This window comes from Nicotiana tomentosiformis, chromosome 11 (genome assembly GCF_000390325.3).
Source record: "Nicotiana tomentosiformis chromosome 11, ASM39032v3, whole genome shotgun sequence".
Classification (NCBI taxonomy): Eukaryota; Viridiplantae; Streptophyta; class Magnoliopsida; order Solanales; family Solanaceae; genus Nicotiana; species Nicotiana tomentosiformis.
Window position 1 is genome coordinate 111,509,196 of NC_090822.1, and position 144,179 is coordinate 111,653,374.

A 144,179-nucleotide genomic window follows, 5' to 3' on the forward strand; every position below is an offset into this window, starting at 1 on the left:
GGTAGTTAATTTCTTTTTTAATTTGTAATAATTAATTATTAACTAATTATACCATGTTGGTTTTTTCTAGGCTATTATTTGGATTAATGTGGTGTCTTTCTTTTTTGGCTTTAAATCCTTCTGTGTGTGTGTGTGTGTATATATATATATATATATATATTGTGATGACCCAAAATATTATATTTAAATTTAATAATTAATTATGTATTCTAAGACCTCGAAAAGTACTATGTATCATTCCTCGACTTGCGTGCGCAATCCGTAAAAAAAGAATATTTCTAGAAAGTGTCACGACCCAATTTCACCTATAGGTTGTGATGGCGTCGGACACCGCTGTCAGACAAGCCAACAATAAATACTAAATAAATTCTCATTTTAATATTTTTGAAGTCATAGTTGTTCCCCTCAATTAAATAGCAGAAGATGACATTTACCAAATACGTACTAATATCTTTAAAAATTTCCAATACAGTGCAATCCATAATCATCCCATAACCCGGTGTCACAAGTGCATGAGCATTTACTAGGGAATTAAAATAAAGTACAGCATCTGTCTAGAATATAAATTAGACATGAAAATATAATAACTCTGAAGGAGACTCTATTAGCTGCGGATCGTAATATAGAATGCAGCTCACCTATGTCCCCACAATTATTAACCACACCTCTGTGCCTACAAGGCCGCTATACATATATGTACCTGCATAATAAAATATACAGCAAGTGCAGTATGAGTACGAAAACAACGTGTACCCAGTAAGTATCAAGCCTAATCTCGAAGAGGTAGAGACGAGATGGCCGACTATGACACTCACTATGGGTCAATAATATTAAATAATCATAAAAATAGAAATATTTATATCAACGTGATTCACAGAGTTAACAATAATTTTATTGTACCAGCATAGGTAATTAAATTCCTTCAATTCCAATAATTCTCAATATATTAACTAAATTCCTTCAATTCAAATAATTTCTAATCTATTAATTAAATCCTTCAATTTCAATAAAAATTCCAATTTATCAAATAGCTTTACAAGGTGAAATTCAATTTCAATTAATTTTTAATTTATCAAATAGCTTTACAAGCTGTAATAAACTGTCCAAGTATCGTGTAATTATTATTATTATTATTATTAAGCACGATTTCTGCCGAGGTCGTACGACCCGATCCAGAGTTTCATGTACACTGCCGAGGGACGTGCGGCACGATCCATAGATGCATCTATCCTGCCGAGGCGTTCGGCCCGCTCCACAATAAAGGAGGACATTTTCTTATGTACCTCCGGAAGGAGAGTATATTCATTATAAGATAAATTCGGGAGGATGAACAATTTCTTTAAACAGTTAATTAATTTAAACAGAAAATTAAGCATATGAAATTTTCATCTTTATTATATTTTCTAATAATTCACAATTTATATATCAAATAATTCAATTAAATAAAGAATACAATTTACACAAGTAATTCATGCTTTGTGTCCTAAACTACCCGGACTTTAGCATTAATAGTAGCTACGTACGGACTCTCGTCACCTCGTGCACACGTAGCCCCCACAATTAGCAACCATTACTAATTTAATCACCTATGGGGTAATTTCCCCCTCACAAGATTAGACAAGAGACTCACCTCGCTCCGATGTTCCATAGCTAGCTCCCAAGCCTTTCAAATAACTCGACTGATGCCCAACGCTCCAAAACTCGCTTTCACTTTATTAACATTCACAAGCTTTTAATTCTCCTCCGACCTCGTAACATTGAGTAAAATACTCATACACCACCAACAAATTAATATCTACAATTACAATCCCAATTACAATCAAAATATGACTCAAAAATATTTATCAATATCCATTTATGGCTCTCAAGTTGGCTACAAGCCTCCAGCTCAAATCGTCTAATAGGTTCACTTACTAGCACATTCAACTCCACTCTTATCATTCAATACGCATTTGAAGTCATTAATGATACTACATTAATTCTCCAACACCGCCAAATTACTATTCATCGTCTTCCTTAACCAACATTTCCAAAACATTCAATTTGGTGATTACTTAGTTAAATACTTCCAACTAAGCTAGAATATGATTCCATAGGTTCATTGCATCCTTTAATTTCATTTCTAAGAACACTATTTATCTTTTCCTCATTTTCTCAAGAACACTATTCATGCCATGAACTAGAGTTTATGAAATCAATTATCCAACAATAACAACTTGAAACAACTATTAGAATTAATCTCACCGGCTCATAATAAATGAGCTTGAAGCATTAGTATTACCTTCTTGAAACTTTTCCTTGAAATTCCAATATTTGGAAAATTTGGTGTTCTTGAACAACTTGAAAGATTTCTAGGGATTTCAAAGATTGAAGGATGTTAATACTAGTGTTAATAGGATGTTATTAACTTAAAATATCCAAAAATAAAACTCACCTTGTATTCTTAAGTAGTCCCCAAGGTCGAATCCACCATGAAAGAACCAATCCCTAGCTCAAGAAAATCCCCAAAAATGGCTGCTGCCCGTGACTGCCTTATAAAGGCACAGGTGCTTCAGCGAGTTGTACCTCGTATTACAAGTTTTGCCCTGCTGGACACCATTTACTAAAATGTCCACAAGTCCTTGTAGAAATATCCAAATGACGAACGGTCAAAAGCGTTAGAAACTAGACTCGAAGATCTTTCATTTGATAGATTTTCCACCATATAAATCCTTATATATATATATATATATATATATATATATATAGGCATGCCCGTCCAAAGTTAGGTTTTTATGTGTACTTATTTGGAACTTTAGTCTATCATGTAATTTCCAACTTGATTAAGACTTAGGGCTCTCCTTATACCCTACATCACTTATAATATGACTCGTTCACTTATTAACATACGAATCTGCTGGAACCTTAAAATCCCAATTCCGGGGTCGTTTTCTCAAAGTGTTGACCGAAGTCAAATTTGCCCTTTTAAGGCTAACTTAAGGAACCAAGTGTTCCGATTTCAACCCAAACACTTCCAAATCCCGAACCAACCATCTCCGCAAGTCATAAATCATTAAAAACACATTCAGGGAGTTTTATTTAGGGGAACGGGGTTCTAAAAGTCGAAACGACCGGTTGGGTCATTACATAAAGTTTTTATGTGAAAAATGGATTAAAATGTGAATTAGAGCTTTAAAACTCAATTGAGTTGACTCTGGTCAACATTTTGAGCAAACGGACTCGGATCAGTGTTTTGACAGTTCTGGTAGGTCCGTATCATGATTTGGGACTCGGGTGTATGCCTGGAATCAAATTCCGAGGTCCCTAGCCCGAGATATGGAATTTTGATGAAAAATTAAAAGTTTAAGTTCAAATAGTGACCGGATATCGAATTATGTGCAAACGACCTCGGAATAGAATTTTGATGATTCCAACAGCTCCGTATGTTGATTTTTGACTTAGGAGCGCGATCGGAATTTTATTTGGAAGTCCGTAGTGAAATTAGGCTTGAAATGGCTAAAATAGGAATTTAAAGTTTGGAAGTTTGACCGGAGAGTTGACTTTTTGATATCGGAGTCGGAATCCAGTTCTAAAAATTTTCACAGCTCCGTTATGTCATTTATGACTTGTGTGTAAAATTTGAGGTCAATCGAACTTGATTTGATAGGTTCCGGCATCGAATGTAGAAGTTGAAAATCGTTAGATTCATTAAGCTTGAATTGGGGTATGATTCGTGGTTTTAGCATTGTTTGATGTGATTTATAGGTTCGACTAAGTTCGCATGATGTTTTAGGAATTGTTGGTATATTTGGTTGAGGTCCCGAGGACCTCGGGTGAGTTTAGAATGGTTAACGGATCAAAAATTGGACTTAAATAGTTGCTGCAATTTTTCTTTTCTGCTGGAAATTCTGGGCTGTGATCGAGCCTGTAATGACCCGACTTATTATTTTGAACATTTACTCTACTTCCAACTATTTGAAGTCTTGAATAGCTTCATATGATGTATTATGACGTGCGTGAATCGTCGGTTTTGATTTTCAAGTGTTTCGGGATTAGTTCGAAAGAATAAATTCCACGTTAGAAGCCTTAAGTTGAAAAGAGTTGACCGGAGTTTAACTTTGGAGCAGAACGACTCCGGAATGGGATTTTTATAGTGTCAATAGCTTCATATGGAGATTTCAAACTTAGGCGAATGTCCGGATTTTGATTTGGAAGTCCGTAGGAGAATTCGACGCATTTTGGCGAAAGTTGGAAAATGGAAGATTTTAAGAAAAATGTCGACTGAGAGTTGACCTTGATGTATCGGGCTTGGACTTCAATTCCGAAAATTTGAATAGCTTCGTTATGTCATTTACGACTTGTGTGCAAAATTTGAGGTCATTCCGGATCGATTTGTTATGTTTCGGCATAAGACCTAACTTAGAACGATAGTATCTACATATATATAAGGTGTTATGTGATGCACAACCTATCAAATAAAAGATCTTCGAGTCTAGTTTCTAACGCTTTAAACCGTTCGTCATTTGGACATTTTTACAAGAAGTTATGACCAAATTACCAAAGGCTGGCAGAGGAGACTGCGGATGCGAAGCATCCGGAGCCGCATCCGAAAAAGGGGCTGGCAGTGAAGTGCTGCCATAGCATCCAGGGCAGCATCCGAAACCCAGAAATCTGGGCCTATAGATACAATTTCGGGGTTCATTTTCCCCACTTCATTTGGACGAATTTTGGAGCTCTTCTCCACTCTCTCAAGACCACCAACTCCTCTCTTCTTCAAGGTAGCAATCCCCCATTATCTTGATGTGAAATTCCATTATTTCTACACTAGTATTGATGAAATCTACACATAAAATACTTAGATCTTTAAGAAATTTCTTCAAGAACTCAAAGGAGGGTTTTGCAAGATTTCTTCTAAAAAGGTAATCCTACACCCTTAGACTTACATGTATGGATATATTATGGGAATATGAGTATCAATTAAGTATTAGAACTTATGGTATGGCGATTGGAAGCCATATGTTCCCAATTTAAATACATGACCATTGTAGAGATTGAAAGGTGATTATTTGATGAAATTTTATTGGTTGGGTGTGGATGGATGGTCATGTATGTGATGTTGGAAGTTATGAATTGTTTAAGAATGATGGTGGGATAAATTGTTGGTAAATGGTAGTAGTTGGATGAACTAATTCTATGGTTAAGATATGTAGAGATTCATGCCTACTAGGTGTTTGATAAAATACCTAAATGACCAAAAATCTAGAAACTTGTTTACTAATATTGGTGCAATTGTTTTGCATTGTTGTAGATTGAAATTTGTTTAGTGTGGTGGACCATCGTAGTATTATTAAGGGGTGAATTTCAGATTTGAGCCGTCCGAAGGTGGCTTCACTCACGAAGATCATTTAAAATATTGACTTAGTTTCGTCGAGGTAAGTGTCTTGCTTAACCTCGAGTGGGGGAATTACCCCTCAGGTATTGAGTATTATGTGCAAATTGTGTAATTGAAATCCATGTACGCAAGGTGACGAGTACGTACTTGGTTTATATGTGCAAATTTCATGGATTAAAAATTCTTAGACGCCCTTATGTATTAAATTGGAAAGTATTGACAATTATTAAATCCTCTATTTGTCATGCCAAGATCCTTGTTTGTTGGAATTGTTTTTACATGATGATTTGGTGTGATTGCCACCTTGATTTTTATGTGAAATATTATTTTGTTGAGTTGTTCACTTCCGGATATTTTGTTAAGATTTTTGTACACATTATGGTTGAGCCATGGGCTCTTTATTGTAGAAAATAATGTATTGTTGATTTATGTGGCAAGTTGTAATATTTGGGCACTTGATGTGCAATTTGTGATATGTTGAAAGATTTGAGCACCTGATGTGCAATCTGTGATATGTTGTAAGATTTGAGCACTTGATGTGCAATTTGTGATAAGTTGTAAGATTTGAGCACCTGATGTGCAATTTGTGATATGTCGAAAGATTTGAGCACCTGATATACAATCTGTGATATGTTGTAAGATTTGAGCACTTGATGTGCAATTTGTGAAATGCTGTGATATTTTGGGCACTTGAGGTGTGACTTGTGAAATATTGTGATATTGATACGCATGCGGTGAGATAAGGGTGGCTTGAAACGCGTGGCTAGTAGGGGAACTACTAGAAGCCATGCGGTGATATAAGGTCAGGGTGTTGAAAACGCATGCGGTGAGATAAGGGTGGCTTGAAACGCGTGGCTAGTAGGGGAACTAGTAGAAGTCATGCGGTGAGATAAGGGTGGCTTGAAACGTGTGGCTAGTAGGGGAACTACTAGAAGTCATGCGGTGTGATAAGGGTGGCTAAAACGAGAGATGCTATTTCGGGAAAATGATTTCTTTAAAAATTTAATGTGAAGGCTCCTGTGGTGATATAAGTAAATGAGATATTGTGAATTTATTTATGATTTGAGACTACGAGGCGGTACCTCGGGAGTGCCCTGTTAATATTTCTTTATTCATGTTCTTGCCTTGGGTGATTTGGTTTTATTTAATATGTAAATTCTTGTCTTCTTCCGTGGTGTACTAGTTGACTTTATTATTATGTGTTTTGTGCTCTTAGTTGTATTGTGTAGACTTTGGCTTTTTAGCACGAGACTCTGAAGAAGTATATTTCTAGTTTCTCTTACTGATTTTCGATGATTGAGTTGATTTAAATAAAAAGAATTATTATTATGTTTTAAATTAAATAGTTTTACAACCAAACCAGTAGTTTATCTGATGCTTTGATATAAGTGCAAGGATATTTTTTTCACCCAAATGATTTAAAAAAAAATAAAAAAATAAAATTCAATTCTTTGTTGATTTCTTACTTGATTTAAAAACTTTTAAACTCACTTTAGTGGAAATAAATTGATCATGTGGATCTTATATACATTGAGGATATTGGCATGTGAATTGTTCGTGTGATTGTGATATGAAATGTGGGCACGAGGTGCTGTGACTAAATGATAATGATATTTGGCATGTGAGTTGTCTGTGTAGTTGAGATATGAAATGAGGGCACGATGTGCCGGAGAAATATAATGATTTAATAATGGGCTGAGACCCGTATTTATGAAAAATATGAAATTGGGTTGAGACCCGTATTTTTATTGTTATAAAATGAGGTGTCACATGGTGACTTTTTAATTGAAGAATTATATTCAAAATATTTATTTGGAAGGATTTCTTTTTATTTAGAAAGTATTATATGAAAGAATTGTATTTGAAAGATAATTATTTGAGGAAAATTATATTTGAAAGAGAGTTAATTGGTAGAATTATATGTGAAGGATATTTAATTGAAGAACTTGATTTAACTGGGTGTAATTGTATTTATTAATTATTGAGCGATATTAAATGGTGATCTTATTGTCTTACTGTGCATATCATTGGTTGTTTTATGTTGCCTTGTTGTGATATCACTGGTTGAGTTGTTGTTATCATTGTTAGTTATTTTCCAGTACCATTGTATACTGCTATATTGCACAAGGTATTAGACTAGTGAGTGTCTTGACTGTACCTCGTCTCTACTCCATTGAGGTTAGTCTTGATACTTACTGGGCACCGCTGTGGTGTGCTCACTCTACACTTCTGCACATTTTTGTGCAGAGCCAGGTATTGAAGATAACAGACTTGAGCAGAGTTAAAGTGGGGTCTTAAGGATTCAAGGTAGAGCTGCTTGGTCGTCGCAGTTCCTTGGAGTCCTTTCATTTCATTGTACTGTTAACTTGTAATCAAATAGTATTGTATATTCGGTTCTCGTGATCATTCTATATATTCAGTTAGAGTTCGTGACTAAGTACTACCAGTCTTGGGAGGTTGTATATTATAATTATTTTCGCTGTTAGTTTTGGTTACTTATTTAATTAAAAAAATGGCTTCAAAAATGCAATGGAAATCGGCTTACCTAGTCTTAGAGACTAGGTGTCATCACGACGTCTGTGGTGGGATTTTGGGTTTTCCGATTTTCTAGTTTTCCACGTATCTATGCTCCGGAATATCATGCCGACCTATCACATATGTTAGACTTCAGCACAGTTCAGCTAGATAATAGCTTGGGTTATGAAGAGGAGCCAATTGCCATTGTGGAATAAACAGGTTTGCCAGTTGAGGTCCAAGAGGATTTCTGTAGTAAAAGTCCAGTGGAGGGGCCAACCAGTCGAGGAAGCGACTTAGGAGGCCGAGGAAAACATGTGGAACAGATATCCACACTTATTCAGCACTTCAGGTATAATTCTAAACCCATTCAAGGACGAACGTTTGTTTAAGAGGTGGAGAATGTGATGACCCAAAATGTCATCTTTAAATTTAATGATCAATTATGTGTTCTAAGTCCTCGAAAAGTACTATTTATCATTCCTCGACTTGCGTGCGCAATCTGTAAAAAAAATATTTCTAAAAAGTTTTTATGTGAAAAATGGATTAAAATGTGAGTTAGAGCTTTAAAACTCAATTGAGTTGACTTTGGTCAACATTTTGAGCAAACGGACTCGGATCGGTGTTTTGACAGTTTCAGTAGGTCCGTATCGTGATGTGGGACTCGGGTGTATGCCCGGAATCAAATTCCGAGGTCCCTAGCCCGAGATATGGAATTTTGATGAAAAATTAAAAGTTTAAGTTCAAATAGTGACCGGATATCGAATTATGTGCAAACGACCCCGGAATAGAATTTTGATGATTCCAACAGCTCCGTATGTTGATTTTTGACTTAGGAGCGTGATCGAAATTTTATTTTGAAGTCCGTAGTGAAATTAGGCTTGAAATGGCTAAAATAGGAATTTAAAGTTTGAAAGTTTGACCGGAGAGTTTACTTTTTGATATCGGGGTCGGAATCCAGTTCTAAAAATTTTCACAGCTCCGTTATGTCATTTATGACTTGTGTGCAAAATTTGAGGTCAATCGAACTTGATTTGATAGGTTCCGGCATCGAATGTAGAAGTTGAAAATCCTTAGATTTATTAAGCTTGAATTGGGGGTATGATTCGTGGTTTTAGCGTTGTTTGATGTGATTTATAGGTTCGACTAAGTTCGTATGATGTTTTAGGAATTGTTGGTATATTTGGTTGAGGTCCCGAGGACCTCGGGTGAGTTTCGGATGGTTAACGGATCAAAAATTGGACTTAAATAGTTGCTGCAATTTTTCTCTTCTGCTGGAAATTCTGGGCTGTGATCGAGCCCAAGATCGAGCTCCCGAGATCGAGCTCCCAAGATCGAACTGGACAGATCTGTAAGTTATAAAAAACAGAGGCATTCGACCCATTTGCCACTTTGACAAACTTGAGCATGAACAAAGGCGACTTTTGACAGATTTTCAAGGAAAGATATTTGGGGTAAGTGATTCCAACTCGGATTTGGTCTATATTTGGAAAATTTTAGAAATCTCATAGAAACTAATTTTTGAGATTTTGGTATCGATTCAGAGTCGGATTTGAGTGAAACTGATATGGTTGGACTCGTAATTGAATGGGTTGTCGGATTTCATAACTTTCGCCGGATTTCGATATGGTTGGACTCGTAATTGATTCCTATAATATTTAGTGATTGTATCGAATTATTTTGGCAAGATTCGAGCCAGACGGAGTTGGATAATCGTGAAAAAGGCATTGTAGTGGATTAAATTGGAGCAAGACGAGATAAGTCTCTTGTCTAATCTTGTGAGGAGGAAATTACCTCCTAGGTGATTAAAATTAAATAATTGTTGCTAATTGTGGGGAATTTGTACGCACGAGGTGACAAGAGTCCGTGCGTAGTTACTATTAATGCTAAAGTCCGAGTAGTTTAGGACTCAAAGCATGAATAAATTTCCATCCTTTAATATTTTTATCTAACAATTCAATATATATATATATATATATATATATTCATGCTTTGAGTCCTAAACTACCCGGATATATATATATATATATATATTGTGAATTGTTAGATAAAAATATTAAAGGATGAAAATCTCATATACTTGATTTTCTGTTTAAATTAATTCATTGTTAAAAGAAACTGTTCATTCTCCCGAATTTATATTATAATAAATATACTCTTCTTCCACAGGTACATAAGAAAATGTCCTCCTTTCTTGTGGAGCGGGCCGAACGCCTCGGCAGGATAGATGCATCTATGGATCGTGTCGCACGTCCTTCGGAAGTATACACAATATTCTGGATCGGGCTGAACGACCTCGGCAGAAATCGTTCTTAATAATAATAATTAAACGATACTTTAATAATTTATTTCAACTTGTGAAGCTAATTAATAAATTGGAAAATCCTTGGATTTAATGTATTATTATTCTTGCCTGTTAAGGAATTAATTGTTACTCCTGCAAATGAGATTTAATTGATAAATTAGAAATTGGTTGAATTGAAGGAATTTAATTAATATATTGAGAATTTTTACATTTGAAGGAATTTGATTATTTTCGCTGATTAAATAAATTACTGTAAATTCTGTAAATCATGCTGATTTAAATATCCTAGTTTTATTTCAGTTATTATTATTGACCCATAGTGAGTGTCAAAGTCGGCCATCTCATCTCTACCACTTCGAGATTAGGCTTGATACTTACTGGGTACACGTTGTTTACGTACTCATACTACACTTGCTGCACTTTTTGTGTAGGATCTGAGACAGGTACTAGTGGAGAACCTATCATCACATACCACGTCATCCTGAGGCATAGTGGTGAGCTGCCTTTCTGAGCCGTTATGCAGCTACCGGTGTCTCTTCTTATATTTACATTCTGTCTATTTCATTTCAGACAATATTTGGAGTTTTGTATAATCTACTAGATGCTCATTCACTTGTTACACCGGGTCTTGGCACACACATTGGTAGAGTTTGTGTTTATATTTTTTTGGTTTTAAATTTTATCAATGTATGCTTAATTTATTAGTTGGCTTGCCTAGCTGTAGTGTTGGGCGCCATCATGACCTATAGGTGAAATTGGGTCGTGACAACATGGTATTAGAGTACTTGGTTCACGTAGGTCTCACAAGTTATGAGCAGACCTAATAGAGTCTTGCGGATCGGTATGGAGACGTCTGTACTTATCTTCGAGAGGCTAAATGGTGTTAGGAAACTACCTTTCTTCATATTCCATCGTGCAATTGATGTAGTACTAAATATCCTTCTCTTATTCTCTCACAGATGATGAGAACACGCTCTAATGAGATTCCAGACCAGGGAAGAGCTACTCCCTCAGTCACTACAGGCCAAGGGAGAGGCCGGGGGGGCTCCAGGCCGTGGTAGAGGGCAAGGACATCCCAGGAATGTTCCAGTTATGCCGCCAATGGGTCCAGCAGAGAATCCCATTATTGAGGAGCAGGATGAGGTGCCTGTGGCAGAGCCAGCTCCGATGGATTTCACATCTGCACCAGGATTTCAGGACGTCATGGGTCGTATGCTGCGGTTCATGGACAATATGACACAAGCCGGTTTATTTTCAGCAGACCAAGCCATATCTCAGGCGAGCGGGGGAGCACAGACCCCAACTGCACATGCTCATGGACAGGCAGTTGCTGTATATTAGACCCAGGGTGCACTACCCGTGGGTGGAGCCCAGCCAGTGGCAGCAGCTACACCTGAGCTCAGGCCAGCTGTAGCCTCCGATCCTCAGAAATTATTGGATCGATGGACTAGACTACATCCTCCTGTCTTTGGGGGTGAGCGACATGAGGATCCACAGGACTTCATTGATCGTTGCAGGGACAGACTGCACAACATGAGGATATTGGAGTCTCATGGTAGACTTTGCTACTTTTTAGTTAGAGGGCAGAGCCCGTAGATGGTGGCAGACCAACAGATTCTCCTCCCATAACTTGGGACAGGTTCACCCGTATCTTCCTGGACAGGTATATTCCACCCTCCCATAGGGAAGAGTTGAGGTTTCAGTTTGAGCAGCTCTAGCAGGGTCAGATGTCAGTGACCGATTATGAGGCGAGGTTTTCTGAGTTATCTCGCCATGCACTTATGATACTCCCTACTGAGGCGGAGAGAGTGCGAAGGTTTATTGCGGGTTTACATACTGGCATTCAGGCCACTATGGCTCGAGAGGTTGAGATGGGTACTTCTTATGAGCTAGTCGTGGAGATAGCTCGGAGGATTGAGGGGGTACGTCAGCGTAGCCGAGAGAAGGTTACTAGAAATAAGCGGTTTAGGTATTCTGGAGAGTTCAGAGGTGCTCCGTCTGGGGGCAGAGGTCAGTTCATGAGAGGGAAGTCCAGCAGGCCCCCATATCCAGCACCCCCGCCGCCTCGGGGTGCTCCAGTATGACCTTATTTTAGTGTTATACTAGAGAGTTCTTATCGCCCACCAGCTATTCAGGGTTCTTTCCGTGGGTATTCAGGTCCCCAGGGCCAGACACTTAGTCAGCAGCCCATCGCACCGAAGAGTATTTACGAGTGCGGGGATCCCAGTCACATGCAGAGGTTTTGCCCCAGGCTTCGGGGTAGACCAGTACAGCAGGGTCAGCAACCTATGCTTACCGGACCAGTTGCTCCACCAGTAGTCCGACCACCTAGAGGTGGAGGACAGGTGGGTAGGGGCTGTCCTAGAGGTGGAGGTCAGCCAGGCGAAGGCCAGACAGTTGGCGCTCCAGCTAGGTTCTATGCTTTTCCGGCTAGACCAGATGCAGAGGCTTCAGATGTCGTGATTACAGGTATTATTTCTGTTTGTGGCAAAGATGCTTCAGTATTATTTGATCCAGGATCTACGTATTCATATGTGTCATCTTTATTTGCTCCATTCCTGGGTATTTCTCGTGAGTCCTTGAGTACTCAAGTTTATGTATCCACTCATGTGGGTGATTCTGTTGTTGTGAACCGGATCTACTGGTCCTGTATTATTACATTCTGTGGTTATGAAACTAGAGCAGATCTCCTATTGCTTGGGATGACCAATTTTGAAATTATTCTGGGCATGGACTGGTTATCTCCATATCATGCTATTCTAGATTGTCACGCCAAGACTGTTACCTTGGCTATTCCAGCATTACCTAAGCTGGAGTGGAAGGGTTCGTCTGTTAGTTCATTTAATCAAGTTATTTCTTTTATAAAGGCTCAACACATGGTTGAGAAGGGTTGTTTGTCTTATCTAGCCTATATTAGGGATGCTACTGCAGAGACTCCGGCTATTGATTCAGTGCCTGTAGTTCGGGAGTTCCCCGATGTATTTCCGTCAGATCTTCCAGGTATGCCACCTGATCGTGATATTGATTTCTGTATTGAATTGGCTTCAGATACCCAGCCTATATCTATCCCCACCGTATCGCATGGCTTTGAAAGAATTGAAAGAACAGCTTGAAGAGTTACTAGCCAAAGGGTTCGTCAGACCGAGTGTATCGCCTTAGGGTGCACCAGTAATATTTGTGAAAAAGAAGGATGGAACAATGCGAATGTGTATTGATTATCACCAATTGAACAAAGCCACTATTAAGAACAAGTACCCGTTACCGCGTATTGATGATCTATTTGACCAATTGCAGGGTGCTAGGGTATTCTCTAAGATCGACTTGAGGTCGGGGTACCATCAGTTGAAGATTCGGGATTCGGATGTTCCGAAGACTGCTTTTCGGACGAGGCATAGTGGTGAGCTGCCTTTTTGAGCCGTTATGCAGCTACTGGTGTCTCTTCTTATATTTACATTCTGTCTATTTCATTTCAGATAGTATTTGGAGTTTTGTATAATCTACTAGATGCTCATTCACTTGTGACACCAGGTCTTGGCACACACATTGGTAGAGTTTGTGTTTATATTTTTTTGGTTTTAAATTTTATCAATGTATGCTTAATTTATTAGTTGGCTTGCCTAGCTGTAGTGTTGGGTGCCATCAAGACCTATAGGTGAAATTGGGTCGTGACAACATAGTATTAGAGCCCTTGGTTCACGTAGGTCTCACAAGTTATGAGCTGACCTAATAGAGTCTTGCGGATCGGTATGGAGACGTTTGTACTTATCTTCGAGAGGCTAAATGGTGTTAGGAAACTACCTTTCTTCATATTCCATCGTGCAATTGATGTAGTACTAAATATCCTTCTCTTATTCTCTCACAGATGGTGAGAACACGCTCTAATGAGATTCCAGACCAGGGAAGAGCTACTCCCCCAGTCACTACAGGCCGAGGGAGAGGCCGAGGGGGGGCTCCAGGCCGTGGTAGAGGTCAAGGACATCCCAGGATTATTCCAGTTATGCCGCCAGTGGGTCCAGCAGAGAATCCCATTTCTGAGGAGCAGGATGAGGTGCCTGTGGCAGAGCCAGCTCCGATGGATTTCACATCTGCACCAGGATTTCAGGACGTCATGGGTCGTATGCTGCGGTTCATGGACAATATGACACAAGCCGGTTTATTTTCGGCAGACCAAGCCATATCTCAGGCGAGCGGGGGAGCACAGACCCCAACCGCACATGCTCATGGACAGGCAGTTGCTGTATATTAGACCCAGGGTGCACTACCCGTGGGTGGAGCCCAGCCAGTGGCAGCAGCTACACCTGAGCTCAGGCCAGCTGTAGCCTCCGATCCTCAAAAATTATTGGATCGATGGACTAGACTACATCCTCCTGTCTTTGGGGGTGAGCGACATGAGGATCCACAGGACTTCATTGATCGTTGCAGGGACAGACTGCACAACATGAGGATATTGGAGTCTCATGGTAGACTTTGCTACTTTTTAGTTAGAGGGCAGAGCCCGTAGATGGTGGCAGACCAACAGATTCTCCTCCCATAACTTGGGACAGGTTCACCCGTATCTTCCTGGACAGGTATATTCCACCCTCCCAGAGGGAAGAGTTGAGGTTTCAGTTTGAGCAGCTCTAGTAGGGTCAGATGTCAGTGACCGATTATGAGGCGAGGTTTTCTGAGTTATCTCGCCATGCACTTATGATACTCCCTACTGAGGCGGAGAGAGTGCAGAGGTTTATTGCGGGTTTACATACTGGCATTCAGGCCACTATGGCTCGAGAGGTTGAGATGTGTACTTCTTATGAGCTAGTCGTGGAGATAGCTTGGAGGATTGAGGGTGTACGTCAGCGTAGCCGAGAGCAGGTTACTAGAAATAAGCGGTTTAGGTATTCTGGAGAGTTCAGAGGTGCTCCGTCTGGGGGCAGAGGTCAGTTCGTGAAAGGGAAGTCCAGCAGGCCCCCATATCCAGCACCCCCGCCGCCTCGGGGTGCTCCAGTACGACCTTATTTCAGTGTTATACTAGAGAGTTCTTATCGCCCACTAGCTATTCAGGGTTCTTTCCGTGGGTATTCAGGTCCCCAGGGCCAGACACTTAGTCAGCAGCCCATCGCACCGAAGAGTATTTACGAGTGCGGGGATCTCAGTCACATGCAGAGGTTTTGCCCCAGGCTTCGGGGTAGACCAGTACAGCAGAGTCAGCAACCTATGCTTACCAGACCAGTTGCTCCACCAGTAGTCCGACCACCTAGAGGTGGAGGACAGGTGGGTAGGGGTTGTCCTAGAGGTGGAGGTCAGCCAGGCGAAGGCCAGACAGTTGGCGCTCCAGCTAGGTTCTATGCTTTTCTGGCTAGACCAGATGCAGAGGCTTCAGATGCCGTGATTACAGGTATTATTTTTGTTTGTGGCAAAGATGCCTCAGTATTATTTGATCCAGGATCTACGTATTCATATGTGTCATCTTTATTTGCTCCATTCCTGGGTATTTCTCGTGAGTCCTTGAGTACTCATGTTTATGTATCCACTCATGTGGGTGATTCTGTTGTTGTGAACCGGATCTACCAGTCCTGTATTATTACATTCTGTGGTTATGAAACTAGAGCAGATCTCCTATTGCTTGGGATGACCGATTTTGAAATTATTCTGGGCATGGACTGGTTATCTCCATATCATGCTATTCTAGATTGTCACGCCAAGACTGTTACCTTGGCTATTTCAGCATTGCCTAAGCTGGAGTGGAAGGGTTCGTCTGTTAGTTCATTTAATCGAGTTATTTCTTTTATAAAGGCTCAACACATGGTTGAGAAGGGTTGTTTGTCTTATCTAGCCTATATTAGGGATGCTACTGCAGAGACTCTGGCTATTGATTCAGTGCCTGTAGTTCGGGAGTTCCCCGATATATTTCCGTCAGATCTTCCAGGTATGCCACCTGATCGTGATATTGATTTCTATATTGAATTGGCTTCAGATACCCAGCCTATATCTATCCCCACCGTATCGCATGGCTTCAAAAGAATTGAAAGAATTGAAAGAACAGCTTGAAGAGTTACTAGCCAAAGGGTTCGTCAGACCGAGTGTATCGCCTTGAGGTGCACCAGTATTATTTGTGAAAAAGAAGGATGGAACAATGCGGATGTGTATTGATTATCGCCAATTGAACAAAGCCGCTATTAAGAACAAGTACCCATTGCTGCGTATTGATGATCTATTTGACCAATTGCAGGGTGCTAGGGTATTCTCTAAGATCGACTTGAGGTCGGGTACCATCAGTTGAAGATTCGGGATTCGGATGTTCCAAAGACTGCTTTTCGGACTAGATATGGTCATTATGAGTTTCTGGTAATGTCCTTCGGTTTAACAAATGCCCCAGCAACATTTATGGATCTGATGAACAGGGTATTCATGCCATATATTGATTTGTTTATCATTGTCTTCATTGATGACATATTAATCTATTCGCGCAGTAAGGAGGAACATGAGCAGCATATGAGAGTAGTGCTTCAGACATTGCGGGAACAAAAGCTATATGCTAAGTTCTCTAAATGTGAGTTTTGGCTAGAGTCTGTAGCATTGTTGGGACATATTGTATCGGGCGAAAGTATTAAAGTTGATCCCAAAAAGATTGAGGCAGTTCAGAATTGGCATCGTCCCACTTCGGCGACTGAGATCAGGAGTTTTCTGGGTTTAGCAGGTTATTATCGTCGATTCGTGGAAGGTTTTTCATCTATTGCAGAACCTTTGACCAAATTAACCCAGAAGGGTGTTCAGTTCTGATGTTCTGATGATTGTGAGTCAAGCTTTCAGAAGCTCAAGACAGCACTGACTATAACACCTGTGTTAGTGTTACCATCTGGTTTGGGAATATATACTGTGTATTGCGATGTGTCACGCGTTGGTTTGGGTTGTGTATTAATGCAAGAAAGGCGACTTATTGCATATGCTTCATGTCAGCTGAAGCCCCACGAGAAGAATTATCCAGTACATGATTTGGAGTTAGCTGCGATTGTTCACGCTCTAAAGATTTGGAGGCATTATCTTTATGGGGTGTCTTGTGAAGTTTACACTGATCATTGCAGTTTGCAGCATTTGTTCAAGCAGAGGGATCTAAATTTGAGGCAGCGCAGATGGCTGGAGTTACTAAAAGATTATGATATTACTATCTTGTATCATCCAGGCAAAGCAAATGTGGTTGCAGATGCCTTGAGCAGGAAGGCGGAGAGTATGGGTACTTTGGCTTTCATTTCAGCAGAGGAAAGGCCATTAGCCTCAGATATTCATTCCTTCGCTAACAAACTTGTGAGGCTGGATATTTCAGAGCCCAGCTGAGTTCTTGCATGTGTGGTGGCCCAATCTTCACTATTTGAATAGATCAAGGCTCGCCAGTATGATGACCCATATTTGATGGCTCTTCGTGAAACGGTACTACAAGGTGGTGCCAAGGAAGTTACTATCAGAGCGGATGGTGTTCTGCGACTCCAGGATCGTTTATGTGTTCCTAATGTGGATGGACTGAGGAAAACGATCCTGGATGAGGCACACAGTTCTCGATATTCTATTCATCCAGGTGCTACTAAGATGTATTGTGACTTGAGGCAGCATTATTGGTGGCGACGAATGAAAAAGGACATAGTTGAGTATGTATCTAGGTGTCTAAATTGCCATCAAGTGAAATATGAGTATGATGTTTGGCATATTTCGATATGTGTTGATGTTACTTTGCCCATGTTTTAACCACTTCTTGATGTTATTTAATCTTTAAAATGCCCAACATGGTGTAATTATTGGTTTGATGACTAATTAAGTTATGTGTGACGATTTAAGGTGTTCGGAGTGCAAAATATGAAGAAAAGGTGGTTTAGCCAGAGGAAGAAGGGTTGGATGCGTCGCATCCAACCTAGGAAAACATCATCCTGCATGCAACCTTAGCAGTGAAGTTGGGCCATAGCGTTCGCCATCGCGTGCGAAACTGGGAAGTAGAAGAGAAGGCTGGATGCGTCGCGTCCACCTTCGCAGGCAAAAATTGAAATGGAGGACAAGGTGGATGCGTCGCATCCACCTTAGCATCAATCCCTGAAGCCGAATTGGACTAGGAATAGGAGAGCTTTGGCCCTCGACTTTTGTACGCAATATATAAGCTAAAAACGCCTCTTTTAGGTTATCTAACATATTGGGAAGGGGGAAAAAGCCACGAAAAGCTGTGGAGGCCGGAATTCATCAAGTTTCATCTTTCTCCCACCAAACTTAGTAATTTTTATGTTTCTTTATATGATTTGTTGTTTGGCTACCATGTCTATGTGGAGCTAAACTTCACGTTCTAGGGTTGTGGTTCTTTCATGACTATTGTTATTCGGATATTGATTTTGACTTCTTGATTTATCATATTAGTTTATTTATTCAATCTTGCACTTAATTATTTAATTGCTTGATCACCAATTGAATATTATCTACGAATCTAGAATTGAACTCGAAAGTGGGAATTCTATATTGCATATAGGATTGAGTAGGGCAAGTTCTTGAACTCGGGCATCGGGGAACGGATTCGTGGTTAGGATAGACATATACCTAATTGCCTTGCTTGGTTGATTTACAGGAATTATAAATGTGTTCTTGTTGATTCTCACTCCATAGACATATAGGCGTTAAGTTAGCTGGAATAGGCGAGTAAGAACTCGACAGATTCTTATGAGCAATATTAACCCTGTCAACCAATAAGCTAGATAAATTAGTCGGTCAATTCAATTGAAGAATACAATAGGATTGTTAGATAGACCATAACCCTAGATCGTTTTCATTACATTGATATCATTAAAATCTGCTCTTTCTCTGTTCAAAGTTTATTATTTATATTTTTCTTATTTAATTAGTTGGAATAAAATATTTTTAGATTTAATTCTTGTTTAGATAATTAGGATAGTCTAATTTAGTTAATAGTTAATCATAAGTCCTCGTGGGTTCGACATCCGACTTTTAGTCACTTTATTACTCGACGACCGCGTATACTTGCGTGAGTGTGTTTGGTCGCAACAAGTTTTTGGCGCCGTTGCCGGGGACTTAGAAATTAGCTACGTGACTAAGTTAAGCTTTTATTAGATATTTGTTTTCAAGTTTTAATTTTCAGTTTGCCTGGGTTGTGTCAACGCAGGGTCTTCTCTCGAATGCAGAGGAGTAGAAGTGCAAACAACCTCATTCCTCTTGATCCAGAAATCGAACGAACACTACATAGAGTGAGAAGGGAACACGAAGCTAGAACGAGAATAGAAAGAGAGTTGGACATCGCAGTCCAACCACAGCCAATAGATATGGCAGGCAATGAAGAGCGTCCGGTAATTGAAGCCGCAAGGCCCAATCTTGCGAATATGACTCAGGCTATTGTGAAGCCTGATATCACTGGGCATTTTGAACTCAAACAGTACATGGTACAGCTGATTCAGTCCACAGGACAATATGTGGGTCTATCTCATGAGGACCCGCAGAGGCATATTCAGAACTTCTTGGAAATCACGGACACTTACAATTATCCGAACGTCTCCAAGGACTATGTCAGGCTGACACTATTCCCTTTTTCACTGTTGGGGGAAGCTAAAGAATGGTTGCAAAAGGAGCCCGCGAACTCTATCCACACTTGGGATGATCTAGCAAGGAAATTCCTGATCAAGTTTTTCCCAACTAAGAAGACAAAGTCGCTGAGGAGCCAAATTCTTGGGTTCCAATAACGGGATGGCGAGACACTTCGTCAAGCTTGGGAAAGATACAAGAAGCTACTCAGAGACTGCCCACATCATTGTCAAACTGATGAGGTATTGGGTCACACTTTTGTTGATGGGTTAGATGAAGCATCAAAGATGAATCTTGACTCAGCTTGTGGGGGTAGTTGCATGGCAAGACCGTATAGTGAAATACAACTCTTGCTAAATAATTTCACTGCTAATGACCATAATTGGCAAGGAGAGGGGGATTCACGAAGGGGAATTAAACAGAAGGCCGCCGGTTTGATTGAGCTTGATGACTTTTCCGCCATGAGAGCCGATATAGCAAAATTGGCAAATCAGATGAATAGAATGACAACACAACAAATGCAACATGTACAGCAGATGTCTATTTGTTGCGAACTATGCGGAGACAGTCATATGATTGACATGTGCCCCACGAATCCTGAATCTATATACTATGTGGGGCAACAAAACAGAGGTCCTATGAATCAACATGCGCAATATGGGAACACTTACAACCCAAACTGGAGGAATCATCCTAACTTCTCATGGGGCGGAAGTCAACAGAATCAGTATAGGCCTCAAGGGAATTTTACTCAACCTCAGAAGCCACCCCAACAAATGGAAGAAAGTACGAATGACTTGCTGAAAAAGTTGTTACTAGACAATCAACAGCTCAGGACCGATTTCAGAAATCTTGAGAGGCAAATGGGGCAGTTAGCAGCAAACCAAAATACTAGACCTACAGGCTCACTTCCCAGTGATACAGAGAAGAACCCTTAAATTAATGCAGTTACACTTAGAAACGGGAGGGAACTAGAGGAAGTGCCAAGGAAGATAAAAGAAAAACCTATACCTGGGGGGAGTTGACACCTAAGGCAACACAAGAGTCAAAGGAAGATGATGCAAGTTCAGAGCGAATGGAGGTTACAAGGCCACCACCACCTTTCCCCCAAAGATTGCAGAAAAGGAATGACGATCGCATGTTCAACAAATTTCTCTCCATGTTGAGTCAGGTTCAATTAAATATTCCATTAGTGGATGTACTTCGTGAAATTCCAAAGTACGCTAAGTACATAAAAGACATAGTGGCTCATAAGAGGAAATTGACTGAGTTCGAGACGGTTGCACTTACTGAGGAGTGCACATCAAGGGTCCAAAACAAGCTTCCCCAAAAGCTTAAGGATCCTGGCAGCTTCACCATTCCAGTACAAATCGGTAATATTGACGTGGGACGTGCTCTGTGTGATTTGGGTGCAAGCATAAATCTGATGCCTTTATCCTTGTTTAAGCAATTAGGTCTGGGAGCTCCGAGACCAACCACCGTGATGTTGCAATTAGCTGATAGGTCCATAGCCTACCCCGAAGGAGTGATTGAAGATGTGCTGCTGCAAATTGGAAAATTCATCTTCCCAGCTGACTTCATTATTCTAGACTTCGAGGCTGATGAACAAGTTCCAATCATATTGGGACGACCTCTCTTGGCTACTGGCGATGCAATAATTAAAGTGAGAGAAGGGAAAATGATTATGAGAGTGGACAACGAGGAAGCAGTCTTCAATGTCTACAAAGCAATCCAACTTCCCCGCCACTATGAGGAGCTCTCTATGATATCTGTGGTGGAGGTGGATGAGAAACTTCTTGACACGAGTGTATATCTAGACGACTGTTTAGAAAAAGCAATCATGATGTTTGATAGCTTGGAGATGGATGATGAGGTTGAGGAGATGATGCATATCCTAGATACATCATGTGGTTACATGCAAGGAATAATCCCGTTTGAGCCCCTGAATAGGCCAAGTGGCCCCCCACCAAAGCCGTCAATTGAAAAAGCTCCAAATTTGGAACTTAAACCCCTACCCCCTCACCTTCAATATGCTTATTTGGGAAGTTCTGACACTTTACCTGTTATTATTTCTGCTCACTTGTCTAAATTACAGGAAGAAAAGCTATTAAGGGTGCTACGTGAGCACAAGCGAGCAATTGGGTGGACAATGTCTGACATTAAAGGCATTAGTCCAGCTTTCTGCATGCACAAAATCCTCATGGAGGACGGACACAAGCCAAGTGTAGAACACCAACGCCGACTAAATCCAATCATGAAAGAAGTGGTAAGAAAAGAAGTGATTAAGTGGCTTGATGCAGGTATTGTATTTCCAATCTCTGATAGTAAATGGGTAAGCCCCGTTCAATGTGTGCCGAAGAAAGGGGGATAACCGTAGTAGTTAATGAAAATAATGACTTAATTCCTACAAGAACTGTAACTGGATGGAGAATTTGCATAGATTACAGAAAACTGAACAATGCCACCCGGAAAGACCACTTTCCCCTTCCTTTTATTGACCAAATGCTTGATAGATTAGCTGGCCAGGAATACTACTGTTTCCTGGACGGTTATTCGGGGTATAATCAGATTGCTATAGCCCCAGAAGACCAAGAGAAAACTACATTTACATGTCCTTATGGCACGTATGCGTTCAAGAGAATGCCCTTCGGTCTTTGTAATGCACCTGCGACTTTTCAAAGGTGTATGATGGCTATTTTCACTGACATGGTTGAAAGATATGTAGAAGTATTCATGGACGATTTTTCTGTGTTTGGATGTTCTTTTGATAGTTGTTTGATGAACCTTGATAAAGTGCTAGCTAGGTGTGAAGAGACGAACTTGGTGCTAAACTGGGAAAAGTGCCATTTCATGGTACGTGAAGGTATAGTTTTGGGGCACAAGGTTTCAAAAGATGGTCTACAGGTGGATAAAGCAAAGGTGGAGACGATTGAAAAATTGCCCCCGCCGACATCCATCAAAGGCATTCGCAGTTTCTTGGGTCATGCAGGTTTTTATCGTCGTTTCATTAAAGATTTTTCGAAAATTTCTTCCCCTTTGTGCAGGCTTCTAGAGAAAGATGTTACCTTCAAGTTTGATAATGCATGTCTGAAAGCATTTGAGGAGCTGAAGGGAAGATTGGTGACTGCACCAATTATCATTGGCCCCGATTGGGCACAACCATTTGAGTTGATGTGCGATGCAAGTGACATAGCAATTGGAGCGGTGTTGGGGCAAAGGAGGGATAAAATCTTTCACTCCATTTATTATGCAAGCAAAACTATGAATCCAGCTCAGATGAATTATACAGTGACTGAAAAGGAGTTGCTTGCAGTGGTGTGGGCGTTTGACAAGTTCAGATCCTATCTAGTGGGAACCAAAGTCATCGTCTACACAGATCATTCAGCTATCAGATACCTATTTGAAAAGAAAGACGCCAAGCCGAGGCTGATTCGTTGGGTCCTCCTCTTGCAAGAATTTGACTTAGAGATCCGAGATCGAAAAGGGACAGAAAATCAAGTGGCCGATCATTTGTCCAGATTAGAAAGTCGGGACCATGTAGCTGAAGGAGGGTCAATTAAAGAAACATTTCCGGATGAGCAAATATTAGCAATCACCTCAGGTGAAGCCCCATGGTATGCAGATTATGTGAATTTTATCGCAAGTGGGGTGACGCCACTAGAATGGACAGCTGACAATAGAAGAAGATTCCTACATGATGTAAGGTTCTACGTGTGGGATGAGCCATTCCTATATAGGCAGTGTGCAGATCAGTTGGTGAGAAGGTGTGTTCCTGAGGAAGAGATGAAGGCTATACTACATGACTGCCATGCGTCACCATATGGAGGTCATCACGGCGGGGATAGAACCGCCCAAAAAGTGCTACAATCAGGTTTTTATTGGCCAAAATTGTTTAAGGATGCACATGCCTTCGTTAAAAATTGTGATAGATGCCAAAGAACTGGAACTATCACGAGGAAGCACGAGATGCCCTTGCAAAATATACTGGCGGTAGAACTTTTTGATGTTTGGGGGATTGATTTTATGGGACCATTCCCATATTCTAACGGACACAGATACATCTTGGTGGCGGTCGACTATGTTTCTAAGTGGGTAGAGGCCATAGCTCTTCCTACTAACGACGCAAAGGTTGTGGTAGGCTTTGTAAAGAAGCACATCTTCACACGTTTTGGGACCCCAAGAGTGTTGATAAGCGACGGGGGAACTCACTTTTGTAACAAACTGCTGAATAATATTCTTGCAAAATACGGAGTCAAGCACAAAGTTTCCACTGCCTATCATCCCCAAACGAGTGGTCAAGTAGAAGTTTCCAACAGAGAGGTCAAGCAGATTTTGGAAAAGACAGTAAGTATGAATAGAAAGGACTGGGCCGGGAAGCTGGATGACGCATTATGGGCATATCGCACTGCGTACAAGACCCCAATAGGCACTTCTCCGTACAGGTTGGTTTATGGGAAGGCCTGCCATCTGCCCGTCGAGCTTGAACACAAAGCATATTGGGCGATTAAAAAGCTAAATATGGAGATGGACTTGGCCGGTGAGAAGAGATTGCTACAACTCAACGAGCTTGATGAGTTTCGATTGCATGCGTATGAAAATGCCAAATTGTATAAAGAGAAGACCAAAAGATGGCATGATAAGCATATCCAACATCGTGAGTTTGAACCAGGTCAAGAAATTCTACTGTTTAATTCAAGGCTAAAGCTTTTTCCAGGAAAGCTTAAATCTCGATGGTCGGGTCCGTTTGAAGTGGTTAGTGTGAAACCTCATGGTGCGATAGAATTGTGTGATAAGGGGTCCAATACGACATTCTTGGTAAATGGCCAAAGAGTAAAACACTATTGGGGTGGTGACATTGCACGTCACAAGACCACAATGGATTTAGTGGAGGCATGAAGAACATGTTGCGTCGTGCCGCGACGTTAAATCAGGCGCTTCTTGGGAGGCCACCCAAGTTAGTTAGTTTATTTTTATTTTTATTTTTAATTTTTTTTTGTAGGACATAGATCTTATTCAAAAAAATAAATAAATAAAAATAAAAATAAAAATAAAAATGAAAAGTTCCCCAGATATGAGAAAACGAGGCGGATGCGTCGCGTCCCCCTCAGCAAAAATATATATATATATATATATATATATATATATATATATATATATATATATATATATATATATAGTATCTTTGTAGATAGTAATAATCCCCTGTGGTTTTTCTTTGTGCCTCGGTTCTTTTCCATGGGATGTAGTTTGAACCGGGTAATTTTGTTTTCTTTTTAGAGTAGAGTAGGAATGTAGGGAATAAAAGGAGGAAGAATGATGAACCTAGGTGACCTTGACTTGGTTGATAATGGCATATTTAGGCTTTTACATATGTAATATCTTCCCTTCTCACTCTGAAATTATTGATGATGCCTTGTTAAAATGGATAGCATGTTTTGTGGCGCCTATTTCTCATTTTCTTGACTTGTGTTCACTTTGCGCTTAATGCTTAATATCTCGTTGCTCCGTGAATACTTGCATTGTTTGAGAGTCGGAATGTGACCGTCCTTAATGAGTCATGTGCCATGTGTGGTAAGGTTTTTGTGTAGTCCATGTAGTGTACTTGTGTCTAGAACTTGCCCGGTATGTGAGTTGAAGCGAAATTTTAGGTGATGCTCGGTTTGAAAAATGATTTTAGGCTTTCTTTGATCTTTTTGAGCTTATTGCTTATCACAAATAAAATCTATCCCTAGTTAACCCTTTTGAGCCTGTAGACCTTTTATTTGGTACCCACATTACAAGCCTATACCCTTTTTTATTCTTAATTGATATTGTTTTGATCCTTTTACCTCTTAAAGCACTTTAATTGTTAGATGAGCGCTAAAAGAAGTAAGAAGGGACTAAGTGTGGGGTGACTTTTGAGTGGAACCAATGAAAGAAAGAAGGGTGCACTTATTTTGTAAAATAATACACCACTAGCGGAAAGTGAAAAAAAAAAAAATATAAATGAATAAATTATTGTCTTGTTCTTGCTAGTGGGTATGAATTAAAGTAGTGCTTAAAGAAAGAGGAAATATTGTTTGAAGTGATATTATTGGTGAAATTGAAAGGGTGTTGAAGAATTCGCGCTTAAGTTATTTGATGATGTGTTAAAGTGCTTAGGAGGGTGAATCACTATTCCTTAAATATATCCTACCCGTCCCTTAGCCCACATTACAACCATGAAAAAGTCCTAATTGATTTTAGATCGAGCGAGCTTACATTAGTAGAGATTTACATTAAGGGCAAGCCTATGGTACCAACTACATGCATGTGACTTCTTTTGTGAGAGTGAGCGATTTTCTTTGTGAGCATGAGATTCGAATGTGTGGATTGATTCTACTCTCTCTGCTTTTGTTGTGAGGGCACATGGTTTCACTAGGGATAGGTAACGTTATTAGACTTCTCTATGATGTTGGTTGTTCAAGCCATGAGTGCATTGTGACATTGAGTCGGTTTTTGAGGTTAGGATTGTTGTGAGCATGTTGTCTTTGTTCGAATATGTTTAAAGAAGGGCATAAGAAAAGGGAAGTGTGTTGATGCATAGTCTAGAGCCTAATTGTAGCAAATAACCATGGTCATAGATGTAGTGTGCTTTGAATGATAAGAGCTTAATTTTATTTTGTTTACTATAGTGATGGTTTGTTCGAGGACGAACAAAGGTTTAAGTGTGGGGTAGTGATGTTTGGCATATTTCGATATGTGTTGATGTTACTTTGCCCATGTTTTAACCACTTCTTGATGTTATTTAATCTTTAAAATGCCCAACATGGTGTAATTATTGGTTTGATGACTAATTAAGTTATGTGTGACGATTTAAGGTGTTCGGAGTGCAAAATATGAAGAAAAGGTAGTTTAGCCAGAGGAAGAAGGGTTGGATGCGTCGCATCCAACCTAGGAAAACATCATCCTGTATGCAACCTTAGCAGTGAAGTTGGGCCATAACGTTCGCCATCGCATGCAAGCTGAGAAATAGAGGACAAGGTGGATGCGTCGCATCCACCTTCGCAGGCAAAAATTGAAATGGAGGACAAGGTGGATGCATCGCATCCACCTTAGCATCAATCCCTGAAGCCGAATTGGACTAGGAATAGGAGAGCTTTGGCCCACGACTTTTGTACGCAATATATAAGCTAAAAACGCCTCTTTTAGGTTATCTAACATATTGGGAAGGGGGAAAAAGCCACAAAAAGCTGTGGAGGCCGGAATTCATCAAGTTTCATCTTTCTCCCACCAAACTTAGTAATTTTTATGTTTCTTTATATGATTTGTTATTTGGCTACCATGTCTATGTGGAGCTAAACTTCACGTCCTAGGGTTGTGGTTCTTTCATGACTATTGTTATTCGGATATTGATTTTGACTTCTTGATTTATCATATTAGTTTATTTATTCAATCTTGCACTTAATTATTTAATTGCTTGATCACCAATTGAATATTATCTACGAATCTAGAATTGAACTCGAAAGTGGGAATTCTATATTGCATATAGGATTGAGTAGGGCAAGTTCTTGAACTCGGGCATCGGGGAACGGATTCGTGGTTAGGATAGACATATACCTAATTGCCTTGCTTGGTTGATTTACAGGAATTATAAATGCGTTCTTGTTGATTCTCACTCCATAGACATATAGGCGTTAAGTTAGCTGGAATAGGCGAGTAAGAACTCGACAGATTCTTATGAGCAATATTAACCCTGTCAACCAATAAGCTAGATAAATTAGTCGGTCAATTCAATTGAAGAATACAATAGGATTGTTAGATAGACCATAACCCTAGATCGTTTTCATTACATTGATATCATTAAAATCTGCTCTTTCTCTGTTCAAAGTTTATTATTTATATTTTTCTTATTTAATTAGTTGGAATAAAATATTTTTAGATTTAATTCTTGTTTAGATAATTAGGATAGTCTAATTTAGTTAATAGTTAATCATAAGTCCTCGTGGGTTCGACATCCGACTTTTAGTCACTTTATTACTCGACGACCGCGTATACTTGCGTGAGTGTGTTTGGTCGCAACAGAGCACCAGAGGCCAGGTGGCCTACTTCAGCATATGACTATACAAGAGTGGAAATGGGAACGAATTACTATGGATTTTGTAGTTGGGTTGCCGCGGACCTTGAGGAAGTTTGATGCAGTTTGGGTGATTGTTGATAGGTTGACCAAGTCGGCACATTTTATTCCTGTTGTGACTACGTATACTTCAGAGAGGTTGTCCCGGATTTATATTCAGGAGATAGTTCGATTACACGGTGTGCCAATTTCCATCATATTAGATAGAGGCCCTCAGTTTACTTCACATTTCTGGAGAGCAGTACAGAGTGAGTTGGGGACCCGTGTAGAGCTCAGCACAGCCTTTCATCCGCAGACCGACGGGCAGTCAGAGCGGACAATTCAGATTTTGGCGGATATGCTCAGGGCATGTGTGATCGACTTTGGAGGTTAGTGGGATCGTTTCCTGCCTTTGGCCGAGTTTGCTTATAATAACAGTTACCAATCCAGCATCGAGATGGCTCCATTTGAGGCTTTATATGGTCGGCGATTATCGTTCACCTATCGGATGGTTTGAGCCAGGTGAGGCTAAGTTATATGGTACTGATTTGGTAGGGGATGCCTTGGAAAAGGTAAAGTTGATTCAGGAGCGACTTCGTACAGCACAGTCCAGACAAAAGAGTTACGCGGATCAGAAAGCACGTGATATATCATTTATGGTAGGTGAAAAAGTTCTCTTGAAGGTTTCGCCGATGAAGGGAATTATGAGATTCGGGAAGAAGGGCAAGTTGAGCCCAAGGTTTATAGGCCCATTTGAGGTGTTGAAACGAGTTGGGGAGGTTGCTTATGAGCTTGCATTGCCTCCCAGCCTATCGGGAGTTCATCCGGTTTTCCGCGTATCTATGCTCCGGAAGTATCATGCCGACCTATCACATGTGTTAGACTTCAGCACAGTTCAGCTAGATAATAGCTTGGGTTATGAAGAGGAGCCAATTGCCATTGTGGAATAAACAGGTTCGCCAGTTGAGGTCCAAGAGGATTTCTGCAGTAAAAGTCCAGTGGAGGGGCCAACCAGTCGAGGAAGCGACTTGGGAGGCCGAGGAAAACATGTGGAACAGATATCCACACTTATTCAGCACTTCAGGTATAATTCTAAACCCGTTCGAGGATGAACGTTTGTTTAAGAGGTGGAGAATGTGATGACCCAAAATGTCATCTTTAAATTTAATGATTAATTATGTGTTCTAAGTCCTCGAAAAGTACTATTTATCATTCCTCGACTTGCGTGCGCAATCTGTAAAAAAATATTTCTAGAAAGTTTTTATGTGAAAAATGGATTAAAATGTGAGTTAGAGCTTTAAAACTCAATTGAGTTGACTTTGGTCAACATTTTGAGCAAACGGACTCGGATCGGTATTTTGACAGTTTCGGTAGGTCCGTATCATGATTTGGGACTCGGGTGTATGCCCGGAATCAAATTCCGAGGTCCCTAGCCCGAGATATGAAATTTTGATGAAAAATTAAAAGTTTAAGTTCAAATAGTGACCGGATATCGAATTATGTGCAAACGACCCAAGAATAGAATTTTGATGATTCCAACAGCTTCGTATGTTAATTTTTGACTTAGGAGCGTGATCAAAATTTTATTTGGAAGTCCGTAGTGAAATTAGGCTTGAAATGGCTAAAATAGGAATTTAAAGTTTGGAAGTTTGACCGGAGAGTTGACTTTTTGATATCGGGGTCGGAATCCAGTTCTAAAAATTTTCACAGCTCTGTTATGTCATTTATGACTTGTGTGCAAAATTTGAGGTCAATCGGACTTGATTTGATAGGTTCCGGCAACGAATGTAGAAGTTGAAAATTCTTAGATTCATTAAGCTTGAATTGGGGTATGATTCGTGGTTTTAGCGTTGTTTGATGTGATTTATAGGTTCGACTAAGTTCGTATGATGTTTTAGGAATTGTTGGTATATTTGGTTGAGGTCCCGAGGATCTCGGGTGAGTTTCGGATGGTTAACGGATCAAAAATTGGACTTAAACAGCTGCTTCAATTTTTCTCTTCTGCTGGAAATTCTGGGGTGTGATCGAGCCCAAGATCGAGCTCCCGAGATCGAGCTCCCAAGATCGAACTGGACAGATCTATAAGTTATAAAAAACAGAGGCATTCGGCCTATTTGCCATTTTTGACAAACTTGAGCTTGAATAAAGGCGACTTTTGACAGATTTTCAAGGAAAGAAATTTGGGGTAAGTGATTCCAACTCGGATTTAGTCTATATACACAAATATATCATTGTTTTTACCATTTAATTAGTGTTTTGAGATTGAAATTTGGAAAATTTTAGAAATCTCATAGAAACGAATTTTTGAGATTTCAGTATCGATTCGGAGTTGGATTTGAGTGAAACTGGTATGGTTGGACTCGTAATTGAATGGGTTGTCGGATTTCATAACTTTCGCTGGATTCCGAGATGTGGGCCCCGCGGGTAAATTTTTAATTAATTTCGGGATGTTTTCTTAAAAATATAGTATTTTATTATAGAATTGATTCCTATAATATTTAGTGATTGTATCGAATTATTTTGGCTAGATTCGAGCTAGACGGGGTTGGATAATCATGGAAAAGGCATTATAGTGGATTAAATTGGAGCAATGCGAGGTAAGTCTCTTGTCTAATCTTGTGAGGGAAAAATTACCTCATAGGTGATTAAAATTAAATAATTGTTGCTAATTTTGGGGACTACGTACGCACGAGGTGACGAGAGTCCGTGCGTAGTTACTATTAATGCTAAAGTCCGGATAGTTTAGGACTCAAAGCATGAATAAATTGTGTAAATTGTATTCTTTGTTTAATTAATATTATTTGATATATATATATATATATATATATATATATATATATATATATATATATATATATTGAATTGTTAGATAAAAATATTAAAGGATGGAAATCTCATATACTTAATTTTCTGTTTAAATTAATTCATTGTTAAAAGAAACTGTGCATTCTCCCGAATTTATATTATAATAAATATACTCTTCTTCCAGAGGTACATAAGAAAATGTCCTCCTTTCTTGTGGAGCGGGCCGAACGCCTCGGCAGGATAGATGCATCTATGGATTGTGCCGCACGTCCCTCGGTAGTGTACATAATATTCTGGATCGGGCCGAACGACCTCGGCAGAAATCGTACTTAATAATAATAATTACACGATACTTTAATAATTTATTTAAGCTTGTGAAGCTAATTAATAAATTGGAAAATCCTTGAAATTTAATGAATTATTATTCTTGCATGTTAAGGAATTAATTGTTACTCCGGTAAATGAGATTTGATTGATAAATTAGAAATTATTTGAATTGAAGGAATTTAATTAATATAATGAGAATTGTTACATTTGAAGGAATTTGATTATTTCCGCTGATTAAATAAATTATTATAAATTATGTAAATCATGCTGATTTAAATATCCTAGTTTTATTTCAGTTATTATTATTAACTCATAGTGAGTGTCAAAGTCGGTCATCTCGTCTCTACCACTTCGAGATTAGGCTTGATACTTACTAGGTACACGTTGTTTACGTACTCATACTACATTTGCTGCACTTTTTGTGCAGGATCTGAGACATGTACTAGTGGAGGACCTATCATCACATACCCACGTCATCCCGAGGCATAGTGGTGAGCTGCCTTTCTGAGCCGTTATGCAGCTACCAGTGTGTCACGACCCAAAATCCCACCACAGGCATCGTGATGGCACCTAATCTCTAAGACTAGGTAAGCCAATTTCCATTGCATTTTTTTGAAGCCATTTGTTTTTGAATTTAATAAGTAACCAAAACTAACCGCGAAAATAATTACAATATACAACCTCCCAAGACTGGTAGTACTTAGTCACGAACTCTAACTGAATACATAGAATGATCACGAGAACCGAATATACAATACTGTTTGATTACAAGTTAACAGTACAATGAAATAAAAGGACTCCAAGGAACTGCGACGACCAAGCAGCTCTACCTTGAATCCTTACGACCTCGCTTTAACTCTGCTCAAGTCTGTTATCTTCAATACCTGGTTCTGCACAAAAATGTGCGAAAGTGTAGAGTGAGCACACCACAGCGGTGCCCAATAAGTATCAAGACTAACCTCAATAGAGTAGAGACGAGGTACAGTCAAGACACTCACTAGTCTAATACCCTGTGCAATATAGCAGTATACAATAGTACTGAAAAATAACTAACAATGATAACAACAACTCAACCAGTGATATCACAACAAGGCAACATAAAACAACTAATGATATGCACAGTAAGACAATAAGATCACCATTTAATATCGCTCAATAATTAATAAATACAATTACACCCAGTTAAATCAAGTTCTTCAATTAAATATCCTTCACATATAATTCTACCAATTAACTCTCTTTCAAATATATTTTCCTCAAATAATTATCTTTCAAATACAATTCTTTCATATAATACTTTCTAAATAAAAAGAAATCCTTCCAAATAAATATTTTGAATATAATTCTTCAATTAAAAAGTCACCATGTGACACCTCATTTCATAATAATAAAAATACGGGTCTCAATCCAATTTCATATTTTTCATAAATACGGGTCTCAGCCCATTATTAAATTATTATATTTTACAAATATAGTAGTTCCCCTACTAGCCACGCGTTTCAAGCCACCCTTATCACCGCATGACTTCTAGTAGTTCTCCTACTAGCCACGCGTTTCAAGCCACCCTTATCTCACTGCATGCATTTCATCACCCTGACCTTATATCACCGCAATGACTTCTAGTAGTTCTCCTACTAGCCACGCGTTTCAAGCCACCCTTATCTCACTGCATGCGTATCAATATCACAATATTTCACAAATCGCACCTCAAGTGTCCAAATATCACAGCATAATAGAACTTGTACCTCAAGTGCCCAAATATTACAGCATTTCACAAATTGCACATCAAGCACTCAAATCTTACAACATATCACAGATTGCATATCAGGTGCTCAAATCTTACAACATATCACAAATTACACATCGAGTGCTCAAATTACAACATATCACAGATTGCACATCGAGTGCCCAAATATTATAACTTGCCATAGAAATCAACAATACATTATTTTCTACAATAAGGAGCCCACGGCTCGACCATAATGTGCACAAAAATCTTAACAAAATATCCGGAAGCGAACAACTCGACAAAATAATATTTCACATAAAAATCAAGGTGGCAATCATACCAAATCATCATGTAAAAATAATTTCAACAAGGATCTAGGCATGATAAATAGAGGATTTAATAATTGCCAATAATTTCCAATTTGATACATAAGGGCGTATAATTATTTTAATCAATGAAATTTGCATATATAAACCAAGTACGTACTCGTCACCTCGCGTACATAGATTTCAATTACATAATTTGCACATAATACTCAATGCCTGAGGGGTAATTCCCCCACTCAAGGTTAAGCAAGACACTTACCCCGACGAAACTAAGTCAATGTTTTAAATGAGCTTCGTGAGTGAAGCCACCTTCGGACGGCTCAAATCTGAAATTTACCCCTTAATAATACTACGATGGTCCACCACACTAAATAAATTTCAATCTACAACAATGCAAAATAATTGCACCAATATTAGTAAACAAGTTTCCAGATTTTTGGTCATTTAGGTATTTTATCAAACACCTAGTAGGCATGAATCTCTACATATCTTAACCATAGAATTAGTTCATCCAACTACTACCATTTACCAATAATTTATCCCACCATCATTCTTAAACAATTCATAACTTCCAACATCACATACATGACCATCCATCCACACCTAACCAATAAAATTCCATCAAATAATCACCTTTCAATCTCTACAATGGTTATGTATTTAAATTGGGAACATATGGCTTCCAATCGCCATACCATAAGTTCTAATACTTAATTGATACTCATATTCCCATAATATATCCATACATGTAAGTCTAAGGGTATAGGATTACCTTTTTGGAAGAAATCTTGCAAAACCCTCCTTTGAGTTCTTGAAGATCTAAGTATTTTATGTGTAGATTTCATCAATACTAGTATAGAAATAATGAAATTTCACATCAAGATAATTGGGATTGCTTACCTTGAAGAAGAGAGGAGTTGGTGGTCTTGGGAGAGTGGAGAAGAGCTCCAAAATTCGTCCAAACGAAGTGAGAAAAATGAACCCCGAAATTGTATCTATAGGACCAAATTTCTAGGTTTCGGATGCTGCCCCGGATGCTATGGCAGCACTTCACTGCCAGCCCCTTTTTCGGATGCGGCCCCGGATGCTTCGCATCCGTAGTCTCCTCTGTCAGCCTTCGGTAATTTGTTCATAACTTCTTGTAGAAAAGTCCAAATGACAAACGGTTTGAAGTGTTAGAAACTAGACTCGAAGATCTTTCATTTGATATACTGTGCATCACATAACACCTTATATATATGTAGATAATCTCGTTCTAAGTTAGATCTTGTGCCGAAACATAACAAATCGATCCGGAATGACCTCAAATTTTGCACACAAGTCGTAAATGATATAACGAAGCTATTCAAATTTCCGGAATCGAAGTCCAAGCCCGATACATCAAGGTCAACTCCCGGTCGACATTTTTCTTAAAATCTTCCATTTTCCAACTTTCGCCAAAATGCGTCGAATTCTCTTACGGACTTCCAAATCCAAATCTGGACATACGCCTAAGTCTGAAATCTCCATACGAAACTATTGACACTATAAAAATCTCATTCCGGAGTCGTTCTACTAAAAGTCAAACTCCGGTCAACTCTTTTCAACTTAAGGCTTCTAACATGAAATTTATTCTTTCGAACAAATTCCGAAACACTTGAAAATCAAAACCGACGATTCACACACGTCATAATACATCATATGAAGATATTCAAGACTTCAAATAGTTGGAAGGAGCGTAAATGTTCAAAATAACAAGTCCGGTCATTACACAGTGTCTCTTCTTATATTTACATTTTGTCTATTTCATTTCAGACAGTATTTGGAGTTTTGTATAATCTACTAAATGCCCATTCACTTGTGACACCAGGTCTTGGCACACACATTGGTAGAGTTTGTGTTTATATTTTCTTGATTTTAAATTTTATCAATGTATGCTTAATTTATTAGTTGGCTTGCCTAGCTGTAGTGTTGGGCGCCATCACGACCTACATGTGAAATTGGGTCGTGACATATATATATATATATATATATATATACACACACACACACACACACACGCACTACCATATTAGGAAGAAATTACTTCCCAAATTTGAACTCGCAGTTTTTTATATTTTCTAATTTTAGTTTTTTATTTTAAAATAATTTAAAAACTCCAACGTGAAACTACTCTCCAATTTGAATGGATAATTTTTTTTAATTTTAGTTTTTATTATAAAATATTTTATTTTATTATTTTATAGATATTTAAATTGAAAACAATAAGCAATAAATATTTATTAACTAAATAACTAAATTATAACTACTTATGCCATGTGGCATTTTTCTAGGCTGCCATTTGGCTTAATGAGAGGGATTTTTCCTCTCATTTTAATAATATATAGATTCTCAGTAATATTGTCTGAATTTTAATGAATAAATATACTTTTTATTTAAATAAAAAACGAAAATAATTTTAAAAATGAAACAAAGAAATTAACTTAAACCAACCCCCACCCATGGTTGAGTAGTTAATTTTAGGTAGTTAATTTCTTTGTTAATTTGTAATAATTAATTATTAACTAATTATACCATGTTGGTTTTTTCTAGGCTATTATTTGAATTAATGTGGTGTCTTTCTTTTTTTGGCTTTAAATCCTTCTATGTGTGTATGTGTATATATATATATACACACACATACACACATTACCATATTAGGAAAAAATTACTTCTCAAATTTGAACTCGCATATTTTTTTTTGGTTTTTTATTTTAAAATAATTTAAAAACTCCAACGTGAAACTACTATCCAATTTGAATGAATGGTTTTTTAATTTTACTTTTTATTATATTATTTTATAGATATTTAAATTAAAAAATAATAAGCAATAAATATTTATTAACTAAATAACTAAATTGTAACTACTTACGTCATGTGACGTTTTTCTAGGCTGCCACTTGGCTTAAGGAGAAGGTTTTTTCCTCTTCTTTTAATAATATATAAATTCTCCCCTACAGTATGTGTGGAAACTCCTTTCTCGCTTATTTTCTTCCGTTTTACTTATGTAGTAATAAAGTAAAGGCAGAATACATAAGTGGGACCTTAAACTTGGCCTTTTTTTATCATTGGACACCTAAACATAGGGTTGTTCCTATGAGGCACTCCAACTAAACCTTATCTGTGCCAATTAAACACTATCCAGATTGTCCGCAAAAAACTTTTAAAAAAATTAAGTGCGTGTATTACAGTTGCCTCTTAACACCCTAAATTTAACAACAAATTATTCCACATAATTAAAACATGTCACTTAATAAATTTAACCCCCAAAACAAATTGAAACTCATTTCATAAAATGAAAAACCCGATTATCCCAACTTGATCCCTCTCTTCTTCAAACTTTTTTACTCTACTCAATAAACCAAAAATTACCCTCTTAGGTTTCTTAAAAATTTCATCGTCATACCACCTGAAAAAATTACAAACAACTTTGCCAAGAGAAAAAATGACAATCTAGGTTTAAGGAGTCAATGAAATAATAATTAGGCAGCAGTCCCACAATAATAAGAAACTTCTCTTTAAAAGGTAATTTCGATTTGTTCGACACTATGAGTGAGTGGAGAAGCTAATACCCACATCAATGAGTGACCTTCAAAGGAGCCACAAACACTTCAAAATGTGAAGAAGATGAGACCCAATTCAAGAGAGCTTCAAAGGAGTGAACTTTATATGCAAAAAGGGGCAAACAAATTAAGAGAAAAAATCGACAGGTTCTGTCTAAGGGGAAGAAGAAAAGAAATAGAAGAACGAGGATAAAAGTTAGAGCTTTAATAGGAATAATATATTAGAATATATAAAATAATCATAATATGGAGTATAACAATAATAATAATATTAATATTAATAATAATAATAATAATAATAATAACAACAACAACAAATCAACAAGTTTTTCTCATGTTCAAACGTCCTTTCCCACGCATTGTGCCAGTCACTCCCTATGTTTAGGTGTCCAAATGATAAAAGGGGTCAAGTTTAAGGGCCCACTTATGTATTCTGCCTAAAGTAAAAGAAAATCAAAAATCAAATTTCACAACAGCTCATTTACAACTATCTTTCGCGCAACAAGATCATGATTGAAGCTTGAATCTCCACAACATTTATTTTTTGCCCGCTAGTAGCAGTTGGTTAGGCTAGGCCGGTCAGAACCATTTTGCAGTTCTCGATTCTTATTAAATCAGGGAGGATCGGTATTGCTACGAAAAATTCAGGATTTTCTTTGCGAGTTTAACTTATATATATCGATGTAATTTTTTTTTATATTATCGGGTCATTTAAAAAAAATTATATATAACCCTTAAAGAATGAAATCTTAAAAATTAGACAAATTACTTGTTAAAACAGGTAATATAGAATTTTACATCCTTGTGAATCGGAGAAACTCTTATTTGCTCAATTGATAACTTGGGAGATCAATGTTAATATCCAAATAAGTTCTAGGACCAAAGTTAACATCCAACAAAAACCAAAATATTATAATTTCGACCCTATCTTCTTTTCCAACTCTCCAAAACACCCCCAAAACAAAATTTCCTCAATTTCCCTACACCATCAAGATTCTTTCTTCCTTAGGCTGCTGCAAAATAAGCTTTAACCTGAAGCAAAAATCGGCATAGCCATGGCCATGAATTCTTTTTTTCATAAAACTACAAAAACCAATACATATTTTTCTTTAATGAAGGACACTAAGAGAAGCTTTAATTCTTTTTCAACAAGTTTCAACTCAAAACCTTTCACATCCCCATATCAAGGTAACCCTACATTGTAAAGTTGGTATTTTTAATGCCTTTTAGTTGATTTTCATTGGGTAATTTTATCAAACATGTGTTGCTTCTGTTTATTAATGCTTCTTATATCTGTATATGGGAGTTGGAATATTAAGTTATGTAGTTGAAGTGTATCAATTGTTTTAAGAATCGGGTATTTTAGGTAAATATGCATTTGTTTTAGGCCGTTATGTCACTCGGGTAATCCCTTGTTATGCCTTTGTTGATCTATATAGGCGATACATATTAGTTGAGAATATGTTTTAGACTTTAACACTTTTACTGGAGTGGTTTCTAGGAGTGGTTTAGCTTTTCATAGATTTACCGTTTAGAAAATATACAGATCTTCTAATAGTTTTTATTTATATTTTGCATAATATAGGCATGAGATGAGTTTAAATGGAGTAACTTGGTTAGAAAAGGGGCTGCCCGATGCACAAAGCATCCTGCATTCACGCAGGGTCTGAGAAAGGGCCGCACCCTAAGGGGTGTGATGTAGACAGCCTACCCTAATACAAGCATTAGTGTTCTATGTTAAAAACATAAAAAGAAGACCTTTGTTCAAGAATAATTTCGGACTTAAAAAATGCAAATGCCAAGGAGTGATTCAACTTTGTCAGTTATTTTTCACAAGAGAAGCCAGTAGTCCTGCTGATTCTACTTAGGTGTTTGTTTGAGACCAACAGTGGGAGATTTGTGAATCACATCTTTACGCCCAATTCAGCATTTGAAACCCTGCTTTTTTAGTTTTTTTGTATCTTGCTCTACGCGTTCTGTCAACTCCACCCGAGTTCTAATGACAAGTTATACTGTATCTAGTGTAGCAATTGATTGTTAATACTTAGGACAAATACGTCTGAAACAAGAATCCGCACAGCTACTTTTGCACATAACAGTAAACAGTAAATGCCAACTTGAATCGTTAAATCATGAGTTCACGTATTCTTGACATTACACAGGACAATGTTTAAGATGTTTTATAAAGAACAACTTTGTGATTTGTTTTAAGTTCCTCTCATCTTTGTAGTAAGATTGGTTACAACTCCCACTAAAGCTTTTGTTGGCTTCGATGAGATGGTTCGTGGGACACAGCGGAAGTATTTCATGTTAGGTGGGAAAGGAGGGGTTGGGAAGACTAGCTGTGCTGCTTCTCTGGCAGTAAAATTTGCAAATCATGGTCACCCGACTCTTGTTGTTTCAACTGACCCTGCCCACTCCTTGAGTGATTCTTTTGATCAGGTAACTGCTACGTACTTCTCTTATAAAATTGTTCGAAAAGAGGGTAAAAGTTAATGTATTTATTATTTAATAATTTGTGTTTTCTGTAGGATTTGACTGGAGGGGCACTTGTTCCGGTTCAAGGAGTGGATTCTCCATTATATGCACTAGAGGTATATCTCTTTCTTATGATTGTGATGCTGGTACTTAGATCACAGTATCCACTTGTTTAAGACAAATATATCATGTAATAAACTGCTGTTCAAATAGATAAACCCTGAGAAAACAAGGGAAGAGTTCCGTGCTAGAAGCCAACTACAAGGTGGCAGACGTGTCAAAGATTTTATGGACAGCATGGGTCTCGGAATGCTTGCTGAGCAGGTGACAGCACAAGCAAAATGTTTCATTTTTTTTTCTTTTCCAAATAAATCCCTCTCATTTCATTTGGTTTTAACTATGCATGCCTATTCTTGGTTTCTCCTTGTTTCCTACTCCCTCTGTTCCCTTTTACTTTTACAGTTTGCATTTTGCAGTCCCCTTAAGAAATCATTAGTTAAGTGTTTATTTTACTAAATTATCCTTATTAATGGTATTTTGGAAATCTAAATTTGAGTACTGCTACTCCAATTAGTTTGGGAAATAGTTACATAATAATAAGGGTAAAATTGGAAAAATATAATTAATTCTCTCTCGATTTGCTAAGGTGGATAAGTAAAAGGGAATATCTATTTATAGTATACTGATACTGGACAAGTCCACGGGAACTGAGGGAGTACTACACAACTAGCAATTTAACTGTGTCTGATTTAATCATAGATCTTTAAGCAATTCACCATGTATCTGGTTGTTGTTTCAATTGGTAAAGCCTCTGAACTCAACATTACATGTTAAGTTCAGGTTCAAGTTTCTTTCTCTATTGCAGCAGTTGAAATAGCAACTGTTTAAAAAAAGTTCTGATTTTGGCAATTGGCAGTATGATGTTCGCAAGATTCCTTGTGGTATCTGACTCTGCTCTTATTAACTTGTGATAGTTGGGAGAACTAAAACTTGGAGAGCTGTTGGACACTCCTCCACCTGGTCTAGATGAGGCTATTGCAATTTCCAAGGCATGTATAGTAGATGCTGTTTTTAGTATCAATGCTCCACATAAACAACTGTCTTATTGTTGTCTTATTCCAGTCTCTTTGACCATAGAATGGTTCTGCAGGTCATGCAGTTTCTTGAATCAAAAGACTATAGTAGCTTTTCTCGCATAGTTTTTGACACAGCCCCAACGGTGAGTTGAAAGAAATTGGCTTAATTGTAAAACTTGTTCTCTGGGCTTAAAGTTTGCATTTACATGTTGATACTGCAGGGGCACACACTTAGACTACTATCACTTCCAGATTTCTTGGATGCATCAATAGGCAAGATGATGAAGGTAAATACTGTTATGCTACTAGAAGGACATTATAGATTATTTCTTTCATCGAATTGTTTCCATGTTTAAGAATGAGAACTCTCAAGCCGATACGTCTTTCTTCTCCTCTTAACCATAACTTATTCCAGACTTCCAGTGGTTTTAGCATGTTTAAATGTGAGAACGTCTTTCTTCTCCTCTTAACCATAACATATTCCAGTGGTTTTAGCATGTTTAAATGTGAGGCTTTGCGACAGTCCTTTCATTTCGAGTTTATCAAGCAAAGTATTACTTTTGGGCACTTCAGCATTATAAGTACTATTTTGTGTGTCACAGCTTAAAAAGAAAATAGCATCAGCAACTTCAGCTTTAAAATCCATGTTCAACAAGGCGGAGACACAAGAAAGTACTGCTGTAAGCATTAAAGTTGCAATACTAGCTTTCCTGCTGTGCTAATTACTTTGCATTGAGCATCATTTCTTTTCACTGCAGAGTGACAAGCTTGAGCAATTAAGGGAGAGGATGGCAAAAGTTCGAGATCTTTTCCGTGATTCAGCAACTACAGAGTTTATCATTGTGACAATCCCCACCGTAATGCGCCAAATTCCTTGTCTTCTTATTTTAACTTAAGAACTAGGCAGCATAAGTTTGCAACAAATCAATTCTCTAACTTTAGCGTCCAATCATAAATAGCATCCCCCAGCTCTTGTAATTTCATTTAATGTGATTCGTGCTCCTTAGAGTTGGGTTGTATTTTACCGGCAAGTCCAATATTATTCATCATATGGAGGCTTCTACATAATATTTTCTCAGGGTTGAAAATATGGATCAAATTAAGTAATGCATATTAGAGAAACTAAAGAATAAAAAAAAAACATTGCTATCATGGCTGTGGAAAGATGTTGGAATTTTGGTGACTTCATTGGTTGAAAAAGGCTGCTTTTTTGACAAGTTCTTGAACTCTTTAACAGTTTTCCTTTTTTTCACTTAATCTTTCATTCAATTACCCAACAAAAAAACCTTCATTTCTTTGTGCATTCATCTTAATCCTCCTATATCACGTGGTGGGAAGATAAGACTGTACAGCTTTCGTTGGGGTCTATCTGAGATAAGATGAGTGCAGCTAATTGCTGCATAAATATCTTTCTGTGCTGTTCACCTTCTTTTTAGGGCTTTTCATAATACTTGGAGCAATAGATAAGCAATTGCTGCCCTGTGGTATTGTTTATGCTTATTTTTTATTGTCTCAGAGGCCAGTGTCATTTCTACCATATTTGCTTCCCATGTATTATTATCAGGATTTCCTTGCTCAGTTAAACACATTTACCTGTAGTACCTCTAAGTGCTACTTATGCTCAACCAATCAATATGAATTGACCAAAACAGCTATCATGTAGGACAAGCTGTTCTTTGCCAGTGCTTGCAACATCTTTTTGAAAAATTGTTGAGTGACCTCTTTGTGGGAAAAAAAACATTCTGTACAGGTTATGGCGGCAAATGAGTCTTCACGGCTCTGTGCATCCTTGAAGAAGGAAACTGTCCCAGTAAGAAGACTTATTGTCAACCAAGTCCTACCTCCGTCTACATCAGACTGCAAGTTCTGTGTGATGAGAAGAAAGGTAACAGTTGGCTCTTCAAATATTTAGCCTAGTGAAAAATATTCTGATTCATCCCATATCTCGAATTATTTATTGGTTGATTCTGATCCAGATGAATCTCTCTTTTAAGTTTAATCCTTCCCAATTAGACTGCTAAAGGAGAAGTTTTTTCGTGAAGTATTAACCTAATTTTTTTTTTCCTTCTAAAAAATGTATTAACCTAAGTTAGATGAAAGATACCCAGTCCACAGGATTTACAGCAGATTCCCTTGCATTTCTTTTTTGCATCACTTGGAAGGCGGTGAAGCTATTAAAGGAAGCTGAGCTAGGTGTCCGAATTTCTAATTGGGAATAAATTTCTTTTGAATCATTTATTTGTGTCAAACCATTGATATATCTCAATTATTGAGCAAAAAAGATGTAACTCTTGAAAACTAATTTTAATAAGGCCCTGTAGATACACCTTTTAGGAGAAGTTATGCAAGAAGGCATGGATGTCCTGAATGTACACTTCCACAATGTGTATGTTTCGTAGTTCCAAGATGTCCTTTTCAAGGAGGTTTTAGGGGAAACACATTGTTTCTGATGTCTTCAGCTTTATGGAGATGCTAACTGTTTCATAACTTGTCGTATGGTGGGTTGCGCCAAGTTTTTTCCACGTGTCACATTATCCTTTGATTTCTGCATCTGCAACTTTTAACAAACTTTGCACGAGAAAAGGTACTCATGACCAAACCAATACATCATAAATCACGCATGCTTTTTGTTTCATTACAGGGCACTGAGAGCTACTATATGTTATAACAGAAATAGGATGTCAGATTAGAGATTCACAAATGAAAATGCACTTGGCGTTGATAAAAGAAGTGGCATTAATTCTTTTAACTTGAATCCAAATAATATGAATGTTGATATAGATTGTTTTGATGTTTTATGCTGTTACATAGAGAGTATAAGACGAGAAGATATAGAAGAGAAAAATTACTAGGATTTCTGGGTATCTTCTCTATCTCTCATGGGAAGTTATTCTGTCTTATGGTACCTTTCCTGATGTAAATTGCAGTCATTCAACAAATGGCCCAAATTTATCTGTCATTTAAGGGGTTTATATCATGACAAGATGTCAAAACAAACCAATCTAATCCTCTACATCTTATATTCTAATCTTTTAAGTGCAAATTCAAGACCTTGAAACTTTTAGCTTAACTTAGAAACTGCATTATACTGTGAATCTCTAATTTCCCTGAACTTATCTTGCATAGTTTTGCTGATGTTACAGTTGTTTTATACGTTACAGGATCAGATGCGTGCCCTTGATATGATCACTAAAGATCCAGAGTTAGCAAGTTTAAAGTTAATCCAAGCACCATTGGTTGACGTGGAGATAAGGGGCGTCGCTGGACTAAAATTCTTTGGGGATATGGTTTGGAAATAAATTTTGTTCCAAAAGTTGATGTATTTTACCAGATATTCAGCATTCTAGTTATAGTTTTCTGAGCGTGTTAGGAGTGTGATTATATCCTTCATTCTTTTTTGGTTAGGGGTAGGGGATAGGGGTAGGAGGAGGTTATAGATAGGCTTCATCATCACTCTAACTAGGCATTTTACCAGGAAAACACAAATTCTGTTTCAGCGAGGCAACGATAGTTAAAAGTTTTGTGCTGATATTTATGATGTTTGGTTGACTGGAAAATTATTATTTCTTTGGCGGCAGATCTCTTTGATAGTTCAACCGTTATCATCCCGTTTTGACTCAACTATTCGATTGTATGGCTTTTGATACATTGCATGAATATGAAGAGAAATCATTAGTATCCAATTTCTTTTGCTTTGTGAAACTTAATTTTCCCCCTTGAGGAAAAAAAAAAGACTTTTCTTTTCTCATCAATTTTACTTGCTATTTACCAATCTGTCATTGCAAACTGAACCTGATGAGAGGCCGGAATGCATTTTTCACTATATTTGCTTATCCAAAAAAAAACATGCAAAATTTTTGTGCATGCACAAATGGGTATAATGACTGTTGGAGCTTTGGGGGGGGGGGGGGGGGGGGTCGGGGTCAACAAGTTGGTAAAAAATACTGGCTACTCAAAACTGAATTTATGCTGTCAACAAGGGAGTCGAGGTCAACAAGTTGGTAAAAAATACTGGCTACTCAAAACTGAATTTATGCTGTCAACAAGTTGGCATTTATCACATTTGGCTGCATAGCCATTTCCATAATATGATATTTTCTATCTTGATCTACATCATCTTTTGGGTACATCCTCAAATTCTGAAGTGTATTCTCAGTCATATCTTTGACAACTTCACAAAGATGAGACGACATTCTCGGTTATTTCTCTTGATGGTTATAGGCTTATAGCTACATCATGAGGCTCGGGAAGCAGGTAGCATCAATCTCCAACAGAAACCACTACCAGCACATAAGTTGCCCTTGTTTTCTTTTTCCAAACAAAGAATGATACATCTAACCCTTTTAATACTCTGGCTGCCATATACAGTTTGTTTTGAGTAAATTACACTTTTGGCAAGAATCATATCAAGGTTATGTACTATAATTTTCACAAGGGACCCAACTTTGAAGAGGCTTCCCAACATTTTCAACATGGTGCGAGCCTGTAAGCTGGTATTCTCGTTTGTGCTAGTAGTAGTGTGCCGAGCGATGAAGCAAGAGAGCAACTACATAAGACTTATTTTTTCTGGAAAGTTACCAAAAGAAAAAATGCTACGCAACGACTGATAACACCAAGAAGGAGGAGTGATATTAAGGAAGGATACCAATGATCAAGTGCATAGCCCTTTTGCTTTAGTGCACCACATCTTGTGATCAGCCACACTCCAGAGTACCTAAAATCCGCGAAAACAAAAAGCAAGAGGAAAAAAAAGAAAGAAATTAAAATCTTCCCTGGAATGAATAGATCAACATATGGAGACTTGTTAAATGCCTGATATCAGGTGCATATTGCTGATGATTTACTAATACTCTAACTTTCAGCTAGTATTAGTTAGCAAGGTAGTTAAAATGCAAGAAAAAGTTAGGTATAATGGGATTATGGGAGAAGGATACAGCAAACCTTTTAGCATTTGCAATTATAAATGCTTCCATAGCCCACTTTGTATAGCAATAATCTCCTATTTTCCCCATTATTGAGCTACTGTCCTGCCTTGCAACTAGGGTCAAAACAACTGGTAGCAACACCGACAACTGAAACACAAATTAGCTTGTTAGTAAAGAATCATGGCAATATAGGATAATGGCATAGAGATGAAATGTATTTCACAATCAAAGTTCCAATAGTACACACCAGTTGAGCTTGACCAGGGTTGAAGTAGATGGCAAGTGCATACGCTATCCCAGTAACACAATATACAACACAAAGCAAGACGATATAATTATCCAAAATCGAAGATCTTGGATTATTGAAGAAGTAGAACATTGATAGATAAACTGCAGGCTTTATGGTTGTGCTGATATGGTCAATGGTATCCTTAGCCATAAAGTATGCCAAACTGCTCATGCCACATGCACTCTCTCTCCAGTAGTGTAATTTATCTAGAGAAAATGATCTCAATGCCGAAATTTTGGTGAGAAGAGCTGGAAAAAAATTTAGGAAGATTAGAACTAAGGGAAAGTAAAAAGTTAATGAAGATATATGAGAACTGCCAATAATAAAATTTTCATATAAAAACCATCAAACGATAAGGTATCAAAATCCATTTTTTCTGACACCTCGACAGTTTTCTATACAGTAAATGCCACTGTTTCAAGGTAAAATTCACCATGCCAAATCCATGATTCAAATTCTCGATCTAAACTTTAAACCTACATTTCCAAGAGAATTTCTGGGCTGGGTGTGAAAAATGTTGTAACTTCTCTTTTACTCTCTAACTTCTGCAATCTGTTGTACTATCTCCTTTTCTGAGATGCTTTGTTTATTTGAGATTTATTATTTCTTACTACAGGTAAGCAATAAAGAATGGTTATTAACAGTAAGGAGGTTCAAAAACAAAAACTGCAATTAATTTCTTTATTTAACTTTAAAACACTTTGTCAGTTCATGGCAGAAAGTTTTACACTACACATGCACAGTATGCTAATCTTAGATCAGCGAACCTCATTATCTGTAAAAAGATTTACAAAATGATGAACTGCATGAAATAAATCATGATTTTATTTTAGCACGTTTCGGGAACAGAGTTCAAAATATGATTAAGTTTGCAAATGAAAAATAATCAACTGCCTTTAAGTAATTAATTCTCCTTAATAAAGATGAAAAAACTTTAAGTATATACACTGTTCCAAGGTTTTGAACTTACGAACTGCAATGACGGTGTAAAGGTACCCCATAGTTCCGAAGGTTTCATCGCTCACTTCAGCAAGTGTTCCCAAACAGATTCCAGCAAGTAATAGAATAAGAAAATCAACTGCTTGCATCCTGGCTTCTCGCAATCGCTGCTTGCCGACTCTGACAGTATGCAGTATCATAGATGTCAATGTCAGAACAAATGCAAACTCAAAACATTTGTACATCACATAAACGAACTGGTACACGTATTTGAATATAGGACAGAAAGCACAAGATAAACAAACACAAGCACACAGACATCTTAAACAATAATTAGACGGTATACGACGGAAAAAGAGAGAAACTTATAAATACATACATACATACACACACACACACATGCATCTTGAATGATAATTAGAAGTTATACAACTGAAAAGGAGAGAAATTTATCATTACCTTCCAAGGAAATACTTATATTGGAACAATATGCCAGGGGTTTTCCGATTGGACAAGTCCTTCCATGCCAAAAAGTTGTATCGCATGCGGTCTTTCTTTTGTTCAACGTTGGATTTGACCTCTGACCACAGGTCTCCCGTAAAAGATTGATCGGAGGTAGCAGTTGCAGGACTTGCTCCATCAGCTGAATTTTCTCCAACCGAAGATGCTCTTGAACCAGAAGAATCTAGCATGTCTGGTGGTACGGGGTAACCATTATGAAGCATCCATCTGAGAGGAAGATCTTTATAGTTCACTGCTGTGCTCGGAAGTTTAACAATTCCTTCTAAAATGTCGATGAAGTGATCAGGAGGGTTAACACGATCAGGTACAATTATTCCAATGCCTGCAAAGTACTCTTCAACTGTTTTCACTGGTCCATGATATACTGTAAGGCCACCCTTGGCGAGAAGTATCAAATCGTCAAACATCCTGAACAAAGTATAGCTGCAAAAGGAAGTGATTACTGAGATAGGGATGGTAAGGTCCGGTTGGAAAATATATATGTTTCCTTAATTTATTACATAGAACCAAAAGGAAACTTTGTCAAACCATCCCAGTTGTGGTGGTTTTCTTCCATGCCGGTTTGGTTTAGCTAATCATTGGTACAATTCTTTCTTCTGAAAATCCTCTCCTAAGGTTCGAATTTGATTCACAAGTTTCGTCAACTTGTTTGAGTAATTTTTTTAGACCCTCAGTTTTCTCCATTCGTAAGTTCTCTACTTGCCTCTTTAGGTAATGGTATTCATATTTGTCTTTTCTGACTCTTGATATATATTAAATAATAAACAGAATTAATTGACTAGATAAGGTTTTTAGTATGAGCTTCCTAAAAACTTAATTGATGAGATAACATTTTTGGAAGACCAACAGTAGCAAAAATGGTGAAGCATAAAAATATTCACGGCCTTCAGAATGATTTAGCATTTTTTTCAAAAGCTTGCTTATCAAAATAATAATAATAACAAAATATATTTTCCACAGGCTTGAATAACTATTTCAGCGTTTAGTTACACATTTAAGAAGACAGATCCAACTCGCTGAAATGTAGAACCCCCAAGAGCCACTAGTTGCAGCGTTAGTTACACATTTAAGAAGGCATATCCAACTCGCTGAAATGTAGAACCCCCAAGAGCCACTAGTTGCAGCTTAGCTTAAGAACTATATGAATATCACACTTCACTAGCTACATGTTGGCCCAATTAGTCCATAAGAACATCGAGCATTTAATTTGATTTTCATCACTGTAGTTCAGAATTAAAGTAATTTGGAAGCCATCATTATGCTGGAAGAAAAACTACTTAAATTTATATGGATATAATTCCACATGTTTTATGATTGCAATTCGTTCAATGAGTGTGAGGCGATAAACACAAAGATACTGCAATAGATAAAAGTCAATATGATAACCACCAGGGAATGCGGAAGAATAGAGTAAGACCAAAGAGTTGAGACTATCATTCGCAACATCACCTTGGTTGGTGCACCACCATGCATATATTAACTCCTTCAAGAGCTTCACGACGGAGTGCTCTAAGCAACAATTGAGATGAAGAGCTATCCAAACCAGAAGTGGGTTCATCTAAGATTAATAAAGAAGGTTCCATAACCATTTCCAGCCCAACATTTACTCTCTTCCTTTGACCCCCAGAGATGCCTCGCTTCTCCACTGTCCCCACAAGAGAATCTCTCACGGGCTGCAATCCCAAGGACTCTATCACTCTTTCAACAACTAAAACCTTTTCTGGTTTAGGCAAATCAGCTGCCAATCTGGAAGAGTGATTCAATAAAGAAGAGCAGTCAAGCGCCAGATGAATATAGTATCAAAAACAGCAATGCTAAAAGTAAAAGCAGTAGCGAAAAGCAAAACTAACTTCCTTTTGGATAATATAAGCTGGTCATATCTCTGCCTAGTTTGTGTTTAACAACAATAGAAGGGACATAGAATTCTCACAATAATACTTTGAAATGTTATATGAATGCATAGATTCAGACTAACAGAAGTATGACAGAATACCTGCACCGAGCACTAAACCAAAGATTCTCCTCCACTGTTAAATTTCCGTGTACTATGTCATCTTGAGGTACAAAGCCAATAATTTTCTTGTATGACTGCATTGGTTCGGGCTTCCCATTTATGAGAATCACACCAGTCGTGGTACACCCAGCAGCCTTACCAGTCAATGCAGACAGAAACGTTGTCTTCCCAGCACCTGATGGACCCATAACAGCAGAAACACGGCCAGGTGATAATTTCCCTGTTACGCACCTCAATAAATGCTTGTTTTTCCCCTTCAAAGTAAGTGTCAAATCTTTGAAACACACCTCAATGGGAGGTCTAGTTCTAATCTCAATCTCACTTGCCATTGAGATTACACCAGAAAAGGTCAAATTCTTATTCTGCTCCTGCAGAGCTTTTTCTTTCTCAATTTGACCATATGCATATTTAAATATTTGACTCTTGGTATGCAACTGTTTAGCCTTAGGCTTTTTCATATTTTTGTCCACAACCTGCTCAGGCGTTTGCATATTTTTGTCCCCAATCTCAATATTGAAACCGTCATGACTATCAGGATTTTCTTCAAGCTCTTGAACCATCTTTGTGAGGTTGGTTTGCTTTTTAGCTTTGGCATGAGACATACCTAAGGGCAATGGGGGTAAGGCAGCTTCTGAACGAGACCTAGCGTGACTGGGGGCCTTATGCGGGTCCTGTTGACTTACAAATTTTTTTCGGGAGAATGTCCTTGACAATTGAGATTGTAGACCAGTTGCATGCTTGCGAGCAATCTCTTTAGCAGATTTCCATTTCTCACGTGCCTGTACGGTCTCCCTTGCACTTTTTGCTGCACGTTCCCTGGACTTTGCTTGTTTTTTCTCTCTGCTGCTCAGCACTTGGCCAGAACAGTTGTATATAATGAGAAGTATAAGTGTGATTGCACCCTATTAGAAATGGAGAGGCCAGTTACATGTCGCAACCTGTGTGAAATCTAAATCTTATCTCAACTAGGTAATAAAATAAGCATGTTCGAGGCTGAAGCATGACTAGTTTACAGAAGTCATATCTATTAGATAATTAATGCCTCTGAAACACAAAAAACTCAGGACAGATGGAAGTCTTTGCAGATTAAAGGAGACTTGGAAACTGATTACTTAAGAACATGTCATAGTTCAATTAACATATTCATAGAACTTTCACATTTTGAATCTCTAACAGATATCCACTGCAAACATACACATATTTCAGCAAATGCAGCATGGATCTCATTATTACAATGAAACATGAATATCGAATTTGACGTTCATTTTTGATAATTAGTGATGTACAGACTCTTCAGAGATAAAAATTTTGAATTCCTAACGAATTACCGAGGAACCAAAAGCATTTGTTCCCGTCTAATGTATCCATTTGGAACTCCGAGAAATGAAGTTAATTAAATTAGAGAACTTCAAATGAAAAAGAAGAAGCAAGTTATCAGAGAAGCTTTTTGGTTAGTTGCGAGTTGTGACTTGTTACAGATGAAATCCGAAGAAAAGGAAATGTAAGATGTTATATCTTGTGTGATCTGTCCTTATTTTGGGTTCAGCTGCATTATTTATGCAGCCATTACTCCACTATCGTTAAGAAACGAGGAGTAGAAGCTACGTCAAGATGAATCCCTCCCGTTTCCTCCTCCTTTGGTATGGAAATAGCGGGCATTAGCTGAAAGCAGATCTTTTCTTTTGCTGGTTCTATTCTGTTCTTTTTGGCATGCATTTCTCACTTTCCTTCTCCCATTTCAAGCCTAAAAAATTAAGACATGCATGGCCATACTAACTAACAACCCAAGAGCATTATTTCAAAAGTAGAAATTTTTACAGATAATTAATATTTCTACAGCCTAGGAGTGAGGAGACGACTTACAAAAAACATAATACCATAAGCTGTGATATTTTGATTTGCTGTCTGTGATTCACAAATAGCCAATTTATAGCAGCCTGCATGTCCATAATAATGATGATGGCAATGTTCAGACCAGAAAATATTTTGACAAATAGAAATTGAGAAGTACATGCAATGAGTTCTTACTTAATATAACTTTTCATCTTGTGGTATTATCTTCAAGTTACAAGTAACACATACTCTGTAGCATGACAACTACAAGATGTCTCATCTCAGCAAAACGAATTCAAAGAAATCTTTCTCTTAGTAGAGAAGAACATCAGGCACATCCCACCACCAAAATAATAATCTTGGTAAGGTGGATGTCCAGTATGCACATATCTTGATATGTCCTGCTAATTTCTAGCAAAAGTTATTGGATATCCATCTTATATATTTTAACAGTACTAGTAGCCTAGGCAAAAAAGATAATAGGACATGACAGCATGCCGAATTTGCGTCCTAGTATTCTCTTTTGGATTTCACTTTGAATTGTAAGCTGCTAAGACACTCTGCGGAGATTTTTGTGCGTGTCTGTGTTTTTCTTTTTCCTTTTGTAGTTTGCTTTAGAAGTATGGTACAAGTTAGACAACAGAACCAAAGAGGAATTTTTACTAGTACTATATATCTGGAATGATCGAAGTTCAGCCATGATTAAAATTTTATTGAAAAGTCAAGAATAAGAAATAAAGCAACACAGAACGCGGTACAGAGAAAAAACAGACTGTCACATGAGATGAGGACTTACTTGCTTGAGATGTAGAACCAGCTCTACAATAATGGCTGAAAAAAAGGTAAACAGACAGTATGATAAGTGAATGGATTAACATGAGCTTCTAATATGAGCAAAAAAATCCACCAAGTTAAACAGAAGTAGCATTTCGCTATTTGCTGCCTAAACCAGCAGGGGAAAAAGAGAAAGCACGCTAAGATACATGTTTTCCGGTTTTGGGATAAATATAAATACCCTTTAGTGCAAGGAATCTTCTCGGTAGTAGTTGGACAGTAAAATCCCGCTGAACAAAATAGTTCAGTAGTACTCACAAAATCACCCCAGACATCTGCTCCACCACAACTATGATTTGACTGTCCCGGAGGAGGTTGATAACGATACCTTCATATGTTGAGGCAGGCAATATTAGTTGAAGGATGCAAAAAATTCTGGTCAAGTAAGAATAATTAAGAAGAACTCCAAAAGATGTATGAAACTTACGGGTCACATGCGCCAGTATCGTTATTGAGTTTTGAAAGAGGACAATACGCGCCTAATGGGCAAGCTTCAACCGGAAAACAGGAAAATGAAAACAAACATAAATTTGTGATTGTTTATTTAGAGAAGCAGATTCATCACTTCACAAAAAGAAATCACCTCAAGATAAAATAAAATAAAATAAAATAAAATAAAAAGAAACCAGTATGTCCTTGTTCGCTATCCGAAGTAGATACGAAAGCTCAATCAATTTAGACCAAACATCATTTCAGAGTTTCTTAATATCAAGACATGGTGTTTTCAAACATTTCAGAATTGCTTAATACAAATGACTATAAGATAATATACTTGTAGATACTTACGTATCATGCAGGTGAGACCACGAGGACAGAAGAAACCTTCACAACAAGGTTGACAATCAAGAATTCTAGGTGGCATTTCCTTTGAATTTTTAAGGTCAACCTGCATGTCTTTTCCAACACTACAAGCCCATCCTGGCTCACATCCAGAAGCCCATGATACTAGATTACAATTCTTGTTAGGTTTCAGGTTTCCTCTTCCAGCGCCTTGCGTTAAAAGTTGAGAATAGAACTTTACCTCTGCTGCTGTACACAACCGCTTTATTACATCACCTATTGGACCAACAAAGACATTGTGAATATGAAAATAAAGACAATATAGAACAATCCATGCCATTGGAAATAGAAGGAACTAGATATTATATGCTGTACTTGTGGAATTACTATTGATCACCACAAAAGTGAACTTGCTATTCAAACGTTTACCAACCAAAAAACTCATATTATTAGCTTATCAGAAGAAGTAAGCCCACATACTACATCTTTTCACAAGTTTCTGAATTTTAACTGATGCACATCTTATAGAATATCATGAACTAGACCAGCAGGCTTCAAACTAGAAAAGATACAACCTCAGAGAATCTTATTCAGCAAATTAGTACCTTTTGTCTGTCTAATACATGCTGTCAAAAAATCTGTGTTGTCTGTAAAATTAAAAGCCGCGTTCCACTCAGCATCCCTACAACACGATCAGAATTTATCAACTGAAAATTAGCTGCTTTCAAAGTTCTATAGATGAATTGTCAAGCCAAACACTTAACAACCAAAGTGAAATACGATTTAGGAAAAGCTTTCGAAAATTGACTTGATGACATAGGAATTGAAGAATGTGCCTTTTTCTAAAGCAACACAAAAAACATTTTCCGAGACATATATTCTATTATGACACGATTTAAGATAAAGTACTACTAAGATAGTAAGAGCACAAACACCAAGATTTACAACAGTATCGGTAAGAATAGGGTTTGAGAGTCCACACTATGTTCATCGTATCATATGCATCAAATCCTAATCAGATTAGGTTGACTTTTTTTATGACAGTTTTGTATGTAACTATTTTCCCAGGCACCTGCTACCTCCCACCAGTTGTACCAAGTAGCTCTATCCACCAAGGGTTGGACAGATGAGAAGAAATCACCCAATATTTTTTGCCTAGCTAGGATTTGAATGGTTCTCCTCCCACTTTACTGACCACTAGGCCACACCCTTCGCTGCAGTTAGGTTGACTATAAGAATCTTCACTATCCATGTCACTCTATTTAAACCCATCACAATCCAATATTCAATAATTTAGGTTTACTAAAATTAAAAATTATCTACATATTCAAGTAACATAACAAATTATAACTAGATTATAAAACTCCTAATGAACATTACACCTAAAGTAAGTCTACTACAGCCATGCTCATTAATTGAACTAATACGCTTGGGGTTCCTTATGTCCTAAGCAGTTTCATAATACATTAAATCGGCATAGATTAAAAAAACTAGTTTAAGTTATATATACTGTTAGTGTAAAGAATTTTTGTCACTATCAGGTAACCTAAAAGATATCCCTAAAGGAATAAGCCTCCATAAGAAGTGGGATTTGTATTCTTATAAATAGAGCATATTGCCTGCTATAGACCCTAATAGTTAAACGCCACCTGGTAGTGTAAGAGATTCTTTACAAAAAAAAAAAAAAATGCATGAAGAGAAAAATTATAGAAAATGTCTTACACATCTTCGATGCAAAACCCCAATTCCTTGGTTACGCCAGGGTCAAACAAGGAGGTGAAATTGCTGAAACTGCTATAAAGGACCTGGGTCAAGAGCTGAGCCGACCCGGAGTTACCGGTCTGCTGTGCTGTCGCGATGTGATTCGTCGAGATGATGCAAAGCAAAAATTTGGCAAGCAAGGCATTGTATTTCTGCCATTTTTGTCTGCGCATTTTCATCAAAGACCATCACAATGGATGGATATTTCAGGTGATATATGGTAAGATTTGGTTTATGAAAACGGAGAGAAAACTAGGGTTTGGATTTGGGGAAAGGAAAGTGGAAGAAGGAGAATGGTGATTTCTCGGAGGGAAGAAATGGCGGGGAGGGGAAATAGGAGAAGAGGAGAGAGATGTCATGATTTTGTATTATTGACCGTTAGATTAAGCAACGGTATTTCAAACAATGTGAAAATATATAATCTGTGACATAGTTTTCAGTCATACCAATGACGAAATTATGCAATCATTTTTAATTAATTTTTCAGCTCTCCAAGATTTTAATACAGTCATTATAAGTAGAATTCTAACATTGATTAATAATAGAATGCGTAAAGAGAAGGTTCATGTGAACCCATAATTTTCTACGCGAAACATAAATTTCTGAACAAAAACTGATTAAAACTGTAATAAATAACACGTCTGAACCCATAAGCTTAAAAATATAATAGTTACAATATTAAGAGGCTTAAATGTTGAACCCATAAATTTTAAATTTTAGATTTGTTTCCGACTCTCTTGGAGCATTTGCATATATACCCATTTTTGGGGTAACCATTGAATTTATACCTGCATTGCATAAAAATTTACAAAGTATACCCGCTCGGGTCTGAAGTAATTCAATCTCTTCAATGTAACTTCAGAAAACAAATCTTAAGTTTTCCTATTTTTCAACTGCAACTTTAAAAATTCAAATCTTAAGTAGTTCAAGCTCTTCAAAGTAACTTCAGATTTCGAGTATGAAGTTCTTCTATCTTTTAATTGCAACTTTAGAAATTCGAAGTTTAAGCAGTTCAATTTTTCAATACTACTTCAAATAACTTCAGATTCAAAATCTGGAATTTTAAGTAGTTCAATTTTTTAATACAACTTTATATTCAAAATCTGAAGTTCTGAAACATAAACTTGTTTTTTGAATTTCTAACAATCCAACACATGATTCAACACTCAAATCTACTCCAAATTAATGAGCTCAAATTTGAAACATAACTTTCAATATCATAAAGAACAAATCTCATTCATCAAATTGTTAAAACAACAACAAATTTAACAAATTCATTTTGTAACTAAAAAAAAGAAGAAGAAACCCGAAACACAAGGAAGAAGAAAGCAGCAGTGAAGAAAAAGAGAAGTTACTAAAATGAGGAGACAGTTAAACTTTTTTTTAAAAGTGGGTATAAATTCGATCGATGGCGTAAAACTGGTTTTCACATAAAAATTTAGCGATTCTCTTGACGTTTACTTGTAATATGAAAAAAATATTTCATTAGATTAGTAAGTAACACATAATTTTCCCATTTTTTTTTCTAATAATTCATGAAAAGCTTTGTATATTCACCCTTCCACTTCATCCCTGTTCTTGTTTTTGTTTTGTTTGAACCAAAATTTTAGGGGCTTTTGAATTTGGGGCAAATTTCATAAACCAAATTTGCTACTTAATGAACTGTTGGTCCCTTTATATGACTTCAACAAATTTCATTTTGCTAAAGATCTCAAACTAAATTAATGGTATCTCATAAATTTTAGAGTATTTTACAAGATCGGACTACTCTTTGGCATATGTTCTCTCATTTCTTTAGTTGGGAACCAAATTCTATTATATATATATATATATATGAAGAAGAGAATTAGCCCTGACCTAAAATGCTTGAGTTTGTACTTTTTTGGGGATGAGCATCCCAAAACGTGTTTTCTGGGCGAGTCTAGAGACTGGGCATAGCCAAAAATGTATCAAGGCGCATTAAGATTCAAGTATCATACATATATATATATATATATATATATATATATATATATATATATATATATATATATATTGTACTATGTGCTGATGGGAAGATCAAGGGTATTTTAGTTATTCTGTTAAAAATTCTTTTAAGGTTATTTTTTAGGTTTTGACCAATATTATCCCTTATCTTTGAGGGTAAGTCTATTTTGGTCCCTCAAATATAACCCTGAGCATATTTAGTCCCTTAAGTATGCTAAAGTGGAGCACCTTTAGTCTCACTGACATAATATGTTCAAAAATTAACGGTGTTACCCAACTCTGATTCATGAAGCAAATCATCTGCTCTGAAGCAAAAGTTGCCTCTTTTTTTATTGGATAACGCAAATTATCACTTTAATTATCCTGGAGGGCGCAAGTCAAGAGTATTATTGTTGGACCGGCGAAGATACTACTTGTCACGCCCCGAACTTGGGGGCGAGACCGGCACCCGATGCCTCACCTAACCTAGCGTACCAACTTGCGACTAAGGGACTTTGAACATATAATGTCATAATTTGACCATGGGGCCACATTGCAAGACACTTTGCGAAACAAAATATAAAACTGAATGAAAACTAGCGCTGACTAAACATCAATATAAAGCTTGGCCGACAAGGCCGTCATGACTACTATAGCTGACAAACCAACAAATTATATATACCAGGTGTACAAGCCCAACATACTGCACTAACTGACAGGATATGTCTACAAGCCTCTACTGATGAATGTATTGTGATCGGAACAGGATCCCGATCTACCCATAACATATATACATACATACAAAAAATGTACACAAAACCCTAGACCCGACAACTTCGAAGGACGTGGAACTTACCGATCAGGCTGAACTCGGGAAACACCTACCGAGAAGGTCTACCTGTCTGTCTATCTGAACCTGCATGCATGAAATGCAGCGTCCCCAGAAAAGGGACGTCAGTACGAAATAATGTAACGAGTATGTAAGGCAATAACATAACTGAAAACTGAAACTGAATTGATAATATAATAACTGAAAGTAACTGGTAGTCAAAGATGATCTGGAGATATACTTACCTGCTGATACTGACTCAACTCCTTCAATATAGTAAGTAAAATAAATGTCCGGCCTTATAAGGCTCGGTATGTGTAACTGCTCGGTCGTAGTAGGCTCGCTCATAGGCGCTCAGCCATACTAGACTATGTATCTCGGCCATCCTGGGCTCGCTCATAGGCGCTCGGCCACAGTAGGCTCGGTATATAACTTACCATCTGATCAGAGGTTGCCCAATAGGGGTCTGCCCACCGATTATAGCTCGATGGTGGTAAAAATACTGTAATATTGTATATATATATATATATATATATATATATATATAAACCCTCTGCTATCTTGACTGGAAGAAGACAATACTCAATTGAATATAAAGTCCCGATAAGGGAGAATACTATAACTTCTAAGACTAGGATAATGTGAATAAATTCATGAATACGAACTTCTCTTTATGTCTCGTTGTCAAATATATGTAGTTACGGGATCATGCCATAATGAAGGAAAGGTTTAGCCTTAACATTTCTCATCACATTCTTTCCAATCACCAAGTTGAACTCGCCTCTTCGCACTTTAATCTACAACAACGATAATAATACTATCATTAAGTTACGTAAGGTACAAATATCGCACAACGAACGACAAGCTTATTTTGTATTAAAACGAGGAGCATCTCCCCTATAATCCTTACTTCCTCCAAATTCAAGATAACACCAACAACACAAGAACTTAACAATAGCAACCTATATACATTATTTTCCATCCTTATATACACCACAAAATACTACAAAACAGCCCAACACACCCCAATCTCTTCATACACAAAACGACCACCGTAGTAGTGTCAAACAACCCGAAAATATTACGACGAGCGATCAGCCCACCACCCTGAATTTATGTGGTGTTTCTCTACATCCTTCCTCCTCTAAAACTCCACAAAATAGTAGTAAAACACGCAGCCCAACAGCAACACAAAACAGTCCGCTACAAGTGAATAACTCGAACTCACGGCTTCTGATCACCGTCCCGTGAGTTCTTACAAATATAGAACGGCGTACTATGCATATACAACAGAAAAAATGGATAAAATAGAGCAGTAAACGTACCTTATTTGTTGGATAACTCAGTTCCTATCTTGGTTCTTCAAACTCTAGGCTTTACCTCCAATTAGAACTTGAAAGGGAGAGAAAATCAATTGGTGTTTGTGGGCAATTTTTGGGAGGCTTTTTGCAGAGATTATGTCTGGTTATTTTGCCCTATTATAAGTCTAATATATGAAGGGGATATGCCTTTAAAAAGCCTCTTTGGACGACCCGAACTGACCCATTTTTGGATTCTCGTTTAAGTAAGTAGGTGACAATCTACGCAGTCTCGCAAAAATGTCCATATCTCTCTACTCCGATATCGTATTGACAAACGGTTTAATGCGTTAGAAAATAGACTCGTAGATCTTTAATTTGATGGGTGAAACACCATAACTCTAAGTATATTGGGTGAAAATTGCAGTTATATTTGACTCAAAGTTTCAGTAAAACTTATGAATGTAACTTGTGATGATTTTCATCGACTTTTGTTCCACCACTCGCTTGACTTCAAAACATAACACACGACTATCATACGACTAATATAACTCATAACATAACCTCCTTATCATGTTAAACACCCTGGTCTCACCCCAAAAGTACATGCTATAACATTCCCAACTTGTCGACTTTCGACGAAAAATTATTTTCTTCAATTCCTTTAGCTTCTGAACCTTCCAACCCTCTTTGTACTTGTTGTTCATGATCTTCATTATTTTTAACCTCCGAGTTAGCATGATTAACTTACTTTATATATTTTCAAAGATGATCTCATTTTTGGTCCTATATTAGTTTGCTCACGATGCAGTTTTACGTACAAAAATATGGGGTGTAACATCATTTCCCCCTTTGGGAACATTTGTCCTCGAATGTTTACTCTTAGAGACTTTGGAATTTGTTTTTCTAGAGTCTCCTTTGTACACTAGACTATAGCCAACCTGCACGCAGGCAGAAAATATACTATGCATGCCACACATGGCCAATGTCTATAAATAACAACACTTTGCCTCAAAGTCGTAAATCATAAATACTGAAAGCCAGGAAATAAGAGCTTACCTGATGACCTACTAGCCTGAATAGAGTTGTGTTGTAGAATCCCATCTCGAGCCATATTTTCAGTTTGAAATAGGTAGGGTTATTTAGACTTCATTTCTTCCTCCGCTTCCCATGTCATCTCTTCCACATTCTTGTTTCTCCATAAAACTTTCACGGAGGCTACCTCCTTATTTCGTAGCTTGCGGATTTGTCGGTCTAGGATGGCAATTGGAATTTCCTCGTATGACAAGTCCTCTATAATTTGTACATCATCCGTGGGCACCACTCTGGTAGGATCACCAATGCACTTTCGTAGCATAGATACGTGAAAAACCGGATGGACTGACTCCAGTTCTGAGGGTAATTCTAACTCATAAGCTACTTGGCCCACTCTCCGAATGATCCTATAAGGCCCCATATACCGTGGGCTAAGCTTTCCTTTCTTGCCAAACCTTATCACGCCCTTCATAGGGGATACCTTTAAGAATACCTAGTCATTAACCTCGAACTCTAAGTCTCGTCGTCGCATATCAGAATATGACTTCTGATGACTCTGAGCTATCAACAGTCGCTCCCGGATAAGCTTTACTTTCTCTACGGCCTGCTGAACTAGGTCTGGCCTATGTAACCCAGATTCTCCAACATCAAACCACCCTATAGGAGATCTGCACTTATGCCCATACAAAGCCTCGTAAGGAGCCATCTGGATACTGGAGTGGTAACTGTTATTATATGCAAACTCGACAAGAGGTAGATGTTCATCCCAACTTCTTTTAAAATCCAACACACATGCTCGTAACATATCCTCGAGCGTCTGAATTATGCGCTCGGCTTGTCCATTAGTCTGTGGATGAAAAGTTGTGCTGAGATTCACCCGAGTCCCTAGACCTCTCTGAAATGACCTCCAAAAATGTGTTGTAAACTGGGACCCACAGTCAGATATAATGGATACCGGTACTCCGTGTATCCGCACTATCTTCTTAATATATAACTTTGCATAATCTTTTGATGTATATGTAGATCTGACCGGTAGAAAATGAGCTGATTTTGTGAGCCTATCGACTATCACCCATATAGAATCAAACTTACGATGAGAACGAGGTAAACCCGTGACAAAGTCCATGTTTATCGCCTCCCATTTTCATGTCGGGATCTCTATAGTCTGCATTAGCCCTCCGGGCTTCTGATGCTCTACCTTCACCTGCTGGCAACTAGCACACTGGGTGACAAACTCAGCGATGTTCTTCTTCATATCGCTCCACCAGCACACATCCTTAATGTCATGATACATCTTCGTCGACCCAGGATGAATGGAGTACCACGAATAATGTGCCTCTGACATAATCATGTCTCGTAGCCCTGCTACATCTGGAACACACAGACGACCCCTGTATATGAGAACCTCATCTCCCTTGAGCTCTAACAACGACTTCTTCTGCTGCAGAACTCGCTCTCTCAACTCGACCAACTCTGGGTCCTCGTACTTCCTTTCCTTGACTTCAGCTATGAGAGATGATTTTGCAGTGTTTTGGAGTACAACTCCACCATCGTCGGAATCTACTAACCGAACCCCCAAACAAGCCAAATGATGAATCTCTCTAGGTAATTGTTTTTTCTCGGCCTCTACATGTGCTAAGCTACCCATAGATCGGCGACTTAACGCATCTGCTACAACATTAGCTTTTCCTGGATGGTAGAGAATGTTAACATTGTAATCTTTCAATAACTCAAGCCATCGCCTCTGTCGCAAATTCAACTCTTTTTGCTTGAAGATATATTGCAGGCTTTTATGATCTGTAAATACATCAACATGAACACCATATAAATAATATCGCCATATCTTAAGTGCATGGACAACCGCAACTAACTCGAGGTCGTGAGTTGGATAATTTTTCTCGTGCTTCCTTAACTGCCTTGAAGCATACACAATTACCTTCCCATGTTGCATCAAGGCATATCCTAACCCGACACCTGAGGCATCACAATACACGACATAACCCTCTAGAAGTGTTAGAACTGGCGCTGAGGTCAACATGTTCTTAAGCTCTTGGAAACTCCGTTCACAAGCCTCCGTCCACTGAAATGTAGTTGATTTCTGCGTCAATTTCGTCAATGGTGCCAAAAGGGAAGAAAAACCCTCTATGAACCTCCAGTAGTATCCTGCTAAGCCTAGAAAGCTACGAACCTCTTTCGGAGTGGTAGGTCTAGACCAAGATTTCACGGCCTCAATCTTCTGAGTGTCTACCTTAATACCTTCATCGGATATAATATGCCCCAAGAATGCTACAGACTTCAACCAGAACTCACATTTAGAAAACTTAGCATACAACTTACGATCATAGAGGGTTTGGAGTACCGCACGCAGGTGGTCCGTATTCTCACCCTCTGAACTTGAATAAACCAGAATATCATCAATAAATACTATCATGAACAGATCTAAAAATGGCCGGAATAGGATATTCATCAAGTCCATAAATACGGCGGGTGCATTCGTCAACCCAAAAGACATGACAAGGAACTCGAAGTGGCCATATCGGGTCCTGAAGGCTGTCTTCAGAATATCTTTCTCCTGAACTCTGACCTGGTGGTATCCCGACCTCAAATCTATCTTTGAAAACAATCTAGCCCCCTGCAACTGATTAAACAAGTATCGATCCTTGGAAGTGGATACTTATTCTTAATGGTTACCTTGTTTAGCTGCCTATAATCGATACACATCCTCAGCGAGCCGTCTTTCTTCCGCACAAATAGTACCGGTGCACCCCAAGGTGAGGTACTGGGCCTGATGAAACCTTTCTCCAGCAAATCTTTTAATTGCTCTTTCAACTCCTTCAATTTGGCAGGTGCCATTCTATACGGAAGGATGGATATTGGTTGAGTTCCTGGAAGCAAATCGATGCTAAAATCAATATCTCGCTCTAGAGGAATACCTAGAAGCTCATCTGGAAACACATCTGCATACTCTTTGACTACGGGAATAGACTGAAGTGTGGGTATCTCAACATCTGTATCTCTAACTCGCACAATATGATAAATGCACCCTTTTGCAATCATTTTCCTCGCCTTTAGATAGGAAATAAACCTAACTCTGGGTGTCGCTGTATTACCTACCCATTCAAGGACTAGCTCATCCGAAAAATGAAATTTGGTTGCCTTTGTTCGGCAATCAACTGTGGCATAGCAAGATGCCAACTAGTCCATGCCTATAATAGCATCAAAATCCATCATCTCTAGCTCAACTAGGTCGGATGAGGTCTGGCGACTACAAACTGTTACTGTACAACCTCGGTAAACCCGTCTAGCAATAATCGATTCTCCGACCGGTGTAGATACCGCAAAAGGATCACTTAGTATTTCAGGCACTATACCAAACTTACCCGCGACAAATGGGGTAATATATGATAATGTAGATCCTGGGTCTATCAAGGTATAAGCATCGTGGGAGCAGATGGTCAATATACTTGTCACAACGTCTGGTGAAGACTCCTAGTCCTGTCGACTCGCTAAAGCATAGATACGGTTCTGATTACCACCTGAACTGGAACCTCTACCAGCCGAAGACTGAGACTCGCGCCCTGAAGGATGCACAGACATAGATGATCCTGTTGCTGAACTCGCTGGTTGTGCCATACCCCTGAAATCTTTATTTGGGCAATCTCGCATCATATGACCCTAGCGCCCACATGTATAACAAGCATCAGAACCTGCTCGGCATTGGCCTAAGTGTCCTCTACCACAGATGTCACACCGCGGCGGAAATGACCATGTATGCCTTGAACTTCGTTGTCGCTGCAAACCCGACGCCCGTGAGCTCTTACCTGGTCCTGGCTGGGTATAACGGTCATCCCTGTAACCCTGAAACTGAGGTGGCGGAGGCCTAGGTGGCCGTCTGAAGTACTAGGGCCTATAACTACCCTGAGACTGCTCCTGAGACCTGGGAAATCTCATCCTCTTACGCTGCCCTTGCTCAGTCCTCTTTGTACCCTGCTGCCGACGCCTACCCCTTTCTATATTCTGAGCGAATGCCTGAATTCGGGAGATATCCATACTATCATGTAATGCAGCGGTGGCACATGCCTCGGTCAACTCTGGGGCTAACGCTGCTATAAACCTGCGGATCTTGTCCCACATAGTAGCAATTATGGATGGTGCATATCTGACTAATGAGTCAAAACGGAGACTATACTCTCGAACACTCATATTTCCCTGCTTGAGGTCTAGAAACTGATCGACCCGAGCCTATTGGATCTCCCGCGGTAAGTACTGGTCAAGGAAGGCATCTGAAAACTTCTCCCAGCTAGCTGGAGGTGCATCACGTGCCCTGGACCTCTCTCATCCCTCGTACCAAAGGATGGCTATATCTCGGAGTCGAAAGTTGCTAGCTCAACTGCCTCTTTCTCTGTGGCATGCATAACCCGAAAGATCCTGTGAAGCTGATCTATGAAATCTTGCGGGTCCTCCCTCTGATATGTCCCCGTGAACTCTGGGGGGCTCAAAGCAATAAACTCTCGGACCCTTGAACTCCTAGACCCGTCAGAAGCTGATGCCCTAGCTTGTTGCTGGGTAGCTGTCACGCCCCAAACCTGGGGAGGCGTGGCTGGCACCCGGTGCCGAACTGGCCCGAGCGAATCACTCTGTAACTCATAATCGTTCGACCAAAACTAGAACATACATAGGTCGAGTTGGCTGAACTTATTCCTTTTGTAACTATCATGGGCCAACATGGCCACAACTCATAATGTATAACTATAAGTGGGCAACACTGTATCACTGGATCATTTTTTTTAAAACATGAATACATATGGGCCGTCAAGGCCTCTGACATACTGTACAAAATGAACCTCTGTCTACAAAGCCTCTAAGATTATTTGACATCAAATGGGATAGCAAAACTCTAACATGATGACTCATAGACTCGGCTGCACTCCGAATGAGGTGGAGTCTTACCGATCCTTTGTTGAATGCCAATCTCGTCTACTATGGGGGCTCGTCAAACTGATTATCTATACCTGCAGGCATGAATGTGGTATCCCCAACAAAAGAACGTCAGTACGAATAATGTACTGAGTGTGTAAGGCAGAACTGAAATGTAACAATAAGTAAATATTTATTTAAGACATATAAGAATCAACCTGAATCTCTAAAGTGCCATCGTATATGCATACTTATTATACTTACATATATACAATGCTTCTCTTTGAGACTATTATCCATATCGTATGATGCATGACTGCCCAACTGATCAGTGGTAACTGCCCGACCGGTCATAGCTCGGTGGTAAATGAATATGCATGTCTGCCCAACCGGTGGTAAATAATGATACATAACTGCCCAACCAGTGGTAATTGCCCGACTGGCGTTAGCACGGTGGTAAGTGCATGAAGATGCATGTATCACTATATTAAAAACATTAACATCTCTATCATATACCTCAATAGGGATTTAGGAACATACTTAGACATGCTTGAATATCACTTTATAGGAATGAATAACGTAGATATCCTTAACTGCTAAGAGTAGAACCACTTATGGAATAGCATTATGTTTACGTCTCGTTAGTTGGATCATGCCAAAAGAAAAAAGGATTAGCCTTAACATACCTGAGCCGATTCTCTTGACAATCCCTCTAACATATACCTTTTGTGAAAAACACATAATGGCAGAGCAAAGTAGGGAAAAATCATATGAAGATGAAAAAAAGTTGCATTTCATTTATTTTATTTTTTTATAAGTAATCATAACTTCCATTGATGAAAAGAAGTTGAACGCCTTTTCAATTCCACTGAATAATCAAACATGAAAAGGAAATAAGAGAGCCATAGCCGTACAAGCTGGAAATATTTGGATGAAATGAAGGGGATGTTGTTACTAAAAAAAAAGAGACCCATAGGCTGCTTCTATAGAGTCGAGAACCAAAATGACGTTTCTTATGTGCTTGGTGTCACATAAATCCTGTAATTGTGCCACCTCCCAATCTTATTTAAGAGCCATCAAAGGGGTAAAAGGGGTGTTGCCACGTTATCCCAAGTCTTTAATTAATCGCCCATAAATTCTTAATTAACTAGTTAATTCACCCATTAACCAATTATCTCAACTTACTTAAAATACTACTCACTTTTAACACTTTATATAACTTACTATTATAGTCATGTGGTACCATATAAAATAAATAACATACACTATTATTTCATTAAAACATCCATATAAAAATACATATATTTTCTCAACTTCAATTTTTCCTAATCTCATATAAAGAATAAATATTTTCGTATGCTTAATTCTTAAAATGGTAAAAAGATATCCTTCTTTTCTTGTGAGAAAATAATTTCTACCCTTACAATAAAGAAAATCTCATAAACTTTCTCATATTATATATGTGTAAAATTTAAAGCATATTCGAAAGTAGTAATAACTATATAAAATCATAATTTTCAAACTTTTTACAAAAATATTCCACTCAAAATATCATATAAAATATATATATATAACGGTATCAAAGTTGTTAAACTTACGGGGTGTAACAGTAGCTACCAACTGTGTCAACAAATGCACCGCACTCCTCAAGTCCTGATCTGATGGAAGTGGAGGGGGAACTGGATGTGCGATATCCCTAAGAATCTCCTCAGGTGGTGGAGGAGCAGGTAATGGTTGAGTAGGCATCTTGCCCTGGGCCTCAGACTGAGACCCATCTACTGGGGTACCCTACTGGTCCCCTCACCTACTGATGTATCTCCCCTCTGGCTAGTCGTAGTCTTCCTAGTCACCGTCATCTGTGTATGCAATACGAACACATAAGTTTAACTCAAATTTTCTATAACTCAGTTCTACATCACGATTTAGATTTGAAAGAAGGGTAACCAACTCCTAAATGCCCTGTAGTTCTCTGTTTATATAATGTGGCACATACCATATCTATAAAACAAGACCCTACTAGACACAACTTGTAGACTCCCTAGAATAGAACTGCTCTTATACCAAATTTGTCACGCCCCGAACCTGGGGGGCGAGACCGACACATGATGCCTCACCTAACCTAGCGTACCAACTTGCGACTAAGGGACTCTGAACATATAATGTCATAATTTGACCATGGGGCCACATTGCAAGACACTTTGCGAAGCAAAATATAAAACTGAACGGAACTAGCGCTGACTAAACATCAATATAAAGCTTGGACGACAAGGCTGTCATGACTACTATAGCTGAAAAACCAACAAATTATACATACCAGCTCTACAAGCCCAACATATTGCACTAGCTGACAGGATATGTCTACAAGCCTCTACTGATGGATGTATTGTGATCGGAATAAGATCCCGACCTACTCATAACATATATACATACATACAGAAAATGTACACAAAACCCTAGACCTGTCAACTCCGAAGGACGTGGAGCTTACCGATCAGGCTGAACTCGGAAAATACCTACCGAGGAGGTCTACCTGTCTGTCTATCTAAACCTGCACGCATGAAATGTAGCATCCCCAGAAAAAGGACGCCAATACAAAATAATGTATCGAGTATGTAAGGCAATAACATAACTAAAACTGAACTGATAATATAATAACTGGGAGTCAAAGATGATTTGGAGATATACTTACCTGCTGATACTGACTCAACTCCTTCAATATAGTAAGTAAAATAAATGTCCAGCCTTATAAGGCTCGGTACGTGTAACTGCTCGGTCGTAGTAGGCTCGCTCATAGGCACTCAGCCATACTAGACTATGTATCTCGGCCATCCTGGGCTCGCTCATAGGCGCTCGGCCATAGTAGGCTCGGTATATAACTTACCATCTGATCAGAGGTTGCCCAATAGGGGTCTGCCCACCGATTATAGCTCGATGGTGGTGAAAATACTGTAATATTGTATATATATATATATATAGACCCTCTACTATCTTGACTGGAAGAAGACAATACTCAATTGAATATAAAGTCCCGATAAGGGAGAATACTATAACTTCTAAGACTAGGATAATGTGAATAAATTCATGAATACGAACTTCTTTTTATGTCTCGTTGTCAAATATATGTAGTTACAGGATCATGCCATAATGAAGGAAAGGTTTAGCCTTAACATTCCTCATCACAATCTTTCCAATCACCAAGTTGAACTCGCCTCTTCGCACTTTAATCTACAACAACGATAATAATACTATCATAAGTTACGTAAGGTACAAATATCGCACAACGAACGACAAGCTTATTTTGTATTAAAACGAGGAGCATCTCCCCTATAATCCTTACTTCCTTCAAATTCAAGATAACACCAACAACACAAGAACGCAACAATAGCAACCTATATACATTATTTTTCATCCTTATATACACCACAAAATACTACAAAACAGCCCAACACACCCCAATCTCTTCATACACAAAACGATCACCGTAGTAGTGTCAAATAACCCGAAAATATTACGACGAGCGATCAGCCCACCACCCTGAATTTATGTGGTGTTTCTCCACACCCTCCCTCCTTCAAAACTCCACAAAATAGTAGTAAAACACACAGCCCAACAGTAACACAAAACAGTCCATAAAACAGTCCGCTACAAGTGAATAACTCGAACTCACGACTTCCGATCACCGTCATGTGAGTTCTTACAAATATAGAATGACTTACTATGCATATACAACAGAAGAAAATGGATGAAAGAGAGAAGTAAACTTACCTTATTTATTGGATAACTCAACTCCTAACTTGGTTCTTCAAACTCTAGGCTTTACCTCCAATTAGAACTTGAAAGGGAGAGAAAATCAATTGAGGTTTGTGGGCAATTTTTGGAATTTTTTTTCCTGAGATTATGTCTGGTTATTTTGCTCTATTATAAGTCTAATATATGAAGGGGATATGCCTTTAAAAAGGCCTCTTTGGACGAGCCGAACTGGCCCATATTTGGATTCTCGTTTAAGCAAGTAGGTGACAGTCTGCGCAGTCTCGCAAAAATGCCCATATCTCTCTACTCCGATATCGTATTGACAAACGGTTTAATGCGTTAGAAAATAGACTCATAGATCTTTAATTTGATGGGTGGAATACTCCATAACTATAAGTATATTGGGAGAAAATTTCAGTTATATTTGACCCAAAGTTTCAGTAAAACTTATGAATGTAACTTGTGATGACTTTCATCGATTTTTGTTCCACCACTCGCTTGACTTCAAAACATAACACACGACTATCATACGACTAACATAACCTCCTTATCATGTTAAACACCTTGGTCTCACCCCAAAAGTACATGCTATAACATTCTCAATTTGTCGACTTTCGACGAAAAATTATTTTCTTCAATTCCTTTAGTTTCTGAACCTTCCAACCCTCTTTGTACTTGTTGTTCATGATCTTCAATATTTGTAACCTCCGAGGTAATATGATTAACTTACTTTATATATTTTCAAAGATGATCTCACTTTTGGTCCTACATTAATTTGCTCACGATGTAATTTTACATACGAAAATATTGGATGTAACACTACCGCAGTGGACTTGAATATTTTCTTAAAGAGAGCGAGATATCTATGCTTCAACTTGAAAAATATTTATTTATTTATTCCTCTTTCAAAATTGTTCTCTGGTAAGAACGCTTATTTACCACCATTATGGGAAAGAAAAATAAATAAAAAGGATAAGAAAAGAAAGAAAAAGGAAACAATAAAGAGGATGGTGCTTCTACTGTCAACTCAGCTTATATTTTTTGTCTACATCGTCCATGTTTGGGCAAGATAAGATGGTCCACTTAGCCAATTGTTGACGTTTACTACATTTTTCATAGTACATAAATGACATGACAAGTGAAGCAAAAAATCACGTAGGAAGGAATCTATTGGGCCATACAGTTTTTTAATTGCTAAACTATTCAAAAAGAATTTAGTGCATGAGTTGACAGATTCCATTATATATCACATGTAAAAATAAGATGGCCAACTAGTTTTCGTACTTGTACTTTAAAAAATAGTCGATGTTTGTCAAGTCATTGAAAAATAATCAATTTTTGTCAAGTCATTAAAAAATAACTATTATTTTGTTGTAATAGAGACCGATCCAGCATAATATACTGGGGTTCGGTACACCTGTGTATGAACTTCCAACATATTATGCTGGAATTCCAACACGCGGAAAGTTCCAGCATAATATACTAGAGATTCGAGCACTTATGTATGAACTTCCAGCATATTATACTAGACCGGTATACTTTGTTGGAACTCCAGTATATTATGCTGAAACTCCAGTATAATATGCTGGAGTTCCATCCAGTATACTTATGCTGGAACTCCAGTATAATATACTGGAGTATTTTCCGGATTTTGAACAGTGTTTTCGTTCAGATTTATCTTTACATGAAAAGTGGCTAAATTTCGATTACTTTGAAAGTGTGGATATTTTTGAATGACCACTCGTAAATCTGGCTATTTTTTAATTTCTCCCATATCACATTGGACAAATCCAACGGCGAGCCAGAGATTTTGTGAAGAGTTTTCAAGGTCTAATATTTTATGACAAGTAATTTTTGACATGTATATGTAGTATAATTTTTTATATACTCACTATAATTTTTTGACGAAAGATATTCAACTAAATACTCTTTATTCAATGTGGCTACGCCACTGGTCAAACCAAATAATGATCATATTGATTAATTTGTAAAATAATGAATTTAAAAGGTTCCTATTAAACTAGTAGAAAGACTAGAATTGCGTTAAGCAATCGAGTGATCTGATTAGTCTATGTCTTTTTGTCTGATATCGAAGTTCAAGTAATATAACCATCCGGAGATTTTGGCAATGGAAAGTATCATTTATTAGTTAAAGGTTTTGAGTTTGAGGCCTATAAAAGAAAAATCTCTAATATGGAGCGATTTCCCATATTAAAGTTCTACACGTGAATTTGAATTAATCAATGGAGTTAAATATGCATAGTTTGCACAACTTGAGACTAATACCAAAAAGGAAGAATGTATAAATGTGTGATCAATAATAATATGTGGACTTTAAGCGAAGATTGCAATATCAAATCAAGAAGTAACTTATCTTGGTATATTTACATTGGTATTTTATATTTTATCACCTATAAAAAAATCATAAAATCTACATAAATAAAACTTATGCATGGTACGAATAGAAAAGATTTATAATAGACCATTTTTTTTAAGGAATAATTGAACATCTTATTAGCAATACATGGAGTAGCATTTTTTTTGGTTTTTCACTCGGTATTCGTATTCGGTACCCACATTGGAGCCCGATTAAATCCGGATTCGAGCCGGAAAATCCCACATTGGGGGTTAAAACGTTCCATAACAAAGATGACTCCATATCCAAGAATTCGAATCCGAAATATCTAGTTAACGATGAAAGAGTACTTACCACTCCGCAACAACCCCTTGTTGGTACGGAGCAGCGTTAATATAACAAATCAAGCAAGTCTAATTCAAAATGGTACTAGTATTATGCTTCCTTGAAAAGGGGAAAAAAGGAGGAAAAAAGAGAAAACGTAGCGGCAGCCAAGGCATCTAGCATTTGAAGCTCCGACAATATCATGATGATACGCGGTTATCCGTACCCGTAAACAGGAAATGAAAAACAGGAGAGAGAGAGAGAGAGAGATAAGGAAAAAATATCATAAGAAAAAGGATTTAATGCTCACTTTGTTCCGATTTAAGTTGCGCCATGACTGAACGCAAAGTTTTATAAAAACAAAATTTAAACGATGTAATATCAAACAAGTAATATTATAAATTATCTCATCAATTTAATTAAATTTTTTTATTATTAAATATTCTTAAATAAAAAGGTATGATAAAATTTTTTAATAGACTAAAAAGAAAAATATGGCCTACAAATTAGGATATATTAAGTAGTATTCAATTTTAATATAAAAGTTTTACTAACAATTTACTCAATTATACTTCTTCTGTCTCATATTTTCTTTGTGAATAACAGTGATAGCTCCAACATATCTTTTTTAAACAAAAGATAATGAACTTTATATATATATATATATATATATATATATATATATATATATATATATATATATATATATATATATATATATACATATACTCCCTCTGTTTCAATTTATGTGAATCTATTTACTTTTTAGTCCGTGCCAAAAAGAATGACTTCTTTCCTTATTTGGAAACAATTTACCTTTATGCAATGATTAATAGCCACACAAAATATATGTGCTTCATTCTACACCACAGATTCAAAAGTCTTCTATCTTTTCTTAAACTCCGTGCCCAGTCAAATGGATTCATATAAATTAAAACGGAGGGAGAATATGAGAGAGAGAGAGAGAGAGAGAGAGAGAGAGAGAATGTTATTAAGGAAAAAACAATAAGATTATATAGTTTTCAAAAGTAAAATGTGTCATTCTTTTAAAACATATTAAGATAAAAAAAATAGTATGTCATATAAAATAAGACAATGGATATGAAAAAGTTAAAAGTACTCCATTTGACTCAAGTTATGTGGCATACTTTCATTTTTAATCTATACTAAAAAAAATCATATTCTTATATTTAAAAAATTTAACTTTAAAATTTTTATGCTTAATAAAATAATTTGCAGTCATAAAATCATAGATTTGAAAAGTTATTTTTCTTAAGTTCTGTACATAAACGATTGTGCCGCATAAATTAAAAATAGCGTCAAACTTTCTTAATTCTTACAATATAAAAAGAGAGAATGAAATAAACGTCGAGGAAGCGGCTATAGTGCTGCAAAAAACTCCAAAGAAGGGGACTGAGGACTGAGAGAAGTCAGAAAGGGGTGCATTTGCAGAGTTTTGATTCCATTTCCATTGTCCATTTCCTCTCTCTCTCTCTCTCTCTCTCTCACACACACACACACACACACACACACAGCCCTCGTGACATCCGTCCTTCTCCACTTTCCCCCAATCACCAAGCATTTTACCATCCATATATTATTTGTGGCTTCTCGAATACGGTTTTCTTTTGTTTCACCGGCATTTTATTCTTTCAACTTTCTTCCTCACAAGTACGAGCTATTGCTTTCGGATCGGCGAAATTCACTGTAAGTTTAACGCGCATTTTGTGATTTCTCATTGTTTTCGCTAATGCCGTACTTGTAAGAGATGAAGCTACTGCTTCTCCGCTTCATTCAGTATCCGTGATTTTGAGTATTTTTTTTTTTTGTGTGTTGCTTTTAAGTGTATAATGAGGTGATAAATCTGTTTGAAATGGATCGCGTTGATCAAAATTCTCTGTGATTGATTTGGATAGCGGCTTTGCTCTATGTATGTTGTGTGTATATATTTGTTCTGCTTTGCGTGCATTTGTTGTTAGAAGTGCGTAATCGCCAAATCTAAAAATAAAAATATAGGGTATTTGTTGGTGATAAACTTGTGAAAATGGATTGAGGTGATCATAGTCTGTTGTAATTGATTCAGATGGTGTTATGTGCTGTTTTTGCTTTACCATAATCTTTAATTTGCTTATTGTCAGTACTTTCTTCTGCTTAATCTGAAAGATCCATTGGCATCAGTGATATCTGGCACGTCATAGCCAAAAATCTGTGTGTATTTTGCATTTGATCACTTAATAATTGAAAAGCTATCTAGAAGTAAATACAAGTAACTAGGCGTCAGTGTCAAAGGAAAAGAAAAGAAATGATGGTCCAGTGGAACTGGAGCTTGCTCTATGTATTTCTTTCTGTGTCTGTGTTATAAATGGTCTAAAATGTATTTGATCACTTAATTATTGAAAAGTTATCAAGAAGTAAATAGTAATTACACGTCACTGTAAAAGGGAAAGAAAAAGAATGATGGTACACTGAACTGGAGCTTGCTCTATGTATTTCTCTGTGTGTGTGTGTGTGTTAAATGATCTGAAATGGAATCAACTAATATTAATGTCCTCGGAATTCATAAGCTAGCTTAGAGGTTTTGGGAAGTTTATGTGAATTGCATGACCGTCTCATCTAAAAGTTTAAGTTGTTAAAAAGGGTACTTTTTAAATCAATTTATTTTAGGTCCGAATGAGTTTGATAGGTTAAAAGCATGAGAGTTAATTCCCCCAAATCCCCTTAAACTATCACTTTTTTGTCAGTTTCCTACTTAAATTATTCGGTGTCCCCAAAACTCCCGAACTATATTGCCCTTCATATCTAAACTCCCTCGTTGCTTACGTGGCATAACGTGTATGTGCACACACTTGGGAGCGCGTGGCGGCGGAAAAAAGCCATCAAAATGGCCCACCTGATAGAATGTAATGGCTAATTAGTCTAACCCTCTTTCAACTTTGTTTTTGTTTTAAATATTCTCCTTATTTCCTTTATATCCACACTTCTTCCTTATTTTTCACCTTTATTTTTTTTTCACCTTCTCTTTCATTCTTTTCACCTTTTTTCTTCATATATCCATACGGGTTCCCTATGAAAAAAATTCTCCTTCTCTTGTTTCCTCTGAAATAATTTTTTTTCTTTGTTTTTAGTCTTTTTTCATGTCTTTGACACATATTGTTGAATGAACACCCATTTAAATCTTCTTATTAAACAAACACCTTGTTGTAGAGAATAAAGTTGAATCTATTAAACCTTGTTTGTGTAATTTAGAATTAGAAAATGTGGTTGTTGGCCGATTAGTTTCTTATTTGTAAAATTTTGTTTTGTGTAATCTTGTTTATATAATATAAGATGATTTTCATAAATGCAACACTATATGCCTTTTTTTATTGTGCTGTAAAGTGAATGTAAATAAGGAATTATTCAATTGGAGTCTAGTATAAAGCACAACCATAGTTAAACCTAAAATTAACTCATTACATTAGATACTATTTTGGCCAAATTAAATTCCTAGAATTAATCAGTCATCCGAGAGACCGAGAGTAATACATCATGAGTAAACTACATAAAAAATTTAGTACAAACTATAAGTTAATAAAGTTAGACAGAAGCACCTCTAAGAATCCAACATATGATTTTAATATATAGGAGAATATAGTTTAGGGTTTTTTGGGGCACTAGATAGTTTAAGTAGGTAACTAACAAAAAAGTTATAGTTTATGAGGGTTTTAGGTTGGGCTAAATAGTCACGTGTAGTGCCACATTGCATGTATTTTAGATAATTTGGAGCATGTACTAGATGCAGGGGCGGATTTACATTGAGTGAAGTGGTGTCACTTGACACCGCTTTGTCGGATAAATTAACTAAATAGATGTGTCAAAATGATGTCTTAGCATTTAAAGTTAAAATTAATGTGGGTGGCACCACTGGACAAAGACGCCTCTCTAGTGTAGCGGTTTGAGATGAAGCTTTATATCATGAAGGTCGCGGGTTCGATTCTCCGTGCTAATAATTCAGTTATTCTTTTTTTTTTCTTTTCATTTTAGCAAATCAATTTAAAAATGACTGGACTGGTCACCTCTCTGCAATGTACTACCCTAGCCTGAAAATAAACATATCTTGCTAAGTTCATCTTTACTTATTTGTGACAAAGGTAGCTTTTGTTTTTAGCCTTTTTTCTGAAATATTTTTTCCACTTTTTAGCTTCCGTTTGGACATAAAATTTGGGATTTTTTTTCAAATTTTATTTTTAATATCTGTTTGTTTATAGATTTTAATTATTTTTTGGCAGACTTTGAAAACAAAATTTTCAAATCCCCAAAACAGTTATAGAGTAGTTTTTGAAGTTTTCTACTCACAAAACTTCAAATTCTTTTCATGTAAAATGCATGTCCAAACAAAATTTCAACTTTCAAAAGTCATCTTCATCTCATCTTCAAAAATTTATTATTTCAAGTTTCAACTTAATCTATGTCCAAACACTAGCTTAGTGTCTTTCTTTTTTGAACAATGACAATTACATCAATGCATTTAAATTGCGATGATTTATTTGTGTGTTCATCTATTTAAATGTGTTGCGAAAAATTCTGCGTATGCCACTGACTAGATGCACCTTTAAGAATGCAACGAGGGGTTTTTAGTATGAAGGACGATATAGTTCACGGGGGTTTTGGAGGAACCGGATAGTTTAAGTAGGAAACTGACAAAAATGTGATAGTTTAGGGGGATTTTATGGTATTAAATCAAAGCATAAATGTGCAAGGATTTATTCAAGGTACACTGAAACTCCTTGCATTGCATTATTTTAGTAGAGTAACATTTGTCATTTTCCCTTTTCTTCAAAAGTGTTGTCTATAGGTGCTGGTGTTCTGGATGATTTTCCAAGAGGGGTTGCCCTTCTGAATTGTAGTACTTTACTAAAGAATGTTGTTGAGGGCCCACATGAATATAGCAGAAAAAGTAGGTACACCTAATTCATGGTTGCCAGTCCCTTCAGAAAGCTTGATAGTTGATTCTCGAGCTGTACCTATGAAGCTGATCCAGTTTTGCTATTATAATCTTGAGGCATTTGTAAGCAATTGTCTGTGTAACCTTTTAATATTAGTTGATTCCATTTTAGACCATTTAAAAAAGAAAACACAGATGTATTAGCTATCTGCAGTGTTCTTGTAAGAAAGTTGGATATTCTGCTTCTGGCAGAGCACAGATAGTTGCTGTGTTTTTCTCTTGTTATCATTACTAACTACTAGGCAGCACTAATCTTCAGCATTCATTGTTGCAGGCATTTATCTGATAAAAATTAAAATTTCTCAGATGATTACGAGTGAGCAAGATCCAGATGTTGTCCGGTGGGGTCTCCAGTTGTTTGACAGTGATCCCTATTCTAATTATGCCTATAGTGGTGTCATACCCCAAAACAGTGTAGATTACTATCAGGACCACTACTTCAAGGATGATCATTTTAATACGGGATCTAGCAATGAGGAAAATCACAACTTCAGTGCACAGTGTCTCCAGGAAGAACTGTCTCAACTTTCAGTCGCTGAACCTCCCTCAAATCTCCATCCAATGGTAGAACATACACAAACACATTTTTATCCACAAGACTGGTTTAGTCAACCTATGGGAAACTACATTATTGGTATTGGAAATGCTTGATATTTCCAACCTTATTGCTATAGCTCTTGGATTAATTTATTCTGACTATTCATACTATAATTTCCAGGAGAAAACAATGGTGATGAAGAAGAAACTAGTAATGGACCTTCCACTTCATGCTCTAGTCCGGGAGAAGAGTCATACACAGGGGAGGATTGGTCGTATTCACTTGAATTGATGGATGAATACGATCTTGATGGTGAAGTAGGGAAAAGATTGAACCAGATGATTCCAATTCCCGTAAGCATTCCATGTTCATATGTATAGTGAGTTAGCCGCTAAGGTTGTGAATTTTTCTACTTTCCTGGATCAACACAAGCATCTGAAAAATGTTCATTTATGTGCCTGAAGTTGTTGGAGACATGTCTTAACAACAAAAAAAAAAAAAAAAAAAAACCCAGTGTAATCCCACAAGTGGGGTCTGGGGAGGGTAATGTGTACGCCGACCTTACCTCTACCTTGTGAAGGTAGAGAGGCTGTTTCCGATAGACCCTCGACTTAAGAAACAACTAAACAGGAAGAAAAAACTAAGACACTACGTGTAATAACAAAGATCTAAAAATAAGAAATACAAGAATAATACTTACAATACTGGTAAGAATGACACAACATGGAATAACAAAGATCTAGGTACACGAAAATGTAAGAAAATTACTAATACTTCTGGTAAGATTAAGAGAAATTCTCGACTACGTGTCAACTTTCAACCCTAATTCTCGACCTCAACACCTTCCTATCGAGGGTCATGTCCTCGGTAAGCTGAAACAATGTCATGTCCTGCCTAATCACTTCTCCCTAATACTTCTTTGGCCTACCTCTACCCTTCCTCATACCCGCCATGGTCGACCTCTCACACCTCCTAACTGGGGCATCGATGTCTCTCCTTATCACATGCCCGAACTATCTCAGCCTCGATTCTCGCAATTTATCTTCCACCCGTGCCATTCCGACCTTGTACCTAATAACTTCATTCCTAATCTTATCTTTCCTGGTATGCCCACACATCCATTTCAACATCCTCATTTCTGCTTCTTATCTTCTGGACATCGGATTTCTTTACTGGCCAACACTCAGCACCATACAACATAGTCGGTATAATTACCACTCTCTAGAACTTGCCCAGACGCAAGCCTCCATTTCATCCACCCCGCTCCAATACGATGTGTAACATCCTCGTCAATCTCCCCGTTGCCTTGGATAACAGACCCAAGGTACTTGAAACTATAGTCGGAGACATGTCTTATTGTAGTTAATCTTCATTCTTCGTAAATGCTTGAGTAATATTCTTATTTATGTCTTCTAACCTATTTGTGTCTCTTGAAATCTTTGCCTTGATGCTCATGCAGTTTCTATGCCTACTTTTGCAGCATATTCCTAGAATCAATGGTGAAATACCATCAATTGATGAGGCAACCTTAGATCATCAAAGACTTCTTGACAGGTACTTTATAAGTTCTTTCGTAAAAGATGTTAAAATCCAGTCCAAAAATAAACACACCTTTCACAGTTATTTTGATTTGAATTTATCTGCTACTTTTGATAAAATACTGATCAACAAATTATATTATGGTAAAACATAAATATCATGTGTTTTGCATCTTTTTAAAGGATTCGTCATTATTTCACCATCTTTTCACATGTTTTTCTATTAATTGAAAAATTATGTCTTAATATTTGATGATAGAAATACTTCTTTGAACTGTTAAGTTCTGTTTACGAATTAAACAATGCGTGATATCTATCAAAAATGAAAAGAAAATAATAGGAAAGGAACAGATAAAAAACAAGTACTCCTTTCCTGTGCTGGTTGCTCTCTTTTTTCAACCGCAATTTTAGTATTTTCTTCCATCATCACTATTATATTTTATAAGTCAAATTAATATCTTAAACTCCGTGCCAGTTAAACACCTTCACATAAAATGAAACCGAGGGAGTACATGTGAAGACTCTGTGAGTGTATTTCTTATTTGATTCTCTTCTGTATCATTCTTTTGTTTAAGGTACCGAAGTTTGTTTATTTCTACAGATTACAGGTCTATGAACTAGTCGAATTTAAAGTTCAAGGTGATGGGAATTGTCAGGTTAGCTCTCTTACATTCTTACCCTCTTCTCTTCTAATTGGAAGTCTCAATTTTTTTCTGGAACAACTATTTGAAGGAGAGTTGAGCACATTTTATCGATTCTGTAAAGGAGGGTAGCTTATTATTTTAAATTCTTTAGGCATAAGGAAGTAATAAATCAAGTTAACGAAGTGTGGGTGTCTGGTAATTTTCTTGTTTTAAATGTTTGAGTTATGCAGTGTAGATAAGATAGATGGAACAACAAAATATTCAATTTTAGGAAACAAGACACTATTTTGAGATTGTCCAGTAGGGGAACTAACCGCCATTATGAAAATGGGAATAGCTGCTGTGTCGGAGTTACTAACTGCTACACCCAATTTTTGCAAGCTATGCAATGATAATATCATGTAAGCACACACTGTAAGATACACAATGGAAGGAATATATGCTGGAAGAAGACTGCATTTAACATTTGCTTCAGAAGCTCTGACCAAGAAAGCCATCTCATACAATTTTAGGATGCTATGCAGTTGTAATATGGAATTTCAATTTTAGAAGTCGAAACCAAAAGTAAGTGTATTAGCTAAATGTGCCCTATGAAGTGGAAGGGGGAAGGGAGATGGTGGGAATTGAATCCCTAATTATTGTGTAGAGATTTTTACTGGTACCACTAGATTACAAGCCTTTATAGTGTTTCACCATTTTCTTTAGGGTCTGGCTTTTTTTTCTTTTTTTGATACTACATCATATATGAATCTCAAGAATATATGTTTAAAAAAGTTCAGTTGGGCTTGAAGGCATATCTTCTTAATCAGGGTCTTATTCCCACCTAACTATTTCATCTATTATGACACGACACGCGATGTTCAATTCTGACCGGTATAACATGTATTCTTCTAGTTTCGTGCTTTGTCCGATCAATTTTACCGCACCCCTGAGCATCACAAATTTGTCAGACAGCAAGTTGTGAATCAGGTCAGTAAAGCTTTACTTCATAACATAAACAATCTCGTCTTATCATTCTTGTACTGTGACAATGATATCTTTTGGATTATCAGCTCAAGTCATGCCCAGAGATGTACGATGGATATGTTCCCATGGCCTATCATGATTACCTGAACAAGATGTCGAAGTATTTCTTCAACCTTTAGTTTTGAATTGATATCTTTGCATGGATTGCTTGTAAGACGCCACTTTTATGTAAATGAAATCAGGGATGGAGAGTGGGGTGATCATGTAACTCTACAAGCAGCTTCAGATTCAGTAAGTTTCTGGTCTTTGCTCTCTTCCACACCATGGGCTCTTCTTTCTTTTTCATTTTCCTTTCTCTTTTTTTTTTGTCGGTGAGGGAGGATTGGAGGTGGGGAGGAGAGGCATTCTAAGCGTCTTTCTCTTTTAATATTGTGATATGTCATGTCCAAGAATAAGGACAGGTGGGGGTGGAGCTGGTCAAAAAACTTGTACCCAAAAACTAAAATAGCCAACAACTGCAAATCCTCTTACACTGTCGACTCATTCTTGTTTAACCAACAACATGAGAATGATCATCAAATATCAGCTGAACGTTCAGAACAATATCATTTCTTTTTGCATGTTTGTGAACATCAAGCTAGAGTGCTGCGAGAAAGAGTTTGGAGTCTATTAGTGTTTCACTACTGATGCTCAAACTTAATATTCTAGCACCATTATCTTAATGAATTCAATTTAGTGTTGTTAAAACTCTCTATTCAATTGCAGTTTTCTAGAAGAGTCAAGAAATTTGTAAAATCTGACTTTTCTCAACGATTCACTGCAGTATGGTGTAAAAATATTGGTGATAACATCTTTCAGAGATACCTGCTACATTGAGATACTTCCCACCATTCAAAAGTCTGAACGAGGTACAAGATGTATTCTCGTTCATAAATTTGTTGTGTTCCTTATGTTGTTACTAGATTTAGCTGCAGCTTTTAAACATATTACTTATCATCTAATTAATCCTATAATGTCCCACTAGCATTATGAAATTGTCAGTGTTGTTACTCATTGATTCCTCAGCCAAAAAAAATAATTATTTATTCGTCATACATCTGCTTTTTCAATCCATATATATTCTGTTGTCTACCCATACTATTGGATCGTACTTTGAAACTTCCGTAATTTCTCTAGGCGGAGCAACTATTTACATTGAGTGCATAAAATGGACAAAGCATCGATTAGTTATCTTGACCTTAGCTCTAATATTAACCTTGCCTTGTATTCAGAGCTATGTGTTAGCTATATCAAAATATTAAATGTAGGAGTAATGGCTCTACTGGCCTCCGTTGTCTACGGATAAGTCAAGATCCTTGGACTTTTGCCTACAATAACAAAACAGTCTGTTTTCGCTAGGCTTTTCTCTTCATTTTTTTCTTGTTTTGGTTTTGAAATATTAGTTTCAAGCACCTGAAGAAGTGCATTTTCTCCTTTTGGCGGTGGGTGGAATCATTTATTCCCTTTGTGCAATTTGAAAGGAGATCATCCTTTTCCCTTTGTAACATACCAAACTATTCTGAGGGGCCTGTCATTATTACTTGGCCAAATATCATGAAAAGGAGTTTACGTGAGATTGGGTTTAATTGTTGTTTCTCTTCAATTTTAACAAAGTTGGTATGACTATTTTATATGAACTTGCATTGTTGCAGTTATCTTCTTGAGTTTTTGGGCCGAGGTTCACTACAACTCAATATATCCTGAACGAGGTGAGATCATAATGTTATAATTTTGAATTAGTTATTTGTCTCTCAAGTCCACCTCATTTTCCACTTTTATCTATCTTAACTCTTGCACATATTGAGGCTGTGATGATAAACATCAGATGTAAGTTTAATAATTATAATATTGAAAAAAAAACTCTTACACATATTCAATTTTCCAGTTGATAATTTATTTTGCCAATTTCCGCTATTTTCCAGAGTAGTCAAGTAGAGGTTGGTATAGGAATTTTTGGATAACTACGTGGCAATTGAAAGAGAAAAAGCTCCCACTAACATGAAGGAAAGCAAACAAGTCTGAGGTGGTTGTGCTGATTGACATAAAACAAAAATTATCCATTATCTCACCATTCACCGCAGCCATCTTATATCGAGTGATGTATTAGATGTTGTTCAATGTCATTTCAATCGCCTTCTTCTAGCCCTCATTTGAAACCTGAATTTAACCAAAGAAAATGAATAGTATAATTTCATGGAATTTCTGTTCACATGTGTGGAAGTGAAAGAAAATATGAAGGAAAATAGAAGGGGTAAAATGGTAGGACAACATGGTTATATTTTGAAGAAGGTGAGGAAATTGAACGAAATTGATCCCACTTTTTACTCTCTTCTTTTTTCCAGGACATAGAGAGTTGTAAAGTTTGCTTCTTCTTTTCACTCTTCTTCTGCTTTTCACATCCACTTTACCCAGTTAGTGCTCAATCCTTAGAGAGTTGTACCTTTACTTTTCTTCTTCCCTTCATCCAAATCAGGGTGTCCAAAACTTAGAGAGTTCTACTTTCTGACTTATTCCTTTTTTCTTATTAAGAAAAAGAGAGTTGTACTTTCTAGCTTCTTAGTACCTAAAGCTTACAGAGTTGTAACTTTACTTTTCTTCGCTACTCTTTTCCACTTGCACACCTCACCCAATTGATACCTAACAATTTTCCTTCCCTTCACCCATTAGCACCTAAAGCTTAGAGGTTATACATTTGTTTTTTCATTTTTGTCCTCTTTCAATTTTTCCGTTTCTTCCTTCCTCTATACCTCACCCAATTGATACACAAGAATAAAATGTATCAAAGATCATGATGAAAGTGGAGATGACATAAACAGGTAGGAGAATGGAAATTCAACAATGATATAAGTTGATAGTACATTAGTTCTTCTCTGTGTGCTTGTTCAGCGGACATTTCCTTACCTTTTTCCTTCTCCCCAATGATCCAAACATAATCAGGAAATCTTGTTCCAAAAATATATGTACTCCTTTATTTTCATGCTATGGTGTACCTTGATACTTTGTTATTAATGAAATTACCTTACCATTATTAAAACTATATATTTCTTTCTTTCACATTCTTTCCTTACCACTAGGATCCAAACCGGGTGTTAATGTGTCTTCTTATTCCTGGATGTATCTATGTTCTCTTGGGTCGTTGTATAACAGTTGAAATTGTTTGTTTCCGCCTTCCAGATATCACAGCTATTGAGATGAAAAAGAAGTACTTAGCCATTTCAGATGAACAATTAGTATCTCAAGATGGTTACAGTTGATAGATTGGTATTAGACACTAAACGTATTCTGTTCCAATTCTTGATATTTCAGTCTTAAATTATTCTAAGACTTCTAATTATTTATTCCATTGCTTAGCAGTTAACACGTGATGTTTGCTACAATGCTTCTGCAAGTTACTGATAACCAGCTCTGTTCTGGGTGCTGCTCAGGGTGCAGCCAATTTTTTCATGACATTCTTTCCCTAGATCACTATGTGTTTTGGGGTTAAACTTGCACTCTTCATCTTTGCTAATCCAGCAGCAAGTCTAATATTACTCTTCCTTCAGTATGTCTACCTTGAATAATCTGTGATGCATACTCAGATGCATCATTTCTTCTCTTCTTTTCTTAACCTTTAATAGCCAGGTGTACAGGTGAATATTTGATTTGAGACGTATCATATTTATCTGATCCAAGTTAATAGCGATTATTACTATCTTCATTCCATTTCATTTGGTGGAGTTTGTATGGATGGTGAATTTGATGTTAATTTGACTAATGTACCATCATAGAGTTAATAGATGAAAATATGGAGAAATAGTTATAATTTTTTTGATAGATAAAACTTCATATAAAATTAATGCTAATGAATTTGAATCTTGAAACTTGTGAAATATGCATAATGTAATATTTTTTAGTCAGCTGGAGTTAAAGTATGAGTATTATGGTTTCCAAAGAAATGGTAGAAGTTGACCAATGAAGTCCTCATAGTTTGTTCTTTGGGTAGGACGAAGCATAAGGTTAGAGCTTCACCCAAAGAAGTACTATGCTTTTGAAATAAAAGGTAGAAGTCTGTTATTTTCAACTACTTGCTCCAGAAAAGTATCTCTGCGCGAAATCCTAATACTTTACTCTTTGGGTAGCATGAAGCCAAGTAAAAATTATTTCCTGGTTCCCAATCGGCATCAGCATGGGTGGTCCTAAGATCTCCCACTTGTTGCCTCACTCTGTTAGCTAGGGCAAACAAAAAGAACTGCCATGCTATTTTAAGTGCACCCATGGGTGGTCCTAAGATCTCCCACTTGTTGCCTCACTCTGTTTGCTAGGGCAAACAAAAAGAACTGCCATGCTATTTTAAGTGCATCGGGGATTTCAACAATGCCTCGGGTCAAAAGGTCAACTTCCTTAAGTCTAAGGTCATTTTCTCGCCAACTGTAAAGTGCAACTCTATCATGGGCATCAAGACTGGCTTAGCCTTTGACAAATACCTAGACTTTTCCATTTTCCACAAAAGGCCCATAAATAGTGATTTTCAATTTATCCTCAACAACCTTAACACCAATTTGGTAGGTTGGAAAACAAAGTTTCTCAACATGGCTGGTCGTACTACTCTAGCTAAAGCTAGTCTAAGTAGCATCCCCAGCCATGTAATGTGATACATTAAACTGCCCTCTAAAATAACCAACCATATTGATAAGGTTCAAAGGGATTTTATTTGGGGCACTATTGATGAAAAAAGGAAACTTCACATGGTGAAAGGGATACTATCACAAAACCAAAGAACATTTGGGGGGGGGGGGGGGAATGGGTTTGCAATAAGCCAATATGAAGAATAAATATTGTCATACTAGCCTAGTATGGAGAATGTATAACAACACCAACTCTATCTGGGCTAGAGTTCTCATGGGAAAACATTATAGTGGGACTGAAAACAGGGGAAAGCCCAAGACAAAGGAGACACGATCAACTTTCTAGAATGCAGCTGGTTACCCAACTTGCAACCTCTTAACTCTATCCTAAGTGAGCCTTGGCAACAGACTGACTTGAATAGGAAAGTCAATATTGTACACTGTAATGGGATCTAGGACCTCAACTCAATCAGCTACCTATCCCCCATGATATCACCACCATTATCTAAAGCACTTTCATCTCTCTTATTGCAAGGGCCAATGATAAACTAATTTGGAATCTCACAATCACCGGGATATTCTCCTCTAGGTCAGCCTATAATTTTATTGCCTCTAACTTGACCATCAATCCTGGTCAAGAGGACCTTTATGGTTGTATATGGAAATTGAAGGTTCCAAATAAGATCAAGTTCTTCACATGATTGATGCATCAGAATAGACTTCCCCCTGAAAGTTACCTACATCACATTGGCTTGAATATTAACCCAAATTGCTCATATTGTAGAGTATAGGTGGAAGACATCAGCCACATTTTCTTTGAGTGTCCTAATTCCAAGGTATTCTGGCTCAACCTGGTAATGACTAGCACTAACAGTCAAGCCATTCCACCTGCTGCCTTCACTATGCAAAACTGGGAGGATGCTTAGCACATGCTCCAACATGAACCTTTTAATGCTTGTATTGATTGGAAGATGCTACTCCCCTTTTGTTTTTGAAGCATCTGAAAAACTAGAAACACCAACGTGTTTGAGAGGAGAAAGACCCACACCTCTATCCACCAAACAATTTCTATGGGATTTGAGTATTGTCATGTAGCTGTCAGTCAAAAACTAACTCCTGAAAAAGTAATCCTCCACCTCAAGTGGCAACCACCGGAGGCTGGGACTTTCAAACTTAACATTGATGGGGTTGCTTGTGCTTCAATTGGGCAAGGGGGAATAAGTGGCGTATTTAGGAATAATAGATGAGACTGGGTTATGGTTTACATGAAAGGGATGCCCTACACAAATAGCATTAAAGCTGAGCTTCAATCTCTATGGCAGGGCCGAAGAATTGCTATTGATCAAATGCTTACTCCACTAGTGATAGATACAGACTACGCAAAGGTAATAAACATGATAAGAAACGGTAACTTGACTCACATCCTCATAATCTATGATTGCAGGTCAATGATGGAGCAGCTGGGGAATCCAGCCATAGGACATAGCTACAGGAAACAGAACCAAGTAGTGGATCTCCTCGCAAAGGAAGGAGCTAAGAAGGGAAGCTTTGAAAGAATACACTTTTGGCAGTTCCTTCGGTGTTTGCTAACGAAGCAGCGTGAGCAGACATCTTAGGAACTATTTTCAAAAGAAAAATCAATGTTTGTAATATTGATACACTGTCTGTTAATGTTATATACGGGTAAAATCGAGCCCACTGAACACCTCAATTTCCCGGTAAGCCAAACAGAGTAGGAACGTGACCGTAATGAATTGGAGTCAGAGCGAGGAGCCCTCGTATCGGGTCTCAGGCAAAACATCTGCCCTCGGGGGTATCGGGTCCATGTCCTCCGGGGCCAGTTTGAGGATTAAGACTTCGGAGGGCATTATCAATAACTACACACGACTAACAAAGGGCCGTGAAGTTCGTGCTCAACCGGATATCACAGCGTGAATCTCGGCCCGTATCGGCAGAAAATCAGTGATTAGAGAAACAAAAGATTTTTACCTTTCTTAGAATTATACTTAGGGTAAAACTCCTCTACTATATATGAGGGGAGAGATTATTATTCAGGGGACACAATGTAACACACATATCATGGCAATTTATTTCTATTCTCTTTGTTGTTCAAAGTTCTTATTCTTGTTCCTAAGTTCTTCATAATCATAATCTTGGAATCGAGGGCATGTTCTTCATCGAGCCATCAACCGAGCTCAAAATCACTCTTATCATTGGTTTGGTCATCTGTTACGTTTTTCATTTGCTTAATCTAACATCATTAATAGTGGTAATTTGATACAAATTTCTATAACGCACTCTATTTTATACTTGTTCTTTGAGATTTTAATTTCAGGTCAAATTAAAAATGTTGAACTCTCAATCTGCTCATTTGAACGTTGATGCTGAGTCTAGCGACCATGGCGAGAACAACAATGTAGTGCCCAACAACGAGATGCCCCATATTGACCCCAACAGAGTTCCAGACACGGACCCGATTGATGCTACTCATATGTAGCTATCGACGTACACTTGCCTACCGACCTCGAAAATAGTGTTCACGGGGGAGCCCGATCGATGGCCCAGAGTACACACGACGACGAAGGTGATGTGATCAATTTACGGGTGATCTTCGAAATGTTACAGGCTCAACAAGCAGCGATAGCCCAGTTGTAGAACCAAAGCCGCCCCCAGCAGAGTTGAGCCCGAACCATCTCGGGAAAACACTTGTAGAAATGAACCGCCACAGAAAGGCCAGGTGAAGTTGAACCCAGGACCAACCCCGAGATAATAAAGATGCTTGATGAACTGACAAAACGGGTGGATTCGGGAAAAAAGAAAATCGAAACCAACGACAAAAAAATAGATACCTATAACTCCAGGGTTAATCAAATCCCATGAGCAACCTCGATATTGAAAGACTTGGATTCCAAGAAGTTTGTCCAAAAACCTTTTCCTCCGAGCGCAGCTCCGAAATCGATCCCAAAGAAGTTCCGTATGCCCGAAATTCTAAAGTATAACGGGACCACGGATCCAAATGAACACGTGACCTCCTACACGTGTGCCATCAAGGGAAATGACTTGGAAGATGACGAAATCGAGTCTATTTTACTGAAATAGTTTGGGGAAACCCTGTCTAAAGGAACAATGATATGGTATCACAACCTGCCCCCTAATTTTATTGATTCGTTTGTTATGCTTGTGGATGCCTTCGTGAAAGCTCATGCTGGGGCAATAAAAGTCGAGACCAGAAAATCAGACCTCTTTAAAGTCAAGCAAAGAGATAACGAAATGCTCAGGGAGTTCGTGTCGAGGTTCCAAATGGAAAGATGGATCTGCCCCCTATTGCAGACGATTGGGTTGTTCAAGCATTCACTCAAGGACTCAACCCCCAAAGCTCTTTGGCTTCACAACAGCTGAAACAAAATTTGATAGAGTACTCGGCGGTAACTTGGGTTGACGTCCATAATAGGTACCAATTGAAAATCAGAGTGGAGGATGATCAGCTCGGGCCCCCCTCTGGGTCCGTATATCCCATCAGAACTAATGACATGTCTAAAAGAGCCATCGATCATGAACCAAGACCGAGCAAAGATCGGTACCAACCGTATAGTAGAGATCGAAGGGGCAATGGATCCGGATGTAACCCAGCGAGGAATAAAAAAAGAAGCGATCGAGGTTATAATAACAGTGACTCATGAGCAAAAACGACTTTGACAGGCCAATCGGGGCCAGGGAGGCACCGAGGTTATCGGAGGACAATTTTAGCGTCGATGATGCCGCCATCGTATCAGCCATCGGACACATCAAAGATACCAAATGGCCTCGGCCATTGCAGTCCGATCCTGCCCAAAGAGACCCTAACCTGATGTGTAAGTATCATTGCACCCATAGCCATAAAACCGAAGACTGTCGACAGCTAAGAGAAGAAGTGGCCCTTTATTGCATTGTGATTCAGAACACTTCTTTTTAAGTTGGATTTCATCATGGGAGACCAAACTTCCAACAATTCCTACAATTTGCATATTTTTATTAGTTTTGGGAACATAAATCAATACTATCGGACTAAAACAAAAGCAAAAAGGTGCTAATAAGTAGTCAAAATCTACACTTATCAACTCCCCCAAACTTAAGTCTTTGTTTGTCCTCAAGCAAATAAATTAGTTCCAACCCCCTAGAGTTAAAGGTCATTTCAGCAAGTCAAAGGTGAGCCATTCACACATAAGTTGGGACCGATAATTACCCACAATACTCATGCATTATCAACAAGATGACAAGTCAAATATTCATGCACATATAGTTCTAATGTGACATTTGAGCTTCAAGAATTGACTTTACTCATCAAGGACTCTTGTTCTATCATGTAGGTTATGGTGGAATCCAAACTTTTTCTCCTCTACTTTCCATTTGCCAAGTTCACTTAAGAAATTAGCACTCAATCTTAGGATTTATAAAAAGGTTCACTCGTCTCTCACAAGAAAATGTCACAAGTACGGCTTCAAGTACGATAGGCTTGCCCTTCCTGTAGATCACCACTAATATAAGTTCACTGGTTTTGAAATCAAGTAGGACTTCTTTCGGGTTGTAATGAAGGCTTTTAGATTAGGGTAGGATATCATATGGGTAAGTAGTTACACCTTTCCTTAAGCACTCCACACTTTCATTTCTCGGCTCACAATTGCCAATTCTTAAAGGCATTTTCTTTTCATTGGGGATTAGAGAGACTTAACATCACTCTTTCTTGTTCATTTCATTCTTTTTCTCCCTTTTTTGCTTGCTCATGCTAGGGGTCATTACCTCTTTTTGAGCCCATCAACCCTTCCACTTATTCACATTTTGCATTTTCCTTTTTGTTCTTTTCTTTTCTTGCCTTCTCTTTTCATAGAGATCCTTTCTTTTCTCTTTTTGTGTCTTGATACCTTTTTCAAATTTCTCATCTCTCCCCCAAACTTATGTTTTAAGCCACTTGTTTCACAAGAATGTTAAGGAAAGTTCGGGTGCCAAGAGAGGGTCACAACAAGACATGTAAAGGCTTACAACATAGTTATCAAATGAGAAAGGCTAGAAGTTCAAAGGGTTTGACTAGGGATAATGACATTGGTTGGCAATAAAAGGCTCAAACGAGCCAAGGAAAGCCTACAATCACTTCTCAAACCAAGCAAAACTTAGGATTTCGCCTTGAAACACATTCGGGGTAAGTTCTAGACCCTTCGCACGGATACTTGGACTAGCAACAATTCATCTCACCTCTCACGCAACTAGATTGTAAAAGAGGATAGAGTCGGGGGCCTACAACAACCATATTCATGTTTAAAGATCACTATGGTCCAATTAAACCACGCGATGATTTTCAAAGTCAACTCAAGAGTCACAAAGTCACTAACTAGAGCTATTTCTTTCAAAAATCTTGTCTCTAACCATAAGCACGTAGTTAAGTGTATTGGTACCAATTGAAACATGGTTGACTCTTCGCGCATGACTTAATTAGGTATTTTTATTCATTACTACTACTACTGCTACTACTACTACTACTACCTAATCATAAAGACGGACTTATTCCCTTAAGAAGGTTATCACGCCATCCATCGTTGGGACGAGTCACCCGGTTCACACAACTACTTTTGGAAAGAACCGTGACGTTAAGAAAATCAAAGGCTTATTATCTACTAAAGCATAAAAAAAGCTACTTAACAAAACAAGAACTAATATGGAAAAGATAAAGAAGCTAATAAGCAAAAACAAAGATAAAGAAGCTAATGAGCAAAAACTACTAAAGATAGAATGAATATACATAATAAGAGAGAGAGAATATAGATAAATACAAATAAGAAAAGAAAGAATATCATCAAGTTATTGTAGACCAAATGTATTAAAGCATACCAATGTGTCAAATACCCCCCCCCTCCGAATAAAAGTAAGCATTGTCCCCAATGCTTAGCAAAATAAGAGTAAAAGAGGAGAGGGTGAAGAAAAATCCCTATATATCCTTGGATATCTCAGTGTGCCCAGCAATGTCATCTCACTCAGGATCAACCAACTGAATCTCATCATCGTCAAATCTAGTTGTGGATGGGTTGGCGAACATCTCACGCAATGCCTCAGCAGTGTCGGCAGCAAGGTCTGGCTCGTCAGACTAGCCAGCTGGTGCTACCGGTACAGATGGTGCTGAAGGATCTGGGGCGGATTGGTGCGGGTCAAGCAACATGACTAAGGGAAGGTCGCCAGCTGTAGCAAGTCTAGTCACCTCCCTTCGGAGCTTGTCTACTGATTTCTTGCTCGCTTGGGATTTCCTCATCTTCTTTACTTCCTTTCCCAGCTCCTCAATCACTGACCCGTGCTGTACCAAGGTGTCCACGATAGTCTTCTGGTTCTCCAGAATCTTCTTCAGTGTCTCCTCAATGTTAGAAGGATCCTGTGATGCCTGTGAAGTGGACTGCACTGCAACAGTACTGGATAAGTCAAACATCTTTGCAGTAGCTGTTTGCATCCAGTTGTTGAGACTCGCAATGTCTGGGAGACTCACAACGCAAAATGTGGGGTAGTGGGCATGGGCACTGGCCTCGGAGCTATAGTAGGACCTGTGAATGATGGCGGAGGCATAGCAGTGGCACTGGTGGAAGGCTCAGCAGAAGTGGATGGAAGATCAGCTGCCTCAGAAGCTACCACTGTCGGCTTATCAGACTGCATGTGGTGGTAGAAGGCTGAACTTTCTTCTTTGGGTTGCTCGCATCCATGAAAGAATGCTAATCGAAGGGCTTATTTGCCTTCACCTTAGTGTCAAAGTCCCTCAGCTCTACCTTTGCATCAATGAGATATTATGTAATAGTGTTGGGATAATGGTAGGCCAAGCTATCCTGACGTGCAATCATTGAAATATTGGCCGACATCACGGCACCCACATTGATTGGGTAACCAGCCATGATGGAAGCCACAAGAACTGCCCGAGCAAGAGGAAGGTGAGTTTCGTTCTGGCATGGATCCAACCTGCTATAAATAAAGGTCTGCCACTCTTTTGCCTCAAAACTCAGAGTGTTCCGGTTGATGGGAACCCCAACGGCAATCTATGGTGGTGGTGGCCATGGTGGTGCCAGAATCTCAGCTAGCCAAGGACGGACTTCCTCCTTCAGTTCGCACTTCTCCAAATACTCCGTCGGCCCAACATCCTCGAAGCCCAAGTATGTGTTTAGTGTATGCTGATCAAACCTCACCTTGAGGTTGCGTACTTTGGTCACATTTGTCCCTTTATTTATATGAGCCACATTGGCATATAATTCATGAACGGGGTATTCTTTGGCATCCTCTACACTTTGGGTGAACCATATCCACCCTTTTCGTGCCCTGAACTGTCTCAATTTAGCTGGGTTATACTTCTCCAAATCTTTCAACATAAACTGTCACTCAAGAGTTAGCTACCTCACTAGCCACCACATACAGAAGCTAGTGAAGGCGGCCAGACTGACAAAGTGATCCTCCCAAACAACTTTCTTCTTTGATCTTTCAAGCCTTGAGGCTGTAGCATCGCCACCTATGCCATCATCGGGGATATCATATGTGACATGTGCCTCAAGGACTGGTGTAGCTGATAGCTCAGAAGCCTAACTAGCACTCTCCGATCCGTCGGAAGTGCTCTGAGATGAAGACGTCTCATCCCTGAGCTGGTATCTCCCCTACAACCTTGACTTTGTGGCCGGATGCTCCTCTTGAACAGAGGCTGAGTTGCCCTCTGACACTTCCCTAAACGGGAAATATGAGCTAGACTCGGAGAGGTCTGTACCTCTCCTTCTGCCGACTGTTGCTTTCTTTCTTATTGTCTTTGGCTGGCCAAGGGGCAAGGCACTTTTGCCTCGACCGCGAGAAGATTCACCTCTCCCTTTTGATGTGTTGCCTCGTCCTCTTGATCGAACCATTGTCTGTATCAAATAGAGGAGATTCTTAGTTGCAATTTGATGTTCAAACACATACGGGAGATATGTAAGTAAAGAAGAAACCATAGGACACAGTGGGTGTTGTACAGTTTAGTCATGCCTGTAGGGAAAGGGATTTGCGATCCACATAATTTAACCTGCGGTCGCAGATGGGGACTTGTGGTCCGCAAAAATCTGGTGTGCGGCCGCAGAATGGAAGTACGGTCCGCACATTTTGACTTGCGGCTACACTTCTGAGTCCTAAAAATGGTGACTCTCTAATGACAAAGAATGGGTTGATCTGCGACTGCAAAGGGAATTTTGCGGTCCGCACATTTTAACTTGCGGCCACAGATTCCTTCTTCATTGAGTTGCCCAAATTCAACATCTGTGGACTGCACAAATTCAAGTGCGGCCGCAGATTTCAAAAGTTACGTACATACCAAATTTTTCTACTTAGGTTTTTCAATTTCTCGCATAATTAGACATGGCAACATTGTAAAAATATGAAATTGTACTAACCCAACCCCATTAGAGCATGTATCAAGTTTATCCAGTTCAGATCTACCCCACATGGACACACAATTGAACTCTAATAACAAATGGCCTAAGAACTAAAAGTCTAAAAATTATACTAACATAAAATATTTAACATGAAATTAAAGCATACCAGACAGAATGAGTGTAATGAGTGAATGATCAAGGTGGTGGTGTGTGAGGACAGTCAGAAAATTCAACAGAGTGCATTGTTTTGTTCAGAGAGGGAACAGTGTAAAATGAGCCCTACTATTCTATTTATACCATTCAAAAAGACAAGGGGTTAGAGACAAGTGCGGCCGCATATTTTCATGTGCGGTCAGCACTTTTTAACCTGGAGATCACTTTTGGGAAACCAATCTGCGGTCCGCACGTTTTTGGGTGCGAACGCATATTTCTCGTGCAATCGGATCGACCTCCGCACTCACAAGCTTAAACTTCAAAGATTTGGTATTTTTGACACTTCAATTCTACGGTCCGCAAGATAAATGTACGACCGCAATACTCATCTGCTATGCCACCTAAAAATGTGCGGTCCGCACTCTTTTGAACATTTAGCCACATTTTCATCCACAATTCCTGTAAGTCACACTCAACACTGTAGCACAATTCAAATCAAGTTAGAATAAAAATAGCACCTAACCACAAAAGAAAAAGGAAAGAAACATGGGTTGCTTCCCACGAAGCGCCTGATTTAACGTCGCGACATGACGCAAAATACCCTCAAGTGATATGAATGAGTGCCACCATGTGGCCATCTCTAACCTTTACCAAGTAGTGCTTTACCCGGTGACCATTGACTCAGAATACTTCATTGTTTTTGTTTTTCAAGTCTAATGCACCAAAATTTGTCACATCCACAATTTCAAAAGGACCACTCCATTTGGATTTTAGCTTCCTGGGAAACATCCGCAACCTTGAGTTAAACAACAATAGAAGATCGCCCACCTTGAACTCTTTGTTCCAAATGTATTTGTCATGAAGATATTTCATCTTTTCTTTGTACAAGGACGAACTCGCATAAGCATGGTACCAGAACTCATCCAATTCGTTCTAATGTGCAACCCTCTAGTTAGCAACTACATCCCAATCAAGATTCAACTTCTTTAGAGCCCACATTGCCTTGAGCTCTAGTTCTACCGAAAGATGACAAGCTTTCCCAAATATCAACCGGTATGGCGACATTCCGATAAGTGTTTTGTAAGTCGTCTGATAGGCCCATAATGCATCATCAAGCTTCTTGGACTAATCCGTTCGATTAACATTCATTATTTTGGACAAGATACTCTTTATCTCCCGGTAGGAGACTTCCACTTGCCCACTAGCTTGTGTGTGATAGGGAGTCGTGACCTTGTGAGTAACACCATACTTGCTAAGTAAAGTGTCAAAAGCCTTGTTGCAAAAATATGACCCCCCATCGCTTATAATTGCATGCGAAGTACCAAACCTTTTGAAGATATTCTTCTTTAAGAAAGCCACCACATTTCTCGCCTCATTATTGGGTAAAGAAACAACCTCAACCCATTTGGACACATAATCCACCGCGACCAAGATGTATGTGTTTCCACAAGAACTCACAAAAGGGCCCATGAAGTCAATACCCCACACATCGAAAATATCAATCTCCAAAATGGTTGTGAGAGGCATTTCATTTTTCTTTGAGATTCCACCGACCCGTTGACATTCATCACATCTTCCCCTAACTCACTAGCATCTTTTTAAAGAGTAGGCCAATATAAACCGCAACTAAGCACTTTGACCGCCATTCTTGCTCCACCATAATGACCACCATATGGCAAAGAATGACAAGAACCAAGAATTTCACCTTGCTCTTCTTCCGGTACAAATCTTCTAATTACCCCATCTGTACAAATCCGGAAAAGGTATGATTCATCCCAATAATAATCTTGACAATCCCGTTTGAGCTTCTTCCATTGGCTTGAAGAGAACTCATCTGAAATGATTCCACATATAAGAAAATTTGCTAGATCCACGAACCACGACACCTCTTTCATTGAAATTGCCAAGAGTTGCTCATCGAGGAAGGACTCATTGGTTTCTAGGCCATCATGCGGCCTCCCCTCCTCATCCAAACGAGAAAAGTGGTCCACCACTTGGTTTTCACTACCTTTACTATCTTGGATGTCAATATCAAATTCTTGCAACAAGAGCACCCATCTCATCAACCGAGCTTTGGATTCTTTTTTGCTCATAAGATAACGAAGCACCGCATGATCCGTGTGGACAATGACCTTTGCACCCATCAAGTACAGGCGGAACCTCTCAATTTCAAACACAATAGAAAGGAGCTCTTTCTCCGTAACGGTATAGTTGACTTGGGCACTATTCATGGTCTTACTAGCGTGGTAGACCGGATGAAAGATTTTGTTGATGCGTTGCCCCAAAACAGCCTCAACCGCTACATCACTTGCATCACACATGATTTCAAAAGAGACGCTCCAAGAAACTTCGCACACCCTTCACCGAAATTGGAGGTGGAAGCTTAGAAATCATCTCAATCTTTGCCTTGTCAACTTCAATTCCATTCTTTGAGATTTTATGGCCAAGGACAATACCTTCCCCGACCATGAAATGGCATTTCTCCCAATTAAGCACCAAATTTATTTCTTCACATCTAGCCAATACTTTGTCCAAATTTGCAAAACAATCATCAAAAGAATCTCCAACCACCGAGAAGTCATCCATTAAAACTTCAAGGTAGTCCTCCATCATGTCCGTGAAAATAGCCATCATACACCTTTGAAAAGTCGTCGAAGCATTACACAAACTAAATAGCATCCGTTTGAAAGAAAAAGTATCATAGGGACATGTAGAGGTTATTTTCTCTTGATCTTCTGGAGCAATGAGAATTTGGTTGTAGCCCGAGTACCCATCAAGAAATCAATAGAAAGCACGACCGACCAATCTATCGAGCATTTGATCTAAGAAAGAAAGTAGAAAGTGATCCTTCATTATGACTTTGTTGAGCTTGCGATAGTCCATACACACCCTCCAACCGATCACCGTTTTTGTAGGAATCAACTCATTCTTGTCATTGGTGACCACCGTCATGCCCCCTTCTTTGGGAAACATTAAACCGGAGAAGTCCACGAACTATCAAAGATACGGTAGACAACCCCTGCATCCAACCACTTGATAATCTTCTTCTTGACAACTTCTTGCATAGCCTCATTAAGTCTCCTTTGATGTCCAATAGATGGTTTGGCACCATCCTCCAACTTGATCTTATGTATGCAAAAATCGAGGCTTATCCCTCGAATATCCGCCAAGGTCCACCCAATAGCCTTCTTCCTCTTTTGTAGCCCCGCCAATGTGGAAACTACCTGCACGTTAGTCAAACAAGAGGAAAGAATAACCGATAAAGTAGAACAAGGACCAAGAAATTCATACCGAAGTTGTGGAGGCAATGGATTCAATTTCAAGGTATGAGGCTCTTCAAAAGAAGGCTTTGTCGGAGGAGTTGTTCTATTTTCAAGATCCAAGGACAATTTCCGGGGTGCATAGTTGTACGACCCCATTCCTTGCAAAGAATTCACACATTTCATGAAGCCATCCATCTCGTCATCATCAAAGTTGAGCAAGACGGCCTCCAACATATCACCAACATTGATTGTCGCACTTGTTTCATCAATAATAACATCGATTACCAAGTCCACAAAAGAACACACCTCATTGCTATTTGGTTGCCGCATGGACTTACACACATGAAATACCACTTTTTCATCACCAATCCAGAAAGTGAGTTCTCGGCTTCAACATCACACAGATCCTTACCCGTAGCAAGGAAAGTTCTCCCAAGAATAATCGGTACTTCATAATCAACCTCGCAATCTAGAATGACAAAATCCGCCAAAAGAATGAATTTATCAACACCAACCAAAACATCTTCAATCACTCCCAAGGGCCTCTTCATGGTACGGTCGGCCATTTGCAATCTCATATAGGTGGGTCATGGTTTCCCAATTCCCAAAGTCTTAAAAACTGAATAGGGCATCAAATTGATACTTGCCCCAAGATCACAAAGAGCTTTAGCAAAATTGGCACTTCCAATTGTACAAGGAATGGTGAAAGCACCAGGATCCTCCAACTTAGGAGCCATTGAATACACAATTGCACTCACTTGATGAGTGACCTTGATGGTCTCAAAGTTCATTGACTGCTTCTTTGTCACAAGATTCTTCATAAACTTTGCATAACCGGACATTTGTTCCAAAGCTTCAAGTAATGGCATATTGATTGAGAGACTCTTCATTGTTTGAATGAACTTCTTGAATTGATTCTCACCATTTTTCTTGGCAAGTCTTTGAGGGTATGGGGGTGGAGGCTTAGGCAATGGTGCCTTAGCCTTTTGCTCTACTGGCTCTGGTATGTCAATAATGTATTCCCTAGACGGGTTCACCTCCTCTTGAGTCTCTTCCACACTATTATCAATATCAATCCTAACTCATCATTAGGTTGTGCCACATTGTTCGGGATCTCTTCTTCATGCATCACTTGATCATCATCAACAAGTTGCCTTCCACTTGAGGTGGGTGCATTCCCGCCTCTTTCACTTCTTGTGATAGCCGCCATGGTATGCCCCGTGTTGTTACCACCCTTTGGGTTTACCACCGTGTCACTTGGTAGTGCCCCCTTAGGACTAGAATTTAAGGCTTGAGAGATTTTCCCCATTTGAACTTCTAGGTTGCGGATTGATATGTTGTGTGAGGCAAGTTGGGCATCCGAATTAGCATTCTTTTCCATCATTTGCTTGAACATATTTTCAATAAGCCCCATCTCATTGTTTGAAGAACTCGAACCATGGGAAAGATAAGGAGGTGAGTTGCTTGGTTGTTGGTACATTGGGGGACTTTGAAAAACCGACCCCCGATTTCCTTGATTCTTGTTCCATCCACCTTGATTGTTACCTCCCCAATTTCCTTGGTCGTTTCCATTCCAATTTCCTTGATTGTTGTTGTTATGCCAATTCCCTTGATTGTTGCCTCCACTCCAATTTCCTTGATTGTTAGAATTCCAATTGCCTTGATTGTTTTGAGGTCGCCATTGTTGTTTGATTGAGTCTTGGAAGTTGTTTCTTTGCCCTTGAAAATTATTCTCATATTGCACCTCCTCTTCTTGTTCATTATAGGAATCATCTTGCTCAAAACTACCATATTCTTATGCATAGTTCTCCACTCGATTTTGCACTTATGGACCCTTAGTCCTCCTTTTGTTCATCATCATATTTACTCCTTCCATAGCATTGACTTGCTTAGGATTTTGTACTTGATTTAGTTGGGCCTTTACTAGTTGAGTCATGGTAGTTGTCAATTCGGCAATGGTTTGCCTATTGTCTTGCAATTCTTTGTGAAGGTGGATCATATTCGGGTCACATTATGGACCATTGGCCTTAGATTGCCAAGCTGATGACGTGTCCCCCATCTCATCCAAAATCTCGCACGCCTCCGTATAAGGCGTAGTCATAAAGTTTCCACCGGCTAGTTGATTCACTACACATTGGTTGGTTGTGTTAATTCCACGATAAAAAGTTTGTTGAATCATGTTTTCCGTCATATCATTATTGGGACATTCCTTGACCATAGTTCTATAGCATTCCCATATCTTGTGTAGTGGTTCATTCGGCTCTTGCCTGAATGCTAAGATCTCATCTTGAAGTGTAGCCATGTGTCCGGGAGAGAAGAACTTAGCAATGAACTTTTCCGCCAACTCATCCCAAGTGTGAATTCAATGGGTCGGCAATCATTCTAACCAATCTAAAGCTTTCCCCCATAGAGAGAAGGGAAAAAGTCTTAGCCTCAATGCATCTTCGGAGACATTTCTTTGCTTGCTCTCCCAACAAGTGTCCACAAATCCCTTGAAATGTTTATAAGCATTTTATGTTGGAGCACCGGTGAAAAATCCCCATTGCTTAAGAAAAGTGAGCACCACATTGGTGATTTGGAAGTTGCCCGTCCTAATACGGGGAGGGACTATTGCACTAGCCTATCTTTCGTTGGGCAATATCCGGTGTGGAGCCACTCGTGGTGGAGGTGGGGGTGGAACAGACATATTGTCATGAGGTACCCGACCTCTCCGATTGGCTTGTGGCTCATGAGGTACCTCCTCTACTTGCTCATCCTCCGCATCCCAATCCCCTAAAGGCAAATTTCCGAGCTCATTGTTCGCCATGATTGTACCTAAGATTTCTCACACAAGTTAGTAACATGGAAGAAAAAGAAGATATTTCAAAATCAAACCCAAATATATAGCTAACACTGTTTTAAATCCCTGGCAACGACACAAAAATTGATCTACGTCCAATCCGCACTCAATATTGAGTGAAAACGATCATTGGAAGAATAGTACCCAACAAGAGTCGGGATCGATTTCCACTGGGAGTTACAATGGATGATAGGAGTATACACTTGATGAGAGTGAATGGATTAACTAAATTTGCACTTCCACAAAAGGTTTTGATTTCTAATTCTACTTTTATTTTAACAATTGTAAGCTAAGATAAGAATCTAGAAGCGAATGATTGTTTTAGGTGTTTTTTCTAATAGTTACAATTTAGAAGCGAATCATTGTTCGCCATGATTCTTAGATTTTATCATAGGAGACCAAACTTCCAACAATTCCTACAATTTACATATTTTCATTAGTTGTGGGAACATAAATCAATACTATCGGACTAAAATAAAAGCAAAAAGGTGTTAATAAGTAGTCAAAATCCCCACTTATCATAAACACTTAAGTACCCCTCCACGTGGGCAGTAACGACGTCCTCAGGCCCGGGGACTACTACGTTCTTACCTTCCCAATTGCAGTCCTTACGAACTATGGGAAGAACGTCTTCGGTCACAGAACATATATATCTCGAGACTTCTTTGCCCAGGTCCTGTTTGCGCGAAGGCTTCTCGACTTTAAAGTCATCTGCAATCGAGCAGCCCTCGGGATGAACGCTGACAAGAGAGGCTAGGCGGCCGGTTCGTTAGCAGCCACAACGGGGGAAGCCGTTTCGAGGGCAACCACCTCAGGGTTAACCGCTTCAGTACCAGCGGCCGGTTGAAAAGATGAAGAGGCAACATGTTGAGGAACGATTTTCGATATTTTTTCCATTTTCATCTAGGGGAGTGTTTGAAAATTTGAGAAATGAACACGAAGTTTTGGAAAAACGGGTTTTGAAGATGAAGAACAAAGTATGAAGATTTGAAGGAAATCTGGGCAGAAATCTGGAGATTGCTATGGAAATTGAAGAACATGGATGGGGATATGAAGGTTTGAAGAAGGTTTGATGATGGATGGAAAGCTCGAAGGTAGTGATTTGTTTGAAAAGTAGAAAAAGGCCAAAAGGAGGAAGCTTTCATAGGAAAACAGCTGACGCTTCGCATTCGGATGCAACCTGTCAGTGAGTGACACGTGTTTGAAGTCAGAATGATGCGACTGATGGGACGTTTTGGCTCCCTCGTCGTAACGTACGAACGAAGGAATCAGAGTCATCTGTCGTTTCTCATCGTTTCGACAAACCTACTCTCTGAGGAACCGGGCCCACTGAACACCTCGATTTCCTGGTAAGCCAAATGGAGCAGGAACGTGACCGTAATGAATCATAGTCAGAGCGAGGAGCCCTCGTATCGGGTCTCGGGCAAAACATCTGCCCTCGGGGGTATCAGGGCCATGTCCTCCGGGTCCGGTTTAAGGATTAAGACTTCGGAGGGTATTATCAAACATCTACACACTACTAACATAGGGCCGTGATGTCCGTGCCCAATCAAATATCACGGCATGAATCTCAGCCCGTATCGGTAGAAAATCAGTGATTAGAGAAACAAAATATTTTTACCTTTATTAGAATTGTACTTAGGGTAAAGCTCCCCTACTATATAAAGGGAAAATATTATTATTGAGGGGATACATTATAACACGCATATCAAGGTAATTTATTTCAATTCTCTTTGTTGTTCAAAGTTCTTATTCTTGTTCCTAAGTTCTTCATAAGCATAAGCTAGGAATCGAGGGCAGTGTAACGACCCGATCGCTCATTTTGAGCTCTAGCGCGTCATTCAGCGGTTTGAGACCCTGAGCAGTTTCACTTCAGGTATTATGATTTGTGCGTGTGGTCGAAATTTAATTTTGGGAAGTTCGGAGTTGATTTAGAAAGAAAAAATTTAATTTCGGAAGCTTTAAGTTGGGGGAATTGACTAAAGGGTGGTTTTTGAGTAAACGACCTCAGAATCAGGATTTAAAGGTCCTAATTGGTTCGTATGATGATTTTGGACTTGGACGTATGTCCGAATCGGGTTTTGGATGACCTGGGAACGTTTTGGCGCCTATTATGGAAGTTGGCATTTTGGAAGGATTTCATAAATTTGAGTTGAAGTACATTTCAATGATATCGACATCCGTTTGGGATTCTGAGTCTGGGAATAGCTCCGTATGATGATTCCAGTATTAGGGGCGCGTCCGGATGTGGATTTGGAGGTCCGTAGGCCATTTTGGGGTTCATTTGAGCGAAAGTTGGAAATTTGGATAATTTTTAGAAGTTTGACCGGGAGTGAACTTTTTGATATCTGGGTCGGATTTCGATTTTCGGAAGTTGGAGTAGCTCCGTACTGTCAATTATGACTTGTGTGCAAAATTTGAGGTCAATCAGACGTGATTTGATAGGTTTCGGCATCGATTGTAGAAGTTTGGAATTTCAAAGTTCATTAAGTTTAAATTGGAGGGTGATTCGTAGTTTCGATGTTATTGGGCATGATTTGAGGCCTCGACTAAGTTCGTAATGTGTTTTGGAACGTGTTGGTATATTTGGTTGAGGTCCCGAGGGCTCGGGTGTATTCCGGGCGGTAAATGGATCGAGTTTGGACTTGGGAGGAACAGCTGAAGCTTCCAGCTTCTGGTGTAACCGCACCTGCACAGAGGTACCCGCAGGTGCGAGCTATGAGCTGTAGAAGCAAAAGAGTGAGGGCAGGCCAGCCACCGCAGGTGCGGAAGTTTTGGCGCACCTGCGTGATCGCAGGTGCGAGGGAAGTAGTCGCAGAGGCGGATGGGCTCGCAAAAGTAGCCCCTTTTTGACCGCAGGTGCGAAGCTTAACCAAGTAGGGGAAATGCGCACCTATGAGGGTTTTGTCGCAGGTGCGGGACCGCAAATGCGGCCAAGGCACCGCAGGTGCGAAAATAACCTGGGCAATGAGGTTTTTAAAGACGGGATTTGGCCATTTTCCTCCACTTTTCATTTGGTTGGGCGATGTTTGGAGCTCTTGGAAGGGAGATTTTCGTCATCTATGTCAAGGTAAGTGATTCCCACCTATAGAAAGTTAAATACTTGGATTATATATGGATTTAGACTTGAAAATTTGTAGAAAATTTGGGATTTTGGTATAAAATCTAAAAATTAATATTTTTGGATTTTGACCACAAAATTGGACATGGGATTTGGAATAAATTATATATTTGAGTTCGTGGTGTTATGGGTAAAGTTTTTATTCGAAAATTTTCAAAATCCGAGCACGTGGGCCCAAGGGTAATTTTTATCGACTTTTCAAGCGGAGTTAGGAATTGTTGTGAATTGAATTATAATGAGTATTCGAGTACATTTTGATTGGGTTGCATCTTAATTGACTAGTTTTGGAGCGTTGGGCATCAGTTTGAGTTATTGGAAGGGCTTGGGAGCCGGTTATGAAATTTCGGAGCGAGGTAAGTCTCTTTTCTAACCTTGTAAGAGGGAATTTACCCCATAGGTGAAGTTAATTAATATGTGTTGTTATTTGTGGGGGCTACGTACGCACGAAGTGACGAGAGTCCGTACGTAGCTACTATCCCTGTTTATGTCCGGGTAGTTTTAGGTTTACACCATGCTTTGTGGACACCGTTATTTGATTATATTTGTTAATTGCATCAAATAAAATTAAGTCGAGGATTTTAAGGATTTAAAAGCTTCAAGTTGAATTGGCTTTATTTTAAAAAGAATCAAGAAAGAGTTATGATTTATTGATAATTTAAATTTGATTGCGTCGCAAGTATGATCCGCGAGCGGGGTTATCAAATGAAACTAAGTCGAGGATTTTAAAGATTTAAAAGCTTCAAGTTGAATTATCTTTATCTTTAAAAGAATCAGGAAAGAGTTATGATTTATTGATAATTTATATTTGACCGCGTCGCAAGTATGATCCGCGAGCGGGGTTATCAAATGAAACTAAGTCGAGGATTTTAAAGATTTAAAAGCTTCAAGTTGAATTGTCTTTATCTTTGAAAGAATCAAGAAAGAGTTATGATTTATTGATAATTTATATTTGAACGCATCACATGTATGATCCGCGAGCGGGGTAATAGATGCATCTATGGTTCGCGTCGTTCGACCCTTGGTAGTGCACAATTTACATTTATGTTGGATCGGGCCGAACGCCCTCGGTGGTATTCGTGTGTGATAATAGGATTGGAAGTTCCTTATATAATTGGTATAAATTCATTATTTGAAAGATTGTTTGTTTTAAATGAAAGAAGTGATTTGGGTCCTTAAATACGGTGATGAATTGTTCAGTTATTTCTTGTTCTGAGTTTTATTGTTATATATATCCTCCTTAATTAGAATTTCATATTATCATATTGTTGGCCCTTAGTAAGTGTCGAAGTCGACCCCTCGTCACTATTTCTTCGGGGTTAGGCGGGATGCTTATTGGGTACGCGTTGATTTACATACTCATGCTACACTTGCTGCACGTTTTTGTGCAGGTGCATATATGTCTAGTGGCCTCGTGGGCGCAGAGGCGCGATTATTACGGGGACTTAGGTGAGCTGCAGTCCACGTTACGAGTCCGCAACCAGCAGAGTCTCATTCAGAGTATTTATATTTTCCTGTCCAATTTGTATTCCGGACAGATGTTGTATTTTATTTTATATTCCTAGTTGATGCTCATGCACTTGTAACGCCGGATTTTGGGCGATTATGGGTTGCACTGTGTTGGAATTTTTAAAGATATTATTATTTATTTTGTAAACTCCATATTTTACTATTTAATTGAAGGAAATATGATTTTCGAAATATTAAAATTGAGAACCAAATTCAGTATTTATTTATTTTTTTGCTTGCCTGACCACGGTGTCCAGCACAATCCCGACCTTTAATGGATTTTGGGTAGTGACAATGCGGTATCAGAGCACTAGGTTCACTTAGATCTCACGAGTCATGAGCGAGTCTAGTAGACTCTTGCGGATCGGTACAGAGACATCTGTACTTATCTTCGAGAGGGTACATGACTGTTAGGAGCACTTCCCTTCTTGATTTCTCATCGTGCGATTCGATTCCTTTGAGGCTTATGCATTCATTTCATTCCTACTCAATCATGTGCGACATGAAGCGCTTGTTATAAATTGGGAATCGAGGAATTTTAATGGTACTGCAGATGTGGTGCGGGATGTTTCTCCCTGCGTATTTGATTGGGCTATTGTCGTCGCCTTGCGGAAGGCCGTTCTGTCGTTTCAGCTCGGTATCAGTATTACCTAAGGTTTTGAGGTTTGGCATTGATTGTTATGACGATTCGTACGTTGCTATTGCACCACGTTTGTGTAATTGAAGGATGCTTGTCTATGCGTCGAAGCAGTGAATGACTTGGAAGGAGATTTACTCAGTGCATGATTCAGAGATCCAGTATTTTATTTCCGGTGAATGAAAGTCAATCGGACTATGAATGGTCAGGTTTGGGTTGACGGAGTAACGAGACTTGGTATTTTGAGCATGGTGGAATTTTCATCTGTGATGTGGTGTCGTCGCTCTGGATTGAATGTGTTAAGTTCGCCAATGTTATGGTCTTCATCAATTTGCCTTCGGGGCAGAGTAGTGTGAGATAGTGCCGGAGAAGCGACTATCAGAGATCGCAGTGTGCGGTGGTTTAGGACTTAATCAGTGGTACGGGTGTTGAGGGCTCAAGGAAGATAATCTTCTAAAAGGTTTAAAGTTGGTAGCGATCAATTGGTTCAAGTGCTACAGAGATAGATATTGAGTTAAGGCAACAACTGGGCAGCAAAGGATAAGGAAGGACATGTGTGTGGGGGGGGGGGGGGGTTGTGTCTTGCGGTGGTTAAATTCTGGAAGGTCAAGTGTTAGAAATAGAAGTCGAGTAGTTGCTTAAAGGAGAGGGTTGACCAAAGTGGGAGAGTGGCAGAATTACATATGGGTTCTGTGGTAGGATGACTATACGCCTTAGGGGAAGTTTAGAGTGATTTGGAACTCAGGGTGGACAGTGACTAAGTCTACGAACTTGATTTGGAATATTGGCTGCTATACGAAGGAGGGTTGGGTACGACGGAAAAGAGTTGCATGATATGAAGAAGGATACAACATGACTTTGGATTGGAATGTATCGTCACACATTTAATTGATGTTAATGGGGAGTGAACGGGCTTGTATGGCTAGTGAATGAGCACGGGCTCAGGATGGTTTAAGGATTTCATAGTAATTGTACTCGGTGCAGCATCGTTGGAAGATGTCGGTATGGTATTTCCACATATAGGTTATTTCTAGTGAGCAGGTTAACTGTTGTGTGGTGTTGATGAAACTCCTACAAAGAATTTTACTGGCTATCCGGTAAAAGGTCGAATATGTAAATATGGCTAGTGATTCAAGGCGTTCATGAAATGGTTAACAGGAAGATTTCGAGGAATTTTGCGGGTCGATTGCGCAAGGTCATGTCAGTAAGGAAGAAGGAATCTTTATAGGTTCCAGAGTTATGCAATGGTAGCTTCAAGCTAAGTGTGAGAGCCCCACCATCTATGATTGGATTGCATTATTATCTACTTGTAAGGTTTCTGGTTATCGGCATGTTTGTGGGTTATTACGACTAAACAACGAGGACATCAGTGGTGATTTGAGCCAAGGATTTGAGGAAGGTGTGCTATAATTGGTCTTATCGATTCATTTTCAGGCTTTGGGAAGACTCGGAGTTTATGCTTTGCGTAGATGTGATTTACAATGAAAGTGATTCAGCTGAGTGCTTCTTTGAGAGGATGTTCATGTGCTAGCAGAGCCTTGGGGTTTGATTATATTCGGGACCAAGTCTGAGTGGGTGACTCTCAACAACAGTCCTAGTGGATTCAAAAGTTAAAGTGTGGTGCCTAAGGATTTCGAATCCGTAGCATGGTTAAGTATAGATCTTTTGTAGTGGATTATGAAAAGTGGCTTGGAGTGTTCTACGTTATCTTCGGTCTGCAGTGTGGCATTTGAGGAATGGGAGAAAATAACTTCGTATTCATAGAGGGATTTTCAGAATGGGTGTACCAGTTGAAGATGCGAATATGCGCATAAGGAGGGTATGAGATGGTTTGTGGGTTTTGGAGACAACGTGGTCTCGTGAAATGAGGTCACTCGAGATGAGTGCGAATTTGGGTTCATGATGTTCTGAATGAAGCTATTAGTATTCCTAAGGCAAGTCTAGAGTAAATTAGAAGAAGTCGGATTCGGTTAGTAATGGATGAATTGGCATGATGGTGGTAATGATCAGTTCCTTCAGCGTGTTGATTATACCTGTGATTTGTGGCGGTACGTGCGAGGTTTGACGGCCGCCGTAATTGATCTTATTTGGAGGCATGCGAGTATTATGGCCTGTTATGTGTAGATGGGGCCCGAAGGAATTATGGTGGTTTAAACCACCACTCAAGGTTCGTACTTTCTGCGGTTATGGGAATTCAGTCACGTGTGGAAATGGTTCTCCTAAAGCAAGTTAAGTGAAAAGTTTCTATATGATGAAGTATGTACCCTATTGGTGGTTCGGGAGTTATGATGAAATTCCTGTACTCTCGTGTATTGGTATGATAGGTGCAGTGAGCGGAATGGGAATTAGAAGTTGAGGATCAAGGTTACGGTTCGGTGTTGACAAGAATATCACGAGCTCAGATGATCATGGAAGAATTTGGATGTTTAGAGTAAGCTGGTATTGTCTTTAGCTTCACCTGAGATCGATGTCTTGTGTAAGAGGCTTTGTGTACTGATTGCGGATTCTTGATTTGCTTTATAGCATCAGTGTGACTGGTGGTATGGATGTGAAGCCTTGTTACCTGGTGCGGAGGGTCATGGGAGTGTATTCCATGGAAGATTGTATAAGTGTGACATGTAGTCACTTGATTGATTAAAGATTTAAAACCAAGTATGGAGATTGTAGTACTATTTTATGCCTGAAGGGTGCTCGGTTCATTTAGTTGTGGAATGTGGAAGTTTGTTCCAGATTTAATGGTTGTTCTTATGTATCATGAATAGGTCGTTGTGGGTCCTTGAGAGGCTATTTAGCCAAGCATGGTATGATCAGAATCGGTTGAGGTCCGTGGATGGATCTAGACGTGAATATGGGCTCTATATCAGGCCGGATATGCTCATCTCAGCATAGCATTGTTTTCAGGAGAGTCTTCGGGCCTTGGATGTTATTCCTGTCGTCAGCTACCCCGTGTAATTTATATTATACCAAGTGGGTGGTGAGGTGGTTTGATTATTCGCACTCGTATTGAGATCCTGTATGGGTTGTGGTATTAGGTGAGCAGGGTGGCTCTCGAGATGCAGATCATATATCGCACCTTAGTCGTGCTTGAGTTTTATAGCGTATGATGCTACCCGTCTCCCCAGGATTTGTATTATGCACTTAGCGTGGTTATGGTTGATATTCGGGAATTTCGTGAGTATAAGAATTACGGGTCGATGTGTGTTTTCCTTAGATTATTATGCGTGGATCGGGTGGCACGCCGCCACGGGTATATGGTTGAATCGGGTGGTATGCCGCCACAGATATGTTGATTGGATCGGGTGGCACACCGACACGAATATCATGGTTGGATCGGGTTGCACGCCGCAACGGTATCATGTGTGGATCGGGTTGCATGCCGCAACAATGTGTTATTGAGTACAGTTTCCTATATCTATTATTGCGTGTTTTACTTCTCATTCCCTTAGGAAGGTTCAAAACATCCTTTTGGTTGTTTAAATAGTTACGTGGGTTGAGTAGTTCTTTCCAGAGTTCGTTTTTTTTCTTATGTATCGCCTTCAAGCCTGTAGCTTGTTGGCAGATTGTGGCATCATATGAGATTTTTGGCAGTGTTTGAGGTGGCTTATTGCTTGAGCAGCTTGTAATGGGTGACACAAGATTATTGAACCTGGGATCAGTGCGTTCAGATTTATATGAAGCATATTAAAGAGTAAATATTGTTATTCAGTCCAGAATGAGGTAGTGGTTCTTGTCGGGAGGAGAGACTCCATAAATTATGATTCGGCAGGTGGTTATGAGTTCTACACATCTTCTTTGTCATGGAAGTATTGCAAGGGTTGGAGCAGGACCTATACGGGTCATGAGGTGTGTTGCGAGCATCGAATTCGGGGGATTTCGGCTATTGTTATCAGGGGATGTTATGATGGTCATGTATATTATGCGGTGCATGGTAAGAATTCAGTAGGGGTATACAAATACAATCATGTGTTGGTAAATCAGGTAGTGATGGATATGGTGTTCGTATGTTGGAACAAACCTGGTAGAGAATTTCAGATGTTGGAATTCAGTTCTAAGGAAGGATTTTCAGGTTTGCTCGAGCAAATGTGCTCAAATGGGTAGTGGTAGCACGGGTAGGTGCACGAGGTATTAAACAACGATTTCAGACAACTCCAGAGCAGTTCTTAGCACGTTCGCGGACGAACGTATGTTTAAGCGGGAGAGAATATAACGACCCGACCTGTCGTTTTGAGCTCTAGTGCGTCATTCAGCGGTTTGAGACCCTGAGCAGTTTTACTTTAGGTATTATGACTTGTGCGTGTGGTCGAAAATTTAATTTTGGGAAGTTCGGAGTTGATTTGGAAAGAAAAATTTTAATTTCAAAAGTTTTATGTTGGGGGAATTGACTAAAGGGTGATTTTTGAGTAAACGACCTCAGAATCAGGATTTGAAGGTTCCAATAGGTTCGTATGATGATTTTGGACTTGGAGGATGTATGTCCGGATTGGGTTTTGGATGACCCGGGAGCGTTTCGGCGCCTATTGTGGAAGTTGACATTTTGGAAGGATTTCATAAATTTGAGTTGAAGTACATTTCGTTCATATCGACATCCATTTGGGATTCCGAGTCTGGGAATAGCTCCGTATGATGATTCCGGTCTTAGGAGCGCGCCCGGATGTGGATTTGGAGGTCCGTAGGCTATTTTGGGTCATTTGGGCGAAAGTTGGAAATTTGGATAGTTTTGAGAAGTTTGACCAGGAGTGGACTTTTTGATATCTGGGTCGGATTCCAATTTTCAGAAGTTAGAGTAGGTCTGTAATGTCAATTATGACTTGTGTGCAGAATTTGAGGTCAATCGGATGTGATTTGATAGGTTTCGGCATCGATTGCAGAAGTTTGGAATTTCAAAGTTTATTAAGATTGAATTGGAGGGTGATTCATAGTTTCGATGTTATTGGGCGTGATTTGAGGCCTCGACTAAGTTTGTAATGTGTTTTGGAACGTGTTGGTATATTTGGTTGAGGTTCTGAGGGCCTCGGGTGGATTTCGGGCGGTAAACGGATCGAGTTTGGACTTGGGAGGAATAGCTGAAGCTTCCAGCTTCTGGTGTAACCGCACCTGCGCAGAGGTAGCCGCAGGTGCGATCTCGCAGGTACGAGTTATGAGCCGCATAAGCGAAAGAGTGAAGGCAGGCCAGCCACCGCAGGTGCAGAAGTTTTGACGCACTTGCGTGACCGCAGGTGCGAGGGAAATAGTCGCAGAGGCGGATGGTCTCGCAGAGGTGACCCTTTTATGTCCTAGGTGCGGAGCTTGGCCGGGTAGGGGAAATGTGCACCTGCGAGGGTTTTGTCGCAGGTTCGGGACTGTAGATGCGGCCAAGGCACCGCAGGTGCAAAAATCGCCTGGGCAGTGGGGTTTTTAAAGATGGGATTTGGCCATTTTCCTCCACTTTTCATTTGGTTGGGCGATGTTTGGAGCTCTTGGAAGGGAGATTTTCATCATCTATGTCAAGGTAAGTGATTCCCACCTATAGCAAGTTAAATACTTGGATTATATATGAATTTAGATTTGAAAATTTGGAATTTTGGTAGAAAACCTAGAAATTGATATTTTTGGACTTTGACCATGAAATTGGACATGGGATTTGGAATAAATTATATATTTGAGTTCGTGGTGTCATGGGTAAAGTTTATATTCAAAAATTTTCAGAATCCGGGTACGTGGGCCCGAGGGTGACTTTTATCGACTTTTCAAGCGGAGTTAGGAATTGTTGTGAATTGAATTATAATGAGTATCTTAATTGACTAGTTTTGGAGTGTTGGGCATCAGTTTGAGTTATTGGAAGGTCTTGGGAGCCGCTTATGGAATTTTGGAGCGAGGTAAGTCTCTTTTCTAACCTTGTAAGAGGGAATTTACCCCATAGGTGAAGTTAATTAATATGTGTTGTTATTTGTGGGGGCTACATACGCACAAAGTGACGAGAGTCCGTAGGTAGCTACTATCCCTGTTTATATCCCCGTATGTGTTGTTATTTCTTATGATTGTTGTGGTGATACTAATATTTACTAATATTGTCTCCCTTTGCTTTGCATCTTTCTTCTGGATTTCATGGTGTTCCTATTTATCCTATGATTGTTGTTGTGATACTAATATTGTCTCCTTTTTGTCATTTTGTCTTTTTACTTTTTTGAGCCGAGTGCCTTTCGGAAACAGTCTCTCTACTCATTCGGGGTAGGGGTAAGGTCTGCGTACACACTACCCTCCCCAGACCCCATTAGTGGGATTTTACTGGATTGTTATTGGTGTAGTAGTTTTAGGTTTACACCATGATTTGTGGACACCGTTATTTGATTATATTTGTTAATTGCATCAAATGAAATTAATTCGAGGATTTTCAGGATTTAAAAGCTTCAAGTTGCATCAAATGAAATTGATCAACATATTTATCGACTAGTTAAGATAGCTTTTAATTTCTATCATGCAATTTGCAAATTGCGTTTTAATCTAATGATGTAAATATTTTCCTTGTTAAATGCAATATTATTACCATTAGGGTTGATGACGAAGTGTAATAGAATAACCAAATCATCTTTTATTGGATACTCTTCTTCGTTTCTGTCACGAAAAAAGAAGTCACTGAATATTTGATATGTTCTTACTTTATTATCAGTAGAATCTTTTTCATTTGAGGACATAAATATAACAAGCTAGCTTTTACGGTCTCTACTTTTGTCGATTTTGGAACTACTGGTGAAATCACCTCCCAAACCAATAATTTTCCACCAAACGATTCATTGATATCCAATATATCTCTATAATTTCGAGCAATTGTTTCGATCGTCTGACATTTAGTCATAAACGCTTCATCCCATATTATCAATTTATTTTCCTTATAAATTTAGCCCAATTTCTTTGCTTTGATATATTTGTGATGGTTATTTTAGTTATTTTATGAGGTATATCAAATCTAAAGTGTGTGGCCTCGTGATAAAATTATTTCTGGTACACCACTTGTTATTATTACTAACAGTGTCATGCCTTTTGATCTGACATTTGCAAGTAATGCATGACAAAAAAATATTATTTCAATTCTGCTGGAGGCATCTACAAAGGATAATCCCACAATACCAGAATTGACTCTTTATAATATAGTATTGAAAGCTTGTTCTTGTTCAGGATCTAGCTTTGATTGTGCTTCCTCATACTAACCTTTTTTACTTTGTGTTCTAATTTTTTAATCTCTAACGCTCTTTTTATGGGATAAATTTATGTACCTTAAGATTCTTTTTAACTTGAAAAATAATTTTATTCATATGATGATAAAAAATAGTTAAATTGAATTTTCTTGCTAAATAATTAATTGAAAGATTTAATTGTTTGGTCTTAACATAAAAAATAATTTATTTTATGTTAATTCAGATCTTAATATTTGTTCATCTTTTGTTTTGCATATTTAATCTTAATTATAATTTAATGCATCATAAATTTTATTTTCAAAAAATAAAAAAATCGATCTGACATTTCACTTTTAGATCTTTATGTTTGCAGAATCATTAGTGGTAGTTTCTTTCTCTTTCTCCATATTTATATTCTTAAATATTTTTTTAGTTATTATTTAATAATTGGGTATATTTTTCAATATTACTTGAAAAATAGATAATTTTTTTTATTTGAGCAGTAATGTATTACCAATACGGAGGATTCTTATGAAATTGATTTTATTATACCTTCCTACATATTTTTAATAAGAATTTAATAGACAAAATTTTATTAATGGTAGAATCTTAAATATTAAAAAATTAACATATAAGGTATTGTAGTCCAAAAATAGATTATTACAGTTATGTCCTATCCCTATGAGTTCTTCTGTTTACTATTTTAGGGCTATTTTGGTCTATCAATATTATGTTTTTACTTTTTAATAATAATAATAATAATAATAAATAATATAGTCTCTCCTTTTTCTAAATAGATTTGGAGAATTTAATATATTCTCAAATTAAATTAGTAATTGTAACGACCAGGCCGGTCGTTTCGAGAGTTGTAGCCACGTTCCCCTTTTCTGCTCATTTTTGTGCTTCATTGTTGTTTTATGACTTACCGGGTTAGTTAGTTCGGGTCCGAAATGAATTCAAAGTGAATTGAGACACTTAATCTCTTAATTGAAATTTTAAACTGGAAAAGTTGACCGGATGTCGACTTATGTGTAAACGACCTCAGATTGGAATTTTGATGGTTCTGTTAGCTCCGTTGGGTGATTCTGGACTTAGGAGCGTGTCCGAATTGTGATTTGGAGGTTGGGAGTAGAATTAGGCTTGAAATGGCGAAAGTCAAATTTTTGGGATGTTTGACCTAGGGGTTGAATTTTTGATATTGGGGTCGGATTCCGATTCTGGAATTACGGTAGGTTCGTGGGGTCATTTGTGACTTGTGTACAAAATTTGAGGTCAATCGGACGTGATTTGATAGGTTTCGGCGTCATTTGTAGAATTTGGAAATTTCAAAGTTCATTAGGCTTGAATCCGTGTGTAATTCGTGTTTTGATGTTGTTTGAGGTGATTTGAGGGTTCAACTAAGTTCGTATGATGTTTTGGGACTTGATGGTATGTTTGGTTGAGGTCCCGGGGGGCCTCAGATGAGTTTCAGGTGGTTAACGGATCATTTTTGGACCTTGGTTAATGGCTGATGTGTGCTGCTGTGTTTTTCTGGTTTTTCTTTCGCGTTCGCAAGAGGAGCCTCGCGTTCGCTAAGGGTGTTTGTGAGGTGGGAATTTTTTTCTCCGCATTCACGAAGAAAACGACGCGAACGCGAAGGTGTGGTCTGTGTGTGCATCGCGAACATGGGAGTGGTGTCGCGTTCGCGAAGAGGAGTGAGGTAGCTGGGGACCCCAGTCTTTTGGTCTACGCGTTTGCGAGGCATGGGTCGCGTTCGCGAAGGTCAGAATTGGTAAAGCACCGCGTTCGCGAAGAGTTAAACTGAGAGGCAGTCAAATTGGTTTACGCGAATGCGATAAGACGGTAGCGTTCGCGAAGAAAGAAATCTGGGCAATAGTATTTAATTTAAAAAATGAGGGTTTGAACCTATTCTTCATATTTTGATCTAGAGACCACAGATTTGGGCGATTCTTGAAAAAAATTTTGTGGAGTTGATTGGGGTAAGTGATTCTTACTTGGTTTTGGCTGAATTCCATAACTATGTCTTTAATTCCATCATCTAATTTGTGATTTAGGGTGGAAAATTGGGAAAAGGGAGGAAGTGTTCTTGAGTTAGATTTTTGAATATCGGATTTGAGTAAATTTGGTATGGTTAGACTCGTGAGTGAATGGGCTTACGGGTTTTGTGACTTTTGTCGGATTTAGAGACGTGGGCACGGGAGCCGGGTTTGGGCCGATTTCGGATTTTTGGCTATAATATAGTACTTTTCTTGTGGAATTGGGGTAACGACCCAGCCGGTCGTTTTGAGAGTTATAGCTCCGTTTCCCCCATTTCTGCTTCTTTATGTGTTATTTAGCTGCATTGTGATGTATCGAGTTGGTTGGGTGATTGCGTACGCCTCGCGCCAGTTGAAGACCCATGAGAAGAACTATCTTGTCCATGATCTTGAGTTAGCAGCCATTGTTCACGCCTTGAAGATTTGGCGCCATTATTTGTATGGGCTTCATTGTGAGATCTATATTGATCACCAGAGTCTGCAGTATCTGTTGAAGCAGAAGGATCTTAATTTGCGTCACCAGAGATGGTTGGAGCTTTTTAAGGACTATGATATCACTATTTTGTACCATTCGGGGAAGGCCAATGTGGTGGCCGATGCTTTGAGTCGCCGAGCAGAGAGTTTGGGGAGTTTAGCATACGTTCCAGCAGCAGAGAGACCTTTGGCATTGGATGTTCAGGCCTTAGTGGGCTAGCTTGTGAGATTGGATATTTCAGAGCCTAGTCGGGTATTGGCTTGTGTGGTCTCCAGGTCTTCTCTTTATGACCATATCAGGGAGCGTCAGTATGATGACCCCCACTTACTCGTTCTTCAGGATATGGTTCGGAGAGGTGATGCTAGGGATGTGACTATTGGTAGTGACGGTGTGTTGAAGATTTAGGGCCGGATATGTGTGCCTAATGTAGATGGGCTTCAGGAGTTGATTCTTGAGGAGGCCCACAGCTCGCGGTATTCCATCCATCCGGGTGCCGCGAAGATGTATCAGGATTTGAGACAACACTATTGGTGGAGACGGATGACGAAAGATATTGTTGGGTTTGTAGCTCGGTGTCTCAACTGTCAGCAGGTTAAGTATGAGCATCAGAGGCCGAGTGCCTTGCTTCAAAAGTTAGAGATCCCAGAGTGGAAGCGGGAGCGAATCACCATGGACTTTGTAGTTGGGCTTCCACGGACTTCGAGGAAGTTCGATGCTATTTGGGTTATTGTGGATCGGCTGACCAAGTCCGCGCACTTTGTTCCTATTGGTACTACTTATACTTCAGAGCGGTTGGCTGAGATTTATATTCGAGAGATTGTTCGCCTGCATGGTGTCCCAGTTTCCATCATTTCAGATAGAGGTACTCAATTTACCTCACAATTTTGGAGGGCAGTGCAGTGAGAGTTGGGTACTCAGGTTGAGTTAAGCACAGCTTTTCACCCTCAGATGGACGGGCAGTCCGAGTGCACTATTCAGATATTGGAGGATATGTTGCTCGCTTATGTCATTGACTTTGGGGGTTCATGGGACCAGTTTCTGCCACTCGCGGAGTTTGCATATAACAACAGTTATCAGTCGAGTATTCAGATGGCTCCGTACGAGGCTTTATATGGGAGGAGGTGTAGATCTCTGGTAGGATGGTTTGAGCCAGGTGAGGCTAGGTTCTTAGGTACAGACTTGGCCCAGGATGAATTAGACAAGGTGAAATTGATTCAGGAGCGGCTTAGCACGACGCATTCTAGGCAGAAGAGCTACGCGGATAGGAAGGTCCGTGATGTGTCTTTTATGGTTGGGGAGAAGGTTTTGCTGAAGGTATCACACATGAAAGGTGTTATGAGGTTTGGGAAGAGGGGCAAGTTGAGTCCCCGGTTCATTGGGCCTTTTGAAGTGCTTCAGAGGATAGGAGAGGTGGCTTATAAGCTTGCCTTGCCACCCAGCTTGTCAAGTGTGCACCCAGTGTTTCATGTTTCCATGCTCCGGAAGTATATTGGAGATCTGTCCCATGTTTTGGATTTCAGCACGGTTCAGTTGGAGGGTGATATGACTTATGATGTGGAGCCGGTGGCTATTTTAGATCGGCAGGTTCAAAGGTTGAGGTCAAAGGACATAGCTTCAGTGAAGGTGTAGTGGAGAGGGTAGCCGGTGTAGGAGGCCACCTGGGAGACTGAGCGGGAGATGCGGAGCAGATATCCATGCCTATTCGAGACTCCAGGTATGTTTCTAGACCCGTTAGAGGACGAACGATTGTTTAAGAGGGGGAGGATGTAACGACCCGGCCGGTCGTTTCGAGAGTTATAGCCCTGTTTCCCCCATTTCTGCTTCTTTATATGTTATTTAGCTGCATTGTGATGTATCAGATTGGTTGGTTCGGGTCGAGAGTGGTTTCGGAGTGGAATGAGACACTTAGTCTCTTATTTAGAACCTTAAGTTGGAAAAGTCAATCGGATGTTGACCTATGTGTAAACGATCTCGGATTTGAATTCTGATGGTTCCGTTAGCTCCGTTAGGCGATTTTTGACTTAGGAGTGCGTCCAGAATGTGATTTGGAAGTCCGTGGTGGAATTAGGCTTGAATTAGCGAAGTTGGAAATTTGGCGATTTTGGTCGACAGTGGAAAAGTTTGATATCGGGGTCGGAATGGAATTCCGAAAGTTGGAGTAGGTTCGTAGTGTCATTTGTGATGTGTGTGCACAATTTGAGGTCATTCGTGCGTGGTTTGGTTGGTTTCGGCATCGATTGTCGAATTTGGAAGTTTAGAAGTTCTTAGGCTTGAATCCGAGGGTAATTTGGTGCTTTGATATTGTTTTGAGTGATTCGAAGGTTCGACTAAGTTTGTATGTTGATATAAGACTTGTAGGTATTTTTGGTTGAGGTCCCGAGGGCCTCGGGGTGATTCCAGGTGGTTAACGGAATTGTTGAAGTTGGAAAATGCAACTGAAGCTGCTACTACTGCTATTTTGGCACCTGCGGAAGGAGGAGTCGCAGGTGCTAGGTCGCTGGTGCGCAAGGAGAGTCCGCAGGAGCGGGCAGTGTTGGGATACGCAAGATGCGCAGGTGCAAAGAATTGGCCGCATCTGCGAGCCCGCAGGTGCGAGACCCAGGGCGCAGATGCGGAAAGGAGGGCGCTGGCAGGCTTCGCAGAAGCGGAGGAAACGCTCAGGTGCGCCTTCGCAGGCGAGTGATTTTGGGCCGCAGATGCAGAACCTGGGCTCCTAAGTGAGTTTCGTACCTGCGATGGATTTTCCGCAGGTGCGGTTGCGCAGAAGCGAGAAATGGTCCGCTGGTGCGAAAAAGCATGGGCAGAAACCATAAATAGAATCCTTCGTGGATTTGATTCATTTCCACCATTTTCAAGTCGGTGTTTGGAGCTTTTGGAGTGATGTTTGAAAGGTGATTCAAGTTCTATCAATGAGGTAAGTTTCTTGAGCCCTAATACTCGTATATATGATGATTTTCCGTTGTTTAATCATGTAATTAGTGAAAATGAGGGGTTAGGGCCTGGAATGTTTAAGAGTTTAATTTAAGGATTTGAGGGACCAAATAATGTCGAATTTGGATAAATTTTGTATGTACGGACTCGTGAGTGAATGGGCTTTCTAGTTTTTTAAATTTTGTCGGATTTCGATACTTGGGCTCGGGGGCCGGGTTTGAGCCAATTTTGGATTTTGGCCTAATTTGATAGTTTTTCTTATGGAATTCTTTCCATTAGCATATATTGATGGTATTGTACTGATTATGAATAGATTCGGAGCATTTGGAGGCCGCGTCGAGAGGCAAGAGCATTGCGGGGTAGAGATTTGACCGGTTTGAGGTAAGTAACGATTGTAAATCTAGTATTGAGGGTATGAATCCCCGAATTTTGTATCATTCTACTATTTTAAGTGAAACACATGCTAGGTGACGGGCATGTGGGCGTGCACTATTGGGGATTGTGACTTGGTCCGTCCCGTAGCAACTGTACAGTTGCATATTTTGTTGAAATTATATAATACTTATATATTTTAGAAAGCGTTTCTGTAAATTGGGTTGAATGCCATGTTTGGGCCTTGTGCCAGTGCTGTTTGGACCCTTAGGGGCCTTTCTTACTATCCTCTCACTGTTTTCGATTGAAAATCTATACTCAGTCATGGTTATACCTGTTTACTGCATAACTCAGTTTTCTTACACTAGTTTGATGCATATAATTGTTGTTTGGGGATGAGTACCCTGTTTTTACTGAAATGCCCGAGTGGCTTGAGAGGTTTATGATTGAGTGAGGCTAAGGGCCTAATTTATGAGGATATTTATGGGATCGAGCTGCACGCCGTAGCATGTTTGATATAGGCTGAGGGCCTAAGTGATTTATGCCATGATTTGGCTTGATATAGCGCTTGGGCTGAAGGAGCCCCTCTGGAGTCTATACACATCCCATTGAGCGCTGGTACCTACTGAGTGCGAGTGCCGAGTGCTGAGTGATTGGGAGGCATGAGTGATTGTGAGGTATGCCCGAGTGACAAGAGTGATTGTGAGGTATCCCCGAGTGGCAAGAGTGATTGTGAGGTTTGCCCGAGGGGATGTATTTGAGTTATGCTTTGCCCGAGGGGCTGTTTATGATTTCATCATTTTTGCTCACCTTTGCATTTTTCCTCTATTTGTAAACTGTTGAAAAATATTCTTAAATGATTTTTAACTGGAACTGGATTTAAACGAGATATTTTGATCCAATCCTGATTTTTTAAAAGCATGAGGTATTTTACTAAGATTTCATGATATGAACGTTATATGCTTTATTGCTCATCACTACTGCTCAGTCTTTATTTATTGTTGTTACTTACTGAGTTGACGTACTCACGTTACTCCCTGCACCTTGTGTGCAGATCCATGTGTAGCTGGACACGGTAGCGGTTGTTGATTATTCTGGTTGCAGATTTTCTAGGAGATAGCAAGGTAGATTCTTGGCGATCACAGCCCCTGTTCTTCTCCCTCTTATCTTCCTTTAGTTGTATTTAGTTGTTTTCCAGGCTGAGTTAGCCTTGATATTGTTAAATAGACTGTAGTAGATGCTCATGACTAGTGACACCCCGATGTCGGGCTTTTCGTTTCCGCATTTTTGTTTTGATTTGAACTCCTTTACGAAGGTTTTTATGCTAAATAGCCTTGAAATTTTCTTTGAAATGAAAATATCGGTTTGTTTTGGAATGAGTCGACTTGCCTAGTTCCACGATAGGCGCCATCATGACAGGTTAGGTTTTTGGGTCGTGATAGATTGGTATCAGAGCTTAGGTTACATAGGTCTCACGAGTCATGAGCGAGTTTAGTAGAGTCTTGCGGATCGGTACGGAGACGTCTGTACTTATCTTCGAGAGGCTGCAGAACCTTTACAAAGACTCCACATTCTTGAATTCTTGTCGTGCGAATCTGTTGATTCTAGTAACTAAATATTTGTTGTTTCATTCTCTCACAGATGGTGAGGACTCGTACTACCGGTCAGGAGGGCCAGCCACCAGTACCACCAGCCAAGGCCGCGAGAGGCCGAGGCTGCAGTAGAGGCCGTGGTAGGGGAAGAGGTGCAGCCCATACCGCAGCTGGGGCAATACCTACAGATCCACCAGTTGTTCCAAATCAGGACCAGATTCCAATTGTTGATGCACCAGCTCAGGTACCACCTGTGCCTATTGTGATTCCAGGCCTTCAGGAGGCCCTAGCTCAGATTTTGACAGTGTGTACTCGCCTTGCTCAGGCAGTCTCTATCTCAACGACCGCAGATACTTCTCAGGCCGGGGGAGGCATAGGAACTAAGACTCCCGTCGCTCGCCTACCCGAGCAGGTTGTTCAGGGACTCCAGACACCGGGGGCACCACCAGCTCAGCCGGTTGCAGTTGCTCAGGATTATGTGGTTCCTGCTATGCCTGAGGATGATCAGCGTAGGTTGGAGAGGTTTGGGAGACTCCAGCCACCACCTTTCAGCGTAGGTTGGAGTAGGTTCGTAGTGTCATTTGTAACGTGTGTGCAAATTTTGAGGTCATTCGGACGTGGTTTGGTTGGTTTCGGCATCGGTTATCGAATTTGGAAGTTTAGAAGTTCTTAGGCTTGAATCCGAGGGTAATTTAGTGTTTTGATGTTGTTTTGAGTGATTCGAAGGTTCGACTAAGTTTGTATGTTGATATAAGACTTGTTGGTATTTTTAGTTGAGGTCCCGAGGTCTTCGAAGTGATTCCGGGTGGTTAACGAAATTGTTGAAGTTAGAAAATGCAACTGAAGCTGTTGCTACTGCTATTTCAGCACCTGCGGAAGGAGGAGTCATAGGTGCGAGGTCGCTGGTGCGCAAGGGGAGTCTGCAGGAGCGGGTAGTGCTGGAATACGCATGATGCGTAGGTGCAAAAAATTGGCCGCATCTACGAGCCCACAGGTGCGAGACCCGGGGCGCATATGCGAAAAGGAGGGCACTGGGCAGGCTTCGCAGAAGCGAAGGAAACGCACAGGTGTGCCTTCGCAGGCGCGTGATTTTGGGCCGCAGATGCGGAACCTGGGCTCCTAAGTGAGTTTCGCACCTGCGATGGATTTTCCACAGGTGTGGTTGCGCAGAAGCGAGAAATGGTCCGCTGGTGCGAAAAAGCCTGGGCAGAAACCATAAATAGAATCCTTCGTGGATTTGGTTCATTTCCACCATTTTCAAGTCGGTGTTTGGAGCTTTTGGAGTGATGTTTGAAAGGTGATTCAAGTTCTATCAATGAGGTAAGTTGCTTGAGCCCTAATACTCGTATATATGATGATTTTCCGTTGTTTAATCATGTAATTAGTGAAAATGAGGGGTTAGGGCTTGGAATTTTTAAGAGTTTAATTTAAGGATTTGAGGGACCAAATGATGTCGGATTTGGATAAATTTTGTATGTACGGACTCGTGAGTGAATGGTCTTTCTAGTTTTTTAAATTTTGTTGGATTTCGATACTTGGGCCCGGGGGCCGGGTTTGAGCCAATTTCAGGTTTGGGACTAATTTGATAGTTTTTCTTGTGGAATTCATTCCATTAGCGTATATTGATGGTATTGTACTGATTGTGAATAGATTCGGAGCATTTGGAGGCCGCGTCGAGAGGCAAGAGCATTGCGGGGTAGAGATTTGACCGGTTTGAGGTAAGTAACGATTGTAAATCTAGTCCTGAGGGTATGAAACCCCGAATTTTGTATCATTCTACTATTTTAAGTGAAACACATGCTAGGTGACGGGCGTGTGGGCGTGCACTGTTGGGGATTGTGACTTAGTCCGTCCTGTAGCAACTGTAAAGTTGCATATTTTGTTGAAACTATATGATACTTATATATTTTAGAAAGCGTTTCTGTAAATTGGGTTGCATGCCATGTTTGGGCCTTGTGCTAGTGCTGTTTGGACCCTTAGGGGCCTTTCTTACTATCCTCTCACTGTTTTCGATTGAAAATCTATACTCAGTCATGGTTATACCTGTTTACTGCATAACTCAGTTTTCTTACTCAATTTTGATGCATATAATTGTCATTTGGGACCGAGTACCCTGTTTTTACTGAAATGCCCGAGTGGCTTGAGTGGTTTATAACTGAGTGAGGCCGAGGGCCTAATTTGTGAGGATATATATGGGATCGGGCTGCACGTCGTATCATGTTTGATATAGGCCGAGGGCCTGAGTGATTTATGCCATGATTTGGCTTGATATAGCGCTTGGGCTGAAGGAGTCCCTCCGGAGTCTGTACACACCCCCAGTGAGCGCAGGTACCTACTGAGTGCTAGTGCCGAGTGCCGAGTGCCGAGTGCTGTGTGACTGGGAGGCATGATTTATTGTGAGGTATGCCCGAGTGGCAAGAGTGATTGTGAGGTTTGCCCGAGGGGCTGTATATGAGTGATACTTTGCCCGATGGGCTGTTTATGATTTCATCATTTTTTCTCACCTTTGCATTTTTCCTCTGTTTGTAAACTGTTGAAAAATATTCTTAAATGATTTTTAACTGGAACTGGGTTTAAACGAGATATTTTGATTCAAATCCATATTATTTAAAAGCATGAGGTATTTTACTGAGATTTCATGATATGAACGTTATATGCTTTATTGCTCGTCAACACTACTCAGTCTTTATTTATTGTTGTTATTTACTAAGTTGGCGTACTTATGTTACTCCATGCACCTTGTGTGCAAATCCAGGTGTAGCTGGATACGGTAGCGGTTGTTGATTATTCTGGTTGCAGATTCTCGGAGATAGCAAGGTAGCTGCTTGGAGATCGCAGCCCCTGCTCTTCTCCCTCTTATCTTCCTTTAGTTGTATTTAGCTATTTTTCAGGCTGAGTTAGCCTTGATATTGTTAGCCAGACTGTAGTAGATGCTCATGACTAGTGACACCCCGATATCGGGCTTTTCTTTTCCGCACTTTTATTTTGATTTGAACTCCTTTACGAAAGTTTTTATGCTAAATAGCCTTGAAATTTTCTTTAAAATGAAAATATCGGTTTGTTTTGGAATGAGTCGGCTTGCCTAGTTCCACGATAGGCGCCATAACGACAGGTTAGGTTTTTGGGTCATGACAATTGGTCCCTTTAGCCTATATTAATTGTATTTTACTGCTTGTGGCTAGATTCAGGGTGTTTAAAGACCGATTCGAGAGGCAAAGGCACTTTGAGTAGAGTTCTACGCGGTTTGAGATAAGTAACAGTTTCAAATCTAGTCATGAGGGTATGAAACCCCGAATTATTATATTATGTGAGTATTTTGGAGGTGACACACATGCTAGGTGACGAGTGTGTGGGCATGCACCGTGGGAATTGGGACTTGGTCCATTCCGTGAAACTGAAAAGTTGAATAAGCTTGTTGTTAGCTATGTGCCCTTTCTGTGCTATAGAAATTTAATAGTGAATCATGCTAGAAATCATGCTTAGGCTATATGTTGGTGCTGTAAAGACCCCAGTGGTCATGATACCTGTTGAACCTTCCTACTTATTGTTACTTGTACTCAGTCGTAGTATTACTTGCATATTATACCCCAGTCTCTGTTATTCCCTATTGATACATTATATTATTCTGTTTTGGGTTGATTCCCCTTTATTACTAAGAGCCGTGAGACTAGAGAGGTTGATGACTGAGTGAGGTCGAGGGCCTGTTTGTGAGATATTGATACCATATCACGTGAGTTATCCGTGCGGATCTTGATATGATACTATAGCACGTGAGTTGTCCGTGCGGATTATAGCGCTTGGGCTGTAGGAGCCCCTCCGAAGTCTGTACACCCCCAGTGAGTGCAGATACTTATTGAGTGTGAGTATTGAGGGCTGAGAGTCGAGTGTTGAGCTATTGAGAGAGCCTGAGGGACTGTTGCCCTGAGAGGTTGCACTTGTTTCATTTGTTGCTGCACTTAGATGATTTATGTCATTGTTCTGAAACTTCTGGAAAATATTATATCCCGTTTTACCTGAACTTGGTAATGTGTAACTAACTTGACTTAAATTGCCGGAATTGAAACATGTCTACTTTCATTGCTGAAATTATTGAAATGAACTGTATTTGTATAAATCATCACTTCTTTTCAGTTCCTTAATTATTATTGTTACTTACTGAGTTGGCTGTACTCACGTTACACCCTGCATTTCGTGTGCAGATCTAGGTGTTTCTGGTCACGGAGGACGTTGATCTCGTGCGTGATTGAGTATCGGAGATTCACGAGGTAGCTGCTGACGTTCGCAGTCCTTGTCTTTCCTTCCTTGTTATTTTTTTTTTCTTTCTATATTGGTATTTTGACACAGACTCTTGTAGACATTGTTTCTTAGACTGGTTGTTTAGATGCTCATGACTTGGTGACACCCGATGTTTGGGGCTATTTTTTCGCACTGTATTTTGAGTTTAACTCCTGTTTTTTTACGAAAACTCTATCATGTAAAAGCTTTTGACTTATGTTTTGTGAAACATTGGAAGTATTTTTGAGAATCGGCTTGCCTAGTACCATCGATAGACACCATCACGACATGTTAGGATTTTGGGTCGTGACAGTAATAGGACATTCTAATACGTTTTCAAATTAAATTAGTAATATGAATTTTTAAGAAGTATATCCTAAAAGTAATAGGATTACATAACTAAAAATATGTGTCTTCTCTGAAAGTAATTATAATAAAAGGAAATCTAACGTGTTCCTAAAGGTATTAGGTTTACATGCTAACGTGTAGTATTATATGTCTATAATTTCTAAAGGTGATTATGTAGGATTCCTAACGTATAGTATATGTCATAAAACTAATAGGATTATATGGCTAATGTCTAAAATTCCGATTATGTTCTTTTATTGTGAGTTATTATACTTAATATTATAAGATTATTTTTATAAATATACATTGTATTCATATTTTTATAATAATATCGATAAATAACAATGTTACCATGGCAAACTTCCAAAAATGCACTAGAACAATACAGAAGTCACATGCTAAAGCGCACACACACAAAAACATGCTCATGCATACAATCAGCCATTACTTAAAGTAGGTAAGAAAGAATAATCAAGGACTGTGAAGGGATTATATTAGTATGACTTAACATAGAAAGTGGGACATTATAATTGCATAATTGACCCATGACTTTCAGGACCTATCAGCAGTGCAGGCTTTAAACATGTGCGCACTACTAATGGTTCCTACACTCTATCTATAAGAGTAGAATATCGGATATCCAGGTGCATCTCATGACCTGATTTTCTAATTATTAGATGATTTTATACAAATATTGGTGAACATAATTATTGATACTTATTGTTGATAGAAGGCGACATGTATTCTATGAAATTAGTCGAGAAATACACAAGTTAATTTGGTTAAATAACCTTACAACCAACTACTAGTGGGCGTATAGTCTATAGAGTAAGAATTTAAGTCTATGAATCAAGTAAACTTTAAAATAAATAAGTAAAAACATTTATAGGGTTAATGTTGTATAGATAAAATATTCTAGTCTTAGCGTACGCGCGTTGCGCGTGTATTCTTTTTATTAAAAAGAAAAAATTTAAAAATAACATAAATAATATTTAAATTAAAGATGTATTTAAATTATAAAGTATTTAATAAAAATTACAAGTTCCAAAATCGTATTTGATTTTAAAGTCTTACTATAATTTTGAGGATTCCTACATAATTTATTTTATTAAATTATTTTTAGAAAATAGGTTTATCGTGGTATTGTCCAAATTATCTTTACGAATAACAGCTTTTTTTTAATAGTTTAAGGTTATGGTCTAGATCTCTTAGCGTTTTGATATTTTAAAAGGTTAGTCATTTTGGTATATGCTTATATTTTTATTTCCTTTTGAGAAATGGTATATGTTAATACATTGAATATAAATGATCTTCTATTTAATTATGGAAAAAAGGTTCTATCAAAATATATCTCAAACTCTTTTTTATTTATTCGGAAAATAAATCGCAAATATGCTACGTGAGTTTTAGTGGAAGTATATGAATAACTTTTGAACACCGTTGTTGCTAACATAATAGAATTAAAATTATGTTTCTTTGCTAAAATAAGAGAATGATTTATATAAGGTAACATTTTAATTCATTTTAAGGTCCTAAATATTAGGATAATTTAAATAAGAAAATATTTAATAAGTAAAATTTTAGTTGATTTAGAAGTCCTAAATATTTGAAAAAATTATTAAATTATGATTTTATCCAATGTAAAATCTATTTTTAAAGGGTAAAAAATGTGAACGACATTTTGCTTAGATCTTTCGTGCTTTTAATATAGTATAGATAGATTCATTGGCATAAGCTGCTTCTTCTTTCATATTTGTAGTGTAGGTAAGTTGTGTACACTTTGTTAGCATTTGCACATAGATTTGGTTAAAACTTAAAAAGGGTATTTTTTAAGTTATGTTAAAAAATAATTTTTGAAAGTTTAAATTATGTTTGGACATATATTTTATTTGAAAAAAAAAGTTAAATTTTGTGAGTGGAAGAAAAATGTTCACCCAAAAACTGCCCTAAACCAGTTTTCGGGGCCTTGAAAAAAAAGTACTCATTTTTTTTAAAAAACTTATCAAATTTCATGAACAAACAATATTTTCAAAATTATTTTTTAAAAAAATAACCAAAATCTATGTCTGAAATGGGTCCTTTGACTAAATGGATATAGTCTCATAATTTCACTTCATTAACTACTAAATCTCATCGTTAGGTAGTGAAATTATCTTATATACTTCAAAGAAAGGATTATCTTATAGATTTTCTATCTTCAAGATTCTCCAATCACAAACATTTTCAATATTAATAAAAATGAGATAATCTTATGATACAGCCTAAGGAGAATCACATCCCAAAAGTTAGCTATTAAGGCGGGAGAGCCCAAGGCTATATAAACCCCACATTAGCACATTGCAATACCGATGTGGGACTCAAGTCGCATACCTTGTAATGGACCATAACAAACCACCACGCTCCGCATCTGTCGTCTCCGACGACTGTGCGCTAGACTTTTCTAGCCCCGGGCGAACACTGCGATACCGGCGTCATCATCCATGGAACGGTGGGCACGAAGGGCGGTGGGTGGCTCTGATACCATTGATACAATCTAAGGAGAACCACACCCCAAAAGCTAGCTATTAAGGTGGGAGAGCCCAAGGCTATATAAACCCCACATCAGCACATTGCAATACGGATGTGGGACTCAAGTCTCATACCTTGCAATGGACCATAATATCTTATAGACTAAAAAAGAAGATTATCTTATAGATTTTCTATCATCAAGATTCTCAATTTTTGTATTTTTAGCTTTGCATGTTATTGTTGTTACTATTTATTTATTTTTGGATTCAGTCAATTTTAGGATCTTGTATGAGATGTACATAGATTATTTCTTTCGTTTCTTGCGGAGAGGATTCGGCCTTTGGACGTGACAAGAGAAAGAAGAGACGGGCTAGAGAAACAGAAAAACGAAGAAATACAGAATTTTTTAAAAAAAAAACTTGACCTAGGTGCATAATAAAATTGAATTTTAAGGTATATGCATAAAATTGAACACTGACACTGAACTTTGGAACCTCAAATTCAAGAAAGAAGTACCATACTGTACATACAGTGATACATTTGTTAAAATGGTTCGTAAACAATTAAGCTCTTGGTAGTAATAATTTATTACTATTAATTTTGTTTCAATTTAGACGGCGCACTTTTCTTATTTGTCTGTTCCAAAAAAAATAACATATTTCTACAATTAAAAATAATTCGAACTTTAAAATCTTAATTTTACCCTTAATGAGTAGCTTTTATAACCACACAAATGTCATGATTCCACAAATCTTTTAAGACAACAAATTTCAAAAATCTTTTTTTTCCTTAAAATCATACCGAGCCAAACTATCTTATCTAAATTGAACTACTTTCTTATATATTTTGCCATGTGATACACAACCCCTCACAGAGGAGATTATCTTATGGACATATATAAAAGGAGATTATCTTATAGATTCTCTACTATCTTGCAAAGTTTGGATTGCCAACTTTGCACGTTGTTGTCGTCAGTTTTTTTTTTTTTTTTAATTCATATTAATTTATAGATTTTAGCATTTCATCTAAGATTTACATAAGATTTCATTTCTTGAGGATATGGTTCGATCCTGACCTTGGATATGAAAGGAGAAGAGAAAGAAGAAACAAGCGTACCATAAAAAGAGAAGAAATAAGAAATACTTTTGGTAAGATCAGAACAGCGTGACTAGTAAAATTAAACTTTTAACTATTAAGCTGTAATTTTCATCCTAATTTTAATTTCACCCCTTAAAAGTATAATATTTTCAAAGAAAATTTTGAACTTTTTATTAACAGCTTATTTGGATGGTTGTTACGTATCGTTTCATAATGTATTGTATTGTATTGTTTTGATATATACAATGTTTGAATAGATTATATTGTTCCCAATCGTTTCATGATGTCATGAACGAATAATATAAAGAATAAACTTGCAATATTATAAAGAAAATATAAGGTAAGGTACGAGATAAAATTATTTTATAAAAAGATAGGGTAAATGATAAAATAAAATTATTTAATAATAAGGAAGGACAAGATGAGAGGAAAATATAAGGTAACGACGCGACCACACCAAATCGATCGTTCCATAAAATGGCAATTTAACAATACAATACAATAAAATTTAAATTTTAATCAAAATAAATATTATCTTTAATCGTAACAATACAATAAAATACTACGTGTAACAACAATCCAAACAAGCAAATCAAACACCTACACACAAAACATATAATTAGACCTTGTTAAAATGATTGGAAAAATAAAATCCTACTCCTAGGAATTAAGACTTCTCGATTTATTATATTTTGCCATATGGTACACAAGTCTGGCTCACAATTTTCAACGTTATATATCAGGGAATATTCAACGCCGACACTAGTCTAACATTCAACTTCAACAACAGTTTCTTTACACCAACTTTTTAGTATATTACACGCGTGAAATTTTATATACACACTCAAACACAAAAACACAAACATCAAACTTTTTCCAGTCTTACCACTACATAAAAAGAAAGAAAATTTCATCAAATATCATCACACTCCCAGTCTCCCACTGCTTAAAGTTCCACTTTCTTTTTTATCAAAAAATAATAATAATAATCATACTCCATTTTCTTACAACAATGGCAGTAGCAGCAGCAACAGCAACATTATCTTCGTCTTCTTCACTTCCTTTCCATTCTCTTCACCAACGGTTTCCATCAAAATACTTCATTGTTCGTCCCATTACACTCTCTTTATCAGAAAAAATACCAACAAGAACAACTGTAACACAATCATCTGAGCTCACAAAATTACCAATCCGTAAAATTCCCGGCGATTATGGTCTTCCTTTAATTGGTCCATGGAAAGATAGACAAGATTATTTTTATAATCAAGGTAAAGAAGAATTCTTCAGATCAAGAGTTCAAAAATACAAATCTACTGTATTTAAAACCAATATGCCACCTGGAAATTTCATTTCTTCCAACCCAAACGTTGTCGTTTTGCTCGACGGCAAGAGTTTTCCGATCCTTTTCGACGTTTCTAAAGTCGAAAAGAAGGATCTCTTCACCGGAACTTTCATGCCGTCGACTGAACTCACTGGCGGTTACCGTGTTCTTTCTTATCTTGATCCTTCTGAACCTAACCATGAAAAATTAAAAAAGCTTCTCTTTTTTCTTCTTTCTTCTCGTCGTGATTATATAATACCCCAATTCCATGAAAGCTATACCGAGCTGTTTGAAACCCTAGAAAAGGAAATGGAGAAAAATGGTAAAGCTGATTTAAACTCGGCTAATGATCAAGCTGCTTTTAATTTCTTGGCTGGATCACTGTACGGAGCGAACCCAGGTGAAACTCAGCTCGGAACTGATGGTCCCACATTGATCGGAAAATGGGTGTTGTTTCAGCTTCATCCTTTGGTCACTCTTGGTCTTCCGAAGGTTCTAGATGACTTTCTCCTCCATAATTTCCGGTTACCGCCAGCTCTGGTGAAGAAAGATTACCAGAGACTCTACGATTTCTTCTATGAGAGCTCCACTGCTGTGCTAAACGAAGCTGAAACTTTTGGTATTTCGCGAGAAGAAGCTTGTCATAATCTTCTCTTCGCTACGTGTTTCAATTCCTTTGGCGGGATGAAGATTTTCTTCCCCAATATGCTGAAATGGATAGCTAAAGCAGGGCTAGAGCTTCATACACGGTTAGCGAACGAGATCCGATCCGCCGTGAAATCCGCCGGCGGGAAGATCACGATGTTGGCGATGGAGAAAATGCCGCTGATGAAATCGGTTGTATACGAGGCTTTACGAATTGATCCACCAGTTGCTTCTCAATACGGAAGAGCCAAACGCGACCTTATGATCGAATCACACGATGCCGTTTTTGAGGTGAAGAAAGGGGAATTGTTATTCGGGTACCAACCATTTGCGACGAAGGATCCGAAGATTTTTGACCGACCCGATGAGTTCGTACCCGATCGGTTCGTAGGTGAAGAAGGGGAAAAGTTGTTGAAACATGTATTATGGTCTAACGGACCGGAAACGGAGAGTCCGACGGTGGAGAATAAACAGTGTGCCGGAAAGGATTTTGTGGTGCTGGTTTCGAGATTGTTTGTAACTGAGGTTTTTCTCCGTTATGACACGTTGGATGTCGACGTCGGTACGTCGCCGTTAGGAGCTAAGATTACTATAACCTCTTTGAAGAGAGCTTAGTTTTTGAACGGAGTTGGAATCGGAATTTGGTCAGCACTGTCACCATCGGACTTTCTATTGTTATTTATAGTAATAAAATTCGTTTTCCTACTTCCATAACGGGATGATCTTTTTGTTGTTGTTTAGGTTGGTGTAAATGTTTTTCCTTCTCATATTAGTTATCGATCCCAAAAAGAATGTTACTTTCTATATTTAAAAATAATTTAGTTTGGACATAAAAATTATAAAATTTTGAAAAAACTAAAATATTTTTTTAAAAATGATATTTAAAAATTTAGAATTGTATTTCGACATAAATATAATTTTTGATTATTTTTAAATTTTTGTGAGTAATAAAAGTGAATTTTAAAAAATATTTTTTGTAATTTTTAAAATTTTCGAAAAATTTTAAAATTATCTTTAAATAAAAATTAAAAATTTTATGGTTAAACAATAATTTCGAAAAAAAGTAACAAAATTTTGAAATAAAGTGAAAAAGAATTTATGGCCAAATAGGCTCCTAATGAGAACACAATTTTATTTTTTTTTTTTAAATTTCGCGTCAAGTCAAATCATGTCACAAAATTTAAAACGTAACAAATAATATTACTACTTTATTTATTTATCAACTGTCATGTCATCGAACTACATGTTCTACTTATTTAGAAGCGAGAGTTGGGCTCTTCGTCGTCCTACTTCCTGATTTACAATTAGGTCCCTTTTTTTGCATCAAAAGTCTGGGTATTTTTGTCACTCTGCTCACTTTGTAACAGTCGTCTTTTACCTTCGCGCCTTTTCCATGGACGTGGAAGACAAATCAGCTCTTGTTTCTGCTGCTGTCAGCTATTTCTCCAGATGTGCAATACCTGCTTTTTGATGGATATCCGATTAGGGGTGACCGCCAATAATATCTACAACAGCCTCTGTTTTGCTCGGGTTTTCTTTTCGTTTTTTCGTTTGGTGGCTTACTACTTTGTTCCTTTTGGTCTCTGTCACGATCCAAACTAACCCTGTTATGATGACGCCTATCGTAGAATTAGAAGTTGGCTCATTTTCAAAACAAATCAATATTTTTATTTTAAAAATAATTTCAAGACTATTTAACATAAAAACCTTCATAAAGGAGTTCGAATCAAAATAAAAGTGCGGAAAAAAAAATCCGACATCAGGGTGTCACTAGTCATCAGCATCTACAACAATTAGTCTGATAATATCGAGACTAACATAGTCTGAAAAATAATTAAATACAACTAAAGAAAGATAAGAGGGAGAAGAGCAGGGTTGCGATCGTCAGGCAGCTACCTTGCTATCCCCGAAAAAATCTGCAACCGGAATAGTCAACAGCCGCTACCATGTCCAGCTATACCTGGATCTGCACACAAGGTGCAGTGAGTAACGTGGGTACGCCAACTCAGTAAGCGACAACAGTAAATAAAGACTGAGAAGTAGTGACGAGCAGTAATGCAACTAAAGTTCATATCACAAAAATTCAGTAAGACACAACATGCTTTTAAAATCAGGGTTTGAATCGAATCAGCTCTTTTAAATTCAGTTTCAGTAAAATCATTTAAAGACATCTTCCAATATTTTTTCAAACAAAGGCTCAATGCAAAGGTGAGAAAAATAATGAAATCATAATCAGCCACTCGGGCAACATCACTCATATACAGCCCCTCGGGAAAACCTCACAATCACTCATATACAGCCCCTCGGGCATACCTCACAATCACTCGTAAACAGCCCCTCGGGCATACCTCACCATCTCTCATGCCTCCCAGCCACTCAGCACTTGGCACTCGCACTTAGTAGGTACATGCACTTACTGGGGGTGTGTACAAACTCCGGAGGGGCTCCTTCAACCCAAACGCTATATCAAGCCAAATCATGGCATAAATCAATCAGGCCCTCGGCCTATATCAAACATAATGCGGCGTGCAGCCCGATTTCATAAATATCCTCACAAATCAGGCCCTCGGCCTCACTCAGTCATAAACCTCTCAAGCCATTCGGGCTCTCAGTAACACAGGGTATACAGCCCAAAACAATATTTATATGCATCAAAACAGAGTAATAAAAACTGAGTTATGCAGTAAACAGGTATAACCATAACTGAGTATAGATTTTCAATCGAAAACAGTTAGAGGATAGTAAGAAAAGGCCCCTAAGGTCCCAAACAGCACTGGCACAAGGCCCAAACATGGCATTCAGCCCAATTTACAGAAACTCTTTCTAAGACACATAAGTATTATATAGTTTCAACAAAATATGCAACTTTACAGTTGCTACGGGACGGACCAAGTCATAATCCCCAATGGTGCACGCCCACACGCCCGTCACCTAGCATGTGCGTCACCTCAAAATAGTAAAATGATACGAAATCCGGGGTTTCATACACTCAGGACTAGATTTACAATCGTTACTTACCTTAAACCGGTCAAATCTCTACCCCGCGATGCTCTTGCCTCTCGACTCGGCCTCCAAATGCTCAGAATCTATTCATAATCAGTACAATACCATCAATATACGCTAATGGAATGAATTCCACAAGAAAAACTATCAAATTAGCTCAAAATCCCGAAATTGGCTCAAACCCGACCCCCGGACCCACGTCTTGAAATCCGACAAAATTTACAAAACTAGAAAGCCCATTCACTCACGAGTCCATACATACGAAATTTATCAAAATCCGACATCCATCCAAAACACACCCGAGGCCCTCGGGACCTCAACCAAAAATACCAACAAGTCATATATCAACATACAAACTTAGACGAAACAATATCAAATCACTCAAAATAATATCAAATCACCAAATTACCCTTAGATTCAAGCCTAAGAACTTCTAATCTTCTGAATTTCACAAACAACGCCGAAACCTACTAAACCACGTCCGAATGACCTCAAAATTTACACACACGTTACAAATGACACTACGAACCTACTCCAACTTTCGGAAATCCATTCCGACCCCGATATCAAATTTTCCACTGCCGACCGAAAATTGCCAAATTTTTATTTACGTCAATTCAAGCCTAATTCTATCACGGACCTCCAAATCACATTCTGGACGTACTCCTAAGTCCAAAATCACCGAACGGAGCTAACAAAATCATAAAAATTCAAATCCGAGATCGTTTACCCATAGGTCAATATCCGATTGACTTTTCCAACTTAAGCTTCTACTTTAGAGACTAAGTATCTTATTCCACTCCGAAACCATTCCGGACCCGAACCAACCAACCCGGTATATCATAATATAGCTGAAAAATATAAAAGGAAGTAGAAATGGGAAAAACAGGTCTATAACTCTCAAAACGACCGGACGGGTCGTTACATCCTCCCCCTCTTAAACAACCGTTCGACCTCTAACGGGTCTAGAAACATACCTGGAGTTTCGAATAGGTGTGGATATCTGCTCTGCATCTCCCGCTCGGTCTCCCAGGTGGCCTCCTCCACCGGCTGCCCTCTCCATTGCACCTTCACTGAAGCTATGTCCTTTGACCTCAACCTTCGAACCTACCGATCCAAAATAGCCACCGGCTCCACATCATAAGTCATATCACCCTCCAACTGAACCGTGCTGAAATCCAAAACATGGGACAGATCTCCAATATACTTTCAGAGCATGGAAACATGAAACACTGGGTGCACGCTCGACAAACTGGGTGGTAAGGCAAGCTTATAAACCACCTACCTTATCCTCTGAAGCACCTCAAAAGGCCCAATGAACCGGGGGCTCAACTTGCCCCTCTTCCTAAACCTCATAACACCCTTCATGGGTGATACCTTCAGCAAAACCTTCTTCCCAACCATGAAAGATACATCACGGACCTTCCTATCAGCATAGCTCTTCTGCCTAGACTGTACCGTGCGAAGCCGCTCTTGAATTAATTTCGCCTTGTCTAATGCGTCTTGGACCAAGTCTGTACCCAAGAGCCTAGCCTCACCCGGCTCAAACTATCCTACTGGGGATCTACACCTCCTCCCATATAAAGCCTCTTATGGAGCCATCTGAATACTGGACTGATAATTGTTGTTATATGCAAACTCCACGAGTGGCAGAAACTGGTCCCATGAACCCCCAAAGTCAAAGACACAAGCGTGCAACATGTCCTCCAATATCTGAATAGTACGCTCGGACTGCCCTCCAGTCTGAGGGTGAAAAACTATGCTAAACTCAACCTGAGTACCCAACTACCGCTGCACGGCCCTCCAAAACTGTGACGTAAACTGAGTGCCCCTGTCTGAAATGATGGAAACTGGGACACCATGCAGGCGAACAATCTCTCGGATGTAAATCTCAGCCAACCGCTCTGAAGAGTAAGTAGTGACAACTGGAATGAAGTGTGCGGACTTGGTCATCCGATCCACAATAACCCAAATAGCATCGAACTTCCTTGAAGTCCGTGGGAGCCCAACTACGAAATCCATAGTGATCCGCTCTATAACGACTCGGCCGGTCATTTTGAGTATTACAACCCCGTTTCCCTATTTACTTCTTAAATTGGGCTTTACAGTTGTTGTGTGACTTGCCGGGATAATTGGTTCGGGTCCGGTGAGGTTTTGGAATGAATTGGAACACTTAGTTCCAAGGTTTAAAGATTAAGTTAAAATAGTGGCCGGATGTCGAATTATGTGTAAACGACCTCAGAATTTAATTCTGATGATTCCAACAGCTCAGTATGGTAATTTTGCACTTAGGAGCGTATCCGGAAAATTATTGGAGGTCCGTAGTAGAATTAGACTTGAAATGCCGAAAGTTAAATTTTTGGGAAGGTTGACTGGGGTTTCACTTTTTGATATCAAGGTCGGAATCATATTTTTGAAATTGGAATAGCTTTGTTATGCCATTTATGACTTGTATGCAAAATTTGAGTTCATTCCGGATTGATTTGCTATGTTTCGGCATTGAATCTAGAATGTTCGATGTCGATTCTTCAAGAATATGTGGTATCACATTAAGAAAATGAGCTCTAAATTTAGTTTTGGTTGAAGTATTAGATCCGTATTGAAATTACAGAGCCATAGCAAAAAGAATTATTGTATTCGAACATCGTATGAGAGAGTTATGCCTATTTTCGTGTCTCAAACAATTTTTCTGTCGCCGCGAGCGCCCAGGGTAGCGTAGGGCGCTAGCCCTGGCGCTGGGAATTTTGGGATGCTGGAAACTGTGCCACAGGCAGCACCCCACGCTACCTGTGATGCCCGAAATAACTGAGGGTCTATAAAACGGGGTTCTTGCCATTTTTATTCATTTTTGAGTTTATGGAGCTCGGTTTAGGCGATTCTTGGGCGATTTTCACGGGAAAACATTGGGGTAAGTGTTCCTTATCATATATTGATTATATTTCATGATTCCATATTCATTTACATCATGAATCCGTGAATTTATGAAAGAAAAATCAGATTTTTATAAAATCTTCCAAAAATATAAAATCAAGATTTGAAGGTCAATCCGATGTCGAAATTTGATAATTTTTGTATGGTTGGACTCGTATCGGAATGGGTGTTCGGATTTTGTAACTTTTTCGGTTTACGATACGTGGACCCCACAGGCAATTTTTGAGCTAAAATTTGGATTTTTATGAAAAATTAGCATTTTTATATGGAATTGATTCCTATACCTCGTGTTGATTGTATTGAATTATTTTGACTAAGATTCGAGGCGTTCGAAGGCCGAATCACGAGGAAAAGGTTTATTGGAATAAAGAATTTGCTTGGATTGAGGTAAGTAACTCTTCTAATCTTGGAGTTGAGGGTATGAACCTTGAATATATGTATTTTGTGAATTGTTGGGAGGTGACGCACATGCTAGGTGACGGGCGTGTGGGCGTGCACTATAGAAATTGTGACATAATTGTTTATGTGGAATTTTATAGTTAAATAACCTTGGTATTTTCCATGCGGTTTTATGTGTTAAAGAAATTGAGCTGAAAAGCATATTACAAATCATGTTGAGGCTATGTGCCAGTATTATTGGGACCCACAGAGGTCATATTGCTGTGAATTATTGTGTTAAATTGAAAAGTCATACTCAGTCATATTCATTTCATTGCATATCGTAACTCAGTTTTATGACTTTATTTTTTATGCATAAAAATGTTTTGGACCGAATGCCCTGTTTTACTGAGATGCCCGAGTGGCTTGAGAGGTTTATGACTGAGTGAGGCTGAGGGCCTGATTTATGTTTCATATTCATTGGATCGGGCTGCACGCCGCAGCATGTTATATATTCATGGGATCGGGCTGCACGTCGCAACATGTTTGATATCGGCCGAGGGCCTGATTGGTGAGGATGAGTGTGGATCGGGGCTGCCCGCCTGTAGCATACTTATGACTGAGTGAGGCCGAGGGCCTGATTGGTGAGGATGAGTGTAGATCGGGGTTGCCCGCCTGCAGCATACTTTATTATTATCGCACGTGAGTTGTCCGTGCAGATTATAGCGCTTGGGATGAAGGATCCCCTCCGGAATCTGTACACACCTCCAGTGAGCGCAGGTACCTACTGAGTGCCGAGTGCCGAGTGTTGAGTGACTGGGAGGCATGGGTAATTGTAAGGTATGCCCGAGTAGCAAGAGTGATTGTGAGGTATGCCCGAGTGGCAAGAGTGATTGTGAGGTATGCCCGAGTGGCACGAGTGACTGTGAGGTTTGCCTGATGGGCTGTATATGAGTGATGTTCTGCCCGAGGGGCTGTTTATGATTTTATCAATAAATTGCATTGCATTGGCATGCACACATGACATACAGGCATAAAGATGTATTTTTCCTCATGCTGTACAACATCACATCATTCATGATTTCTCACACATTTTTGACAGATGGGCATAGTGATGCATTTGTTTTACACGGATTATCCGGAAGGAAAATGAAACATATTATTTGTTATTGACAAGATTTTGGGAGAAATTTATTGTTTTTAAACTATTTATATTATTGGAAACTTCGGCAAACGATTTGGGTTTTCACTGAGATATTTGAAAGGAAGAACTATAATTTTTGAAATCATTATTTGGCTGAGTATTTTATCCCTGAGTTATTTCTGGTATTATTTGCTTTATGTTGTTATGGATTATTGTGTACTATTGGTTGTGGACCCGACCTTGGTAGAAGCTCGTCACTACTTTCAACCTACGGCTAGGTTTGTTACTTACTCAGTACATGGGGTCGGTTGTACTGATACTACACTTCTGCACATTGCGTGCAGATGTTGGCTATTGTTGTTGCTGTGCTCGATGGTTGCGGGACTTGAAGATGTACCTGCGTTCCGGTCGTAGCTGCCTCTTGTTCAGGTTAGCCTTAGATTTATAAAAGCTCTGTTTATGTATTATTCAAACAGACTATGTATTTATTTCATTTCTACTTTGTATACTCTATTCTTAGAAGCTCATGATTTTTACTGCCAGTTCTTGGGGAGATGTATCAGTTTTAGATATTTTCTTTTAATTAATTTCATTGGAATTGGATAGTTGGAAATTGGCTTACCTAACGGGTTGGGTTAGGTTCCATCACGACTAGTGGGATTTTGGGTCATGACAAGTTGGTATCAGAGCTCTAGGTTCATAGGTTCTACAAGTCAGGAGCAAGTGTCTAGTAGATCTTGCGGATCGGTATGATGACGTCCATATTTATCTTTGAGAGGCTACAAGGCATTTAGGATAATTTCCCATCTTTTTTTCCTTATCGTGCGGAATTGATTCAGCTTGAAATATAACTCTTTGAATTCCTTCCACATATTCGTATGCGCACATGAGCGCTCGGTATCAGCTGTGCATCGCCGGCTTGTGATTCTTTGAATGAGGTTCGAGGTATGTATTCTGTGTTTTGGTGATGGGCCAGTCTGGAGGACTTGAGGCCATGGTTAAACCGTAGCTTAAGCTCAGTAGCTTCAGTTATAACTTGTACAATTGAACTCATATGTCCGATAATGACCCTACAGTGGAATTTGTTGCTCGATGAGCGGTGAAATTGCGATTTGATGGGTATGTTGTGACCGCGGGATGTGTTAAAACGATTTGAATATGACGAGAAGTGTTTCCTTGAAATGTAAAGGAAAGTCCATTGGGTGCTTGATTTTCGAATTGATGTGGCGTACAGTCTCCAGTATGAATGTTTTGAAGGATCTTTTATATTGTTAAACTTTTGGGATAAATTAAATTCTCATGTCTGGGTAATGAGTTGGACGCAGATTGACTAAGTGATTGCATAGTAATTGTGACTGCGAAAAAGATATAACAAGATACCAGATTAAAGCTAAGCAGGTGGATTATCCCCTGCGGAGTAATCTATGTAGGAGTATTCCTTATGATGTGAGTAAAGAGTTTTTTTTCTAACGACGGGGTGTATGGGTGGATATTTGAATCTAAATCTGGTTGAGAAAGTTAATTGTGTGTTAAGAGGATGAATACGAGTTTAGCGGTTGATTGAGGTATTTTTATGGTTGGCATTGTATGAACTTGGGAAGAAGTTTCATTGGACTGACTGTGGCATTATGGAAATAAGAGAGTATTGGTATTATGAGTTATGGGATGTTTTAATCTATGGCTTTGAGCCAAGTGGGAGAGTCTGCTATTGACAATTTGATTTCATGGTTAGGTGTTAAATTTTAATTTTGGTCGGAGGCATACTTGTGGGTTAGCTATGACTTGCAGAAGTTGAGATCGAGGATGACTCGAATAAGAAAATTCCTGGTTAAGGATTTATATTTCACGTATGAGTAAATGAAATTCGCGGGATGAGTGAGTTGTTATTGGTGAATGATGTAGTGCGCACAGAGTATGAATTTGATATGTGGTGTTAAAGTAGAGTTGCTTCTTTGAGTATTGTGGTGCTAATGGGGCACATGTCTTTTGGCCCATTTGGGCGGTGCAATTAGATTTGAGCAAAGTGGGTGACTCTCGAGAAATATTTCAGTGGGTTGAGAATTATATATAGCAATTGAGAATATTTCCGGACTTGTGTATGGATAAAATCCGAGATTTGCGTTTGATGGTGCCTGACTTGCAAAAATTCTATATGACTAAGGATTCTACATTTTTGTATAAGGAAGGTAAGGAGAACAATTTCAAATTCACATAAGGTATTCTCAAAGTGAGTGTTATAGTTGTGGTATTTTTGAAGGTGCTTAAGAAGAGTACAATTGCTTATGGGTCGTAGGGCGTTGTGGTTCTATGTTGGTTGTGGGGTGAGTTGTGGTTAAAGATCGTGGTATTTTAGCAAGGAGGAGTATCAATGTGGAGGCATATTCAGAACAGACTCGGTGAAATAGGACAACTAGGTAGTAGACTGGACCAGTATGCTAATGGTAAGATCATTCCTTTGGGTAATTACGATATGGTAAGACTTTACAGATATTTTGGTGGCAATATTCTTGGGTTTGGTGACATGCGTGGCTTGGATGAGTTGGAGAGATTTGGTCCTGGTGGCTTGGTTGTGCAAATGGATTCCAAAGAATTATTGATGGTTTCTACCTGTGTGGAGAACGTGTTATGTATTGTGATTTCCTCCGGGAAAGAAACAAGAGAAAGGTTTATAACTAAAAGGGTATGTAAATTATTGGTGACTCAAAGTTGATAATGGGATTCTTGTGCTTGTCACATGATGGCATAATAGATGCGGTGAGTTATGTGGGATTAAGGTTGGCGTGTGCAAGGTCACGATTTAGCCTTGAAAGAGAGATCATAAATTCTTAGAGGCATGGATTTGGAGATTGGGAGTTCTCAGGAGCGGATTATTTCATGGTTGTGGACTGTGAAGTGGTGGCCTGAGCTAGCCAGATGATAGAATATGTTATGATTCAGTCATTATGGAGTTTCGGAAGAATTTTTATCTATTTGTGGGTAACCCGAGTTGATTTGGCGGTCCATAGGTAGGCCCAATTCAGATGTGTATTCTACGCCGAGCCGGAATGGTTGACTCCATACTGCTATTATTGAGGGATGTGTTATTCGGTTGATGTTGAACTTATTCATGTTCTCAAATGATCTATGAGTTACTCCTTTATGCTACGAGGAGTTGTGATTCATTGGTTAAGTGCACAGATGGTGCGGTTCTATTTGAGCTTTATAGCGGAATTTGAGTGTGATGAGTATTTGGGTATTGCATGATCGATAGTGTAATAGTTATGTCCTTTCAGGTTTTGTGTGGTATTTTTGTCATTTGCCTCTCCGACGTTATTGATTTTGAGCAGGGTGGCTCGGGGTATATTATATGGACCAGCGTTTGGATGGGGACACATATTACAACAGAGCTATGTTAAGGTATGAACCTTGTGTTAGAATCGGGTGATGGTTCTACGGTGTATGATGAATTTTCAGCATTTCGTTGTGGCGGTACTTATTAATATTGCAGGGCAGTTCTCTCATTTGAGTCATTTTTTCATGACTGAGTACATTTGAATTGCTGCGTATTGGTGCACAGATGGCACGGGTTGTGGCTCTGAGTTATATTGGTGCGACATGTCTGTGGAAATAGTTGTGTTTAGTAATATAAGGTCATTGGACCTCGAATGGGTACTATCATATTTGATTACGGTATGTTAGGGAGGATAATATTGAAAGTCGGCTCAAAAAGCGATTATGGTTCTGGTTGGGGCGAGAGAGCTCTGTGACTTGTTTATTTCGCGTGTTTCTTTTATTATCAACAGTGTACGAAGGTTTTAGGATGAGGTTTGGTTCGATATGGGTTTAATACTAGTATGCGGTTGGTTTTGGAGTAGTCACTACGATCAAGAATGGTGCTACGAGCATGCGAGTTGTGTAATATGTTGGTTGATTATATCCGTGGTTATAGTTATAGCTCGATGCAACTTGTTCGGATTTATACGGTGTATAAATGTAAGACTTGTGTCTTGAAAGAAATTCTAAAGGTTGGAAATTTAATTCCAAGGTTTATGGGCTAGAGTTAAATTAATGAATTCAGTTGGATTGTGTTGTCAAGCCTATATGGAATAGGGTGACGCGGGTTCACCCCCGGGTACATGTGTGGTAAGATGGAACATCGGTTTGTTGGCTTGGAAACAACTCTTGGCACGTTCGAGGACGAACGTATGTTTAAGTGGGGGAGAATGTAACGACCCGGCCGGTCGTTTTGAGTATTACAACCCTGTTTCCCCATTTACTTCTCAAACTGTGCTTTACAATTGTTGTGTGACTTGCCGGGGCAATTGGTTCGGGTCCGGTGAGGTTTTGGAATGAATTGGAACACTTAGTTCCAAGGTTTAAAGCTTAGGTTAAAATAGTGACCGGATATCGACTTATGTGTAAACGACCTCGGAATTTAATTCTGATGATTCCAACAGCTCTGTATGGTGATTTTGGAATTAGGAGCGTGTCCGAAAAATTATTTGGTGGTCCGTAGTGGAATTAGGCTTGAAATGCCGAAAGTTAATTTTTTGGGAAGGTTAATCGGGGTTTCACTTTTTGATATCGAGGTCGGAATCATATTTTTGAAATTGGAATAGCTTTGTTATACCATTTAAGACTTGTACGCAAAATTTGAGTTCATTCCGGATTGATTTGCTATGTTTCGACATTGAACCTAGAATGTTCGATGTCGATTCTTCAAGAATATGTGGTATCACATTAAGAAAATGAGCTCCAAATTCAGTTTTGATTAAATTATTAGATCCGTATTGAAATTACGGAGCCATAGCAAAAAGAATCATTGAATTCGGACATCGTATGGGAGAGTTATGCCTATTTTTGTGTTTGGAATGATTTTTCCGTCGTCGCGAGCGCCCAGGGTAGCGTGGGGTGCTAGCCCTGGCGCTGGGAATTTTGGGATGCTGGAAACTGCGCCACAGGCAGCGCCCCACGCTACATGTGACGCCCGAAACAGCTGAGGGTCTATAAAACGGGGTTATTGCCATTTTTACTCATTTTTGAGTTTATGGAGCTCGATTTAGGCGATTCTTGGGCGATTTTCACGGGAAAACATTGGAGTAAGTGTTCCTTATCCTATATTGACTATATTTCATAATTCCATATTCATTTATATCATGAATCTGTAAATTTATGGAAGAAAAATCAGATTTTTATAAAATCTTCCCAAAATGTAAAATCAAGATTTGAAGGTCAATCCGATGTCGGAATTTGATAATTTTTGTATGGTTGGACTCGTATCGGAACGAGAGTTCGGATTTTGTAACTTTTATCGGGTTCTGATACGTGGACCCCACAGGCGATTTTTGAGCTAAATTTCTGATTTTTATGGAAAATTAGCACTTCCATATGGAATTGATTCCTATACCTCGTGTTGATTGTATCGAATTGTTTTGACTAAGATTCGAGGCGTTCGGAGGCCGAATCACGAGGAAAAGGTTTATTGGAATAAAGAATTTTCTTGGATTGAGGTAAGTAACTCTTCTAATCTTGGAGTTGAGGGTATGAACCTTGAATATATGTATTTTGTGAATTGTTAGGAGGTGACGCACATGCTAGGTGACGGGCGTGTGGGCGTGCACTATAGAAATTGTGACATAATTATTTATGTGGAATTTTATAGTTAAATAACCTTTGTATTTTCCATGCGGTTTTATGTGTTACAGAAATTGAGCTGAAATGCATATTACAAATCATGTTGAGGCTATGTGCCAGTATTATTGGGACCCAAAGAGGTCATATTGCTGTGAATTATTGTGTTAAATTGAAAAGTCATACTCAGTCATATTCATTTCATTGCATATCATAACTCAGTTTTATGACTCTATTTTTTATGCATAAAAATGTTTTGGGCCGAATGTCCTGTTTTACTGAGATGCCCAAATGGCTTGAGAGGTTTATGACTGAGTGAGGCCGAGGGCCTGATTTATGTTTCATATTCATGGGATCGGGTTGCACGCCGCAACATGTTTGATATCGTCCGAGGGCCTGATTGGTGAGGATGAGTGTGGATCGGGGCTGCCCGCCTGCAGTATACTTATGACTGAGTGAGGCCGAGGGCCTGATTGGTGAGGATGAGTGTGGATCGGGGCTGCTCGCCTGCAGCATACTTTATTATTATCGCACGTGAGTTGTCCGTGCAGATTATAGAGCTTGGGATGAAGGATCCCCTCCGGAGTCTGTACACACCCCCAGTGAGCGCAGGTACCTACTGAGTGCAAGTGCCGAGTGCCGAGTGTTGAGTGACTGGGAGGCATGAGTGATTGTGAGGTATGCCCGAGTGGCAATATTGATTGTGAGGTATGCCCGAGTGGCAAGAGTGATTGTGAGGTATGCCCGAGTGGCACGAGTGACTGTGAGGTTTGCCCGAGGGGCTGTATATGAGTGATTTTCTACCCGAGGGGCTGTTTATGATTTTATCAATAAATTGCATTGCAATGGCATGCACACATGACATACAGACATAGAGATGTATTTTTCCTCATGTTGTACCACATCACATCATTCATGATTTCTCACACATTTTTGACAGATGGGCATAGTGATGCATTTATTTTACACGGGTTATCCGGAAGGAAAATGAAACATCTTATTTATTATTGACAAGATTTTGGGAGAAATTTATTGTTTCCAAACTATTTATATTATTGGAAACTTCGGCAAACAATTTGGGTTTTCACTGAGATATTTGAAAAGAAGAACTATAATTTTTGAAATCATTATTTGGCTGAGTATTTTATCCCTGAGTTATTTCTGGTATTATTTGCTTTATGTTGTTATGGATTGTTGTGTACTATTGGTTGTGAACCCGACCTTGATAGAAGCTCGTCACTACTTTCAACCTACGGCTAGGTTTGTTACTTACTCAGTACATGGGGTCGGTTGTACTGATACTACACTTTTGCACATTGCGTGCAGATATTGGTTGTTTTTGTTGCTGTGCTCGATAGTTGCGGGACTTAAAGATGTACCTGCATTCCTGTCGTAGCTGCCTCTTGTTCAGGGTAGCCTGAGAATGTTTAAAAGCTCTGTTTATATATTATTCAAACAGACTGTGTATTTATTTCATTTCCGCTTTGTATACTCTATTCTTAGAAGCTCATGATTTGTACTACCAGTTTTTGGGAGATGTATCGGTTTTAGATATTTTCTTTTAATTAATTTTATTGGAATTGGATAGTTGGAAATTGGCTTACCTAACGGGTTGGATTAGGTGCCATCACGACTAGTGGGATTTCGGGTCGTGACACGCTCCCACTTCCACTCTAGGATATCTAACCTCTAAAGCAAGCCACACCGTCTCTGATGTTCATACTTAACCTGCTGACAGTTGAGACATCGAGCTACAAACCCAAGTATATCCTTTTTCATCTGCCTCCACCAATAGTGCTGTCTCAAATCCTCTTCGCGGCACCCGGATGGATGGAATACCGCGACCTGTGGGCCTCCTCAAGAATCAACTCCCGAAGCCCATCTACATTAGGCACACATATCCGGCCCTGCATCCTTAACACGTCGTCATCACCAATAGTCACATCCCTAGCATCACCTCTCCGAACCCTGTCCTGAAGAACGAGTAAGTGGGGGTCATCATAATGACGCTCCCTGATACGGTCATAAAGAGAAGACCTGGAGACCACGCAAGCCAACACCCGACTCGGATCGAAATATCCAATCTCACAAGCTAGCCCGCTAAGGCCTGAACATCCAATGCCAGAGGTCTATCTGCTGCCGGAAGATATGCTAAACTCCCCAAACTCTCCGCCCGGCGACTCAAAGCATCGTCCACCACATTGGCCTTCCCCGGATGGTACAAAATAATGATATCATAGTCCTTAAGAAGCTCCAATCATCTCTGCTGATGCAAATTAAGATCCTTCTGCTTAAACAGATGCTGCAAACTCCGGTGATCAGTATAGATCTCACAATGAACCCCATACAAATAATGACGCCAAATCTTCAAGGCATGAATAATGGCTGCTAACTCAAGATCGTGGACATGATAGTTCTTCTCATGGGTCTTCAACTGGTGCGAGGCAAAGGCATTCACCCTACCCTCCTGCATCAGAACATATCCAATACCTACCCTCGAGGCATCACAATACACGGTGTAAGAACCTGAAGCTGATGGCAGAACTAACACTGGAGTTGTGGTAAGGGTGGCAAGTGGGCCGGTCTCGGGCCTAAACGGGCTAAGTGGGCCGGTCCAAACGGTCCTGGTCCCGGTCCCGGGCCGG

General features: G+C 38.8%; 4 protein-coding genes across 13 annotated transcripts; 3 read left to right on the forward strand and 1 right to left on the reverse strand.

The window, feature by feature from the left end:
* Positions 1 to 37,519: 37,519 nt before the first annotated feature.
* LOC104085892 (ATPase GET3B-like) lies at positions 37,520 to 43,703 on the forward strand. Its single transcript, XM_009590009.4, has 11 exons — positions 37,520 to 37,760; positions 38,803 to 39,014; positions 39,104 to 39,166; positions 39,264 to 39,374; positions 40,025 to 40,099; positions 40,201 to 40,269; positions 40,348 to 40,413; positions 40,729 to 40,806; positions 40,885 to 40,983; positions 41,877 to 42,011; positions 43,288 to 43,703. The coding sequence occupies exons 1-11, from the start codon at positions 37,628 to 37,630 to the stop codon at positions 43,423 to 43,425; spliced, it is 1,179 nt and encodes a 392-aa protein (XP_009588304.1). The 5' UTR covers positions 37,520 to 37,627; the 3' UTR covers positions 43,426 to 43,703.
* A 421-nt stretch (positions 43,704 to 44,124) lies between these two features.
* Positions 44,125 to 54,366, reverse strand: LOC104085893 (ABC transporter G family member 28-like). Its single transcript, XM_009590010.4, has 14 exons — positions 53,985 to 54,366; positions 52,868 to 52,944; positions 52,269 to 52,538; positions 51,910 to 51,973; positions 51,664 to 51,810; positions 51,445 to 51,479; positions 50,679 to 50,752; positions 48,795 to 49,717; positions 48,251 to 48,547; positions 46,739 to 47,224; positions 46,311 to 46,459; positions 45,299 to 45,588; positions 45,068 to 45,198; positions 44,125 to 44,840 (listed from the first exon to the last, which is right to left on the reverse strand). Exons 1-14 carry the CDS (start codon positions 54,200 to 54,202, stop codon positions 44,684 to 44,686), a joined length of 3,318 nt encoding a protein of 1,105 aa, XP_009588305.1. The 5' UTR covers positions 54,203 to 54,366; the 3' UTR covers positions 44,125 to 44,683.
* Positions 54,367 to 71,852: 17,486 nt separating this feature from the next.
* LOC104095942 (OVARIAN TUMOR DOMAIN-containing deubiquitinating enzyme 12-like) lies at positions 71,853 to 103,038 on the forward strand. 10 transcript variants are annotated; one of them, XM_009602202.4, is made up of 12 exons: positions 71,854 to 72,204; positions 75,756 to 76,115; positions 76,200 to 76,372; positions 77,500 to 77,573; positions 78,159 to 78,213; positions 79,096 to 79,170; positions 79,254 to 79,327; positions 79,410 to 79,458; positions 79,991 to 80,075; positions 80,859 to 80,915; positions 82,381 to 82,467; positions 82,558 to 82,897. In XM_009602202.4, exons 2-11 carry the CDS (start codon positions 75,788 to 75,790, stop codon positions 82,458 to 82,460), a joined length of 1,050 nt encoding a protein of 349 aa, XP_009600497.1. In that variant the 5' UTR covers positions 71,854 to 72,204; positions 75,756 to 75,787; the 3' UTR covers positions 82,461 to 82,467; positions 82,558 to 82,897. The 10 variants fall into 10 exon arrangements, with proteins under 10 accessions (XP_070044085.1, XP_070044088.1, XP_070044087.1 ...); XM_009602195.4 differs by having other exon boundaries at positions 82,561 to 82,897; XM_070187983.1 differs by having other exon boundaries at positions 82,632 to 82,897.
* Positions 103,039 to 127,263: 24,225 nt separating this feature from the next.
* Positions 127,264 to 129,182, forward strand: LOC104095966 (allene oxide synthase 2, chloroplastic-like). The gene has a single exon (XM_009602242.4). It carries the CDS (start codon positions 127,515 to 127,517, stop codon positions 129,081 to 129,083), a length of 1,569 nt encoding a protein of 522 aa, XP_009600537.1. The 5' UTR covers positions 127,264 to 127,514; the 3' UTR covers positions 129,084 to 129,182.
* Positions 129,183 to 144,179: the final 14,997 nt, after the last annotated feature.

Coding starts and splice junctions, on each gene's coding strand:
- LOC104085892 (XM_009590009.4), top strand. CDS start 37,628: ATGGCCATGAATTCTTTTTTTCATAAAACTACAAAAACCAATACATAT. Junction 39,015..39,103: donor TGAGTGATTCTTTTGATCAG/GTAACTGCTACG, acceptor TGTTTTCTGTAG/GATTTGACTGGAGGGGCACT. Junction 40,807..40,884: donor AGACACAAGAAAGTACTGCT/GTAAGCATTAAA, acceptor TTTTCACTGCAG/AGTGACAAGCTTGAGCAATT.
- LOC104095942 (XM_009602202.4), top strand. CDS start 75,788: ATGATTACGAGTGAGCAAGATCCAGATGTTGTCCGGTGGGGTCTCCAG. Junction 79,328..79,409: donor TACCTGAACAAGATGTCGAA/GTATTTCTTCAA, acceptor AAATGAAATCAG/GGATGGAGAGTGGGGTGATC. Junction 79,459..79,990: donor TACAAGCAGCTTCAGATTCA/GTAAGTTTCTGG, acceptor GATTCACTGCAG/TATGGTGTAAAAATATTGGT.
- LOC104085893 (XM_009590010.4), bottom strand. CDS start 54,202: ATGAAAATGCGCAGACAAAAATGGCAGAAATACAATGCCTTGCTTGCC. Junction 49,718..50,678: donor CTTATGGTATTATGTTTTTT/GTAAGTCGTCTC, acceptor CATTTCTAATAG/GGTGCAATCACACTTATACT. Junction 46,460..46,738: donor TATAAGTATTTCCTTGGAAG/GTAATGATAAAT, acceptor GCATACTGTCAG/AGTCGGCAAGCAGCGATTGC.
- LOC104095966 (XM_009602242.4), top strand. CDS start 127,515: ATGGCAGTAGCAGCAGCAACAGCAACATTATCTTCGTCTTCTTCACTT.